Source organism: Sorex fumeus, unplaced genomic scaffold (assembly GCF_029834395.1).
Source record: "Sorex fumeus unplaced genomic scaffold, SorFum_2.1 ptg000171l, whole genome shotgun sequence".
Classification (NCBI taxonomy): Eukaryota; Metazoa; Chordata; class Mammalia; order Eulipotyphla; family Soricidae; genus Sorex; species Sorex fumeus.
In genome coordinates, this window is record NW_026606228.1 from 7,456,741 (window position 1) to 7,578,636 (window position 121,896).

A 121,896-nucleotide genomic window follows, 5' to 3' on the forward strand; every position below is an offset into this window, starting at 1 on the left:
GTGATTGCCTTGCACGCAACGCACCCTGACTGGATCCTCAGCACCGCTGAGTGGTACATGGTCCCCTGAGCATCAGTGAAAGCAGTATTAAACACAGACTCAAGAGTTGTCCCAAAGTACTGTCAAGTGTGGCTCAAATCACCTCATCCCCCCACCACAAATCTAAGGAACCAAAGGGAAAAAAAGAAAAGACATGATTGAGTTTATAAAACAATTATGGATGGGACTGGAGGGATAGTACAGTGTGTAGTGGGTAGGGCATTTATCTTGCACGCAGCTAACCTGGGTTTGATCCCCAGCAACCCATATGGTCCCCAGAGCCTCACCAGGGGTGACCCCAGAGCAGAGAGCCAGGAGTAAACCCTGAGCACTGCCAGATGTGTTCCAGCCCCCCATCCCCTAAAAAATACGTTTTTTTCTAATTCCAAACAAATTTATTTTATTTAGGTATCAAAGTTTTCAGTAGTGTGGAAATCATTGGGTTTTGCTCATGATTCTGTTATATCAATTCCTAACAACTTCAGAAGATAAAGGGAGGCAATTTCCTTCATCTTATAAAAAAATCTTTGTATTTGACCCAACATACTTTTAAAAAGTTGAATCACTGTCAATTATAAAGTTACAAAGATATTTACGATTGAGTTTCAGTTGTACATTGTTCGAACACTAATCCCTTCATCAGTGTCCACTACCCTCCACCAATGTCCCCAGTTTCCCTCCTAACCCCCGCCCCTGCCTCTGTGGTAGGTACTTTCCCCTCCCTTATTGTCCTAGTGTTCCTTTCCCTAACTGATCCCCACCCCTGCCCCAGTGACAAGCTTCCTAGTGAAGACTAGTTCTCTTGCACTTCATTTCTTTTACCACTGGGCATTTGATATCCCCCTACAAAGTTTCTTTATATCTTGCATACGACAGAACTAATTCTGAATTGGTTCTTCTCTGACTGATTTCACTCAACATAATATTCTCCTGATCCATCCAAGTTGCAGCAAATTGCATGACTTTATCTTTTCTTTTTTGGTAAGCATCTTTTAAAATTACAACATTGGGTGGGGAGGTGAGAGGGCTACTGGGATCATTGGTGGTGGAGAATGGGCACTGGTGGAGGGAGGGGTACTCAATCATTGTATAACTGAAACCCAAGCACAAAATTTTGTAAGTCTACAACTGTACCTCATGGTGTTTCACTAATAAAAAAATAATAAAATAAAATAAAATGACATTAGGGATAAAGGAAGATTACAAGAGTATTACTTATAATATCTGTTCTAATATATTACATATATCTATAATATGTTATAACAATACATATAAATGGGATAAATTCGAGTATTAGAAGAAAATGATACTGGGCTGAGGAGATTGCTCAAAGAACTGGAACACAGGCTTGTAGGCAGAAAGGCTAGATTTGAATCCTGGGACCTCACAGTCCCCAAATCACTGGCTAAGCACTAAGTCAAGAGTAGTTCCTGAGCACCACAGGGTGTGGTTCCCCAAAAACAACCAAAAAAATGAGCCAGAGACATAGTATAAGGGTTAAAGCATTTGCCTTGCATGTGGCCAACCCTGGTTCAATTCCCAGCATCACATGTTGTCCTATAAGCACCACCAGGAGTAAGTGAGGAGTAAGCCCTGAGTACCACTGGGTGTGGCCCAACCCCTAACCCCCCAAAGTAAATTCAAAAGGAAATGATACTGATATTCTGATTCTAAAATCAAATGGACCAGAGAGCTCAATGGACTGAGTGCAGACATTGCATGGAGGAGACTTGGGTTTGATTCCCATCACCGTATCCACACACACCAAGCTAGAAGGAACTGCTGGGTATGGACCAAACACACACACAAGCCAGAAAGTAATATAAAATCCATTTGCAGAGAACTTGAAATGGTTAAAAATAATTAAAAAAAAAAACAGAAAAAACAGAGCCAGAGAGAGTGAGCTAACACTTCCTAATTGCAAGAATGATTACAAAGGACTGGAGACAAAGTAAAGGGGTTAAGGCATTTGCCTTGCATGCAGCTGACCCCAGTTTGATCTCTGGAGCACTGCTGGGAGCAACTCTGGATCACAGAGGTGGGAGTAGGCTACAAGCACTACTGCGCTAAAGAATCAAAGGAGTTACTGCTGCTGTAAAGTTAACCAATAGATCAATCAATGGAATACTATGGTGTCCATAAATAGTTCCCTACACACAACAACTGCAGTAGATTAACAATAGCATAACGATAACGTTTTCAAGAAACGGTGCCAGAATAATTGCATATCCACATTGTAAAAAGAAAAATGAATTTGTATTTAAACTCGCTAAACAAAAAAAAAAGAACTCAAAATAGATCAAAGCCCAAAAATAAAGCATAAAACTATAAAAATTCCCAAAGAAAACAAGACAATACTTGTGACCCCGAGATAGGTGAAGAGTTCTTAGCTACAATAGTAAAATAAAAGCATGATCCATAAAGTTAAAAACTGATTAGTTGGACTTCATTGAAATTAAAAACATCTGTTTTTTAAAAGACATGAAAAAGAATGAAAAGAACATGTCACAGACCAGGAAAAGATCTTTACAAAGCATGTACCTGCTAAATAAAAGTCTTGTACCCAGAACAAAGAAAGAACTCTCAGAATTCAACTCCAGTAAATCCAGTCCATTGGAAAATGGGCAAAAAATGGGCCCAACTGGAGCTATAGCACAGCAGGCAGGGCATTTGTCTTGCACGCGACCGACCCGAGTTCAATTCCCAGCATCCCATATGGTCGACGGAACACTGCCAGGAGTAATTCCTGAGTGCATGAGCCAGGAGTAACCTCTGTGCAATGCCGGGTGTGGCCCAAAAAGCAAAAAAAAAAAAATTAAAAATAGGCCCAAGAGATAATTCCAATGACTGGCTTCCAAGCTTTACGTGTGAGAGGTCCAAGTTTGATCTCCAGCACTGCATGGGTCCCCTGAGCACCAGGAGCAACTCTTGAGTACCAATGGGTATGGTCCCCAGACAGCAACGTGAAAATTAAAATCTTAAAATATAAAATAAAAAACTAGGTATGTGCTGTTCATTATACATTAATATTACCACAGTAAGATTATTGAAAAATGAACCAAATTTCACAGATTGAATAAAATAACAAGAATAACTATCAACCCAGTAACAATCTGTAATTTTGCTGTGAAATTATGTAATTTCACTACAAAATAATATTACCATGTAAAGACGAAAGAAGCCAAAACACGCATGCATTCCTAAAAACACATTCCTTTGGAAGAGATAAAGTCTTTGAATCTTGGGACTTAACTGGATGTGCCGTTTCTAATGTGCTTTTGCTATTTTGACTTTTGCTTACTCCTACATCAGTGTTATTGTCTTCCCCCCCAAGATCCCCCACCTCCACCCTGGAATGCCCCTATAGCTCAGCCAAGGTTCCCTCTCTCCTCTTCTGAAAGGTCAGCTGCCCTCTCCAGGAAGCCTTCCTCAATCAGGGAGAGGACCAAGACCCTGGAAATCAGTCATCCCCCTCAGCATCACACTACGTGCCACTGGCTGGTCAGTCCAGCCTGCTACGGGGATAAGGACATGCGTGCTACTACAGCTCCTTCAGAGCAGGAGGGCTGGGCCTTCGTGTTTTGCTAAAATTAGTGTGGTGCCCCAGAAAGCAGGTCATCTAATGAGACAGGTCCGGCTCTGCACTCAAGAGTTACTCCTGGCGCTGCTTAGGGGACCATATGGGATGCTGGGAATTGAACCAGGGTCAGCAGCGTGCAAGGCAAACGTCCTACCTGCTGTGCTATCTCTCCAGCTCCCGGCAGGTGTCTTTTGTACCTGGATTCTCACAGAAGCAGCAGATTTAAGTCAGCCTCCCTAGCCTCTGAGGGCATTGAGGGAAAAGACAGATTATCTCCTAAATTTATAGCTAAATACCTCTTGGTTATCAGGTCATCAGGATTTGGGGGAGGTTGAGACTAACTGTCCATTTTCCCATTCCCCAAGTCCCAACAATTCAACCTGAGAGGCTCAAGAGATGGGGACCCAGAAATGGAGTGAAATGGCTCAGAGGTAGTCTCTGGGAGGTAATCCAATTTATCCTGGGGCCTCCTGCCCTTCTGAGTTGTCACAGATGTCTCAAAAAAAAACATCATTCTGGGCTGGAGCGATAGTACAGTGGGTAGGGCATTTGTCTTGCACGTGGCCGACCCAAGTTTGATCCCCAGCATCCCGTATGGTCCCCCAAGCACCGCCAGGAGTAATTCATTAGTGCAGAGTCAGGAGTAACCCCTGAGCACTGCTGGGTGTGACCCCAAAACAAAACAAAACAAAACAAAACATTCATTTGATAACATATGCAAGTTATTTCCTGGGGGACCAGTGGAATGGAAGAGGTCCCCAGCCCCCTAGGAACTCTTCTAGACTAAGGCCGTACCCCAACCCCCAACACAAAGCACAACCCCTAAAACAACACAAAACATTGTTTTGGGCATTGGCCCAGAACAGACCCAGCATCTATTTCACAGAAAGGAGTAAGCAATTGTTGGCCAGAGGGCCCAGAATATTACACTCAATAGGGTAATAACAACAAACTGATGATTGCTAAATAGTTCCCATGGGTGGAACCCAAAGTCTTCTCTCAAAGGAATGAACTGCTCGCAGCATACTCCTGCTTTGACTGAGAATGTGAAGAGATAAAGATGGCAATGTTAGGGGCCAGGCCAGATTGGAGTGCAGGCTTCGCATGCTAGAGTCCAGGTTGGATACCCAGCACTGAATGGCCCCCCTTCGTGCACCTCCAGGAACTACTCTTGAGCACCGAACCAGGAGTGGCCACTGGTTGTGACCCCAAAAGAAACAAACAAAAACATTAATGTTATAAAAATAGTAAAGAGGCTGAAGCGATAGCACAGCGGGTAGGGTGCTTGCCTTGCACGCGGCCGACCCCGGTTCGATTCCCAGCATCCCATATGGTCCCCTGAGCACCACCAGGAGTAATTTCTGAGTGCAGAGCCAGGAGTAACTCCTGAGCATCACTAGATGTCACCCAAAAAACAAAAAAATAAAATAAAATAAAGTAAAATAAAAATAGTAAAGACTGGAATTTGTTCTTAAGTAAAGCACTGCATGCCACTTACACACAGACACTTTCTTTCACATCCCCTCCCTATTTTATTTTGTTATTGTTGTTTGGGGACACACTTGGAGTAAGGTCAAGGCTTACTCCTGGTTCTGCATTCAGGAATAACTTCTGATGGACTCAGAGAACCATGTGGGGTGCTAGGGATCAAACCAGACTTGGCCACCTGCAAGGCACACACCCTACCTGCTGTATTATTGCTCCTCCCCACCTCTCGATTTTCTAAGATGGTAAAGTAAATCAAAGGTTAATAAAAAGATCTAGAAAATCTCCCTCTAAGTTTCCTTTTTGTTGGTTGGGGCTAGCTACTGGAGCTACCCTGGTGATGTTCACAAAACTGCATGCAGTGCTGGGGATTGAACCAGGATTAGCTGAATACAAGACAAGAGTCTTAACTCCTGTATTTTCTCTCCAGCCCCTCCTTCTCGGTTTCCAGAATGGGTGTGTGCCAGGTGAAGTCATCACTGCCAGAGAAGTGGCTGATGGTTCCTGGAGCCTGGCAAAGTCAAGGTTGTGTGAAAGGGAAATGATAATAAACTCAGCCAGTGGACCAATAACAGCTAACATTTATTGGTGGTTTCCATCAGGTATCTTGCTGAGTGCTTACATGCATCAACTCCTTTAATCTACACTCCAACCTTGTGAAGTGGACACTGAGACCCAGAATGGATGAGAGACAAGCCTGAAGTCAAGTCAGTGATAGATCTGGGATAAGAACTCATGGACTCATTTTGCTTAGTATGATACTTTCCATGTAGTACCACTTGTATGTAAATTTCATGACTTCATCCTTTCTAACAGTTACATAGTACTCCATTGTGTAAATGTACCAAGAGAGGGAAAGACATAGAAAGATTGCATTCATCTGGGGAACACCCAAGAATAGCAGAGATAAGTACCAGGAGGTTTACTCCATGGCTTGGAGGCCAGCCACACACTCTAGGGGTAAAGGCAGCTCAGATAGAGAAGGAAGCACCAAATAAAGGGTGTTGGAAAGATCCGCCCAGATTGGGCGATGCATGCTGAAAGCAGAGTATAGACCTAACATGATTGCCACTCAATGCCTCTTTTGCAAACCACAGCACCCAAAAGGAGAGAGAGAACAAAAGGGAATGCCCTGCCACAGAGTCAGGGTGGGATGGGGGAATGGGGGGTGAGAGAGATACTGGGATTAGTGGTGGTGGAGAATGAGCACTGGTGGAGGGATGGGTACTCGATCATTTTATAACTGAAACCCAAGCACAAAAATCTGTAAGTCTACGGCTGTATCTCATGGTGTTTCTCTAATAAAAATTAAAAAAAAAAAAAGAACTCATGGAGCCCATGCTCTCTCCTGTCTAGATAACACAGAAAGTTAGACTGGAAAAGGAAAGGAAGTTTCCAGAGGGGCAGAATATCTGTGAGACAGGAAGTGCCAGCACTAAGATTAAAAAGCGTTTTTTTCCCCCGCTTTTTGGGTCACACCCAGCGATGCACAGGGGTTACTCCTGGTTCATGCACTCTGGAATTACACCTGGCCGTGCTCGGGGGACCATATGGGATGCTGGGAATCGAACCCGGGTCGGCCCACGTGTTGGGCAACACCTGGAAGTGCTCAGGGCTTACTCTTGGATCTGTGCTCAGGGATCAATCCTCGCAGGGCTTAGGAGAACATATGCAGTGCCGGGGCGGGGGGAGGGTTGAACTGGGTGAACTCAGATTAACTACAAGCAAGTGCCCTACTTGATGTACTATTCCCCGGACCCCACCATAAATTTTATGTATATTTTTCACAAAGATAGAGTGGCATCGTGAAACTAAAGTGTCAAAGAACTAAAAGAAGTATATGAATTTTCCAAGTTTAATCTGCTATACATGTTTAATAAATTTTCTGGGATTTCTATATAAATGCCATATTATTAAGGGTAAGAGTGGTGGTACAACGGGTAGAGCATTTGCCTTGCATGCAGCTGACCCAGGTTCAATTCCTGACACCCCATATGTTACCTCCCCACAAGCCCAGGAGTGATCCCTGACCTCAGAGCCAGGAGTAAGCCCTGAGCACCACTGGGTGTGGCCCAAAAGCAAAAAAAAAAAAAGTTATATTGTCTAGAAGCTAAAGGAACATTTCTGTTAACAAAAATAGGGGGGCAGAGCAATAATACACGGGGTAGGGCATTTGCTTTGGATGTGGTGATCCCAGGTTTGATTCCTAGCATCCTATATTGTCCCCTGAGCACTACCAGGAGTGATTCCTGAGTACAGAGCCAGGAGTAAACCCTGAACACTGCCAGGTGTGACTTGCCCTCCCCACAAATTATATACTTCGTTTACAAATAGTATTACCATATGTGGGGACTGATAAATTAAGTCTGTCACCACACAGGGTCTCCCAAGCCCAACAGGAGTCCCTGAGCACTAAGTCAGGATTCATCTCTGAGCACTGCCGGGTGTAGCTGGAGCGATAGCACAGCAGGTAGGGCGTTCGCCTTACAAGCGGCCAACATGGCCGACCCGAGTTTGATTCCTCCGCCCCTCTCGGAGAGCCCGGCAAGCTACCGAGAGTATCCGATATGCCAAACACAGTAACAACAAAGTCTCCAATGGAGACGTTACTGGGCCCGCTCGAGCAAATCGGGTGTAGCCTAAGAAACAAAAATAAATAAGTTAACTAAATCTTTATATGGTCTTCATAAAATATAAGTCAATGGAATATGTTTTTTACACTAAGGCAAATGTGAACAATTTATTTTAGGGGAGAGGGCGCATACAGTCCCTCATGACCATACATTGCGTATTTGAACATCCCACATTTGGAGAAAACTCCGGGGTTAGTACAACCAGAGTGCAATGGATAAGTCTTACCCTGGGAAAATGACCCTACTGACAACAGCATTTCACCTGCCAGGGAAGTACAAATGTGAGCACTTTATTTTGTTATTTTATTTTATTTGGAGAGAGGGTTGGGACCACACCAGGCAGTTCTCAGAGGTACTCCAGGCTCCATGCTCAGGGGTCACTAAAAGTGCTCAGGGGACTGTAAGTGATAGAAGGATTGAAACATAGGCTGTCACATGCCAGGCAAGTCAATTAACCCATCCTATTGCTCCTGCTCCACTAAATGTAAACACTTGATAGAAGTTTCTATGAAAGTCCAACCTTTACAATACCCAGTTACTATCCTCTTACAGCTAAATATAAGTAATTCATTGTATGCCCAATGTGTTGCTTTGTCAAATATACGTACACAATTCATTTTTGTCTACCATGTTATAAATATGTGCTTATCAGTAATTTCCTCTGGGGTTAGAGAGACAGTAAAGGTATTAAGATCCTTGCCTGTGTATGGTCAACCTCGGTTCTATCCTCAGCACAGCATAGATCCATGGTGTCACATGATCCCCCCAAGCACTACCAGAAGCAACCCCTTAGAATTTTCAGATTTGTCCCAATCTTCCCCCACCCCTAAGAGGCCAGAGTAATAATATATTGGTCAGAGCACATGTGCTGCATGTGGCTAACCTGTGTTTAATCCCCAGTATCCCATATGGTGCCCTGAGCCCCAACTGGAAGGATCCCTGAGCACAAAGCCAAGAGTCAGCCCCGAGCACCACCCAGTGTGGCTCCAAAACAAAAAAAAATCCCCCCCAAAGAATTTGTATTTTTCTACTAAAATTGTTGGGTTTTTTTGTTTTTGACAGGGGGTATATATCTAGTGGTGCTCAGGGATCACTCCTGGCAGTGCTCAGAAAACCCTACGGTGCGTGATGCTGGAATCTGAACTGGGGCTGGCTAAATGCAAGAGTTGTCTTAGCTCCTATATTATCTCTCCAACTTTCCCATAAATCTAAATATAAAATTTAAATATAAAATATAAATACAAAATTATGTTTGATATATTAAAATATAAATATAAATTTTAAATTTCTATATATTCAAATATATAAATAATTGAATTTAAAAAGAAATAGGAATTTTGATTGGTTTCAGATTTTTAAAAAGCACGTGGGAACCTCAGCCTGAGCAAGCTGCTTCAACTCTGACTTTCCTTGTCAGCCTAAGAAATATTCTGTCACTTGCCCTTGCAGACCCTCCTTGTGAGACTCCCTTCCCTGCTGACTGACCTCCCTCCTCTTCCTGGAAGTAGACTGGAGTCTCTGAAAAGCACCTTAGGCTATAATTTCCCAAAGTCAGGACGATCTCATAGGTCTGCATTGCTGCAGTGTGCTGGGCTGAAGGCAAGGGTAATAAGGGTAATAAGAGCTAAATGAGAGAGCAAGAAATGAGACATGGGGTATGTGTGAGATTTGTAGGGTTTTCTTTTACATGGGGGATGTCAGATATTGAACCCAGGGCCTACTACAAGCAAGGCATGTGCTCTACCGCTGAGATATATCCCCAACTATTGAGTGTTATTTGGAGGAGGGAGCGTCGGAATGCAGTTGGACCCACACCTGGCAGTATTCAGGGTTTGCTCCTGGTGCTGATATTCCAAATGAGATGACCATGAACAAGGCAGGCACCTTAGCCCCAATATCTCCGATGCCTCTGAATGTTTTCATTTATTTTAGCTTGGGGGCCACACCTGGCTATGCTCTGAGCTTATCCTGGCTCCGTGCTTAAGGATAACTCCTGGCAGTGCTTGGGAGACTGTATGCAGTGAGGAGATCAAACCCAGGTATGCTTGTGTGCAAGGCAAGTGCCTTATTCACTGTATCATCTCTCTTACTCTGTCTCTGAATGTTTTAAGCAATCAAACCCAACAAGCACAAAGTTATTCCCCTGAAGTTACTTCCCCAGGCATGGAAGACAAAGACCAAAGATGGCTCAGAGTTGTTGTTGTTGTTGTTGTTGTTGTTGTTTTTAAAGGTTAGTCCTTGCCCTTGACCTGGCCTATTGGTTGGTTCTGGGAATCTGGTAGAATTCTCTAGACACTTGGGTTAAGAAATTGCACATCTGGGGGCTAGAGCAACAGTACAACAGGTAGGGTGTTTGCCTTGCCCGCAGTGGACCCAGGTTTGATCCCCAGCATCCTATATGCCCCCCAAGCACGGCCAGGAGTAATTCCTGAGTACAGAGCCAGAAGTAACTCCTGAGAATCACCAGGTGTGACCTTCCAAAAAAAAGTAAAAAGAAAGAAAAAGAAAGAAATAGCACACCTGGAGGTGGAGGAGGGAAACTGGGAACATTAGTGGTGGGAAATGTACTCTGGTTAAGAGATGGGGGTTGGAACACTGTACTACTAAAACCCAATCTTTACAACTTTGTAACTATGTGTTGCAAAAACAAGAAATTGAACAGGCCTGTTCTCCCCCTGAACCTCTGAGCTTCCAGAGAAATTTCAAAAGCGAGGAAAGGTGGCAGCCAACCAGCCCATGCCTGCTGAGAACACCTGTGATGTGTCAGTTTTCCTGTCCCTTTGGTGCCCCCTACCACTCCACCCTCCCTTTCCCCCACTCTCCAGGGCCTCCGTGTGTGGCCAGGGAAGAGAGTTCAAAATTAAATCCCCTGCACTTGGATAACAAAGAAGCCTGGCTACCTTTTAAAACATCTATTTATTTATTTATTATTATTATTATTATTATTATTTTGCCTTTTGGGTCACACCCAAAGATGCACAGGGGTTACTCCTAGCTCATGCACTCAGGAATCACTCCTGGCGGTGCTCGGGGGACCATATGGGATGCTGGGAATCGAACCCAGGTCAGCTGCATGCAAGGCAAATGCCCTACCCGCTTTGTTATCACTCCAGCCCCGCCTGGATACCTTTTGTGTCTAATCAATACCCTGGATTCTTGGGTCAATGCCGGCTTCTTTTTTTGTTTGTTTTTGGGGCCACATCTGGCAGGGCTCAGGACTGACTCCTGGCTCCGTGCTCAGGGATCTCTCTTCGAGGGGCTTGGAGGAGGATATGGAGTGCTGAAGATTGAACCCGGGATCAGCCGCATATAAGGCAAGGGCCCTAACCCCTGGACTATCTCTCCTGCCCAGGGCCAACTACTTTCTCTCCTAAAGAGACGTTCCGGCTTTGCACCCAGTCACCCACACTCACTGACCTGTTCTTTGATGTGACCGGCACTGGCCCAAACAACTACCCAGGCCTTGAAGATCAGCCTGAAGATCCGCCAAGGAAGAGAGAGAAAGGTGCCTTTTCTCCTTTTACTGTGAGACCAAGCTGCGCCCAGTCACGGCCCCCCACCCTCTTGATGGTCTTGCTAAAATCTGCTTCAGTCTCTGGTTTCCTGGCGCACAAAGCTTTCACTCCCTCCTCCAGCCGCTGCTGACCTCACAGCCCTGGGGCTGCCTGTCCCCTGCTCTAAGGAGCACAATTAGCACCTGACCGGGCCACTGCCCTGGCCGCCTATCCTCGCCTTTGATTGTTTTCAGTGTCTTATTCATCTCTCTCCCCACCACCGCTGCCTTCTCTCGACTCCCCCACAGCGCCTAGCACAGGTTGGGCACACAGTAGGTGTTAATAAATGTCTGCTGAATTGGAAGCTAGCAGACCCTGTGAGGTCAGAACCCTCATAAGCACCCCCGAGCAGCAGTTCCTTGGCAACCAGAGCTGGGGCCCCAGCTACAGGGCATTGGTTGCCGCGATTACAGGCCACACAAAGCTCAGCAGCTCGAGATTTGCAGGCAGGTTGGTGTTGATGAGAAAAGCCTCCGACCCCTAGGAAAGCTCTCGCGGGATTCTGGGTCCGTCAGATGAGTTTTTCCGTCTCCCCTGCCGAAGTAGTTTTCGGTCTGGGCACCACAAAGGGAATGAATTGGCAGCGAAGCGAGAAACCTCTTTGCAGTTTAGAAATCCTGGAGTGAGAACCAAAGGAGCCTTGAGCCCCGGATGGAGGTCAGACCCATACCTGAAGAGAGGAGGCTGCCCAAAGTCCCTCTCAGCTGTGTGGGGAGCCTCCACTGACAGGCCAGGAGGGGACGGTGCCAAGCAGTGAGCGGGCTGACCCTGAGTCACGCCATCTGGTCCAGGAACCCAGCAAATCACTTCACTGAATGTTTACCACTTGCAGTCCCACTCAGGTCAAAGCTTCCCTCTCATTCACCCCCCTCCCAGGGCAGGTCTCTGTCCTCGGGAGACGATGGGGAGCATTCCCACTAGAACCCAGACAGGGGTCCCAAGCAAGGTGCAGCTCCTCAAACCTGGGACATTTGGATGCTTGCCCAGGGATTCCAGTCTGACTTTGAATTACCGTCACTCTTCCTGTGGTCTCCTACTTCTTCCTGTCTGACTGTGCCTGCCCCCTCACCCCCACCCCAGAAGTCTACCCATTCCAGATGGGAGATGACGCCTTTTTCACCTCTATTTTCTGTACTTATTTAGCCGGTGCTCAGTACTGTGCTGGCTCTCAGGAAACATGTGCTGACTTCAGTCTGAGTTCTGGGCACAACATTAGGACAACATCACCACCGGGCTAGTTCTTGCTGCACAAAACACACACACACACACACACACACACACACACACACACACACTTCTAATAAGTAGCTTCCAATGTACTAAATGTGTTCACACCTCAGTGTGGTCTAATTAGAGAGCTTGCCTTTGTCAGATGAGGAAACTGAGGCATACAACCACATGATTGGTAAACAATAAAGCCGGGAAGGGGATGCAGATGGTTTGGCTGCAGGAATCGAAGGTTAAATAAGAAAGTGGAGAGTGGGAGGTGTGGGTGGCAAGAACCAAGGCCAAGCTTAAGAGTAGCAATTTCCCCGGGAAATCAGTCTGCATTTGAACAGGACTCTTGGAGACAATAGGTCTGAATTTTGCAGGCGAGGGCTATTTTGATTTTTTTAAATTTATTTTAAGGGCTGGAGCGATATTACACTTGCCTTGCATGAGGCCAGACCCGAATTTGAGTTTCAACATTCCTTATGATGGTCCCCCAAGCACTGCTGGGAGTGATTTTGAGTGCAGATCTGGGAGTAACCCCTGAGCACTGCCCGGTGTGGTCCCCAAACAAACAAACAAAAACGTATTTTACTGGGGCCAGAGAGGTGGTCCACACCCACAGTACTCAGGGCTTTACTCCTAGCTCTGTGCTCTGGGACCACTCCTGGTGGTGTTCAGGTGACCCTTATGTGGTGCCGGGGTATGGAATCAATGTTTGCCGCATGCAAGGCAAGTGCCTTACCCTCTGTACTGTCTCTGCATTCCGAAAGGGACAATTTGGACATCCTATCCATCAGGTCTGTGATTGACAGACCCCAGCACCCTGCTGTTGAGATTCCAATATCAGACAAAAGAGATGGAATCCAATGTGCTCCCACTTGACACCGGGCAGGGAGAGAGTGGCCGTCGCCCCCAGCTTTTCCAGGGGTGGGCACTCGGTCCTGAACAAACAGTGCAGTAGTGGGAGGAATGCCAGACATAGTTGCAAACAAGCCACTCCTTCGGTTCACAACTAGAGGCTGGATGAGGGTGGCAATGGGAAGCCTGCTCCCCCATGCCACCCCCTCCCCCAAATACAAACTTCTAAGATATCTACCCCAGGCTTTGAATCTGGCTGCAGAGACAACCCTGGACCGCGTGAATCACGTGCTAGAATAGCCCATCCCACATAGCAGTGGGGACAGCGAGTGGCCGGTGATTGTCTTCAGCCAACTCAGGGGAGCTCCCCAGGAGGTGGTCTGGGTGCACAGATAGATGGTTGAGAAAGAGCTTTATAACCCGTAAAACTCTGTGTAACTAACTGGAAGGAGCCATTTGCATTCTTACCCCACATACGTGTTCCCTAGGTATTTTTATTGCCTAAAGGTCCCAGCTCCCTAAAGGGGTGCACACTAGTTCTGTTCTCTTCACACACACACACACACACACACACACACAGACACACACACACACACCCCTCCAACCTGGCACTCAGGGCCAGGGGTCAGCTGGGGGGCGGGTATGAGTCCCTGATGGGTGTGCCCACCAGCTGTTGGGGCCCAGCCTGGCTGAGGAGGGTGGCTCAGGCCCTGGGGTGGTGACCTCACTTCCGCTGCTCCTACCTCCCAAGCACTCCTCCCACTGGAGGCCCCACCAGGCCCCAAATCGAGAAGTCCAAGGTTAACTGTTCCTTCCCACTTTAAGAGCTAATTAAAATGATTAGGCGCAATGAACAGTCAAACATTAACCAGAAAGAAGCTGCAGGACCAGACAGGCACCAATCGCGGGGCAAGAGGGATGAGGGGCGGGAATCGAACGCACCCCCGCCCCGCCGAATCCCGGGGTTCGGGGCCGCCCGGGGGTGTGAAGGAGGCTGTGGGAACCGGCGGGATGCAGGTGCCCAGAGATCAGGAGGTGACTCCGGTCACGAAAATCGAGTCCCTTCACCGCCCCCTCACCCCGCATCGATTTCGAAGGGCGGGGCGGCCGGCTGAGTGGGGCACGGCGAACGCCCCCCCCACCCCCCCGCAGAAGCCTCGCAGAGGTGATCGCCTCAGCCGGCGCGCCCGAGCGGCGCGTGCCCGTCGCCGGGGGCCCCCTCGTGGCGCAGAGGCGCAAGCCCCGAGACCGTGGTAACGGCGGGGCCACCCCAACGCGGGAGACGTCGTCGAGACGGTGGGCCGGCGGGCGTCCGGCTTCCCGGGTCGAGCCCAAGCTGCCGGGCCGGCCAATCTCATGGGGGAGGGCGCGATCTCTAGCGACCCCCCCAGGCTCCCCCGCCGGCCGCAGATGTGTGAGGAAAGTGGGAAAGTCAAGGGGTAGGCGTGCGTCCAGTTAAATAAAGCACCGCCGGGCACCCTTCCCCATCAACACCTCCCCACCCGTGGAAATAATCTCAGAGTTCCCAGGTCCCGCTCAAGAGCTCCGCCGGCCTGACTCGGGCCCCCAACTTTGCAGCGAGTTTCCAGGCGCTGTCTTACCGCGATCAGTCCCGTCGGGAAGTCGCGATCGCTTCCCGGCGCGAGAAAAAATTATCAGCAGCGCCTCAGCCCCGGAGCTGCCCCGGGAGCCCGTTCCCCGGCCGGGAGAAACACCAAGTTCCCCAAAGCGCACACGCCGGGGCGCGGCAAGGGCGGGACTCGACACGCCGCGGCGTCTCTCCCACCCTTCCTCCCCCCGGGGGGTGGGGGACAGGGAGCAGCCCCCCACCCTGACAAGCCGGGGCGCCCCCGATTCCCCCCACGGCCGCCCCCGTCCCCGCCCCACCCCCCCAGTCCTCTCGCCAACTTCTCCCGCTCCTCCGAAGGCTGGAGCAAGCGGCGCCATCGGACGTACCTGAAGTGGAAACGGTGTGTGTGTGGGGGGGATTCCTGGGGCGCCGCGCCCCCACCCCGGCGCGCCCGCTTTCTCCTGGCCGCCCCCACCACCCCCCTCCTTCAGGCGGCGGCGGGCCGGTGACGCCCGCCAAGGAGCCGGGCCGAAAGGAGAAGTGGAAGTGCCGCGCGGCACGGCCGTTCGCTCGGGTCCCCGCGGCCGCCCGCCCACCCCCCCTCCGCGCCGTCCGCCCCCCCCCTTCCCGGTGCCCGCCTGGCCCGGCGGCCCCGAGCCCGTGACTCACCTCGGCGCCGGGGCAGGCTGGTCCGGGCGGGCGAGGCGCGCGGCTCTCCCACACGTCGCGCCGCCAATGGCAAGTTGGAGGGCGAGATGCAAATACCAGGTGAGACGGCGGCGGCGCCCGGGATAAAAGGGCTCCGAGGGGGAGCGGGCCGGGCGGGGGTGAGGGGTTGAGGGTGGCGGGGGCTGGGGGGGGCGCGCCGAGCCGGGGTGGGGGGGGGGTGTGCGCGGGCGACGCCGGGGAGTGCCCGGCTTGAGGGAAGAAGGGGGGAGTGGGAGCCGGGAGGGGGGGGGATTGGGGTGGCGCGCGGGGCCGCCCGGGCAGGGGGGCCGCGAGCCGGTCGAGCCCCGCACCGAGAGCGGCGGGCGCAGGGCAGGGGGGGAAAGTGCTCGGGAGAGGCACACGTCCCCGCAGGCGGCGGCTGGGGCGGGCGCGAAGGCGGCGGGGCGGGCGCGAGGGAAGAGCCGGAGGGAGGGACCGACGGGAGGGACCGCGGGCGCGCGGCCGGCCGAGGGGAGGGCCCAGGCGACTCCGGGAAACAGCGCCCCTCTGCGGCCCCGGGCCTCCCTCGGCGTCGCCTGCACGGCCGGAGGGGGGGCCTGTTTTCCCCCACCCCACCCCCCCGCCCGGGCGGCTCACTGGATGCCCCTCCACCCCCGCGCCCCCCCTCCTAGAGCGGCGTTCGCCCCGAGCGCCCCTGGCGCGCCCCCTCGCCCTGCCCACTCACTCTCTCCGAGGTCCTCAGCTCTCTCCTCTGCTCACCCATCCATGACGCCAGCGCAGAGTCGCTCAAGGCCTCCGGGGTCTGGCGGGGCGGGGAGATCGTGGGGGGGGGGGGTGACCCCCCGCCTGGCGGGTTCCCTCGATTGTAAGCACGACGTTCTCTCGGTCTCCTGAGCTCTCGGCGGGCGGCGTGGTCGAGGCCGGCGGGGTGCTGCCGGCGGGAGACTGGGGAGAGCGGTGGGTGCCACACCACCGAGAGGATGCAATTCCAGAGTGATATGCCCGCCCCGCCCCACCCCACCCCCCAGGCGGGCCATCATGGCGTCCCCGCCAAACGCATCATCTCGTGGACTTGGGATGAGGACTGCAGAATTGGGGGGGAACTTCTGACAGGAAGAAGTGGAGCCCCGAGAGCACCTGTGTGGGAGGGAAGTCAGGACGCTGGGAAGCCAGGAGGAAACTGCAGAGTCGCTAGTGCAACAGGTGCGAGGCAGCCCGACTTGGAGTGCTGGGAGAAAGTTCCAGATCCTTTCTGTCCATGCTTGAGGTGTTGTGATTGTGAATTCCCCCCCCCCAAGTCTCCCGTTCTCTCTCTCCCTTAGAGAACTCAATCGACCGTCCCTGCCGACCCCCTCCAGGACACTTGCGCATTTCACTGAGTTCAGTGGTCTCTGCCAGACCTGGGTTTCTATTCTAATTGCTCCGTTAACCAGCCGTGCATAAGATTGGAGAGAGTAAGGTGCTTACCTTTTACCCCTCCGGAACAGTTCGGTCCCTGACACCCCAGATGGTCTCCCAAACATTGCAGGGAGTGATCCCTGAGTGCAGAGCCAGGAGCAAGCCCTGAGTACTGCCGGGTGTGACCCAAAAAACAAAAACAAACCAGCTGTGCATCTTTCAATAGTCACGTCAACTCTCCAAGCTTCACTTTCCATATTTTTTAATTATTTAAAAAAATTTTTTTGCAGTTCAAGGGATTGAACCCAGATCTCAAGCCTGCAAGTGCAGACACTTTACCACCGAGCCACATCCCACTTCTCTGTATTTTTAAAATAATGCGATTTTTTTTGGTTTGGGGGACACACCCCATGGTATTCAGGACTTATTCCTTGCTCTCTGCTCAGGAATTACTCCTGATGGGGCTCTCGGGGGAACCATGTGTGGTGCACGGGGCTGAACCCAGGCTGGCCACATAGTGCAAAGCAAACACCTACCTGCTATACTATCTCTCCGAGTTCTTTAAATAGCACACATTTTATTTATTTTTTTGAAATAAAAACAGATTTTATTTGGAGATTTTTGAGGAAAGGGAGGGAGAGAGCGAGAGAGTAATGTGCTCAAGAGAGAATGAAGGCTTCTCAAAAGGCAGAGAGAGCCGCAGTACACACCCCAGCATTAGATATGAAAATATGAAAGTACACATTCAAGAGCGGAGATGCGGGAAACACATGTGCTCGGGCACCACGTGCGCTCGGCCACAACACATGGACAGAGGCAACACATGTGCTCGGACAGCATATGCTCCATGAATTTTATTTGTTATTAAAAAATCTATTTTTTGGTTTGGGGGCCACACCTAGCAGTGCTCAGGGCTTACTCCTGGCTCTGCACTCAGGAACTACTACTGGCGGTGCTCAGGGGACCATATGGGATGCCAGGAATGGAACCCAGGTTGGCCATGTGCAAGGCAAATGCCCTACCCTCTGTACTATTGCTCCGGCTCCAGTAACGTGAATTTTAAACTAAGGACCCACTTCACTAGGCTATGGTGAGGACTGAATAAGATACGTCTCTCATTTATCCTCATTTCTATTTTGTCAACCTGCTCTCAGGAGCAAGTTTGAGAGAGTCAGGCCAGGTACTGTTGGGGAACCACTGGTGGATTACTCTTATGGGTATCTGTGGTTCCAAGCAAAACTGGGACATAGCCCAATGGTGGAGCACTTGCCTTGCAAACATCAAAAGAGAGGATCTGGAGCGGATAATACAGTGGGTTGGGCGCTTGCCTTGCACACTGCTGACTCGGGTTCGATTCCCAGTATTCCATATGGTTCCACAAGACTACTACGAGTAATTCCTGAGTGCACAGCCAGGAGTTACCCTAGAGCATTGCTGGGTGTGGCCCCAAACCCAAAATTAAAAAAGTTAAAAATCAAAACAGAACACAGCTGAAAATCAAGGCTGGAGGCTCAAGACATGGAAGAGAGGGCTTCCTCTTGGGATGGGGAAGGAAGCTCCCCCTTTGAAAGAACTTCTATTTTTTGTTTGTTTGTTTTTTTGGGTCACACCTTGCGATGCTCAGGGGTTATTCCTGGCTCTGCACTCAGGAATCACTGGCGGTGCTTGGGAGACCATATGGGATGCTGGGAGTCGAACCCGGATCGGCTGCGTACAAGGCAAATGCCCTACCCGCTGTGCTATCGCTCCAGAAAGAAATTCGAAAGAATTTCTTGCTGCTGTCCCTCAGCCTGCTGGCCCTTCCCAACCTGGCTCCCCAATGATCTTCCACTGAGGCACTGGGTAAACCCCAGGCAGGTGACATCACCATTCCTGAAGACAGCCATGCAGTCTCTGCTGGCGGCTCAGTCCCTGACTTGGCAGGAATTTCCCTTCTCAAGTTGCCATGGATGACTGCCCCCCCCCTCCACTGCCAGGATCTAGCATGGCCTCAGTCTCTCTTTCTTTCCAGCCCTGTTCCTCACCTCCACCTCTGACTCTCCTCCAGTCTCCATTCAGAATCTGTGCTCCCGGATGCTTTTAGCAGATTCAGCAGATCCTTCCTGGCTTTCAGATCGGACTTGGATGCTCATGCATCGGGCCAGCCATGGCTCACCTTCGCTTCTACACTCAGCTTGCCTTTCCACCCTGATAACCTTCCTAGCCTCTCTTTATCTCCCCCTTTTCCCCCAGCAGTCCCAGTGCCTTATAGCCTATTTTTTTTTTTTTTGCTTTTTGGGTCACACCCGGTAATGTACAGGGGTTACTCCTGGCTCTGCACTCAGGAATTATCCCTGGTGGTGCTCGGGGGACAGGATGCTGGGAATCGAACCTGGGTCGGCCATGTGCAAGGCAAACGCCCTACCCGCTGTGCTATTGCTCCAGCCCCTTATGGCCTATTTAATTCTGCACACTGTTACTCCAGGTTCTTTTAAGACAGGTGACTGCTCTTTTCCCCAACTCCCTTAATCCTTTGGTCTCAATAAATTCTATTCAAACCACTGGGCCAGTACAGTTTCCACAGTGACGGCCAGAAGAGACAATACTGAGGGTGAGGCACTTGCATGGCATGCACCTGACTGGTTTCATCCCTGGTGCTGCACATGATGGTTCCCTTCTCCCCTCTTCCCCCCTTTTCCCCCCTCTCCTTCTCCTCCTCTTCCTTCTCCTATCCCCTCTCCTCACCCGTCTCCTTTCCTCTCCTCCTTTCCCTCCCCTTTCTTCCCTTCCCCTCACTGGCAGTGTTTAGGGGTTATTCCTGACTCTGCACTCAGGAATCACTCTTGCGGTGCTTGGGGGACCCTGTGGGATGCCAGAGATAGAACCCGGGTTCGATACATGCAAGGCAAGCACCTTACCTGCTGTACTCCAGCCCTCACAGGGACTAGTCCTGGCTCTGTGCTCAGTGTGACCCCTGGCAGTGCTCAGGGGACCATATATGGTGCTAGGAATTTGACCGGGGTCAACCACATGCAAGGCAAGTAACTTAAGCCCTGTGCTAACTCTCTGGCCTCCTCTTTGGGTTTTTGGCTTGTCTAAGGTTTGGGGATCACACCTAGAGGCATTTGGGGTCTAGTCCTAGTACCGTACTTCGAGGTCACTCCTGGAGGTGCATTATTTCCTTTCTTTTTAATTTTTGCTGAAGCAGCAAGGTTGCAATGTGTTAATGTTTATTTAGAGCCTCACCATCACCGTATCCTCCATTCGTTAAATCCATCAATCATTCCTCCATTGATATGTTCAGTAACTCCTTGGGCTTACATGCTGTGGCTATAGAGAGATCTTAAACAGAAATCCTCAAGTCCCAGATTGGATTTGAGCAGCAAGAAGGAGTGCTTATTCTAAAAAGATTATTTTTTAAATTTTTATTTATGATTTTTTTTTGCTTTTTGGGTCACACCCAGCGATGCACAGGGGTTACTCCTGGCTCATGCACTCAGGAATTACTCCTGGTAGTTTGGGGGACCATATGGGATGCTGGGAATCGAACCCAGGTCAGCTGCGTGCAAAGCAAATGCCCTACCCATTGTGCTATCGCTCCAGCCCCAAGAGATTATTTATTATTGAAGAGCTCAGGGTGGAGCTCAGGGCTACAGTACTTGCCTTACTCGTGTGAGGCCCTAGGCTGATCACTGACAGTGCCAATTAATAAATTCAATACTAACTTAAAGATGCCCAAAGCAATAGTAGAACACTTAAGGTATTTGCCTTGCATGCAGCTAACCCAGGTTCACTACCCAGCACCACATATGATTCCCCAAGCCTCATCAGGAGTGAACCCCGTGCACAGAACCAGGAGTAAGTACAAAGCTATCACTCCAACCCCAAGGGAAGAGCTCTTGAATAGAAGGAGAGTTCGCACAGATCCGAAGGTCTGAGTTGCTCAAGGGGGGAGCAGAGAGAGGCTATGTGGGTGTATGTGGGGGTAATAAATCCCCAATTTTGCCCACTACTCACCCTGTCCAGGGCTGCAGTGTTTGCCAGTAAATAGCTGATTCTCCATCTGAAGGCGAGGACAGATGGCTGAGACATGGGCTGGACAGAGACCCAATGGGAAAGCAGCCACCCTCGGTTTCCTCACCCTGCCCCCCCCCAGGAGTGGAGGGTGCTTGTTTTTGTTCTTGAATCCAGAAAACGACAGCATTTTGTGCCTATAAAGGTGCAGTTGTGAGTCATTTCACGGAATGCCTAGGCCCCTCCGCTGGCAGCAAACAAACTTTCCAGCCCTTTTTTTGAGGAAGCCATCCAACTCGGCCGCCGCCGCTGCCGCTGCTGGTTTGTGGACGAGTTGCGAGGGTGGGTGTGGGTCTGTGTGTGGAATGGGCCTTGCCTGCCTCTGTGTGCGTGCATGTGGGTCTCCCAGATGTGAATGAGGGCGTAACCGTATTTGTGTGTGTGTGCGCACGCGTCCGAATACACACGCGCACGGGCTTCAATCACGCATGTGAGTGTCAAGTCCCTCTGTGCGTGTGGTGTGTCAGTGGAGGGCGTGTGCTTGTGTGGGTCTTCAAGGCAGTTAGGTATGTGGCATGTGAGTCTGAGGGCGTCTACGTGTACATTTTTTTTTCCTCGTCGCTGCCAAATTATCTTCCCATTTCTCCCCTCACAAAAGTGAAGACGGGCTGGCCCAAGTGAAGTTAGCCGTCCAAATGTGGGGCGGGGGGGGGGGGGGGCAAGCAAGAGAGGGGAGTGAAGTTGAAGAGAAACTCAAGTGTCAGCCAAGGATGAAACTGAAACCCGAAGCCCCAGCTTGAAGGCACCAGCACCCTGGGATCTTCCCTGGGGCTTCGGTTCCTCCCACTCCCCCACCCCCTCCGGCCGGCAGTGGCTGCTGAGATTAGTCAGCCTGAAATTCCCATCCCTGCAGCTTCCAGTTGGGGTTGAGAATGGGCGGCCCGCCCGAAATTGGCCTGAGGTTAGCACGTGACCCCATTAGCACCCATTATCACATTAACACAAATTAGTATATCAGATATTCTCCCCGGCACCTATGGGGCGGTAGAGGCCGGAGGTCTGGCCCACCTCCTAGAGAAACTGCCTGCTCTGGAGGACAGAGAAGCAGCTTCGAACTTGGGCAGGACAAGGCCTAGACAGAAAGGACATGGAAGAGGGAAGCGGAAGAAGAGTACAGCGGATAAGCCTTATACACAGCTGACCTGGGTTCGATCCCATGGTATCCTATATAGTCCCTGGAGTGCCACCAGGGGTGGCCCAAAAACAACAACAAAAAGGAAGTGGGGGGGTGTGAGGGAGAAAGGGAGAAAGGGAAAAAAAGAAAGTGCAGGCTGAAGTCATAGTAATAAGTATGGCAGGTAGGGGGACGGAGAGATAGCATAGTGGGTAGGGCATTTGCCTTGCACGCGGCCGACCCGGGTTCGATTCTTCTGCCCCTCTTGGAGAGCCCGGTAAGCTACCTAGAGCATTCTGCCCGCTCGGCAAAGCCTGGCAAGCTATCCGTGAGTATTCAATATGCCAAAAACAGTAACAACAATTGTCACAATGGAGATGTTACTGGTGCCCGCTCGAGCAAATCGATGAACAATGGGAGGATAGTGCTACAGTGCTATGGCAGGTAGAGAGCTTTCTTAGCTTGCAGTCAATTCGGGTTCAATTCCCAGCACCCCACCTGGTCCCCTGAGCCCTGCCAGGAGTAAGCCCCGAGCACAGGTGGCTGTGCCCCCTGAAAGGGCATGGAGGCATCAAGTACTGCCAAAGTGACACTTTTCAGACTAAAGGAGTGGACACCTTGGGGTGGGGGCTGGGAGAAAGGAGGGGCTTTCCAGGAATAGCTGGGTACCGCCCTGCAGGAAGGAGGCCCGGGCTCTGAGGTCTGGGCGGGAGCAGACGGTATTTCTCCTGGCACACATTGAAACCTGGGAACGTTTAGGATCCTTTGGATTTTTCCCCCCTTCCCCCTTGATGGAAAATCCTTAGATAACTTTCTCAGATGGCGTTGGATATCCTGAAAGCAGGGATGCTGGATTCACCAGCAGGGCAAAGGAGGCATCCAGAACACTAATGCCAGGCACAGTTTTTCTATCGTGGCACAGAAAAGGAAGACACTCTATCCATGAATTTAATATGGTAAAGCTGTATCCCGGGCATAACCACGGAAGCCTCTGGAACGGCTTGCTGAGAGCCACCAAGCACTTGAGGTTTTTTTGTTTTGTTTTGTTTTGTTCTCAGCTAAAAGGTTATTTTTGTGTCGGATACTCTCAATATATTCACGAAACAGTCGTGATGAACCAACAACACAAAATAATGTTAGTCGCGGAATGATTTCTAGAGAACGGAGCCTGCGGAGTCCAAACGGCTCTGCTGGGGCAGAAGCTGCAAAGTTTGAGCCCCAGGTGGGCCTCGTTAGCGTGGTGCTCTCTTGGCTGGTTGGCAGAAGACTGGATCGTCAAGCACGGAATCCCTCACTCTTGGCCTCAATCCAGACCAAAGCTGACTAGGTCCCCGGGCGCTTATCTTGGTGGCGCCCTGGGCCCAGACGGCACCTGCAACCCGGGAGCTGGCCAGCCTCGCCCTGTGCTAGGGATGCGTGCCTAGGTCTCCAGAGCAGCAAGCATGAGAGGGTGTCAGTTCAGGGACACCCACCCCCAACGCCCGGAGACACGACTCAATGTTTTGATTCTACACGCCCCACCCCCCCCCCACCCCCGCTGAGTCTGCAGCGTCCTCCCAGGGCGCCAAAGATAACTCCTAAAAAGCAACCCTTCGGCTGAAGGTGAAAACAGCCCCAGCTCTGCGGGTGGCCTGAAGGTTTAAGACCCCCGCAGCGGGCGCTCGCGTTTGCAGGAGGTCGCCTTTTTGGAGTCTCGCGCTGCTCGGGTGGGTGTAGCTAGCTCACCAGGCCCTGGAGGTTCTGGCGGCCCCTCCCCGCTCCGGGAGAGCCTTCCCAAGCTGGGAGACGCTCGGGCTGTGAGCTCCACCCTCGCCCCCAGCGGGGCGCCCGGGGCGCCTCTGCAGCGCCACCTGCAGGCGGAGCGTGCGCGCAGCTAGCGTCGCGTGCCGCGGGCACTGGCGGGACCCGGAGGCCCAAGTGGCGGCGGGGCCCGTGGGGGTGAAGAGTGAGGATGGACGAGAGTGGCAGGAGTCGTCGGAGTCGGAGCCTGTGCTCCGAGATCTCCCTGGCCGGGGACTGCCCCAGCCCCGAGCCGCCTGGCTGGCCTTGACCCGGCCTGGCGCAGGCACAGTCGGGAGCTCCGACCTTTCTGCTGCTGCACTCTGAACGGCCTCCTGCCCTGGGCGCCTCTTCTCGGGAAGCAATGAAGTCACACACACGGCCCGATGCGCTGACTCATGAGAATCTTCCCCGGCACACCCCTTGAAACTTCCCTTCAATCTCTTTCCTGCTCCAGCCCCACCCCCACCCCCACCTCTTTTGTCTCGTCCAGCATGCAAGGGAGACTCCACGCTCCCGAGGGGGAGGGGGAGGATTTAGTGGAGGGCACCAGAGAGGATAGTAGCCCCCTGGTGGAGCGCTCCACGCTTCTAACCCAACCCTGTCACTGCGCTGTTCTGGGTAGAGGCGGCGGCGCGGGGGGGGGGGGGGGGGCGCACATAGCCAATGTCTGCGAGGATAGGCAGGTTTGCAGCTTTGCACATAGGTATCGTTTGGGGCATTATCCGCCTTACACTAGGGGGGTGGGCATCGGGCATCGCAGAACTCTTTCCCTTATTCGAGCTTCGGAACTGGAACCGGAGTTCCCTGGGAAACTGAGGTTTGCACCACCCACCAAGAGGAAGACTGTGGAGTGTGTGTGTGTGTGGGGGGGGGGGGGTTCTGGAACTGCCTAGACACCCACAGTAGTTCAAGCCCAGAGGGAGTCACTCATGGCCCTTCCTCCTTGAACTCGCTACTGGCCTTACTCAGGTGAGGTGGCTTTTTTCTTTTTGGCTTTTTTTGGAAGTCACACCTGGCGATGCTCCAGTTACTGCGTTCAAAAATTACTCCTGGCCACGTACCCAATGTGGGACGCCGGGAATTGAACCCCAGTGGGCAGCATGCAAGGCAAACGCTCTACCGGCTTCACTATTGCTCCGGCCAGGTGACCATGAGACCAAAGATTTCATTTTCACCACAGCCCCCACCACAGTGCAACTGGTTTTCTCATTCCCAGGAAATGAGAAACCAGATTCCCACTCGGGTTGTTTCACATGTTAGTCTCAAGGTAGCTAAGGGGCCTGGAGCCCAAACACTTCAATTATTTTTGGTTTCGTGCCTTTCCGGCAGTGCTCAGGGCTTACTCTGAGTTCCGGGTTCACTCCTGGCTGGGCTCCAGGGACCATGTGGGGTACCTGGGATTAAACTGGATTTGCCAAATGCAAGGCAAGCACCCTACCCACTGTACTACAATAGGGGCGTGGGCTCTTTCCCTTATTCGAGCTTCTACCACTTTCCACTGTGGCCCTAGACTTCAAGCTAGTGGAACTCTTGTTAGCTCAGAAACACTTAAGGCTTCCTGTTCCCTCTGGTAGCTCAGCATAGTTTTGTTTTGTTATGTTTGGGGGCACACCTGGCGGTACTGTGGGCTTTCTCCTGGCTATGCATTCTGGGATCAATCCTGGAAGGCTCAGAGGGAACCATATGATGTGGGGGGGATCAAACAGGTGTAAGTCGAGTGCTAAACAAATATGTTAACCTCTGTACTCTCTCAAGCCTCTTTCCCTTTATGTGGTTTCCTTTTGTCTCTGTTTCTTTATTTTTTGGTAAATATTGTTTAATTGGAATACTGGTGTACCTGTTTATTTTCTATTGTTTCTGGACGTTTTTACAGTATATTATACGTAGATATATACTTATTTTGTAGACAGTATAAAATATTTATACACTTAGGGCTTTTCAGAGAAAGTTTAGAAAGTTTATAGGTCACGGGTTTAGAACAGGGGGCTTATTAGACAGATATTAGATCAAACCCAGAGGGAGTCACTCATTGATTACTCCTTTTATCTTAGAAATTGATATTGAGGGAAATATTTTTATTATAAATATATTTATTATATTATAAATGTAATATATATAAAATATATTTCCCTCAATATCACTTTCTAAGACAAACACCTCAGTATTTTTTTTCTTTTTGGGTCACACCCGGCGATGCACAGGGGTTACTCCTGGCTCATGCACTCAGGAATTACTTCTGGCAGTGCTCGGGGGACCATATGGGATGCTGGAAATGGAACCTGGGTCGGCAGTGTGCAAGGTAAATGCCCTACCCGCTGTGCTATTGCACCAGCCCCAACACATCAGTATTTAAAAAAGACTCTTTTTATTAATCTTCAATTGCGTATTCTTTTTGTTATTTTTTGACTGAACCTCCATGAGGTACACCTTTAGAAAGTTACAAAGTTGTTCTTGATTGGATTTTAGTCCTAGAATGTTCCAGCATTAATGTACCTTCCCAACACAGTTACAAAGTTATTCATGATTGGCTTTTAGTCATACAATGTTCCAACATCAGCATTTATTTCCAAAGGTCCCTTCAGCAATGTACATTTCCCACCAACAATGTCCCAAGTTTCTCTCCCGCCCACCCCTCCTCTCACCCCTTCACCCCTCTCCCTCCCTCTATTCTTTAAAGCCAGGTGGTGAAGCTTGTTAGATTATTGGTTCACTTGTTACTGCATTTGCTGGTAGAGCTCTGCTAAGGCTCTGCTAAGGTCACTGTGGAAATGATCATGAGCAAAGAGCAAAGGCTGCCTGTGGGGCTTGGGGCTTCTATGGCATGAAGGAGATTTTCCGATCGCTGCTGGAATGTATGTGTTCTGTTTGTAACTGAGAACAGTCCCACCATAAAGCCTTCCTGGAGAAAGTCTGTTTGAATTTTTTGTAGGGGAGAGACTAAAGGATGCCACTTTTTATGGAACCAAAGTTAGCCTTTTTTTTTATTATTTTTGGGCCACACCTGCCGATGCACAGGGTTTACTCCTGACTTTGCACTCAGGAATTACTCCTGGCGGTGCTCACGGGACCATATCAGATACTGGGAATCGAACCTGGGTCGGCCGCGTGCAAGGCAAATGCCCTACCCGCTGTACTCTGGCTCCAGGCCCGGTTACTCGTTTTTTGTTCTTTGTATTTTGGGGGGCGGCACACCCAGTGGTGCTGAAGACTTACTCCTAGGTCAATGCTCAAGGATAACATATGGCAGTGTTTGTGGGCGCCTGTGTGGTGCCGAGGATGGAGCCAGCATTAACTGCATGCAAGACAGGCTTACTCCTGGCGCCAAGTTCAGGGATCACTCTTGGAGTGCATGAGAGACCCAATGGGGTGCCAGGAATGGAAGCCACGTTATCCACGTGCAAGACAAGCACCTTACCCTCTGGACTATCTCTCCGGCCCTCGTTCTCATTTTAGACTAAGGAAGCACCTACCCAAGGTCATCCAGGGGTGAATGGCAGGAGTGAGCCTCAAATTCAGAAGGGGGCTTTTGCTGGAGTGATAGCACAGCAGGTAGGGCATTTGCCTTGCACGTGGCCGACCCGGGTTCAATTCCCAGCATCCCATATGGTCCCGTGAGCACTGCCAGGAGTAATTCCTGAGTGCAGAGCCAGGAGTAACCCCTGTGCATGGCCGGATGTGACCCCAAAAAAGAAGGGAGCTTTTTCTGCTTTGCCTCTGGAGATGGAAAACATAGTCAGGGAGCACTTTCCAGATCCTGAAGACAAACCCCCCCAGAGAAGAAACACAGGGGAGAGATTGCACAGGGTAACACCTCAGAGATTCTGAGAGGAAGGAGGAAAGACAAAGGGACTGTAGCTGGAGATAGTACAATGTGTAGGGCCCTTGCCTTACCTGCAGCCAAGCACCCAACCAAAGTTTGATCCCCGGCATCCCATATGATCTCTCGATGCCAGGAGTAATTAATGAGTGCAGAGCTAGATTCTTGAGCATCACCAGATGTGCTTACCCCAACCCCCCAAATGGGACTGAGGAAAAGTGAAGAGCAAGGTGTATCTTTGGGTGGCTGGAGTGATAGTACAGTAGGTAGGGTGTTTGCCTTGCATGCAGCCAACCCAGGTTCCGTCCCCAGGATCCTATACAGTCCCCTGAGCACTGCCAGAAGTAATTCCTGTGTGCAATGCCAGGAGTAACCCCTGAGTATTGCTGGGTATGGCCCGCCCCTCCCCCCCAAAGATGTATCTTTGGAAAGGAAGGTTGGGCCACACATGGTGAGTGTAGTACTTGGGCAGCTACTCCCTGCTACTCAGAGGATTGAACCCAAATTGACTACATGCAAAACAACTGTACTCTGTATCATTCCACTGGAAAAGAAGAATGGAGAATGTCAGCTCCATAATCCATCTTCAACATATTGCATGCATTCATTTCAGCCCATTGATCAGATTGCTGTTTTGTCCATAGAGGTGACAGAGGAGACATAGCGGGTGGCAGTGGAACTACGATCTGGTCAGTGAAAGAAAAGTTCAGACTGGATAGACGCAGACCAAGGAAACGATGGGAAGTTCTGAGTAATGAAGTTCAGTCCGAATGCATCCATCTGATTCCAAGAACTTTTGGCTGGGCTCATAGTTCCTGTGGCTTTGTCTGTTATAGAGCCACTGAGGGCAGGGACTCTATTACTCATCTTCTTATCTCCAGGGCCTGTGGTACTTGCACAGCAAATACTTGCGGGCTGACTAAGAAATACATTTACATGTGGATGGATGGACTCATAACTTCACCCCCCATTGCATGTTTGTCCAGAAGCATCTTTGACTTGCGTTGCAAAGGCCAAGATAGGGTTTGTGGGGAGCCAGGGACCTTTGTCTCTGTCTGCAGACACCAGAAGTGACTTTCTGGGATTTCCCCAGCGGAGACAAGATGAACCTTGGAGGCTTCGTAGGATTGAGGTAAAGTTTTCAGGAAAGTTTCAGGCTAAGCAGAAACTGCTGGGGGGTCTGCCTGGTTGTGTTTTTTTTTTTGAAGCAATTCTGGACCTCTCTTTCTTTACCATCAGTGCTGTCCCCTCAAATACTACCGTGCTGGTCGTTCTTGCAATGGAACAAATTGGGTTTGTTGTTCAGTGCAGTGAGAGGGAATGCACACCGTAGAGAAACAGAGAGTGTTAGAAAGGACTTCTCGCAGGATTGGGGCCAAAGCAAGGTAATTTCGGGGAAGGGTTGGAGGAAACCAGGTTTGGCTCTGCATCAGATACTGGCAGGAAGCAGGGTAATGTGTTGATGGGGGTGTTGTCAAATGAAAGGACAGCAGACTAGACCGAAATAAAGACTGATATCTGTAAAGACAGGAATATCATACCGTTAGTCAGGGTGGGGGTGCTGTTTAGGGACCTCTGAAATTTGCAGGGTGTCAGGGGGTGTCTGTGTTGACACAGGACAATGGACTGCTCTGGTTTTCATTGCTGTCCACCCCACTCAGAGTGGCCTTGTATACTAATATCTGGAGAAACTGTTTATGTTCAACAGCACTCCCAGACTTAGTGCTGAGTGACAGGCCCGTTTGCACTAACACTAAGGTCTGGCCAACAGGCCCAGGCCAACATCAAGATCTGTGTGTGTGGGGGGGGGGACTCCTTTTCTTTCACAAAGTGTCCCTTTAGAGCTGATCCCTGCTCTCCAGTCAAGCCTTGGCAGTCCAGTATCTAAATATTTAGACCCTCCCTGTACTCTGACCGAGTCACACCCAGATGTCGAACCAGCCAGGCAGGGGAACGTCAGCACTGGCTTGCGCTGTGCGTCTCCGTGTGTGGTTTTGTGTACTTGTGTCTGTGCCCGCCAGAAAAAAAAATCCCTGATAAGATGGGAAAGCAGCCAGAGGCGTTCCTGCCTCACCTCTGGGCGCAGTAGGACTTCCCTTCTGCCCAGCGCAGGGCACTGGGATGGAGTTCTAGCAGTCCTCTGGGGCAGCAAGGGTGCCTGGCGTTAGGTGGAGCTACCGAAGGACCGCAGAGGATGTTGAAACGGCCAAACTTGAGAGGAGCGGGAAAGGGAAGGGGCAGTGGTGGGAGGGGAGCGTTTCTTTGTATAAATGGGTCTCTAGAGAAGTGGCTGGTTTTCCTTCAAGGAAGCAGGTCATTGTGGAGTTCCCACCCCTTTCAGCTGCACGTCTCCAAAACAGGCCTGGTTGATGAGAAGCACCACCCAAAAAGTCACAGATGCTGGCCTCATCCTCCGGAGACTTACGCTGACCCCCATTTCATGCAACCCACTTCCTGTACTCAGGTCTGTCCCTCCAGCTGACAACTCGGAAGCCATGTTCTGCTGTGCCTGGCAAAGGCTTGCACCATCTTGATGAGTGCCCGGGTGCCATGGGATATCATTTGTCAAACAGCAGACAAAAGCAAGGTTCCCAAAAGTGAGTGGGGTTCCCAACGCCGGATGCTTTGGCTGAGCCCCAACTGTCCCTTGCAGGGGGTGGTGGGTACTCTTCTGCTCTGTGCAGCGGCTTAGCTGATCGCAGGCCGGTAAACCTCAACTGGCAGTGCTCATGTGCCCAGCCAGCAGTTGTCTCCTGCCATCCTTGGGGGCCTAGATGAATTCAATGCATCTGGGTTCTATGGTAAGTTAAGTTGTGGCAGTGGGTAGTGATGGGGTTGGGGAAGGCTGAAGTCCCCCCATAAACAGCCCAAACTGCAGGCATCAGGGACTACCAGGTAAAAGGGCATTTTCACAGTCATCCCTGTTTTCCGGTATTGTCCACCAAAGAAACCAAAGACTGATTCAGTTTTTTTTTTTTCATTTCATCATCCTGTTATTTGTCGATTGCCTCGAGCAGGCCCCAGTAACGTCTCTTTCATCCTAGCCCTGAGATTATATTCAAGGCTCTTTAGGAGAATGAGACCCATCATTGTTACTGGTATTTGGCATATTTGGTATGCCACGGGGAGTTTGCCAGACTCTGCCCTGTGGGCAGGCTACATTCGATAGCCTGCAAGTTTGTCCAAAGTAGGAATGAGATAATAAGATGTCATAATGCGGCCGCGTGGTTCCGGGAGCTGGATTTTATAGTCTCTGAGTCTTGGCCGTTGATGGAATTTCACAGCGCCAGGGGGCCAGGTGGTGGGTGTGACCCCTGCCTACTGGGATTTGGAGGATCTGGGTGGAAGATGCTCGACTCCAATCCGAGTAGGCTTGGAGATCTCGGCCCCGGAACCCGCGTGGCTTTGTCCCTCTGCCAGTACCTTCATGTGTGCGGAGAGTGGTCTCAGCATGGTGGTGGCTGGTCCTGGAGGTCTTCGGCTGCCGGAGCCCTGGTCGGGGCGGGAAGGAAAGCTCAACCCGCTCCCCTCCAACGGGCCCCGGCGAGGAACAGCCAGGCGCGGGGGCAGAAGACTGCACTGTTCTCGTCCGGGAGCTGGATTCAGTAAGGGTGTTTTTTAATTTTTTTTTTTTAATTAAAGCACCGTGATTAACAAAGTCATTCACCGTTGAATATTTTTTTTTTTTTTTGCTTTTTGGGTCATACCTGGCAATGCACAGGGGTAATTCCTAGCTCTGCACTCAGGAATTACTCCTGGCAGTGCTCGAGGGACCATATGGGATGCTGGGAATCGAACCCGAGTCAGCCACGTGCAAGGCAAATGCCCTACCCGCTGTGCTATCGCTCCAGCTCCCAAGGGTATTTTTTTAAGGTGGGGGAGTGGAACATGGGGTTCCTATCAGCAGAGAAATCTCTGCTCTGGGGCTTCCTGGGCATCCCCGGACCTCCAGCAGACCCCCAGAGGCGAGAGAGATACAGGGTTTAAGGCTCATGTCCTGTATTACACGTGACCCTTACTGTTCAATCCATGGCATGGCATGGTTTCCCAAGCATCGGTTTCTAGAGGCCCTGGAGCACCACTGGTGTGACCCTAGTGATCTGCACCACAATACAACTTCAGGCTCTTGCACTGAACTGCTGGCATGGATGACCAAGAATCATTGGGAGGAATCCCTGGGCCTCTTTAACACACCCCAACTTGAAAAACCAAACCCGGGCCCAGAGTGATAGTACATTAGGTAGGGTGTTTGCTTCACACACAGACAACCTAGGTTCGATCCTTGGCATCCCATATGGTCTCCTGAGTACCAACAAGAGTAATTCCTGAGTGCAGAGCCAGGAGTAAGCCCTGGGCACTGCTGGGTGTGGCCTCCAAACAAAACAGTGATGGGGAGCCGGAGTAATGGTATAGTGAGCGGGGTGCACGCCATGCATGAGGCCAACCCACATTCAATCTCTGGTACCACATATAGTCCCCTGTGCTCTACCAGGAGTGAATGCAGAGCCAGGAGTAAGCACTACTCGATGTACCTGCCTCCCATTTTTTTTTGCTTTTGGGTCACACCCAGTGATGCTCAGGGGTTGCTTCTGGCTCTGCACTCAGGAAATACTCCTGGCGGTGCTCAAGGGACCATATCGGACGCTGGGAATTGAAACCGGGTCAGCCGCGTGCAAGGAAAATGCCACTACCCGCTGTGCTTTCACTCCAGCCCCCCATTTTTTTAAAAAAAACAATGATGTTCCCAGTCTGGCATGGCAGGCAGTGTGTCTGCGGCATCTGGCTGACTCTGGAGGTGTCATGCTGGTCTCTGTGGGGACTGAGGCTGGGTTCTAATCTGGCTTCCGGGGATGTCAGTGGCCTTCATGTCAGTGGCATGAGTGGTGAGGTGGAAGTTAACCAAGAGACTGGCTGTAACAGATCATTTTCCAGGAGAATGACCAGCCGATCCACTGTATGAGACTGGGCATGTTTGGTGTGTACACTGTACAGATGAGATTGTACAGATCCACTGTAGAGATGAGTTTGGGCACGTTTAGTGTGGTATGGCGGTCCACTGTATCATGGAGTCTCAAAACAAAGGGCAGGTGACTTTTCAGTGCTGCAGAGAAATGTCATTTATTTGGTTCCACAAAGGCCAGCCCAACTGGTGCTACAAAAGCAATGCAATAATGTTCCTGTTGGCTATTGGGAGGCATACTAATGAAATGTAATCCAGTTCAGATGAAGTGTGGGGGGGAATAGGATCTTTACCCTTCAACTGCTTCAAACACAGATGAAAGTTCTGTGGCTTTTTCTAAAATGTGAAAATGTGGGACCAGAGAGATAGAAGGCTTAAGCCCTTGCCTTGCATGCAGTTGACCCTGGTTTACTCCACGACACTGCATAGTTTCCCCTGATCATGGCCAGGAGTGATCCCTGAATAAAGAACCCGTAGTAAGCCCTGAGCATTTCCAGGTCTGTCCCAACACCACCCCCATAAAAAGTTTTATATGGGGGGTTGGAGCAATAGCACAGTGGGTAGGGCGTTTGCTTTGCATGCGTCTGACCCGATTCGATTTCCAGCATCCCATATGGTCCCCTGAGCACAGCCAGGCATAATTCCTGAGTACAGAGTCAGGAGTAATGTCTATGCATTGCCAGGTGTGACCCAAAAAGCAAAAATAAATAAATAAAATAAAAAAGTTTTAAATGTGAAGAAAACTACAAACGATTATTCTCGGTATAAATATTTATTGTAACAGTTAAGCATATCCCTCAGTAAACTCACCCAGGTGTCTTTTTTTATTTTGGGGCTACAGAGGGAGTGCTTAATCCTAGTTCTGCACTCAGGGATCACTACTCCTGGAACTGCTTGGGGGACCATATGGAGTGCCAGGGATCGAATCTGGGTCAGCTGCATACAAGGTAAGCACCTTAATCACTTAAATCTCTATCCAGCCCCTTTCTTATTTCCTGAAATAGGTATGTTTGAATGACAGAGACATCATAAGAATCTTTTCTTAAATTTTTTTTGGTTTGGTGGCCATACCCACACAGGCTTAGGGCTTATCCTGCTGTAAAGCAAGTAAGCAAGGTGTACTATACTAGTTCTTCAGCCCATCATGAGTACTTTTTTTTTCAGTTTTTGGGCCACACCCAGTGATGCTCAGGAGTTATTCCTGGCTCTGCACTCAGGAATTACTCCTGGTGGTGCTCAGGGTACCATATGTATTACTGGGGATTGAACCTGCATTGGCCACATGCAAGGCAAAATACCCTACCTGCTGTATATTGCCCCCCCCCATCATAAGTATCTTTAAAAGGTAAAGGTAAAGGCCCTCCCGTTGATCGTCGATTTGCTCGAGCGGGCCCAGTAACGTCTCCATTGGAGACTTTGTTGTTACTGTGTCTGGCATATCGAATACTCTCAGTAGCTTGCCAGGCTCTCCGAGAGGGGCGGAGGAATCGAACTCGGGTCGGCCATGTTGGCCTCTTGTAAGGCGAACGCCCTACCCGCTGTGCTATCGCTCCAGCCCTTGAGCGTTGGTGGTATAGTGGTATAAGTATCTTTAACCCCACCTTTTTAGTTTCTTTCTTTTTTTGCAATGGTCTTAGCTTCTGTAGTATTTTCCTGGACCCCTTGATTTTAGTTTCAACCTGAAGAGGAGATATAACAGGTATTTGGCGATCAGCAGGAATTGGCAAGACTCCTAATGGGGACTCTGCCAAACAAACACATGTGCCATCCTGCCAACTGTAGTGCTAGACCCTCTGACCTCTTTTTCAGACTGCTTTGAAAGGAAGTTTGCTTTTACACACACACACACACACACACACACACACACACACATACATGTGCGCACACATGCACATTCACAACAATGAAGTTTAAAAGCAGCCAATGTAACTATTTATTGTTCAGAGATGTGAGAAATCATGCATGGGCACTAATCCAAATGGTACTGTATCACCAAGACAGGAATTGATGTGAGCCCTGAAAGATGAGCAGGATTTGGATGTAACAAAGGGAATAGGGATGGCTGGCATTCCAGATGTGAAGAACACAAGCACAGTTATTTTTTGAGGGGAGGGAGAATAGGGCCACACCTTGCCTTGTTCAGGGGCTCTTTTGGCTTTGTGCTCAGGAGTGACCCCTGGTGGTACTCAGGAGACCGTATGTGGTACAATAGCTTGAACTGGGGTCAGCTGCATCACAGGGCAAGAACCTTAACCCCTTTACTATCTTTTTGATCCTGAAACACATTTTTGTTGAGTGTAGTGGGAAAGGCATTTGCCTTGCACGTCTGACCCAGGTTCGATCCTTGGCATCCCTGAGCACCGCTAGGAGTGATTCCTGAGTGCAGAGCCATGAGTAACCCCTGAGCACTACCAGGTGTGGTCCCAAGACAAACAAACAAAAAAAAAACAAACCACATCCTTACCAGACTGTTCGCTTCTCTCCACCATTGTCTCAGTGTTCCATACTATCCATCCCCCAACCACCAATCTTAGTAAGCTCACTTCTGTAGTCAGCAGGTTTATTTTTGAGCCACACCCAGCTGTGTTCAGGATTTACTCCTGGCTCTGCGCTTGATCAAGGATCACTACTAACAGGTTTGGGGTACAATATGAGGTGCGAGGGATCAAATCTGGATCAGCCATGTGCATGACAAGCACTTAACCTGCTGTATTATCTCTCCGGTCCCTAAATACACATTTATAGATAGAAGGTAACCAGATGTGTATGCATATGTGCACATATACATACAAAGTCATGGCAAAGAAACTTAAACTTGCAAAGAAGTTTTAGAGTAACCTTTATTTTTTTTATGTAGGAGTACTGCTATTTATTCAGCCACTGATTAGCTGATTGAATTGGGCATGAACTCCACCTTACTTTTTTTTCCCATTTTGTATCATTTCATTTATTGAATCACTGTGAGTGCAGTTACAAAGCTTTCAGGTTTAAGTCTTGGTCATACAATGAAACACCCATACCTTCACCAGTGCCCATTCTCCACCCCCCAAAACCCCAGTATACCTCCATCCCACCTTCCCCCTACCTGTGCGGCAGATGATTTCCACATTACTCTCTCTCTACTTTGATTACATTCAATATTTTGACAGCAGACCCCTTGTTATTATTTGGGATTTTACCCCAACACAGAGTAGCCTTTAGACTTGATGTAGAAGGCTGGAGTGATAGCAGAGAAGGTAAGGTGCTTATCTTGCACGTAGCTGAACCTAGTTTGATCCCCAGCATCCCATATGGTTCCCTGAGCCTGCCAGGAGTGATTCCTGAGTGCCGAATCAGGAGTAACTCCTGAATATCACCAGGTGTAACCCAAAACAGAAAAACAAAACATAAATAGACTTGATATGGTTGGTGACAAGGAATGCTATACCATGTTCAACAGGTAGAGGATGGGTCATGAACCAAAGAGTACTTTAGGAAATGTCTTGGCAACAATGGATGACACAGGATGGATTCTCTGGTTGTTCTCTCCACTGACCTCTTGATGAGTCCACGGTATTTTGTCTCTTTCTATAAACACAGTTCATTGTCTTGTACTTCTGCATTCACATGTCCGTCTTCTTCACTGATACCAGGAACTCCTTAAGAGAAATGAGTTTTGCTTTTTGGGCCTCACCCAGCTGTGCTCAGGGTATACTCCTAGCTCTGGGTCAGGGATCACTCCTGGTGGGGCTCGGGGGACCACACAGATTGAAATCAGGTCTTGAACTCAGGTCAGCTGTGCCCGAGGTAGGCAAGCCCTACCCGCTTGACTGTCACTCCACCCCCTGAGAAGGTTTTCTTCATCTTCCTTTTCTGGCATCTGCCAGGCTCACAGTAGGCACACAATGAACTTTGATTAGTGAAAAAGATCGCTTCCTGCTAATGAACTGAATTACAATGACATTTCACACAAGAATAGCAACTGTCAGAGAATTCCACTAAACTGTAATACTGAAACAAGAGACATCCTCATGTTCTCTTCTTTTATTTTTCTTCTTTTAAAAATGATTTGTGAATTACTTTGGGCTCTTAGTCTTCGCAATATCTTTGTCAGCTGCAATTATGACCGCATTTTTAAGTTTCATTTCACAAGGATCTAGGTATCTAGTTTCCAACAAATGGATTTGGATATGTCATACATCGGACCCTATTTCACTAAATCTTTGGACATACAGTATGAACCTGTTTTAAAGCCACTAATTCTTAAAAAAGGACATTCATTTTCTTTTGCAATTCAAAGGGATTTCATTATAGCTGCAATTCCCTTTAAACAAACCTAACTGGTGAATCTAGACTAATAATAATTTTCTTTTTTACAAAAAAAGGGCTCTTGAAAGCAGTACAACTTTGCCTTTAATTGAATTAAGATTCATTTTTTACTTTGGGGAGTGGTAATACCTCTCAAAGCAGTGCTGGTAGTGCTCAGGAGTCACTTTTAGGTGCTTGTGAGTCCATATCTGGGTACCAGGAATCAAGGCAGGTTTGGTGCATGTAAAGCCAGTGCCTTAACTCCTGTACTATCCAATCACCAAATTTTATTTTATTATTAAAGTAAAGTAAAGGCCCTCCCGTTGATCGTCGATTTGCTCGAGCGGGCCCAGTAACGTCTCCATTGGAGACTTTGTTGTTACTGTGTCTGGCATATCGAATACTCTCGGTAGCTTGCCGGGCTCTCCAAGAGGGGCGGAGGAATCGAACTCTGGTCGGCCATGTTGGCTGCGTGCAAGGCAAACGCCCTACCTGCTGTGCTATCGCTCCAGCCCATTTTATTATTATTTTTATTTTTAATTTTTCTGCTTTTTGGGTCACACTCAGTGATGCACAGGGGTTACTCCTGGCTCATCCACTCAGGAATTACTCCTGGCAGTGCTCGGGAGACCCTATGGGATGCTGGGAATCGAACCCGGGTCGGTTGCGTGCAAGGCAAATGCCTTACCTGCTGTGCTATCACTCAAGCTCCCAAATTTTATTTTCTAATGTTCAGTTTGTTCAGCTAGAGAGACAGTGCAGGGGTTAAGGCACCAACCTTGTATGTAACAACCCCAGATTGATCTCTGGCACCACATGTGGTCCCTTAACACCACCAGGTGTGACACCTGAGCACAGAGCCACAGTGGCTCGAGTACCTTAAGGTGTTGCCCCTAATCCCCACAAAGTCAGGCTTGTTATTGTTACTACAATTGTAGGGTCATGGCATGTGCTCTACCACTTGAGCCGCGTTCCCAGCCCTAAAAACTTAACTTGCAGTTAAAATAGGATTTTTGAGGGGCTGGAGCACTAGTACAGTGGGCAGGGTGTTTACCTTGGACACAGCTGTCACAGGTTTGATCCTTGGCACCTCATATGGTCCCCCGAGCACCACCAGGAATAATGCTGAGTGCAAAGCCAGGTGTAACCCCTGAGCATCGATGGGGGTAGCCCAAAATACAAATGAAAAGGATTCATGAAACTTTGATTCTATTCTAGGAAATCACCTGTAAAGGAAGATACTGCCTAGGACATAATTTTAGTAAGAGGGATTAGGAACAGGTAGGTGCCAAGTTCAGGGGACAGTGGGTGAATGAGTCAAGGGACCATAACCCTCCCCCCAGAGGTCTGTGTCAGGGTACAGACATGAAGCGCCAAGTCTCTGGATGTATCTTTTGTGATAAATGTCCTTGCTGACTCCCCACAGGGCCAATTCCATTCTGGGTAGGTGGGGGGGCATGCACAGGTGTTGTTCCAGTTATGTGGTATCTCTCCCATCTGCTTATTCTTTCACACAGTCACTGCTGCTTCCCTAAGTACCTACTGTCAGCTGGCCTCATATCAAAGTCTGGAGCTAGAAGCCTGAGCAAGGTCATCAAGCCATGGTTCCTGCTTGCAAGGCAGCTGAAGAGCAACAGGGAGACACATATACAGGAATAAGTTTAGAAGGGTCAAGCAAGTCTTCCTAGAGACCTACTCTGAGCATGCTGCATGGTGGGCAGCGGCCACAGCAGTGCACAGTGGTCTGCAGGGGCAGGGAGAGATGTTCAGGGACCTGAAGGCAGCTTCTAGCAGACAGGGGATAGAGGGCTGAGAAAAAGCACGTGGTAGTTTGAACTGACTGGCTTTCTGCACTTTGCGTTGTGTGGGGGACCTTTCCAGAGATGCTTAGGGGCTAATCCCACTAGTGATTAGGGGGTCTCTCCTGATAGTAGCATTGTTATTATTGCTTTTTGGGTTACACCTGGCGATGCACTGGGGATACTCCTGGATCTGCACTCAGGAATTACTCCTGGCGGTGTTCATGGGACCATATGGGATGCTGGGAATCAAACCCGGTCAGCCGTGTGTAAGGCAAACACACTACCCGCTATACTATCACTCCAACCCCTAGTAGCATTATTTTTGGGGGGAAGGGGAAAACCGTGTGGTACTAGAGTTCGAACCTGGGGCTCCTGCATGCAAAGCCAGTGCTCCAGCCCTTTCGAGCTCTTTCCCTGGGCCCCTGCTCTGCAATACACAGAACTGTCACAAGGCCGCTCCCTTTCAAAGACAATGGACTGAATTTAGAAGAATCTGGCTTTATTGGGTGATGTGGAACCATTCAGGATTTACCGACAGAGTTGAAAATGCAGAGGACTCGACCACTTACACGCATACAAACAGAGGAGGCCTGCTGAATGCAGCATGCCTCTCGCCCCTTGCGAGCTGCCGTCGGGCACAGAGAAGTGCTTCCCTCTATCCCGCTAGGGGACTTCAGTCCTCGTGAATGTTGAACAGTTTGGCTACTTCATTGAGATCTTCATGCTGCTCCCCATCCTTAATGATCTGCAGGAGAGAGGAACACTGGGTCACTAAACCTGCCTTTGGGCCGGTCCCCAGGTGTCACACTAGGAAGGAACTGGGTGGGGGTGGGGGAACAGCTTTCTGCTAACCCCGAAAGAGATGGTGTCAGCTCCCAGCCAAGACCCGAGTGCAAAAAGTACACTGTTGGGGGCCAGAGCGATAATAGTACAGTGGGTAGGCCGTTTGCCTTGCATGCAGCCGATCCAGGTTGGATTCCCAGCATCCCACATGGTCCCCTGAGCACTGCTAGGAGTAATTTCTGAGTGCAGAGCCAGGAGTAACCCCTAAGCATCGCCGGGTGTGACCCAAAAAGGAAAAAAAAACCACTGTTGGTGGCTGGAGTGATAGTACAGCAGGTAGGCCGCTTGCCTTGCATGCAGCTGACCCGGGTTTGATGCCCAGCATCCCACGTGGTCCCCGAGTACCGCCAGGAGTGATTCCTGAGTGAAAGCCAGGAGTAACCCCTGAGCATTGCCGGGTGTGACCCAAAAAAGCGGAAAAAAAAAGAACACTGTTCCAGAACTAGCTGTACGCCTTTGTTCTCCTCAGGCTTGACCTGGGAACACAAGGCAGTGTCAGCAACGGGTACCTGCTGAAGTCTCGGGTGCCCATCCCAGCCCCGCCTCCGCAGCCTTCCTGGAGCACTCCAACAGAACCCTTACCTTCCGCGCAATTGGCATCCGGTTGAAGATGTTCCACAGCACAATCCCCACCACCACTTTGTCCCTGAGGTAGAAGATGACACCTTTGCCATAGTCCTCCCCTTCCATGGGGGCCTGGGGCACTGCAGGGCTGCTGGCTGGAAGAGCGATTTCGGGGGCCTCCGACTCCGTCTCACTCTCTGAGCGAATCCCAGTGCCTGTGATCATCCCCCATTCCGAAACAAAGGCAAAATCCGTTAGGATGGGTTCGGGGGTGTTTGAGATGGCCCCGTGTCTTTCAACACTGCCTTCAGGTTGCTTCTAGATGATCTTTCTTTTCTGTTCTGTTTTGTTTGGGGACGACACTCGGCAGTGCTCAGGGCTTACTCCTGGCTCTGTGCTCAGGAATCACTCCTGGCTGTTGGGGTGATGCTCTGTGGTGCTGGAGATCAAACTGAGGTTGGCAGCATGCAGAGCAGGTATCTTTCTCTCTGAGCTCTCTCCAGTCCCTGGTCTGTCTGTCTGTCTTCTTTCTTTCTTTTTTTTGCTTTTTAGGTCACACCCGACTTTGCACAGGGGTTACTCCTGGCTCATGCACTCAGGAATTACTCCTGGTGGTGCTTGGGGAACCATATGGGATGCTGGGAATCGAACCCGGGTTGGCTGTGTGCAAGGCAAACACCCTACCCGCTGTGCTATCACTCCAGCCCCGCTTCTGGTTTTTCTATATAACTTCTTGGTAAGCCTTAGCCCTTACCAGCTCCTCCATTAACAGGACCAATACAAGGTGCTCCTTGTCTTTCCCTGGGCACAGGGTCAGAATGACCCCAAACTTGCCTTCTTTACGCTCTACGCTCTGATTTTAAATTAAACGCCCAATCACTATTTCCTGGTAACTGAATTTGTTTCTTTCCAAAATGCAGAAGACCTGCATTGCCCTTTGAGAAACGTTCTATGATTGCATGTTCCAGGAGTCAGCTGGCCAGGACTGTGGCTTAAAATGAAAATTTCCTTTCACAGTGCAGAAAATGCAAAACAGGGTGGAGTGATAGAACAGTGGGGAGGGCATTAACCTTGCACACGGCCCAAATTTGATTCATGGAACTACATATGATTCCCCAAGTCCACCAGGAATGATCCCTGAGGACAGATCCAGGAGTAAGCCCTGAGCACCACCGGGTATGGTTCACAAAACAAAAAAGAACCCGGGGCTGGAGTGATAGCACAGTGGGTAGGGCGCTTGCCTTGCATGTGGTCGACCTGGGTTCTATTCCCAGCATCCCATATGGTCCCCCAAGCACCGCCAGGAGTAATTTCTGAGTGCAGAACCAGGAGTAACCCCTGAGCATTGCTGGGTGTGACCCAAAAAGAAAAAAAGAAGAAAAAAAGACCCCTCCCCCCCAAAAAACACCTCAGCCTCAGTTTTCTTTTGTGCGAGTCACCTTTCAAGCACAGATCTCTTGGCTAATGTACTGCCCAGAGCAGAAGACACCACAGCCATCATGGCAGAGCATTCTATTGGAAAACAGTGTTAGAATGTGGGCAAAGTGTAGAGCACAACCATATGGCAATACCATCCTAGTGGCGCTTCTTCTCAGGGGAGGTAATGGTGGTATGCAGGGGGCACCTTGTCTTCTGAGAACAACCGGGCTCCAAGTAATATTGGAGTTTATCCAAATAATCCCTATGGACAGAGCAGTGACCTGGAGTTTGCTAAATTCCTGAGTCCCTAACCTGGATCTAGTTCCCGGGAGAGGTCAGATTTAAAGTTGGTGGGGGTGGGGTGGGGGTGGGGGGATGAGGGTGGAGGCGATGTACGCACAAAATCAACTTGGATTACACTGGGAAAGGACCAGCCGACCTGTGTGACTGCTTTCTACTTCTTACAGAGCAATGTGTCCTTGAAATGCCTTAGACAAGAGGATACAAGTTCAATAACGTTAGCCAAGGTCATGGCAGGGAGGCAGACCAGGGCTAGGAGTTAATGAAAACGACAATGTGTGTGGGAGAGAGGTTCATTCCAAGAGGTTACCTCCCCTCCAAAAGAAACCCTGGCATTAAGATGTGGCCAAAGAAACTGAAGGCCAAGAAACTGAAGGCCTCTCAAGAAGGCCCTAGGTCCCAAGCTAGGGTTCTCAGACGGAGTTCTTGAAATTAGCAGAAAGCAAATACAACAACAAACTCTCCCTGCCACGCTGCACACACACCCCTCCCAAATCAAAGCAGCACCCTGCCACCCCAACATCTATAAGCTCATCAGGCAGCTCTTCCTATTCCCCTGAAAAAAAGCTACATAATAGAGCCCACAGGGCTGGCCACTGTGCAGAGCCTCAGATGGTGCCTGATTTCGCCAGCTCTCAAGACCACTAAAGAGCAAGAATTTGGTGTTTGAGTTATTTATTTGTATTTATTCACTTATTTTGGTTTTAGGGCCACACCCAGTGGTTCTCAGAGCTTCCTCTTGGTTTTGCAGTCAGGGATCACTCCTGATGGGGCTAGGATCAAACTGGGTCCGCTGTATACAAGGCAAGCACCTTAACAGGGTATTACTATCTCTCCCATTGCTATTTTATTTAATATGGGGAGTGGGGGGAGGGGGTTGGGCCACATCTGATGGTGCTCAGGGCATGGTATATAGTATTGGGGAATGAAACAGAATGGCAAGGCAAATGCCTTAATCCCCCAGACTATCTCTCTAGGAATGGTTTACTTTTTTCAAGTTTGGAGCCATACCCAGCTGTGATCAGGGCTTACTCCTGGCTATGTGCTCAGGGAGTTACGCCTGGCAATGCTCGAGAAACCCTATGCAATGCTGAGGATCAAACCTGGCTTGGTCACATGCAAGGCAAGCACCTTAACCTGCTATACTATTTCTTGGGTCCTGGTCTGGTTTCTTTGAAAGCAGTGTTCTTCAACCATCTTATATCTGTGCACTGGCACCTGTCTGCATACCGGTCCTTGGACCTGCAGTTATAATGACTCCAGTGGACTATAGTTTTTCAAGCTTTCTAAATCCTCGGACCAGCACCATTTCACAGACCACTGTTTTTAAGCACAGCATGAAGAAGGACGTCCACTGAGAGTTCCCTCTGGTCCACACAGAAACCCCTTGTTCAAGAGAGTTTGGGCCACTGCTTCCCAACACTTTCCAGAGAAATGACTGGGCTTCCTTACCTGACTGCTCTGTGGCAGATTTGGGGTTGTCTTGTGCCGTTGCTTTTGCAAAAACACCGACTGTGGGCAAACTGCTGTCCACAAGACCAATAGCTTCATAGCCAACATCAGGACCCAAATCGCTCCTAAAGAGAGAGAAGTGGGTGTTCCGTTAAGGGATGTAAAGAATGACGCAGTAGCATGCATATTCTTGACAATACCCCACTTGCAAGCCAATCGGAGAACCTGGGATGTGTGCAACTCTGAATGGTCTGCTACCAGCTAGGGCTCCTGGGAACAGTAGTAAAAATACATGATTATACCATGCAGCATTTCTCTTATGACGCCCTCCTACACCTCAGCCCTCTACACAGTGATCTGCTCATCCTTCTATGCATTCGTGCCTTTAGGCACAACTAATAGCCACTATGTTATTTTCAACCCATCCTAAAACGGCCCGTTGGTTGGGCGCTTTACAGAGTGCCCCATACTTCTGGAATTAGGATCTGACATAGTTTTTTTTTTAATTTCTTTTTTTTTTGGGAGGTGGGGGGGGGGGGTCACACCCGGAGATACTCAGGAATTACTCTGCATTCAGGAATTACTTCTGGCGGTGCTCAGGGGACCATATGGGATGCTGGATATAGAACACAGGTTGGCCGCATGCAAGGCTTACCTGCTGTACTACTGCTCTGGCCCCGATAGTTAATGGTTTCATTCACTGACAGCATTTTCTTCTTAGCCTTCCTCTTTTTTTGAATTAATTCTTAATTTTTTGAAGTTGTTCACAATAATTTATTACATTTAATATTTTAACACCAATCCCATTACCGTTACACTTTCCCACTACCATATTTTGAATGTTTCCACCCTGACCCCCAAAACCCTGCCCCCAAGCAGGACCTAAATAATTTATTTTGTATTCCTGGTTATGAATAATCTACTAAAAATGATCCAAAAAAATTTCCTTAGAGGAAAGTGTGTGAAGACTCTTGTATTTTACCCTGGAGCCATTAAGCTCTTGTATAAAGATTACTAATGTATTGTGAAAGGTTGAGCCTTGTGATATATATATATGTATAATATATATTACATGTGTGTGTGTATCTGTGTATGTGTTTTTAATCGAGATTGGTTGCCTTCTACTTTACACCCCATGAATGTGGTGTGCTTCTCTTGGTACATCCGTGTTCTTAGCCTGGCTTTTCCAAGACTGCACTGCTTTTTAGAAAGAGGCCACTTTGTTTTAGTCTAATTGCTCTTCTCAGAAACATTCCCTATTATCACCATGTCTCTCAATGTGCTAGGGACTTCATGAAAGGCTTGCTGTGCGAACAAACCAGGATTTGTTTTGGAATCATCTAGGCTACGTGAGACGGTCTGCTTCTGGGGTTCCATATTTTGTTATCGTCTAGGAGGCAGAAGCTCACTGGACAGGTCTGTTTCTGGGAATAGTCTACAATTACTTCTTAGATTTTTGTTCCTGAGACCAAACCGATAACTGTAAGGTTCCTGATTACTGTTTTCCCTAAGTACAATAGCTTACATGTGTGGACCTTGAAATCCATCTGTTGGGTTTGCGCTACCCACTCATGAAATTGTGTAATTGTCCAAAAATGTACTCCCATCAGCGGAGAAATTTCCCCCTGACAGAAATAGTTTTTTTTTAATGTTTATTAGTGAGACACCTTGAGGTACAGTTGTACACTTACAAATTTTTGTGCTTGGGTTTCGGTTATACAATGATCAAGTACCCATCCCTCCACCAGTGCCCATTCTCCACCCCCACCAATCCCAGTATACATCCCACCCCCCATCCCCCATCCCACCTTGCCTCTGTGGCAGGGCATTCCCTTTTGTTCTCTCTCTATTGGGTGTTGTGGTTTGCAAAAGAGGCAATGGGTGGCAATCATGTTTGGTCTATAGTCTACTTTCAGCATGCTTCTCCCATCCTGGGAGGATCCTCCCAACACCTTTTATGACAGAAATAGTTTTAAGGCTTCTGAAACCCTGATGTTTCTTTATGTATCTCCTCTTTCAAATCAACAAGATGGAAGCATGACTAACAGGCCAGCATCAGTTTTTGGAAATGAGCACTGCTAATTTTCTTGAGCCACAGAAGTGTATAATTTTTTTTTGTTTTGGGGAACACCCAGCAGTGCTCAGGTGACCATATGGGAAGCTACAGATCGATAAATATGGGTTGGCCACATGCGGGGCAGCGTCCTACCCACTGTACTATCTCTATGGCTCCAGCACTGCATAATTAGGCCTGGTTTTGAACTACAACATTCAGGGTTCTCTATGAATGGGCTACCATTTTGGGGGGTCTTTTGGGGGACCACATCCAGCGATGCTCAGGGGTTACTTACGCCTGGCTCTGCACTTAGGAGTTACTCCTGGTGGTACTTGGGGAACCATATGGGATGCCATGGATCGAACCCAGGTCGACCGCATGCAAGTCAAATGCCCTACCCGCTGTACTATTGCCCCAGTCCCATGGGCTACCATTTTTTGCCAGGATATTGAGATTGTTAGGATTAGCAGCAAGGTGCAAATTAAAATACACTGTTGTCTATATTTAAGAGGACACTTTTGTACAACCTATTCTAGCTCTGCACTCTGAACTTTCTGACTGAGAGGGTTGATGCAATCTTTACTATTTACCAAATGGGACCCTTTTATCAGAAGGTTGCTGATAAGAGTGAAGTTGAGAAAGACAGAATACCTGGACCTGATATGGAATAATTGCACCTCTGCATGAAGATAATTGACCCATGAGGAGATCAAACCGGAACTCACATTCTAGTCATTCATTCCTTTTGTTTCTAAACAGTTGAACTCTTAGGGCACAAAATTCTTACCAGAACATTGACTGATGCCAGTAGGGCTTAGCCGCTCCAGTCATATTTTCTCCAGCCAATCGTCCGCTCACCACAGCATGGTCATGATGCTCTACCCGCCTCCTACCCAATTTTATATCGTAGAAGCACGCAGCATCTCCCGCCTTTGGAGACAAAGACATTACATAAATGCATGACGTGAAACCATGTTAAATACAGGACATAAAATGTTCACTATTTTTTTCTCTATGGGTCAGATTCCTCTGCCTATACTATCAAAAGACAGTTATGATTCCATTTTTTTAAAAAAGCAAAAACAGTATGCTTCCACACATCTCAAATCTATCCCCTATGCTCCGACTTGGTTCTATTTCTTCTCATCCTGCCCCTGGCAAAGAGACCATAGAATTTTGCAGAATATTCTTTCCTATATGTGTGAATACATTTTTTGATGCCATGGCTCCTTACCTAGAAATCTTTGTTGAAGTGAGGTTTGGAGGAAGCACTTACTTGACTCTATGAAGTACTTATCCTGCATAAAATGACTGGGACAGGGGCCCTGCCCTCAGGCAGTGGGTAGCGTGAAGGAGGTGCAGCGTGAGTCTTCACTATAATACCATGCCAATGCAGAGGTATAGATGAAGAGAGTTCAGGGTTTCAAATGGAGAGAGAAAGCCCTTGGCCCACCTTCGTGGAGAATGTGACAGGCAAGCTCTTTTACTCTCTCTGGATCTTTGTGTCTATTCAGACTCCATGCTGCCCCTGGCAGCATAAAAGATCCAACACGCAAAAAAAATGGTGAGATAAAGCACACAATCTACCTGAATAGAATATTACACCATCATTAAACTATTTGCAAATCTGAAGCAACATGGCAAATGCATACTATTCTTTTTGCATGATACTATTAAGTGTGGGCTGGAGTGATAGCACAGTGGGTAGGGCATTTGCCTTGCATGTGGCCGACCTGGGTTCGAATCCTCCACCCCTCTCGGAGAGCCTGGAAAGCTACCGAGAGTATCCCGCCCGCATGGCAGAGCCTGGCAAGCTCCCCGTGGCATATTCAATATGCCAAAAACAGTAACAAGTCTCACAATGGAGACGTTACTGGTGCCCGCTCGAGCAAATTGATGAACAATGGGAGGACAGTGCTACAGTGCAGTGCTACTATAGAAGAGTACACTAGAGCATGTGCGCGATGACTGTACCTCCCCCGCAAAAAAACGACAGGACTGGAGAGTAAGGAGCCTTACGTGGTGGGAGGGGAGAAGGGATCTTGACAAATGGGGAAGGGACTTGGGTAACAGCACTGCAAGTACAGAACAGTAACCTCAGTACAACTGCAAACTATGGCACTGTGGTACAAAAATTTGGGTTTTTTTTTATTTTGGGGGGGTGCCATACTCAGTGGTACTCAGGGCTTACTTCTGGTTCTTCACTCAGGGATCACTCCTGAAGGGGCTTGGAAGACCATATGGGGTGTGGGGGATGGAAACTGGTCAGCCATCTGCAAGGCAAGTGCCTTACCCACTGTACTAGCACTCTGGCCCTAAACTGGTTTTAAAGTCTCTGAGAAAGGGGCCAGGAATGTGGCTCACATGGCAAAGCACATGAACTCCACTGGGGGGCCTGGAGCACACAAAACAAAACAATCCAGACCAAAGCCATGAGCAAGAAAAACACAGGATGGAAATCAGCCAAAGTCTATCAATGGTTGCAGAAAGGATTGCACCTCTTCCTCCTTCTGGTCTATGTCTTCCATATTGAGTGTGTATTGGTCTTCAAACACGGTAAACAAAATCCAGTGTAATGTATATAGCACTGTAGCACTGTCCTCCTGCTCTTCATTGATTTGCTTGAGCAGGCACCAGTCACGTCTCCATTGTGAGACTTGTTGTTACTGTTTTTGGCATATCGAATATGCCACAGGGAGCTTGCGAGGCTCTAACCGTACAGGCAGGATATTCTTGGTAGCCTGCCGGGCTCTCTGAGGGGGAAGGAGGAATCGAACCCCGGTCGGCCGCATGCAAGGCAAACACCCTACCCGCTGTGCTATCGTTCCAGCAAGATATATATATATATATATTTTTTGTACTTTGTTTTTTTTTGGGGGGGGGTTGAGTTTTTATTATTATTTTGTTATTGTTGTTGATTTTTTGGGTGACCTCCTAGCGATGCTCAGGAGTTACTCCTGGCTTTGCACTCAGGAATTATTCCTGATAATGCTCGAGGGAATGTGTGGAAGGCCAGGGATCACACCTGGGCTGGCCAGATGCAAGGCAGATGTCCTTCCTGCTATACTATCTCTTTGCCCATTGCTGCCGCCCACCCCACCCCTGCAGTGTATTTCATCGTTTTTTTTTGCTTTTTGGGTTACACCTGGTGATGCACAGGTGTTACTCCTTGCTTTGCACTCAGGAATTGACTCCTGGCAGTGTTCGGGGAACCATATGGGATGCTGGGAATTGAACCCAGGCCAGCCACGCGCAAGGCAAATGCCCTACCCTCGATGCTATTGCTCCAGCCCCTCATCTTTATTTTTTCTTTTTGTGTCACACCTGGCGATACACAGGGGTTACTCCTGGCTCTGCACTCAGGAATTATCCCTGGCGGTGCTCAGGGGACCATATGGGATGCTGGGGTATCAAACCCGGGTCGGCCGCATGCAAGGAAAATGTCCTACCCACTGTGCTATCGCTCCAACCCCCCCTCATCTGTTTTTTTAAAAAAAATGTCTTCAGGAGGAAAATACCATTTCAAGTTCCTGTGGCATTAGTAGCAGAATCCATAGTCGAACTCAAAACATTTGCAGTGATCAAACAATGGGGAAATTACCTCATGCTTTCTCACATACTAGCGTCTAATTTGTGTCCTAAATGGTGTTTAGGAACTGTTAAAAATAGGATACAAGGAAAATAGAAACGGGGTAGTTTTCCTTTTTTCAGGGAGGGTTATAAAGCTGCCTTATCTCCTCCACTCCCTGAACTCTCATGCATCCAAAGGGAAAAACAGGTCAGTCTATAAGCTCTGCATGCGCCTGCCAGGCCAAGGCTGACGGTTGCTGCCAACAGCAGAGCCGGAAGAGCGTTCCTCTGTCAGGCACACACAGTTCATTTCCTTTTCCACTGGCGTGTGGCCTGAAGCCATCCCTGATCTTGTAAATCAGTTCACAAGTTTCCGTTCCTGACCCTTGGCCTCCCAACACACTGGCCCTGGTGGGGATAACTGCTAAAGAGCTTCAGTGCACAGCTAAGGAGATAAACCTTATAGGCAGCAGCAGGGGATACAGGGGACACGTCAGACACAAGGAATTGTGCCTTGCAGTGCCACAGCACACTTACCACCCAGACGTTCGAACGTGCTTGGAGCTCTGCATTCACCCGGAAGCCACCAAAATCTGAGTCTATCTCCAGCCCACCAGTCTTGGCCAACTCCACGTTGGGCTCCAGGCCCACAGCTGCCACTATGTGGTCAGTTTCTACCTGAGGAGAAAAGGAAATGATTCCAGGACCACAATCTGCATGTATACGACAGAGTAACCAGACGTTCAGAGCACCAAGACTGTGGGCTTCATAACAAACACACACACAAAAAAAATCACTAGGGATCTTATCTCTGGAAGAAGCTTTTTGTTTACTTGGGTTTTTATTTTTTTATTTTATTTAGTTTTGCTTTTTTTTGGGTCACACCCGGCGATACTCAGGTGTTACTCCTGGCTCTGCATTCAGGAATGACTCCTGGCGGTGCTTGGGGGACCATATGGGATGCTGGGGATCAAACCCCGGTTGTCCTTGTGCAAGGCAAACGCCCTACCCGCTGTGCTATCACTCCAGCCCCTACTTGAGTTTTTTAGGCCACAGCCAGCGGTGCTGAGGGCTTACTCCTGGCTCTGTGTTCAGGGATCATTCCTGGCAGTGATTAGGGGACCACATGGGATGCCAAGGACCGAACCCAGGTTGGCCCAGGGCAAGGCGAGCAGCTTCCCTGCTGTATTATTGCTCCAGCCTCTGGAGACAGCTTTTAAGTTCTATTTCATAAAATCCTCCACTCTGCATACTCATACCCTATTATATCAGCTGCCCACTCCGGACACAGGATGATCTTGTTCATAAGCGGGATACAAAGAAATGTAGTAGGGGAATAACAAAAGTCCAAAGAAACAAAGAGCATGAGAACCGCTCTTCAATAGGAAGTGTGCCCACTGCAGGGTGGGGGGTAGGTTAGGGATAACAGTGGAGGGAAGTGGTTAATCTGGAAGAGGATGGAGTCCTGAAAGGAGGTGAAGTGATATATGCACAATCCCCTATCAGTAGCACTATTGTAAACCACAGTGTCTAAAAGGAAGAAAGGGCAGGAAGGAAACAGGACATGGTGGAAGGAAGTGGACACTGGAAAAGGGACTGGTGTTGGGACTCTGCACGCCTGAAACTCAATCATGAATGGCTTTGTTTTTTAGGTTCTTTGGGTTTTTTTTGTTTGTTGGGCCACACCTGGCGATGCACAGGGGCTACTTCTGGCTCTGTACTTAGGAATTATTCCTGGCAGTTCTCAGGGAACTACATGACATGCTGGGGATCGAACCTATGTCAGCCGCGTGCAAGGCAAACACCTTACCCACTGTACTACAGCTCTGGCCCCGTCAATCATGAGTAACTTTTTAATTTATGGTGATTCAATTTTCAAAAATACAGAAGACCAATGAATCAAAAAAATCTGTCCACTCTAGGGGCTGGAGAGATAGTAGAGGGGTTGAGGTGCTTGTCTGACATGTGGCCTCTGGTTCCTCACTACACATGGTCCTCCAAGCACCACCAAGGGTCACTCCTGGGCACGGAGCCAGAAACAGCTCCTGAGCACCGTGGCCCTAAGACACTCCCCCAAGCCTCTCCCCCACACCTATAGAAGAAATCTATCCACTTAGAGTAAGATCTCCAAAAGTGATTGGCACTTTGGCTGTCATCATCCTCTATTTTGCTGGAGGGACCATTCATTATCGACAATTATGGGGTAATGGCAGCTAGCAAGAAAATTAATTGGTATCAAATGAAGGCGTACAAATGAGGAGGGGGAGGGGCAGTCTGGTGAACCCTCCTTACCTTCCGGCCATCTTTCAGCTTGATGAGTAACTTGCCACCGCTGACTCCAACTGATTGCACGAAAGCATTGGGCATCACCTTCACCCCCTCTGCAAAGGCAAACAAGACCTGCTGCTGAGCCCAGGAGCCTCTGGATGAAGGGAAGTCGGGGAGCTAACTTATCTGCGGCACGTCCAGGAAGGTGGTACCTCAGACTCAGAACACCTACGGTCACTTGGCTGACCGGAGAAAGGAGCCAACAGCTCACCTGCCAGTGCTCTAGCTTATTGCTCTACAGGCACCCCAAGGAGCAAATCGCACTTGAGGCCTAACTCACAGGGAAGGAAGAGGAAATGGATGCCAAGAGTGTGTCTACCTCGTCTGACTTTTTCCATGGTCCAGTTGCTGAGGTATTCAGGGAGGATCTTCCCCATGTTTCCTTTCTCGGGGAAGAGCTGAATCACTTCTGTGCCCAAGGCACGAGCTGGGAAGAATAAACGAAGCAGGTCAAGCAGGAGGCAAAAGCCAATCCGAGGAAGACAGGAAGAGAAGTAAAGGGAAAGCAAGGAAGCCTTTTATTTTTTTTCTTTTTGGGTCACACCTGGCGATGCACAGGGGTTACTCCTGGCTCTGCACTCAGGAATTACCCTTGGCGGTGCTCAGAGGACCATATGGGATGCCGGGAATCGAACCTGGGTTGGCCGCGTGCAAGGCAAACGCCCTACCTGCTGTGCTATCACTCCAGCACCTAGGAAGCCTTTTTTTCTTCCTGACTGGAGCAATGCTTCCCTGCAGGCCAGATCTTTCACCGGGGTGAGGGCTGGTTGCTTAAGTTTCTTCACAAGGTCAACCCAACAGATCCCAGAAGCAACTATCATTACATTTCATTACATTCGGCGAATTCTGTGCACATACAGTCAGACCTCACCTCAAGCAAGTGCCCAGACTCCTCTGATTCGGTAGCACCTTTCCAAGAGGATGCCCTGACTTCCAGAGCTGAAAACTAACATCAGACAAACTGGGTGCCATGGCACAGTCCAACTAGAGCATCCAGGTTAGTCACGCTGAGAGCCATCGTGTGCCTGAGGGACGGCTTTGACTTTCACGGTGCACCAGTTTCAAGATATATATTCGCTGCTTTAATCCCTCCACTGCTCTTACCATTTGTGTTTCTTTTTTGGTTTGGGGGGGTCCATGCCCACTGGTGCTTTCGGCTTACTCCTGACTCTATGTGTGGGGGTCACTCTTGGTGGGCTGGAGGACCATATGGGATGTCGAGGACCGAACCTGGGTCAGGGGCTGGAGCAATAGTACAGTAGGTAGGGCGTTTGTCTTGCATGAAGCTGAACTGGGTTTGATTCCCAGCATCCCATATGGACCCCTGAGTACCACCAGGAGTAATTCCTGAGTACATGAGCCAGGAGTAACCCCTGTGCATCACCAGGTGTGACCCAAAAAGCCAAAAAAAAAAAAGTAAGAGCAGAGCCAGGATGATAGTACAGTGGGTAGGGTGTTAGCCTTGTACGTGGCTGATTTAGGTTCAATCCCCAGCATCCCATATGGTCCCCCAAGCTCTGCCAGGAATAATTCCTGAGTGCAGAGTTGGGAATAAACCCTCAGCACCAAGAGGTGTGTCCCCAAGACAAACAACATATACATTTTCTCTCTAAGGAGCCCTTGGCACAGAAGAGGAAAGGAAAGAAAGAATTGCTGGGTCTGGAGTGATAGCACAGCGGATAGGGTGTTTGCCTTGCACGCAGCCAACCCGGGTTCAATTCCCAGCATCCCATATGGTCCCCTGAGCACCGCCAGGAGTAACTCCTGAGTGCATGAGCCAGGAGTAACCCCTGTGCATCGCCGGGTGTGACCCAAAAAGAAAAAAAAAGGAAAAAAAAGAGAAGGAATTGCTGCTCAGTTGTTCAAGGTGACAGTTTTTCAGTCACTAAGGGATGCTGTGAGTGAAGAGAGTGCTGAGCATTCTGCCCTCTACACCTCAAACTTGCTCTATTCTGGAATTTGTGATCAAAGACAAGAGGGAAGATGACTAAAGTCATTCCTCCCAGTACTCACACTTTCTTTTACCAAAAACAATGTTTTTATTTTTTTTATTTATTTACTTTTTTTATTAGTGAAAAACCATGAGGTACAGTTATAGGCTTACAAATTTTGTGCTTGGGTTTCAGTTATACAATGATCAAGTGCCCATCCCTCCACCAGTGCCCGTCATCCATCCCCACGGGTCCCAGCATCCCCCCCCCCACCCCTCATCCCCCCCCCCCCCCGTCCCATCCTGCCTCTGTGGCAGGGTATTCCCCCTTGTTCTCTCTCTCTTCTTTTGGGTACTGTGTTTTGCAAGAGAGGCTTTGAGTGGCAATCATGTTTGGTCTATCGACTACTTTTAGCATGCTTCTCCCACCCTGGGAGGGCCCTCACAACACCCTTCATTTGGTACTCTCTTCTCTATCTGAGCTTCCTTTTCACCTAGAGCCTGTGGCTGGCCTTCCATTCATGGAGCAAAATTCCTGGTACTAATCTCAGCCATTCCTGGGTGTTAATCTCCATTTTTGTTGCTTTATGTTCCCCAGATGAATGCAATCTTTCTGTGTCTATCCCGCTCTTTCTGACTCATTTTGCTTAACATGATACTTTCCATGTAGTACCACTTGTATGTAAATTTCATAACTTCATCTTTTCTAACAGCTACATAGTACTCCATTGTGTAAATGTACCAAAGTTTCTTTAACCAGTCATCTGTTCTTGGGCACTCAGGTTTTTTCCAGATTCTGGCTATTGTATTTTTAAAAGAACCGATTTACAAATTCATCAATAGCTGAATGTTAGGCCTACAGTATTTCAACACCCATCCCACCACCGATGTTCACTTCCCTCAGCACTGTTCCCATGTTCCCCCGCCCCCACCTGCCACCTTGATAGGTGCATTACAAAGTTCTGTGGTTGTAGCTTAGACCTCATTGAGCTTTCGGTGTTGTTGAGTCTGTGCTTTGGGTATATAGCTGCACCACTCTCCCAAGTCACCCATACACCCGAAGCCACTGACCCCTGATCCCCCATTACTTTTCTTTCTCATCTTCTTCCTTCCCTACCTTGATTTCTTTCTTGCTCTTGTCCTTCTCCTCCCTATATTCTGGGGTCAAGGGTGATCTAGGTATCCCCTCTCCCCCGACTACATCCTATTTCCTTCAGTACTCACCCTTTCTGCCAAGAGCGCAGGCCAATTCGCTACCAAGGAAGCCACCACCGATAATCGTAATTGACTTGACTTCTCGGGAAATCTTCTCTAAGGTTCTAAAGTCTCCGATCTGCAGGATCACACCAGTTTAGTCCACTGATGTCCCAAAGGGGCAGAGGATGGTAACAAAAAATACTTGCCTGGAAATCTTTGACAATGGTAATTTGTTGACAAAAATATCCATCTAAAACAGCAGCACAGTAATAGCCTCTATGGTAGCACTCTAGCACTGTCCTCCCATTGTTCGAGTTGCTCGAGCGGGCACCAGTAATGTCTCCATTGTGAGACTTGTTGTTACTGTTTTGGGCATATCGAGTATGCCACGGGGAGCTTGCCAGGCTCTGCTGTGTGAGCAGGATACTCTCGGTAGCTTGCCAGGCTCTCTGAGAGGGGTGGAGTAATCGAACCCAGGTCGGCCACGTGCAAGGCAAATGCCCTACCCGCTGTGCTATAGCTCCAGCCTCTATGGTATCGATGTAAATTTCATTTTTCATGATAAAACTGGTTAGCAACCGTGGCTTTCATCTGGGGGCAATTTTTGTCCCCCCCTTTCCCAGAGGGACCTGGGCAAAGTCCAGAGACATGTTCTTTTTTCTTTTGCTTTATTTTGGGGTCACATTCAGCAGTGCTCAGGGCTTACTCCTGGCTCCGTGCTCAAGGGACACTCCTGGCAGTGCTCAGGGACCATAGGCCCGTGCTGAAGGAACACTCCTGGCAGTGCTCTGGGACCACAGGTAGCGCCAGGGATAGAAGCACAGTTGGCTGCGTGCAAGGCAAGTGCCGTCCTCACTACACTATCTGTAGACATCTTTGCCTGCCACATAGGGAGCCATCAATTGCAGCTTGTAGGCATCTACTAAACGTCCTGCAATGTCTGGGCAGCCCCCACAGCAAACAGTTATCTGGTTCCAAATGCCAACTATGCTGAAGGTCACAAACTATTCTAACAAGAACTTACATGAGCTGGAGAAACCGTGCAGGGGATAAAGTGCTTCCCTTGCATATGACGGTTCAATCCCCAGCACTGCATAGGGTGCCCTGAGCACCACCAGGAGAGAGCACAAAGTCAGGAGTAGCCCCTGAGCTCAGTAAGTTATGGCTCCACCCCCCACCATAAAGCACTTTTAATAAGAGCACAGGGTTTGGAGTGATGGTACAGCGGATAAGGCACTTGCCTTGCATGTGGCAACCTGGTTTCAATGCCTGGCATCCGTACTTTCCCCCATGCACTTCCAGGAGTGATTCCTGAGCGCAGAACCAGGAGTCAGCCTTGAGTACTGCCCAATGTGACTCAACAACAACCTCCCCCCACCCCCCACAAAAACAAAGAAAATTACAAGTCTTTTCAAATATACACTAAGAATGGCCCATGAAATTTCAGCAGTTATCACGAGAATAACGTTAAGCAGCAACACCCCCTCCGCCTTCCTTTCCCACTTTGCTTTTTTCTCCCTAGAGTTTCCAGAATAGCACTTGCGATGAAATTTGCCAAGAGGCTACGGAGGCATTTCAATGACTCAAAGGCACTGGGAAAAAAACAACTATTGCAGGGCAACTGGAAGGAATGATAGCAGGCAATAAAAACACAGCATGTATTTTTTTTTCTCCCAGGAGCTCACAACCCTTGAGTGAGGTATTTGCGGTGTAAAGAGAGGAAGCGACTTGTGCAAGTGACTAGCAAGCCCACAGAAGAGCCAGAAATAGGAGCTGGATCTCCCAACTGCTGGGTGAGTACTTGGGGACCACAAGCTTATGCTCCCTCTTCCAACTTGACTCAATGAAAGCACTAAAGCGGACAATTACCTTTCTGAACAGGGTTGTTCTACTCTTCACCTCTGCTCCGGCCCTATCAATGGCAGACAGACTTCTTGGAGTGCCTCCTAGAAAAGAAAAGGAGGCAAAGTCCTTTAGCACAAGCAAGAGGCACGATGGCCGAACACGATGCCCCAAACAGTGCCCCCCTCACCCCTCAGAGGTAGTGCTGTGCAGCGCGTGCTTTCACCTCGGTCGCACTGTAGGCTTTCAACAGTTCCCACTGAGAATCGCTCTTCAGAAAGCCTGCCCTCCCTGGGACAGCCACCTGGCATCTCAGCTTCTCCTGTTTTCTGTTTTTTTTTTTTTTACTTACAAACTTTCATGTTTGGGTTTCAGTTATACAATGATCAAGTAACCATCCCTCCACCAGTGCCCATTCTCCACCACCAATGAACCCAGTAGCCCTCCTACCCCCCATCCCTCCCACCCCACCCCACCCCACCCCACCCCACCCCACCTCTGTGGCAGGGCATTCCCTTTTGCTCTCTCTTTCCTTTAGGGTGTTGTGGTTTGCAATAGAGGTATTGAGTGGCCATCGTGTTCGGTCTATAGTCTACTTTCAGCACACATCTCGCATCCAAAGCGAGTCCTCCAAACACCCTTTACTTGGTGTTCCCTTCACTATCTGAGCCGCGTTTTCAACCAGCATGTGCTGCCGGCTTCCAAGCTGTGGAACAGACCTCCTGGTACTTATCTCAACTATTCTTGGGTGTTCGTCTCCTATTCTGTTACTTTATATTTCCCAGATGAGTGCAGTCTTTCTATGTCTGTCCCTCTCTGACTCATTTCACTTAGCATGATACTTTCCATGTAGAACCACTTGTTTGCAAATTTCATGACTTCATCCTTTCTAACTGCTGCATAGTATTCCATTGTGTAGATGTACCAAAGTTTCTTTAACCAGTCATCTGTTCTCGGGCACTTGGGTTTTCTGCAGAATTTGGCTATTGTGAAGAAGTACAGTAATGAACATACAAGTGCAGATGTCATTTTGACTATACTTTTTTGCATCTCGGGGATATATTCCCAGGGATTGTATTGTTGGATCAAATGGGAGCTCAAGCACTAGTTGAACTCCACAAGGAGAAAATATCCAACTCCATCAAAAAATGGGGTGATGAAATGAACAGAAACTTTCTCAAAGAAGAACTCCAAATGGCTAAAAGGCACATGAGAAAATGCTTTACATCACTAATCATTAGGGAGATGCAGATCAAAACAACAATGAGATATCATCTCACACCACAGAGACAGGCCCACATCCAAAAGAACAAAAGCAACCAGTGCTGGCGTGAATGTGACGAGAAAGGGACCCTCCTTCACTGCTGGTGGGAATTCTGACTGGTTCAGCCATTTTGTAAAACAGTATGGACAATTCTCAAAAAATTAGAAATTGAGCTCCAATTTGACTCTCCTGTTTTCTTTGAGGATTTGCCGGGTGTGCGTGGCTCCAGTTTGTTTATGCGCCCACTTCAGTCTCCTCTTGACTACTGACTGGAATTGCAACAGAGCCAAGGGTCTGTCGCTTTCAGGGTAGAGGGCAGAGGGTAAGAGCTAATCAAGCAGGCAAGGGACAAAGAGGCAATCCTCTTCAAGAGCCATCCATGCCCTCTTCAGGAAGGAAAGCAAGGCTCATCCAGGAAGGCCACAGTGAGCTGCCATTGCACTAAGACAAGACCTTTGCCACTCCTTAGCATTGGGGTTTTGGTGTGTTTTAGATTAAGTAAGGACTTTTATTTTTCAGGGGGAGGGAAGTGTTGTTTATTTGTTGTTTTCGTGTGCAGGTTTGACTCTGTACTTAGGAATTACTCTTGGAGGGCTCATGGGACCATATGGGATGTTGGGGATCAAACCTGGGTTGACCACATGCAAAGCAAGCGTTCTACCTGCTGCACTATCACTCAAGCCCCAGACTTTTCTTTTGGGTTTTTGGGCCACACCCGTGAGGTGCTTAGGGCTTACTCCTGGCTCTATGCTCAAGGCATCACTCCTGGCAGGCCTTGGGGGGACTATATGGGGTGCCGGGGACCTAACCCACGTCAGATGCAGGCAAGGTAAATGTCCTCCACAATGTACTGATGCTCAAGCCCTGAGGTGAGGTATTTTACAATAGAAGCAGTGTGGGCTGGATCAGGGAAGAAAGCCACGGCCAGGAACACTCACCTGTTGCAATTAAGCACTTCTCATAGGTTATCTGGGAACCATCATTGAGTCTCACCATGTTGCCTCTCACATCCAGCTGTACCACCTGATGTGTACACACAAGAAGACATAAAGCTAAGCCAGCCTGATCGTTACCTGAGCTATAATAGACGAAGGTCACCATCTCAATTTATTATTATTATTACTATTATTATGGGCGATATTTTGATTTTTGGCCACATCTGGTGGTGCCCAGGGCTTGCATCTTAGCTCTGTGCCCAAGGTTCACTCCTGGTTGTGCTTGGAGAACCATACATAGTGCCAGGGATTGAACTAGGGTTGGCCACATACAAAACCAGTACCTTACCTCCTCTACTGGGTCTACAGCCTCTAAAGCTTACCCTTTTCTTTAAAAAAATTATTTTATTTTTAAAAAATGTTGTTCACGATTATTTATTATTCAATATTCTAACACCAAATCCTACCACCATTCCATCTCCCCACCACCATTATTTCCGATTTTCCCAACCACCATCCAAGCCTGCCCCAATAGCAAGCCCAAAATAATTTATTTTGTATTGCTTGCTATGAATAATTCACTAAAAATGATCCAAAAAGATTTCCTTAATTATTTAGGTTCTGCTTTGGGGGCAGGCCTTGGGGGTCAGGGTGGAAACATTTGAAATATGATGGTGAGATGGTGTAATGGTGGTGGGTTTCTTGTTGGAATAGTAAATGTAATAAATTACTGTGAACAAGTATAGAAAAATCCAAAAAAGATTTCCTTAGAAGAAAGTGTGTAAAGATTGTCGTATCTCACCCTTGTATAAGAGATTACTAACATGTTGTTACAGGTTAGGCCTTGTGTGTGAATATTTTCTTGATCGAGATTAGTTGCCTTCTACTTTACATCCCATCCAATGTAAAGCTTGTCTTTTTGTTTTTTTTTGGGGGGGGGGTTGGGACTACAACTGGCAGTGCTCAGGGGTTAGTCCTAGATCTATCCTCAGGAATCACTCCTAGAGGTGCATGAGGGACCATATGCGATGCTCGGGATAGAACCTCGGTCGGCCATGTTCAAGGCAAAAGTTCTATCTGCTGTACTATGGCTCCGCCCCCCCTACACTTCACCCTTTTCTGATAATCACCCCCTTCCGTTTGCTACTGCCACACACACACCACGGCACTGCACTGCTTTCATTGGGGTGTTTGCAAATTCGCTGGCTGGGGCTTCACTCCTCAGCTTGGAGTATGTGCCAGGGGAAAAATTTCAACATTTTACAGTGTACCATTCCGTGGTTTTTAGTATAACCACAGGGTTGTGCAGCTCATTCCAAAACATTTCCAGCAGCCTCAGAAAGAACCTAATTCGCTGTCAGCACAAGGAGAGTTTGTTCCCTGGGGCAGCAGGGGTGAGGAGGACGGCTCCCAAAGGCTACCAGGGGGTCCCTGGGCTCCTCTCGCCAAATCTCAGCCAACTGGTTCAGTAGTTCAATGTGAGGCCCCAAGAATGCAGTGCTATGGTAACAGGGATTATCAGCTTTACACCTGGCAATGCCTGGAAGACCAGGTGCCAGGAATCAAACTGGGGTTGGCCGCATGCACAGCATGCGCATTAACCCCTGGAAAATGTCTCCAGGCCCAAGAATTAGTCCTTAAGCTAGAGTGATCCCCAGCACCATGGATGGTCCCAACAGCCTGAACAGGAGTGGTCCCTGAGCACAGAACCAGGAGTAAATCCTGAGCACCTTTGGCTGTGATTCCCCCAAACCTAAATATAAATAAATAAATAATCTATTTCTGGAACCCAAAGAGACAGTTACAGCGCTTAAGGCACTTGCCTTGCACGTGGCGAACTCTGACTCAATCCTCGGTAGTACATGGTTCGCTGAGCACTGCTTAGAGCGAGCTCCGAGCACAGATCTGGCAGGAGCTTCTGATCACTTTGGGGTATGGCCCAAACCCACCCCACTGTCAAAATAAGAGAATAAACAGCAGAGTCTATTTCTGGGTAACCACTGATACTAGCTTCTGGTATCCAGTTTCGTCAGAGGGCATCATCTCCTAAGCAGGCAACAGCAGAGTAAGTCATTACACAGTCAAAATCCCTGCCAGATTTGAGGAAACGGACATAAGAGGCTGTCCGGATGGGCTCTCTGAAACTCTTCCTTCTTTCTTTTTACTTATTTATTTTTTGCTTTTTGGGTCACACTTGGCGATGCACAGGGGTTACTCCTGGCTTTGTACTCAGAAATTACTTCTAGCGGTGCTTGGGGGAACCATATGGGATGCTGGGAATCGAACCCGGGTCTGCCACGTGCAAGGCAAATGCCCTACCCGCTGTGCTATTGCTCCAGCCCCCGATAGCTATTTTATTTCATCACAGCGGTAGGGCGTTTGCCTTATGCACAGCCAGCCTGGCCGAGTTGGGTTCAATTCCTCCGCCCCTCTTGGAGAGCCCGGCAAGCTATCAAGAGTATCTCACCCGCATGGCAAAGCCTGGCAAGCTACCCATGATGTACTCAATATGCCAAACACAGTAACAAGTCTCAAAATGGAGATGTTACTGGGCGCTCTCGAGCAAATTGATGAACAACAGGAGGGCAGTGCTACAGTGCTACAGTACTTATCTATTTCTTAAATTGTATTTCCTATTGAATATCACCAGATGTAGCTCAAAACAAAAACAAACAAAAAAAAATTGGTTTACAACACTACTAATAACAGTTCCTCATGGTGCTTCTAGATTCTTGTATCCTCAACTCCCAAGCCCAGAGATATCAACCTGTATTCCTTCAGACACTGTTATCCGGCCATCCCCTGGCCACACTTCCTCCCACGGAAGCACTTGAAACCTGGTCCACACCTTCTCTCTGAATCACATCAGACTACTGTTCTCCCAGAAACCTCGACTTGGGCTGGAGTGAGAACAGCGGGCGTTTGCCTTGCATGCAGCTGACCCGATCAAATGATCCCTAGCATCCCGTATGGTTCCCTGAGCACCTCCAGGAGTAATTCCTGAGTGCAGAGCTAGGAGTAACCCCTGAATATCACCAGATGTAGCTCAAAACAAAAACAAACAAACAAAAAAAAAGCAGTCTCAACTTCTACCTTAAATATTCCACTCATTGGTTACAACTCTCCATCTTTCCAGCTTTCTTAGTTGTCCTGTCTTATCCGTCACTCAGGGCAGTTGTCACCAATCATTGCTTTCAATTTTTACTGACAGCTGGTAAGATGTTACCTGAGAACTAATCTTGGCCAATGGTGACCATCTCAACTGTTTTTCTTACCAGCACCCATAGTTCCTTTGCACCCTACGCCTTATAATGAAAGGATTTTAAGCCAAATACTGGATTTCCACACTCTGTCCCAGTCCTTACCAGCTATGAGGGCAGCTACTATGCATCAGGCATTGTTCTATGTACTGGGGACAAGATATTGTGAAACAGATACCTTCCAACCCCCTGCCTTTACATTACTGTGGGCAACATGTGCTCCTTATTTACCGGTTGGGGGTTCACACCTACCTGTGCTCAAGGTGGATTCCTGGCTCTGTGTTCAGGGATCACCCCTGGCTATGCTCAGAAAACTGTATGTGGTCGTGGGGATGGAACCCAGGGCAGGTACATTCCTTACCCATTGCACTTACTCCTGGTCCCAATATACTGTGTCTTTTTAAATGGTTTTGGTCTCATGCAGCAGTGCTGAGAGACTACTACTGGTTCTAATGTTCCTGGCTGTGTTATGGGACAATAGGTGGTGCTGGGAATCGAATCAACTTGTCTTCATGCAAAGGCAAGTGCTTTACCTGCTCATTTTCTCTCTGGCCCCAACAGAGAACTTAACCAGTGCTACAGAAATCTAAGAAATGCTCTGATGAGGGGCTGGAGCAATAGCTCAGCAGGTAGGGCATTTGCCTTGTATGCGACCGACCCCGCTTCGATTCCCAGCATCCCATATGGTCTCCTGAGCACCACCAGGGGTAATTCCTGAGTGCAGAGCCAGGAGGAACCCCTGTGCCCCGGGTGTAACCCGAAAAGCAAAACAATAAAATGCTCTGACAAGGGCAGTACTGGCAGGAATATAGTGTCAGGTGCACCTGACTGGGCTTTCCAGGGGCAAAGACACAAACCAAAATCAGACTGATAAGCAGTTTTTCTAGCCATGTCTACTTTTTTTGTCTTTTTGGGTCACACCTGGTGATGCACAGGGGTTACTCCTGGCTCTGCACTCAGGAATTACTCCTGGTGGTAGCTCAGCGGACCATATGAGATGCTGGTAATTGAACCCGGGTTGGCTGTGTGCAAGGGAAACACCCTACCTGCTGTGATATCACTCCAGCCTCTAGTCATGCCTACTTGTATTTATTTATTTAATTTGCTTTTTGGGTCACACCCGGAGATGCTCAGGCATTACTAATGGCTCTGCATCAGGAATTACTCCTGGTGGTGCTCTGGGGACCATATTGGATGCTGGGAACCAAACCTGGGTTGCTGTGTGCAAGGCAAACACACTACCCGCTATGATATCGCTCCAGCCTCCACATCTACTTTAAAAATATTTTTGTGCTTTTTTTGGGGGGGGGTCACACCCAGCAATGCTCAAGGGTTACTCGTGGCTCTGCACTCAGGAATTACTCCTGGTGGTGCTTGGGGGACCATATGGGATGCTGGGGATCAAATCCGGGTCGGTTGCATGCAAAGCAAATGCCCTACCCGCTGTATTATCGCTCTGGCCGCAGCCATGTCTACTGTAAATTGGGTAAGCGCCCTCTTCAATCTGATCCCACTACAGAACCCTGCATTGCTCTCTCAGTCAACCACTTGATACCCTAGGGTTTGGTTGGGGGTCCACTTCTGGTTGTGCTCAGGGCTTCCTCCTGGCCCTGTGCTCGGGGATCACTCCTGATGGGGCTCAGGAGATTCAATGAGGTGCCAGGGATCAAATTCTGGTCAGCTACACACAAGGCAAGCACCTGACACACTGCTCTTTCTCTCTCTCTCTCCCCCTCTCTATTCCCCTCTCTCTTCTTTCTCTCTCCCCATCCTCTCTCTCTCCCTCCCCCCCACCCTATCTTAGTTTCTTTGTATGTGAGAAAATAAGTGAAGCCATTAGATGAGAACTTCCTTGGTTATCCAACCCATGAGTAAAAAACTTTACTACTGTGACCAGGAGATAATACAGTGGGTATGTCGTATGCCTGCACCCAACCTGGGTTAAACTCTCGACACTGCATGGGTGCATAAGTATCACTTGGTGCAACCTGGAGGCCTCCGGGTACCACTGGGTATGGCCCTGGAGACCCTAGCACTGCTGTGGCCCAGGGATCATCAGCACTGCAGAGTCTGAGCAGCACTGCATCCTCAGGTCCTTACGCTGAAATGATGGTCCGGCTGGCTGATAGTCATCAGCGATGACTGGTGCAATAGTTCAACGAGTAAAGTGGTTTCTCTGCACATGGCTGACCTGGAATTGATCCCTGCCTCACACCCCACTCCTCCCTTAATCTGGTCTCCTAAGCCCACCTGGAGTGATGCCTGAGTACAGAGCCAGAAGAAAACCCTGAGCACATTAGGGGTGTGGCTCTTAAACAAAACAAAACAAAACAAAACAAAACAAAAAAACAACAGCCAGTGGGTGGCCCTAGGCATCCTGAGCAGGGCTTGGGAGGCCTCCTCCTTCCCCACAAAACAATTTTATTTCCTTTCTCCTAGCTTTTGGGATGAGATGTCATCTCTGTTCTGTTTCTAGCTCTGGCCCTGCCATTCCTTCCCTCTCCTACAACCTTCCTTGGTGAGTCATCCACTCATGTCCCCTCTCCTGCTACCTCCTGCCTTGCAGCCCACTAGCATGGGTCTGTTGGGCCCATCCGGAAAGGACTGCCTTTAGTTCTCTGTCTGGTTCTAGCTTCTGTCCAACTGCCATCTACCCCTGTGACTTTATGCTGTTTGCAAGAGTCGTCTCTTTTCTAACTCTGCAATGCCAAAAATGAGTCAGGCATTTCCTAAAACATGATCATGCTGTAAGATTCTTTTTTGTTTGTTTGTTTTTTGGGTCACACCCAGCAATGCTCAGGGGTTAGTTATTTCTGGCTATGCACTGAGGATTTACTCCTGGTAGTGCTTGGGGGTCCATATGGGATGCTGGGGTTCAAACCTGGGTCAGCTGCCTGCAAGGCAAATGTCCTCCCCCCTGGACTATCGCCCCAGGTCCTGCTGCAAGTTTTTTGGGCCTTGCCCTGCAATGCATGTGTTGCAGAGGCTTGGGGGCAGGGAAGGGGATGAGTGTACAGTGCTGCGGATTAAACTTTGGCCTCTGATGTGCAAAATATTCACTCCCAGTCCAAGAAACTGTCCCATTAACAAAATCAAAATCCAGAAAATGCAAAAACCTCCTCCTGGGGGCTGAAGCGATAGTACAGCAGCAGGTAAAGCACTTACCTTGCACACCAGTGCACACCAGTGTTTGATCCCCGGCATCCTGTAAGGTCCCCCGGGCACCACCAGGAGTGACTCCTGAGTGCAGAGCCAGGAGTAACCCCGAGCATCGCTGGGTGTGGCCCCAAAACAGAACAAAACAACAACAACAAAACAAGCCTCCTTGGATCTCGCAAAGGCATGCCTGGATTATTTTGCTATCTTGAATAGGTCCTGTCATCACTAATGGCAAAGATGGGTGGGTGGAGAATAATAGGAAGGACAGAAGCACAAGTCACAGGAAATAGCTTCAAGGGCCACCCCCAGTGATTCTGAGTTCCCTGGGAAAAGTTTAGCTGGCACGCTCCTCTGGAATCTGAGCTCAGTTCTTTTTCCTCAGAAAGACCCACTCCGCTGTGCAGGCCGGCAATACTACACATAAATGACTAAATGACTAAATTCTCCTTTTGATGAATGACGGTAAACAGGGCAGATGCAAATGGTAGCAGGTCACCACACTTCTTGTCCCCACACACGTGTACGTGGAACCTGACAAAGGAAGTAGCCCACTAGCTCACCTTCTTCCCAGTGAGGACGGCTACGCCACCATTTTCAATGTGAGGCAGGTCCTGAGCAGAGACGTAGAAAGAAGGTGGCTGGAAATATATGCTGTACAAAGAAGAGTAGGAAAATGTCAGACGCACTTGGGACAACTAGCAACTCCCCCCCGGCCCTGCCTGCGCCGTGGAGGTAATAAAACTCTTTCCATCTTCCTACTGCAGCACAGCTCTCAGTTTCTGTTGCTATGGGCTGTTTGTTATACTCTTACTGTGTTTCTTTATATTACAAACAATGGTGGTACTTAAAATAAGTTAAAAATAAATCCGAGGGGCCCAACCAGTGGTGCTCAGGGGTTATGCATGGCTTGGTGATTGCTCCTGGTGGTGCTTGGGTGATTATGTGGTGCCAGCGATTGAATCCAGGGCTCCTGCATCCATTCCAGTCCTTTGAGTTAAACCCTTGGTCAACGTAGTGGTAATTTAGACCAGTGCTTCTCAATTGGGGCCAACTAGCCTATCTGGCAATATCTAGAGATATCTTTGGCTACAGAAGCTTAGGGGAGGGATGCTATTGTTATCTGACAAATAGAAGGCAGGTATGCTTTTTAATATCCTATAATACACTAGCCAGTCCCCAAATCAAGGAATTATCAAGCTCCAAATGGCAACAGTGGGGCCAGAGAGACAGCACAGTGGGTAGGACACTTGCCTTGCACTCAGCTCACCTGCATTCAATCTCTGGCACCACACAGGGTCCCCTAAGCTGTGTTAGAAGTGAACCCTGAGTACGATGCCAGGAGAAAGTCCTGAGCACTGCTGCACGTGGCCCCAAAACAAAGGCAGGAGAGATAGTACAGTGAGTCAGGCTCTTGTTTTGCACACACTATATGGTGCCTGGAGTCCACCAGGAGTGACCCCATGAATTCAGAGCTAGGAATAAGCCCTGAGTACCCCCGGTGTGGCCTCCAAACAAATTAAAAATATAAACAGTGCTGAGGTTGAGAAAGCCTGCGCTGGATTTAGGGTTGTTTCAAACTGATAACAGAGAAACATTCAAGGAGCTGGTATTCCTCAAGGAGAGTAGAGACAAGGACAAGGAGGACTGGTTCATGGTTGGAAGCTTTCCACAAGTTGCGGGGTTGGGGTGAGGGGGCAGTTAGAACAGAGAAGGGACTGGGGCTGGAGCAATAGCACAGCGGGTAGGGCATCTGCCTTGCATTCGGCCAACCCGGGTTCGATTCTCAGCATCCCATATGGTCCCCTGAGCACCGCCATGGGTGATTGCTGAGTGCAGAACCAGGAATAACCCTGTGCATTGCCGGGTGTGACCCAAAAAGCAAAAAAAAAAAAACACCAAAACAAAACAGAGAAGGGACCACTATGACAAAGACAGTTAGAAATGATCACTCTGGACAAAAACTGAGTCCTGAAAGGAGATAAAGGGACAAACATGATAACCTTTCAGTACCTGTATTGCAAACTATAATGCCCAGAAAGAAAGAAAGAGAGCGAGTGAGCGAGAGAGAGAGAGAGAGACATAAGTGCATGCCACAGAGGCAGGCTGGGGACGGAGGGGAGGGGCATGGCAGGAGGAAGACTGGGGACATTGGCCATTGGTAGTGGAAAATGTACACTGGTGGAGGGATGGGTGTTGGAACATTGTATAAATGAAACCTAATCACAAAAGCTATGTAGCTCTATCTCACAGTGACTCAGTAAAAAAAGAAAAGAAATCACCAGGAGGGTATGGGACATAGTACAGCGGGAATGGGGTTTGCCACACACGCTGCTGACCCAGGCTCTATCCTCAGCATTCCATATGGTACAAGTTATATATTCAACAACGCTGAGGCTGGAGTGATAGCACAGCAGGTAGGGCATTTGCTTTGCATGCAGCCAACCCGGGTTTGATTTCCAGCAACCCATACGGTCCTCCAAGCACCGCCAGGAGTAACTCCTGAGTTCAGAGCCAGGAGTAACCCCTGAGCATCACCGAATATGACCCAAAAAGCAAAAAGACCAAACAAACAAATAACCAAACTCAACAACGCTGAAAACATGAGATTGTAAGTGCAACCACTGAACTTCGGAATGTGCCTGTCAAGGTGGCAAGTGTTTGTGGGGAAACTGGGGGACACTGGTGGGTAGGAAATGTACACTGGTGAAGGGATGGGTGTTGGAACATTGTATTACCCAATCATGAAGAACCTTTTAACTGTATCTCACAGTGATTCAGTTTAAAAAAAAGGAAAAAAGGAGCTGGTATTCACATAGCCTGTCCAGAACGGGCCTTAACCATGAGATATTAAGGGGCAGCTAACATAATTGGAAGCCTGTAACCTGTTAGGGAATGAAACATGAGAGTAGGGGTGAAGTAAGCAGATCAATAAGTACAACTCTGCCCAGCATCAAAAAAGTCACTATAGAGGGGGCCAGAGTGATAGTACAGTGGGTAGAGTGCTTGTCTTACATGCGGATTACACCAGTTCAATTCCCAGCACTTCATATGGTCCTCCTGAACACCACCAGGAGTGATTCCTGAGTGTAAATCCAGGAGTAACCTCTAAGCACTGCTGGGTATGGCCCCCAAACAAAACAAAACCAAAAAAGGGAAGGGGTCATTAATGAGAAAAACTGCAACCCAAGTAACTTTAACTAGAATCAAAGCCAGGAGACCTTTCAGACTAGGCTGATCTGGTTACCAGAATCTGGTTAGTGACTCCAGTCACAGTCAGGTCATCCCTCCCATGGACTGCCCACAGTCCCTGCAAAGTGCTGACCCATTCTCTATGCTGAACTAAAGTTGCCCCATAGGCCCATTTTCTGTAAGTCCACCCACCTTCGCTCTTTTCCATTCCATTGTCTGAATCTCAGTGTCTTGGTGACGTTCGGATCATCTGAAAACCACAGTTCTTTCGAAAGAGGAGGTCGCATATATGGCAGCTCGGGGTCTTCAGACACAATTAGTACCTTCAGATACCAAATAATGATACTTGTAAGAGGCAAAGCAGTAAGTGGCAGAGGTCAAAGAGGTGTCACCTTGGCTACGTATTCACAGAACATGTTTAAATGCCTTACCCTGGCCCCAGGATCCCGGGCCCGGATGGATCTGGCTGCAGCAAAGGCAGCAGTGCCTCCACCGATGAGCAGGAACGGAGCATGACTTGGTACTCTGACCTGAGGAATTGACTCTCCTCCCGGATCTGTGAGCAACAGACCCGAGAGAGTGAATTGGCATATTCTCTGATGTCAGTATTGGAAAAATCACCCAGCACAAGTCTCAATCCTTTATAGTAAAGACAGAAAAATATTGTACAAACACTAATCTGAACAAACTTCACAGTATCTGCATGGGATAAGAAAAGCAGTATCCCCTTTAAGTGAGAAGGGAAAGATACTTTCCATCCTTCCCCCCAAAGAGATGACTTGACGGGCCATGATGCAGAGGCTCATAAATAAATCTCAAAAGAGATTAACAAGTTGCAGAGATGCTTCTGTACTTCGCACCAGGCTGAGTTGTCTGGGCACCTGGGGGGAAAGGGGTGGGCGAGCCTACCACCCACTCACACAGAGCCCTAGCAGCCAAAACTCTCCACACTCCACAATCTCCACCATGCTCATGGTTGGACTTCACTGCTCAGGATGAGCCTCATCCAGAAATGGATCCATTCAAAAACTCAGGTATGTGGGTTTTGTGACTGAAATCTCCAGGCTCACATGGAGTAAGGGATGGGCTACCTCCCCACATCACCCTGGACTTTCAGAAGCCTGCTGGCCACACCCATGAGCTGCCTTTGGTGCCAAATAAACTCACTAATTAGCCATGATCTAGGGACTCAGAAGTCTCTGGAGAGACTCAACAAATTGCAGAAAAGCTTCAAGACCCCATGCCAGGCTCTGTCTCGGCACCCAAAGTCACCATCCCGTTAAATTAAATTTAACCCTGTCTGTATTACCTCATTCAAAAATTTTAAATTCATGGAGCAACATCTCAAACTCTACACTACTGATAAACCAGGAGTAGCACACCACATTGGATGGGATATAAAGTAGAGGGCAACCAATCTCGATTAAGAAAATATAAACAAACAAGACTTAAAAGGTAACAAAGTGTTAGTAATCTCTTCTACAAGAATGTAATGGCTCTATGATAAGCTACAAAAATATTGACACACCTTCTTCTACGGAAATATTTTGTCGTCATTTTTAATGAATTATGACAAGCAATATAAAATATTCAGGGCCTGCTATAGGGGCAGGCTTTAGGGGTGGTTGGGAAAATTGCAAGCAATTGTGGTGGGAAGGTACACTGGTGGTGGGATTGATGTTGGTATACTGAATGTGATAAATCATGAATAACTTCATTAAAAAAAGACTAAAGCAATAACATTGAACAGAAAATGCATTTTTTTGCTTTTTGGGGGTCACACTCCACAATGCTCAGGGGTTATTCCTGGCTCTGCAATCAGGAATTACTCCTGGTGGTGCTGGGGGACCATATGGAATGCGGGGGATTGAACCTGGGTTGGCCGCATGCAAAGCAAACGCCCTACCCACTGTGCTATCTCTCTGGCCCAGAAAACGCATTCTCAGATTTAGCATTTCTAAAAAGTTTTACTGCACTCTCAGTATGATTTCTTCAATAGCAGGCCTACACACCTTCATCTGAGTAATTACTTGTATTTAAGTTCAATGGCAAAATATGGTTCTACTCAAGCATTCACATAAGGTCAAATTTGGAAGTCATAGAATAAAAAAGCCATATCCTTGGGGATTCTATCTCTACCCAGAATTCCCCTCTCTAGGTTCCGAAAGGGCAGGGAAAGATGCAACTGTGTAAGCTGTACAAAGGCCGCCAGGCTGTGAGACCAGGCAGGAGGCTCAAACAACCTGTAGAAGTCAGGATAACTTCAGGAAAGAGATTTGAAAACACTCTGGGATAAACCTGATGCTCAGCTTTCCATTTCTAGCCCAACCCCCGAAAGATAACCAACCCTGAAATGTTTAACAATAGTCAAAGGATCCTCACAATAAAAAGCTCAGAGAAATATGAAAAAAGAGATGATTTTGCCAATTCTGTTCATTTATTAGTCTGTTAGAACTAGCACCTTGCTTAAATGTTTCCGAAATATATTAGAGAGTACATATTAGGAGGATCCTGCCCTCCCCATTAATTTCCTAATTACAACCAGAAAATAGCAAGTTCAGTTTCACCCTTTGTTAGCAATAAACGGGGAGAGAGCCCCGTAGGTCAATTGGGGGTAATTATACAATGATCAAGAATAAAGCAGGATTATTGAAGAAAGCAATGTGAATCACCCACACAGAGATGTGGGGCTCATTAAAGGATTAAAACAGTCCTTTCTCAAAAAATCAAGCCAGTCATGTTGGATGGAATTGACAGCTATGGCTCTACTTTAGAAAAATACATCTTTAATGCGACAAAAATGCAAAACTCCAAAGGGAAATGAAAAAGAACAAAACAACGCCCCCTCATTGAAAAAAAAATCCTCTATCTCTTTACTAATAATGTTCCTCACCAAGCCTGTCTTTTAAAATGTAATATTCATTTCATTGTCTCATAGGAGTGAAAAACAATGAACCATAATGACCACTAATCTCATCTTTCTTTTTTCTTTTTATTCTTTTTAAAGGCAGGGGCAAACCTTGCAGTGCTCATGGCTGACTTCTGACTCAGCTCAGGGATCACTTCTGGAGGGGCCTTGGGACCCGTATGGGGGATGACAGGGATCTAACCCCCGTTGGCCACCTTGTGCAAGGCAAGTGTCCTACCCACTCTGCTCTCTCTCCAGCCCCTAATTTCGATTCTCAAATCCCAAATTCCAATCAAATACATGAACAAATTGAACCCTGATCTGGGGCAATACAACAGTTTCCATAATTTACAATCTCACCCTCATTACAGCTAAAGTATATATGAAAAGCTGATTATAACTTTCCCATCATATACTGCATCATAGATTTGAAAATCATACTCACCAGATAATGCAGCCATTTTCTGCTTCTCCTCCGGGGTCAATCCTAAGCCTGAAATTCTTTCATTATACCTCTTTTTGTTATCTTTTATAGTTAGGTAGGCCTGTGGGTTCAAACAGAGATTTTATTTCATTATATAGCTTGCACATACCATACGAGATATGTTCATCTTTCAACTTAAATGAGAAGCCATTGTCTACATAAAGTTAGTTAAAACCATGAAGGCAGAATACTTTTTTTTTCTTTTTTTCTTTTTTTTCTCTTTTAGTATTTGGCCACATCCAGTGGTGCTTGGAGCTTACTCTGAGCTCTGGCTCTGAGCTTCTGGCAGGGCCGGGGGCCCTTATGGAGTGCAGGGCATCGAACCTGCGTTGGCTGCAGGTAAGGCAAGTGCCCTACAGCTGTACTCTTTGGCCCTCAGAATGATTTGAAGAAGTATAAAAAAATTCTGAGTTGTGTAATTATTTGATGTGGAATGAATACAGGTAAGAGAGAAAAATGTTTCAGATTTCCATAGCTTTATATAAAGAATTTTCCTCACATTTTATTGAGAAGGGATACCTAAAGATAAAAAGGAAAACATTTTACGCTACAAGAATCAAATGCCAGGAAGAGCTGAACTTTACAAAGGGGGCTTGGGACTAGACTAGATATTAGCTGTGAAGCCAATCAGTGTGGCCCTAGGTAAGAAGCCATGCAGAAGTTTCCCTGATAGGGGTTTCAAGCATGTGGATACTCAGGTTATCATGAAACATGGTTGACTACATCCTAGTTGTGAACTATTCATCCTTTCAGAGCTCAGATATTTAACTCAGGGTGAAAGAGCTTTGCCTATACACCGGATCTATTTCAAACAGAACACTGTCTCTATCCTTTCAACTGAAAGTGGGTGTGCCTTCGTCTTAGAAGTAGTTTATTTGTTATTTCAAAATACACAGCACCAAAGTTATTAGGGATATGAAAAAGTGCTAATTTTAAGTATATTGCTCTCGCTTTTTCTTATCCCTTAGGTTGAACAAGAAAAGAATTTAAGTGAGGTGAAGTAAAATTCCAGTTAATTAATTGCAAGTGCAAGATGAAACACATTCTACGACTATTTCTATGGCCCTCACCCCTTAGAGAGGAGCTCATTTGGCAATTAGGAGCCTGAACCCTGAGAACTGAACCTAACATTTATGAGCCTAGAAACAGCCAACCTCTGATATGAATTGTGTAGAAATATAAGAACCGTATATTGAAGGCTGGAGCCATAGTACAGTGGGTAAGGTGCTTGCCTTGCACATACCGGACCTGGCTTTGATCCCCTACATCTCCTATGCACCCTTGAGCCCTGTCAGGAATAAATCTTGAGCACAGAGCAAGGAGTAACCCCTGCTCATTGCTAGGTGTGGCCCCAAAATACAAAATAAGAACTGAATGTTGAAAAGCAATGCTATTCCTTGAATTTACCACGGACTTCATGAAAGAAACTGAATTCAAGTAACCTTAATTTCAGGAAGAAAGCTTCCCTTTTTCCGTTTTTGGATGTGGAGGATTGAGCCCAGTGCCTCAAATGTGCAAAGCAGGTATGCAAAGCAAGCTCTACCACGGAGCCACATTCCAGGCCTAGGAAGGATATTTAAAAAAAAAATCTTGGCATTGGACATTATATCCAAATCCAGCATTTACCCATAAGTAAATATTTTTTAATTTTAATGTTTTATAGGGGGAGAGGTTGGGCCACACCCAGTAGTGCTGAGGGCTTACTGTGAGTGCTCCACTGCCAGGAATAGCACTTAGGTCAGTTACAGGTAAGGGAAGTGCCTGACTCAATGGACTTTTTTTTATTTTGCTTTTTGGGTCATACCTGGCGATGCACAGGGGTTACTCCTGGCTCTGCACTCAGGAATTACCCCTGGCAGTGCTCAGGAGACCATATGGGATGCTGGGAATTGAACCTGGGTCAGCCCCGTACAAAGCAAACGCTGAGCTATTGCTCCAGCCCCTGGACTTTGTTTCTTTAAAGTAGGGGCTTTCGGAGTGGTGCTTGGCCTGCAGTGTGGGTCTGATGGTTAGCTGCTCAGGCCTAGCAATGAGACGGTGCTTCTGCTTGGTGGTGCTGGAAGTCACTGGGGCAATACTCAGAGTACTTAGGGTCACCCCTGCTATACCTAGAGATGCTCAGGGAACCACAGTGCCAAGGATGAGACTGGTAGTCTCATATCTTGAGCTATCTACCTAGACCCTAAATATTATTCTTTTACTTAAAAAAAAAGGTAGGGCCAGAGTGATAGTACAGTGGTTAGGCACTTGTCTTGCATGTCGTGGCTGACCCAGGTTCAATTCTCGAGCACTGCCAGGAGTAATTTCTGAGTGCAGAGCCAGGAGTAACCCCTGAGCATCGCAGGGTGTGACCTTTCTCCCCACCCCTGAAAAAAATTATCTTAAAAATGCTTGAAGGATTGGAGCGATAGCATAGTGGGTAGGGTGTTTGCCTTGCATGAAGCCACCCAGTTTCAACCCCGGAATACCACAGTCTCCTGAGCACTGCCGAGAATAACTCCAGAGCACAGAGCCAGGAATAACCCCTGAGCAATGCCAGGTGTGGCTCCAAACCCTCCTTCTATCAAATAAACAAAATAAAAAATAAGAAAGGCTTGATCTAGTTAACAAGAGTCAACAGGGTCATGTTCCTCTTCAAAAGGATATCCAAAAATAGCTTCAGGGTTGGAATGACAGTAGAGCGGTAGGCCATGTGCCTTGCGGTGGACCTGGGTTCGATTCTGGTATTCCATATGGTTCCCCGGACACTGCCAGGAGTAATTCCTGAGTGCAGAGCCAAAAGGAATGCCTGAGCAACCCCAAGTGAGGTCCAAAATTTTTTTAAAAAGCAAAAAAAAAAAAAGCCTCAGTCCTCTTATACCTTTGAACAGCTTCACACATGAGAGGAAGAGCAGACCACAAAATAACAAGAAATGTCTTGAGGTTTAGTGAGGACAGGACAAGAATGAGGTTTGTCATAGATTTATTACCTGTAGATACACGTACCTATTTTTATATTTTGTTTTTAAGCAAATATTCCTTCTTATTTTGGATTTTGGGTCACACCTGGCGATGCACAGGGGTTACTCCTGGTTCATGTACTCAGGAATTACTCCTGGTGGTGCTTGGGGGACCATATGGGATGTTGGGAATTGAACCCGGGTCAGCTGCGTGCAAGGCAAACGCCCTACCTGCTGTGCTATTGCTCCAGCCCCTTAAGTAAATATTCTTATGTGAAAATAAGTTTAGAGACATATTAAATATTTACCTTTTTTCTAGGTATTTTGGTAGCCCCACTTTGCAATTAGCAAAAAGATTTACAATTTAGTAATGTGAAAACCTATCAAGTTAATACAAAAAAATCATACATTTATGAAAATTAATAGCAGAGATAATTATTCTTTTCAATTTTTCGCTTCTGGGCCATACCCAGTGATACTCAGGGCTTACTCCTGGCTCTGTGCTCAGGAATCACTCCTGGCGGTGCTCAGGGAACCATATGTGGTGCTGGGGATTAAACCTGGATCGGCCACATGCAAGGCAAGCAGTTTAAGCCAAAGCTTAAGCTATCTCTCTGGTCCTTGAGTTCTGATTTTTCCAAATTCTGATTTTAAGTTAACAGATGTCTTGAGATTCAACAGTTTCAAGGGTGGGGACCTAAGTCAATATAGATCATGTCTTTATTTATTATTTTAGAGCAATTTGGGGACACACCTGGTAGTACATGGCAGATACTCTCAGCTTTATGCTTGGGGGTTGCTCTCAGTGGTGCCTGGGGGAACCTTATGTTGCTGAGAATTGAACCAAAGTTGGCCACACACCACAAGCCCCTCACTCTTTCTATTACCTCTTTGGTCCCAGATCAAGTCTTCAATTACATAAAGCATAATAAAAGCTACAAAGTAGGGGCTGGAGAAATAGTGCAATAGATAAGATACTTGCCTTGCATGCAACCACCTGGGTTGAATTCCAGGTATCACATATCGTTCCCTGAGCCCAGAGCCAGGAGTGATCCCTAGGCACAGAGCCAGAAGCAAAGCCAAGCATCTCTGGGTAGACACCCCCCATGAAGCTATAAATAAATTAGATCAGTAACCATTATATGTAGACAAAAGCTTATCATTTAACCTAAAACCACTGTAATATAGTATCCTTATTGTCACCAAGGTTGGATTAACACAGAGGGCAATGAGGCATTTAACTGAATGGCTTGAGAGGATCTTGTACTTCACTGATAATTCTAAGGTGGGGGAAAGCAATAATGACTGGTCTTGTCCTATGGTCTGGCATCAAGAGGTTTGCCTGGCCAGCTCTGTGGAGACCATCCAACTCTGGTTCAGCAACATAACCAGAAGTTAAATAGGCTTACATTGTTAGAAAAAGATCAGACACAAAGACTTCACATCTACTTTTGAATGAATGGGTTGGAAGAGGTGGGGGGAAAGCTGAGAGAACTATCAAATGGAAAAGTGAAGACTCAGAAGGTAGTATCTGAATTACAAATGAGAGGCACTTAAGAAAGCATACTGCATGACTGTGTTAGCTTGGACCACTTCAGCCACTGGCTTGACTAAATTAGTAATTACAAAGGGACACTGACAAATGAATTAACTTTGAAATAGAGGCTGGGGCAGGGTGGGAGGGGGTATTGCAATTTCTATGGCTCTCTGCACCTCCTCTGCAGCATTCAATAAAATGCCTTTTCACCATAAAAGAAGGTTAATTGTTTCCCCCAAAAAAACATTCTGTTGTACCCAAAATGATTCATGTGGGTCCAGTGATAGTACAGCAGGTAGGGCATTTGCCTTGCACACAGTGGACCATTCTGGACATCCCATATGGTCACTTGAGCACCGCCAGGAATAATTCCTGAGTGCAGGGCTAAGAGTAACCCCTGAGCATTCATTGGGTGTGAGCCAAAGAGCAAAATAAATAAATTAAATTAAATGACTCATGTTGTCTCTCTGAGACTGTCTTGTTAGGTACACAGCACTGAAGCACAATAATAATTTAACATGAGTTCAAAAAGTGGGAAACTGGCAGAAGCTTTAAAGGGCTAGTAATAACCATTAAATATATGCTTTTTAGAGGAGCGATAGCACAGCAGTAGGGCATTTGCTCTGCGAGCGACTGGCCCAGCCAAGCTGGGTTCGATTCCTCTGCCCCTCTCGGAGAGCCTGGCAAGCTACTGAGAATATCTTGCCTGCACGGCAAAGCCTGGCAAGCTCACCGTGATGTATTCGATATGCCAAACACAGTAACAAAAAGTCTCACAACAGAAATGTTACTGGGCCCACTCGAGCAAATCAATAAACAACAGGAAGACAGTGCTACAGTGCTACAGATATATCTCAAAAAAGTTCATCAGTCCAGAAGAATAAAATTTGAGGATTCCCCAACCCCCCATTCCCCAGTGACTAACAATGTCCCTTTAAAAAAATACGTAGAAAGCACATGCTGTGAATATTTCACCGTGTTCTAATGGGTCAAGTTTTCATTAGTGACACGGTCTCACCCCACCCTGCCCCAAAAAATATATTTTAGTGTAAACATCTTACATAATAAACTCCTGCCCCAGTGACTGTTGCTCCTACAATTAAGAAGTACACTAGGTTGCTGCCATCTTTCCCAGAAGCACCTGTGGACGCTAGTGATCTAGAAGGGGACCGGAGGTGATGACACTGCGCAACTGTAGGTAAAGATAAGGCCAAGACAGAAACAAAAGGGAAAGAGAAAAAGCACTAAGAATTAATGAAGAAACATTCACAAAGGCAGGGAAGCATTTTTTGGTTACCCTGTGCTTAAAAATGTGGGGGCAGCGAGGAAGGCTGCTCACTCTAGATTTGGAGAACAATCTATCTTTCTCAATATCTGCTATCTTAATTCTAATTTGATTTAAACTCATGCATCTGAAAGTCAGGTCAGCAATGAGGATCTAGGTAGTTTCCAAGAACCCTCGGGTCCCTTTTCCCCCCCTCTTAAGCCTCCCAATCCAGGAGGAAAAAAAACAGGTAAGTTCCTGGTCCTGTCTTGCAGAAAGAATTAAAATTGTACCGGCAGCCTACCATTTGCTCACAGTAAGTAAAGCAGCTTCCTTCAACTGAGGGTGTTACTAGGTGTTAATCTAACTTGGTTTCATTCAACCTTACATGATCCAACTTTAGAATGATCTGCTTAGTCACAGTAAACCCTGCCAACCAGGAAAAAAAACCAACGCCTGCAGAATCATTCCTGTGACCAACTAAGCTGATCAGAGTTCATTTAAGGAGATAAAAATGGTATTAGTAATACTTCTGGAGCAGTTCAAATCGTATTTCTCACCTCAGACATTCCAAAACTGTAGATACTCAGCCTAAATCTACAATGTAGTCTTTGGTGAGATTCAGGGACAGTTTTTCCTTTTAGGAAAAAATGTTTTTTTTCCTTTTAGAAAAAAAAAAACTTTTATTCCTTTTAGGAAAAAAATGTTTTTTTTTTTCCTTTTAGAAAAAAAAACTTTTTTCCTTTTAGGAAAAACCGTTTAGTACTTTGGATTGAAGATTGTTGTGTTTTTCTGCTTATTCTAAGTCTAACTGGAGCTGAGTATTTTGACAATGGGGTCAAAACCAAATATTGTACTAAGGGGCCGCAATGATACTTGATGTGGTTCCTGTGTCATATACATCCAAGGGCACAGGTATGATTTGGTGGGTGAGTAACATCCAAGAAATCACAACGACTTTCAAGAAAAGAGTAAAAAGACAAGTCAAAAGAGCAGAGATCGATCAACATGAGATTACATTTCAGTCATTCCCAAGTTGGCTCTCATACAATATTAGACAGTAGGCGCTTTAAAGAAAGACTTGTGAAAACGTTTTCGAAAGGAGAAATGAAAATTAGTTGCACAAATTTTAAAAGCAGAACAGCACCGAGTCTATTAAAGGGAGCTGTTTGGCAGCTTCTGTTCACAAGCTGCTTTTCTACTTACATATCCACCAGCTCCTATTGTTGATAAGCCCATAATAAGGACTAACACAGAATTATCGATTTTGCCCCCTGGTGCACCAGAGCTAGCCATTTGTCTTGTCATCTGGAACTCTAGAGGAACATGCCATCGCTGGAGCAAGTTGCCTAAGGAACATAATTTATTAAGACACACACACATACAAAAATAAAACAGTTAATACATTTTTATGACTAAGTTTGATGCATTGTTACAAATACTTACTGCCCATTGGGCTGCAAGAGATGCTCACTGTTAAATGTTAAGGGGGAAAATCATCAAAACTGTATACCAAAGTGTGACAAATACTGAAACACATGGTCTAAGTTGCTGGAGTGTTTAAGGGTATGACGACTTGATAGTGTCCAGAGAGGAAAATTCTAGCTTTCAGAAGAAATAATGAAAAAACAATTTGCCTATTTCATCAAAAATTTTTCTCTTCACCTCTTCACCATAAATGAAATAAACACAGAAATACAAGGAAGAAGATAGAAAAAGCAATGACAAGCTTCTTGGGACATTAGAACTACCACTTAAGGACTAATCTAAATGTCTTGCTCAAATTTGACATAAAAATCACAAGACTCTGGAACACAATGCAATCAGGCAAGCTCAATCTTTTGTGAAAAATAATGTGTCCTGGAAGACAGAAATGTTAAGAGTCCAAAGGAAGACAATTAGGAAAAAAATTAAATGAATTGATCACCATGACCAAAATGAATTCTGGATGATATTTTTTATGGCAAAATGTAAAACATCATCAACAACTTGACTCTGATTATCCCAAAATTATAGAAAGATTATGCTGATATAAAGCCACAGGGTTTTGCCATAATCTGCTGATTCTAACAACTCTCACACGGGAATACAGAAGAATTTCATAGATTTGTGAAGCAAAGAATCAGTACCTTCTTGACTTGTGATAGTTCCTCATATTCACTAGGTACTTGGAACAGCAGTTGGTAAACTTTGTTCCTTTGAAGGACCCAATCCTTGTATAGCTCAGTGGACCAAAGGGTTGCTGTTGCAACTACTCAGTTTTACTGCTGCCTCAAAGCAGTCACAGATCAGATACAAGAGAATGAAGCAAACTGTGAGCCAATAAAACTTTACATATGGATATTAAAATGTGAATTCCATATCTGACCCTATTTTTTTCAGCAAACCCCCAAATGTAAAGACCATTCTTAGCTCAAGGGCAAACAAAAACATACGGATTTAACCTATGGACTGTCATCTGAGGATCCTGCTCTTAGAGCATGAATATGTATCAGAACTCCCTGGATGGTTTGTACTTACAGCCAATCTCTCTTCCTGAGCTGCTGATAAGAGGTAGGAACCAAGATTTCGTCTTTTTTGTTGTTGCTGTTGTTTTGGGGGCCAAACCCAGCAGTGCTCAGGGATCACTCCTGACGGGGCTCAGGGACCCTACCCTATGCTGTGCTGGGGGTTGCAATAGGGTCGGCTACATGCAAGGCAAGTACCTTAACCTCTGTACTCTCTCTGTGGCACAAGAATTTGTCTTCCTAACAAGTTTCCAGTTGATGCTGATACTATGGGATTCGATGGATCTACAGCAGAGCTTCCCAAATTTATTTGGCATTTTCAGAAAAACTCAGAGCTCCCTTGAATATTAAGCAGACAGTGCCCCCACAACTGCTCACAAAACTACTAAGGCCCCTACCACGATGCCCCCCTCCTCCAGGGCCAAGTATCATTCACACTAAGAAACACTGGTCTAGTGGTTGGGAGTTATTCCTGGTCTGGTCAGACTAGGTCTTAAAAGACAAACAGACTGGATGCTAACAGCAGTATTCCTTGTATATCTTTGGTAGAGGGTAGAGATAGGGAACTCACTGCTCTGCCTTCCCACCTTCAGTGTAGAGGGGTAACTCCTGTCTCTTGCCTACATTCCTTAGAATATGCATAGTTCAGAACTTAGATTTGAGTAATCTTTACATATGTGTGTGTGTTTGGTTTGTCCTTTTGGGGGTACACCTGGCAATGCTCAACTATTACTTCTGGTTCTGTACTCAGGAATTACTCCTGGTGGGCCTTGAGGGGGCTATATGAATGCTGGATGGTGGGGATTGAGCCCAGGTTGGCTACGTGCGAGGCAAAATGCTCTACCAGCTGTACTATAACTCTGAGCTCAATCTGTACGGCTTTGGAGCAACACCCTACAATGTTCGGGGCTTACTCCTGGCTCTGTGCTCAAGGATCACTCCTGGAGGAGTGCAGGGAACTATATATGGTGCTGGGACTTAAATCCAGGTCAGCTATGTTCAAACAAGTGCCTACCCACTGTACTATCTACGTGGCCCAAGATTTGTGTGGTCTTATATATGGCACAAGGACCAGAGAGAAAGTAACAGCACAGCAAGAGGAGGCAACCCACTTCCACATGTGCTGTATTGATAGTCAATCAAATCAAGTGGGATACAGAAAAAATAGTAAACAGACTATCTCTAAGTTAGGTCATGTTTTACTGGCAAACGACCTGCAAAAATTGGATTCTGAATCCTAGTTTTATTGCTGAATTATAAATAAGGACCTATGTATTTTTCAACAGAAAATTTTCTTTTTGCTTTTTGGGTCACACCCAGCAATGCACAGGGGTTACTCCTGGCTCTGCACTCAGGAATTACTCCTGGTGGTGCTCAGGGGACCATATGGGATGCTGGGAATCAACTCGGGTTGGCCGCGTGCAAGGCAAACGCCCTACCCGCTGTGTTACCACTCCAGCCCCTCAACTGGATTTTTTTAACTTTTAATTTCTATTTTTGTGCGAGCCACACTGAAGATGTTCAGGGGTCACTCCTGGCTCTGTGCTCAGGAATTACTCCTGGCAGTTCTCGGGGACCATATGGGATGTCGGGGGTCAAACCCAGATTGGCCACATGTAAGGCAAGTGCCCTATCCAATGTACTATTGCTCAGGCACCTGTTTCAAATTTTTTTGGCTCTTAGGGGACATACCTGGCAATGCTCAGGGGTTACTCCTGGCTCTGCGCTCAGGAATTACTCCTGATAGTGCTCAGGGGACCAAAGATCAAACCAGGGTCAGCTGCTTGCAAGGCAAATGTCCTCCCCACTTTCCTTTTGCTCTAGCCCCCATCATTTTCTGACCTGCTGTAGAATCCTTCCTTACTATTTAAACTAACATGATCTGTATTTGGAACTAACATTTCCTGAAAATAAAAACATGTGAAAAGGGTGGAGAAGATGATCTCAATCTGGGCAAGCTTTTAAATTTCATAACCCCCTAAAAACGATGAAGTAGCAGTCTGTATAAACTGACAATATTCAATACTTAGAAAATGAAACTCGTTAGAAAATGCTCCATGTTTTTAAAGTTTTAGTTTAATGATTTCATTCACATCTCTTTACTGCAAAGAATTTTTTTAAAATTCCACTTATCAGGCCGGAGAGACAGATAGTATTGGGGTTAAGGTGCTTGCCTCACACACCGCCAATCCTGGTTGAAATCCCCAGCACAGTCTGCCAAGCACCACCAGGGGCCTCTCCTGAACACAGAGTCAAAAACACCTCCTAAGCAGGCAATGTCTGGTCCAAAAAATGAAAGAAAAACTTTTCATTTATCCCTTAGAAGACCCTGAGTCCAGAAACAATAACAACTTTGTCTTACTACACTACTAATGTGTATATCCGGTTATGCTTGCTTTTCACAAACTGATAAAAAAAAAAGAGTACATTGTGTAAAGTTAAGCAGTTTTGACTCACTCTTCTAAAAAGGCTTTTATTTCCTTTTTTGTCATACTAGGGAATCTAACCCCCAGGATCTCACACAGAAGCACATCCTCTGCCATTGGGCCACATCATGTTCTGTCCGAAAAAGGCTTTAAAAGGCAAAATGAATTCCTAAAAAAGCAACTTAGTTAACATTTAAACTGTAGTGCTTGAAATGAAACCTAATATGACACTGTCATCATCATCTAACTCTTTACATACATTAGGAAGAGGCTTTTTATTGTTTGGGGGGGTCCTGGCAGCGCTTGGGGGGACAATGTGGTGCAAGGGGTGGAACCCAGGTCTCTTGCATTTAATGTATGCACTCAGCCCCGAGACTTTTTTTTTGGGGGGGGCACATCTTGCTGTGCTCAGGGTTTACTCCTGGCGGGCTCAAGAGACTCTCAGGTGCCAGAGATCTAACTGGGGTCGGCAGTGTACAAGGCAAAAGCCGTACCCACTATACTATCACTCCAGCCCCAGCCCTGGAACTTTTTTGGCACACCTGGTGATGCTCAAGGCTTACTCCTGGCTCTGCACTCAGGTATTACTACTGGCAGTATTTGAGTGGCGATATGGGATGCCAGGATTGAACCTGGTCAGCTGCATGTAAGCACCATAACTACTGTACTATCGCTCCAGCCCTCAGCCCTGTGACTTCTGGCCTAGGATGTGACTTTAGTTTTGAAAATAAAAAAGATATGTACTGTAAGATGTTCATGGCTCACCTCACCTGCAATTTTGTTTTACCCATAAAATTGCCACACTTTTCTGCCCGCCCCCCCCCCCCCGCATGCCACCTTCCTCTATAGCTTCAAATTTTCAAACAATTGGGACAGGACTGGAAACATGGTATTTTTGCTTTTTTCTCTTATCTGTCTTACTACCATGGGGACACCAACCATCTCCCTGGTCTCTCAGCGCTGCTCCAATGGACCTGTCCAACATTTGCAGTACCACTTTCATCCTCACAGGAATGGTCAAATCCTTTCTATTTTTATACATTACAGGATTGCCATTGTGGCAGTACTGAGGAGCTCTATCACATCATATAACAATCATCACATAAGTTCCTTTTTACCAACTGGAACCATTAAAATCGAGACCTTGTGCATGTCTGATGGTGAGAAAACCGCTTCAATTCCTTTGTTCTTGTTTTGGGGCCACTCCTGGTAATACTCAAGGGTTACTTCTGGCTCTGCACTCGGGAATTACCCCTGGCAGTGCTCGGGGGACCATATGGGATGGTCCCTGGTTCAACCCAGGATTGAACCCTGGGTTGGCCGTGTGCAAGGCAAATGCCCTACCTGCTGTGCTATTGCTCTGGTTCCTAATAAGGATTCAATTCTTGAACTGCTGCTCCATAGAACCACATAATAGCTATTTGCTTAATGGCTACTTGTTGACTGAATGAGTGAAAATGGAAATTCTTACCATTCAATAAAGGACTGAACATTTTGAAGAATTCTATGCAAAATGTATGAAGCACATTCCATTTCTTTCTGGATGCTTGGTAATAATTTAGCAGCCTCAAATACCATAGACCCAGCATTTGAATCCTATCTAAGTCAGCAAGCATATTTCTGTAGAGTTCATAATCTCCTGCTTTCCCATACTTCCAGAAATTTTCCAAAAATACACCTACCCAAAGGAGGCATTGAGGGTTCCTAATTAATAGGTTTCCAGGTTCATGAATCTTGTTTATAGAATAGCAAACTACCTCTCCCCACCTCTTTTGTCGGGGTTTGGGCCACATCTGGCAGTGTTCAGGGGCACTCCTAGGAGTGCTCAGGGGACCTTATGTGGGGTTAAGGATCAAACCTGGATTGGCTGCGTGCAAGGCCAGCACTTCAGCCCTTTTCCTATGCCTTCGGTCCTGCAAACTGCCTTTTCTAACATGGATAGGCCACAAATCAGGAAAAGCCTAGATGCCCTGTCCATTGTAGTTAGGAAGCAAGGGTCTCCTTTATAAGGAATCCAATGTGACTGTTTGCCTTTTGCAGCCTTTTTTAAGGTATCATAAAAAGAATTTGAGCAATAAGTACAGTACAGTGTAAATCACCTAATGAAAGCACCAAAGGAAATATTACTTTGATGGCAAAGGGAAAAAAATAAGAAATCTAACTCTTGTGCAAATATAAGTAGGGTTTAGTTTCTGAGAATTTACTATGTGCCACAGACCAAACAAAATATGGAGGACACCAAAATAAATAGGATACAATTTCTTTTTTGTTGTTTGGTTCTGGGCTAGACCTGGTGGTGCAGGGGTCTACTTCCAGCTCTGGACTCGGATGATGTTCCTGGCAGTGTTCGGTTGACCACACAGTGCCAGGGATGGAACCTGGGCTTCCTGCATATGATCAGTCCTTCGAGCTGTCTCTCCAGCTCAGAATCCCATGTCTAGCGTTAAGCATGGTTTTGGGGGGAATAGTGGCTACTATTTTGTTTGGTTTGGTTTGGATGGTGCTGAGGATTGAATTCAGAGTCTCACATATGTAAAACATGTACTCCACCGCTGAACTACATCCCCGGCAACTCTGCTGAATATTGGAAAATGGGGTGTAATGCTTTGCAAGGGGTTCGGAATTGCTCAGCATTGTTTTGCTTAAGTTCTTAGGTAGTGAGACAAGGGAAAGGGCCATCATTATCCAGTCAAAAGTATTTCCCAAAGCTGTGCGAGTGTCATAACCTGGAAGTATATGCCACGGTGAATCCGTGTGAGCTCTGTGGTGACCCCCTTCAGCACAACCATAACTTGAGTGCCTTCAACTCCAAACACAACACTTGGACAGCATGTGTGCAAGAACCACAGCTAAAGGGAGTGCAGACCTTGATGAGGTCTGCATGCACCTACAGACCTGATGTGTAACCCCTTAGCAAAAGCATTTCCCAAACTTGTCTGAGCCTGTGAATCACAACAACGTGTTTGTTAAGAACGTGGCTTCCCAGGGATCTCACCCATTAGGTTGACATAAACAGGCAGTTTCTGGGAGTGTGGTCGAGAAGAGACCTACAATATGCAGTAGGTCTCTCAAAATGTCCGAAATTTTCTTTTTTTTTTCTTTTTGGGTCACACCTGGCAATGCACAGGGGTTACTCCTGGCTCTGCACTCAGGAATTACTCCTGGCAGTGCTCGGGGGACTACATGGGATGCTGGGAATCGAACCCGTGTTGGCCACTTGCAAGGAAAACGCCCTAACCGCTGTGCTATCACTCTAGCCCCAAAACATCAGAAATTTTCTACAAAACATAATGCAGTAACTGAGTGCAGAAAAATCTGACTTGTCAGATATTCTTCTGGAAAACTTTGCCTGGGAAAATAAAGCGAGGAAAGTATTATTGATCTTCCAGGCTTCAAAAATCAAAGTATCATTTGGTGGTATCCAGGCACTCTGAATACTTGCGCAGAAGGAATCCAGTTTCCGTTTTTCTTGGTTTTTATATTTGAACTATCAATAACATTGTAAATCACCATTTTATAATCAGATAGAGAAGAGAGCACCAAACGAAGGGTGTTGTGAGGACCCTCCCAGGGTGGGAGAAGCATGCTAAAAATAGTCTATAGACCAAACATGATTGCCATTCAATGCCTCTCTTGCAAAACACAGTACCCAAAAGAAGAGAGAGAGAACAAGGGGGAATACCCTGCCACAGAGGCAGAATGGGACGGGGGGGATGGGGGGTGGTGGGGATGCTGGGACCCGTGGTGATGGATGACGGGCACTGGTGGAGGGATGGGCACTTGATCATTGTATAACTGAAACCCAAGCACAAAATTTGTAAGCCTATAACTGTACCTCCTGGTGTTTCACTAATAAAAAAAGAAAAAATATATAATTAAAAAATAAAATAAATTAAAGACACAAGGTCAGTCATAATGGCTATTTATTCAGTACTTTTAATGTGCAGTATAATGCAAACCACCAGAAGTGAAAATATGCCCATTTAGGGACAGGGTATTTAACACACAAACACACACACATTTTTTAAGAGGTGAGAAAAAAACAGGATCTCAGAACATATATATTATGAAGCTGGAATTCCAATTCAAGGATATCAACCCCAAATCCTATGCTTTTAACCATTCATATAACACTATGCTCCTCAAATATACCATCTTTCAAACCTTAGATTCCCAAATACAGAAACACCTGACAGGCCAGGTGTGTGTTTGTAAAGTTCTGATTTGTAAAGGTCTACTACTTAGCTAATTGGTCTAAACAATCTGATAAAGCTGTCTGAAGGAGACTGGCAGTATTACTATTTAGTTATACAGATAATTAGCCTTCAACTTTTATGTAGCACATGAGAGAAAACACTGCTCAAAAGAACACTAGAAACCGGGTCCATAAAATATGCACCAGTTTCTGTTTTTTTAAGGAGGTGGGAAGGATTTCTGACCAGAGAAATATGTTTAATCATTTGTCTCTAAGGTCAGGGATCAGTGAGCCATTTGATTTCTTGGGCAGAACATGTGGTGACCAGTACGTCCACTCCCTAACTTACTTGCTAATTGGCACTGAATGCACACATAGAACAGTACCTATTAGCTACTGTCAATTATGCCTTGGAATAGATGACAAAAAGAACAAACAGGAACAATAATGATTTGGGCTGGGGGCGCTGTGTGGGTCAGACTATACCCAGCAGTGCTAAGGAATCACTCCTGGCGGTACTCAAGGGACCATAAGCCTTGCTGGCGATGAAACCAGGGTTGGCCTTAGGAACAGCAAGTTCCTTCCATGATGTACTATCTTTCAGGCCTGACAATTACGGTTTTAAGGCCAAAAGACAGCATAGGATGGGAAATGAACCTGACAATGGGGACAGATGTGATATCATTTCAAGTAGGTCCGCTAACACTCTGGCCAAGAACTGGGCTCTTTCCCTGCCACTGGGGAGCTGTGTGGAGGTGGCTAAGATTCAAGATTCAAGATTCAGCTCCACCAATAATCCATCATAATGGCCAAGGAAGGCATTGCTGCTGGAGGTGTAGTGGATGTGAATATGGCTCTACACGAGGTACTGAAAACCACCCTCCTTCACGATGGCCTTGCACATGGAATCTGTGAAGCTGCCAAAGCCTTAGAGAAGCGCCAAGCCCATCTTTGTGTGCTTGCATCTAACTGTGATGATCCTGTGTACATCAGGATGGTGGAGGTCCTTTGTGCTGAACACCAGATCAACCTAATTCAAGTTGGTGGCAACAACTAGGGGGAATGGGTCGGCCTCTGTAAAACTGACAGAGAACGGAAACCCTGTAAAGTGGTTGGCTGCAGTTGCATTGTGGTTAAGGACTACGGCAATTAGTACAGGCCAAGGATGTCATCAAGGAATATTTTAAATACAAGAAATGGATAAATAAAATTTTTGGCATTTTTTGTTTTGTTTTTTATTTGAGGCCATACCCTGTGGTGCTCAGGTTACTTCTGGCTCTGCACTTAGGAATTACTCCTGGCAGTGCTTGAGTGACCATATGGTATGCTGGTGATTGAACTCAGGTTGCCTGCATGCTCTACCACTATACTATTGCTCCGGCCCCAAATTTTTGGCTTTAAAAAATCGAGGAGCTGGGGCTGGAGTGATAGCACAGCGGTAGGGCATTTGCCTTGCACGCAGTCAACATGGCCAACACAGGTTTGATTCCCAGCATCCCATATGGTCCCCCGAGCACCGCCAGGAGCAATTCCTGAGTGCATGAGCCAGGAGTAACCCCTGAGCATCGCCGGGTGTAACCCAAAAAACAAAAAAAAGAAAAAATAATCGAGGAGCAGGGTGGAAGAGGAGGGATATGTGGTGTTAGATTGAAAACATGATACCACTTCTCCTTCTAGGCAAAAACATATGGTGGATGCTATGTGGAAAATAAATTGAATTTAAAGCAAGTAGTAATTAAGCTAAAAGGCAGGACTAATACCTAAATGATAAAATGTTCTTTTAAAGTTGTAACTACACTCCCACCCATTTCTAGACAGGTGATATTGTATTTTAGTGTTTGGCCCAAAATAAATATCTACAAAGAGATGGGTAGTAAGTCAGGAAGTCAGAATATATTCTACAACAGACTGCCTTCAGACAAAGTCATGCAATAGAAAAACACAGTATTTAGACTATTTTTCAGTAGTTCAAGTATCAACAACCAAATTCAAATGTCTAATAAATCAATTCAACTTTGCAAATCCAAATATAATAGATGAAATTTGATCAGACTTCAGAATGCTGGTTAAAATAGTGAATTTGGAAAGGGGGCATACACAGGGGTCCTCAGGGGCCACACCTAATTAGCTCTCAGGGACCACACATAGTAGTACTTGGGGACCATATGTGGTAACAGGATTGAACCATTATCAGGAAAAACAAGTGCTTTATCTGCTGTATTACACTCTCTCTGGCCCCAGAGTTGGGAATTTAAAGTAAATAAGTATACAAAGTTTAAAAGGCCAGTGTGGATGAAAACCTCAGCTTACTTCAGTTCCTGTGTCAATTTCTGTGCAATGTGTATAGACTTACCATTTGAATGCACAGAATCCATACAGATGACATCACAGAAAGGGTATTGGGGGCTGGAGTGATAATACAGTGGGCAGGGCATTTGCCTTGCACGCTACTGACTTGTGTTCAATCCCCAGCATCCCATATGGTCCCCCGGCACTGCCAGGAGTAATTCCTGAGCACGGAGCCAGGAATAAGCCCCGAGCATCACCAGGTATGACCCAAAAAGCAAAAAAATGGGGCGGGGGGGGGGGGTAATTAGTTTAAAAGTCAAGACAGCTATTTTCAGTTTAGTTGGTTACTGGTAAAGGGGGGGCACATGTGGTTTTTGCTTAGGAGTTACTGCTGGCCATGCTCAGGGCACCGTATATGGTGCCAGGGATCAAACCAGGTAGGCCCCATACAAGGCGTAGCTTCCTTAACTCCAGTCCTATCTCTGTGGTCCCAACACAAAGTTGTTTGTTTGGTAACATCCGGAAGTGCCTAGGGCTTATTCCTGGCTCTGTGCTCAGGGTTTACCCTTGGCAAGCTCAGAGGACCATATGGAGTGCTGGGGATCGAACTCAGTTCAGCTGCATGCAAGACAAGTAGTACTATCACTCCAGCCCCAAGCAGAAGTTTTTAAGTTCAAAGTGCAGTATGTTTTGGGACACATGGCAAATATACTCATCAGGAAACATTTTTTTTGAGGCATAACAACTGGAAAAACTGTTCAAACCTGCATTTGAATAGTGCAAATATTATCAATCTTAGAAATGTTTTCCACTTTTTATTACAAAGTATGCGGAAGGTTAAAGTGGCCATTCAAAAATTACTGATTAAAAAGCCCACCTCCTACAGGAGAATAATTAATTCCCCTTTGAACTTAACCCGGTTGAAAATGAACTGGCTCAAGACATGCTCAGGGCAGGAGAGATAGAATAGGGATTAGAACACTTGCCTCACATGTGGCTGATCCTGGTTCCATCCCTGGGACCACTTGTGAGCCCCTGAACACAGAGCCGGAAGCCTCCCCCAAGCACAGACAGTGTAGTCCAAACCCCCAGCCCTCCCACTCCCAAAGACATACTCAGTTTAATTCACAGATAGCTGAAGCACAATGGGCTAAATGGGAATGAATTCAGTCTTAATTTTCCATTGTCAAACTTTAAAAAGCAGTGTGGAGTTATAGCAAGGGAATTAGGAACCTAGACACTGGCAAACTATCCTCTGCTCTACCTGCTAATTAGGTGTGTGACCTTGGGCAAGTAATTTCACCTCTCTCTGTGTCTTAGTTTATAATCTATAAAATCGAGTGGGTTCAACTTCACCACAAACTCCCTGCCAGCTCTAAAGGGAAAATACAATGCGTCCTGCAAAGCGTTCCACTGAAGCCTTAAAGCCCACCAAGAATTACATGACCAGACATCTCTAGTAAATTCTGGGCCAACTAACTTTCCTACCATGCCGGATGAACTGCCAACTTGCCTCACTCGGCACTGCCAACGCTTCTGTTTCACGGGGCACTCATATCTATAGATCTCATTTACAGATCGGAAGGTAGAGCAAATAACACCCTTATTTACAGAAGGCTTGGAGTTTAAAGTCTCACGATTTTAAATAACTACTCCTTGCTCTAAAAGGCGGCCCGAGAGGTGGCCCTGCAGAAAACCAGAGGCGTGCGCTGTTCTGCCTGAACAGCAAAACCCTCCCATGCAAAGGCCTCAAGCCGCCTCCTGGCTTTTAATTCCCTTGAAGGTCAGCTCGGCAGGGCTTGCGAAACTCCTATTTTAGATCCCGCCAATTCGAAATTCATGCAACGGTGACTGTAATCTCCTCCACCACCCCCTCCCAGGGGCGGGGGCAGGGGAGAGGAAGGGAGAATGGGAGAACGGGAAGGGCTGCGGGGCATGGGTAACTTCAGGCGCCCAGGCCTTTGGGGGGAGGGGGAGTTGCTCGGGATGGGTCAGTCACCTGGAAGCCGATTCCTCTGCCTCGGACCCTGGACACACATTGTCCGCACCAAGGGCGCCAGCTTCTGCTTCACAGCACCCGCTGCCAGGCCGCCACACCGGAACATTTCGGCACCGCTACTTCCGACCTGCTTTCCTTTCTTCTCCCACACGCACCGACCGACCGGTCAAACCCTGTAGGACCCAGCCCGCTCACACGCACTCTACGTAGGCTCCTCCTTCCAGCTCCGGGTGGGCATTGGACGGTTCGGCCGACCTGCCAGAGCCGGGGAAGGGGAAGCGCGACAGGAGGCCTACTGCGCAGGCGTTGCCGCTAGGCGCCGCGCCGCGATTGGCCCGCACGGAAAGAGGCGCTGCGCCTGCGCTCCGCGGTCCCACGCTTCCACGGACGCACGCCGGAGTCTCTCGCAAGTGTCTGCGGCTCAGAAGCCACACTGGGGGCTGAGCGGGTTTGGCAAAGTGCCCGAGGAGGAAGCTGTGGGGGTGCTTCTCTGCCTGGCAGCTGTGACTGTGCCAGCGCTCTTGTCAGTAGCGAGAACTACAGCATCTCACAAAAGCATGACCCCGGCACCGCTCTTTGTTTCATTTTCGGTCACTATCTACTACGGACTAAGCCTTCCGGATTCTCTGGCTAAAGTCTACTTCCATTCTTTCCAGAAGTCTTGAGTTTCTCGGATCGGGTTTCTTCTAGTAACCGCTGGCACTTTCCCGGCAGACCACTATTTTGGGGACTCGTAATCCTTCTGCGCAATTTCTCCAAGTAGCGTTTTGTGTTACGCAGTTGGGTCCTAGACACTGTTCCAAGTGCCCCGCGGTGTGCTGCTACTTTCTCTCTAAGAGGCGTTTTGGTTTACGAAGTTGGGTCCTAGATACTGTATCAGGTGCCTGGAGGTCTCCTGCTACTGTAGCCCCAGAAAACCTCTGTGTGTTTCTAAAAACAAACACGAGGTACTTGAATTGCACCTTGAACTTCACTACTACACCAGAAGTAAAAATCAAACAAGCAATAGAAGAAGAGAAATGATATTTCAGACAGTGAATACATTAGGACCAAAGGTGATAATTTTAGTGGTCAAGCACTGTTGACTTTGGGTCTTTGCCTGATGGAATTCTGGCTTTGCATTTAGGGCAAGTCTACTTAACTGGATCTCACTCGTCTCATCTACCAATCTCACAAGGTTGCTATGAATTTGAATGAGTTAATATTTGTAAAGTATCTGACAGAAAGCATCATGCTATTTAAACTGAAAAGCTTAGAGGTATAAAACTAAGTACAGCAAATCGTGAGGGTGGGAAATTACATACTAGGTAGTAGATAAGGCTAGGGTAATGGTGTAGGTCGTTTTGGAACTGGCAAGGGTTTGGCCCTAATCTTGTGAATAAAGTTTTCTTGTTTTGTTTTCTTCCCAGTGGAATTAGAATACGGAATGAAACAGAGCATTGTGTGGAAAAGTTTAACCTAGAAATCAGTCTTCATTAAGTAAAAATTCAGAATTCCCTTTACTCACGAAGGATACATTAATGTCCAAAGTATGAACACTGGATGAAGTTACTTAGGGGTGCTTTGAGCAATATATGCTAAAGTATGATTTCATGGGCTGGAGCGATAGCACAGCAGTAGGGCATTTGCCTTGCTTGCAGCTCCCCCCCCCCTCCCCCAGCTGAGCCGGGTTTGATTCCTCCACCCCTCTCAGAGAGCTCAGCAAGCTACCAAGAGTATCTCGCCAGCAGGGCAAAGCCTGGCAAGCTATCTGTGACGTATTGATATGCCAAACACAGTAACAAGAAGTCTCACAATGGAGACTGGGCCCCCTCGAGCAAATCGGCAAATCGATGAACAATGGGAGGACAATGCTAAAGTGCAGTGATTTCACAATATGGTAAGGGGCTATAGAGAGAGAGCACAGCACAGAGTGTGCTTGCCTTGCATGTGGTCCACCTGGGTTCAACCCCCAGCATAATATATATAACCCCTCAGTACTATATATAACTCCTCATCACCCTCTATAACCATCCCCAGCTCTGTCAGTAGTGACTCTGAGTGCAGAGCCAGGAGTAAGCCCAAGCACTGCTCCGTGTGGCCCCCAAACTAAAATACTAATAGTAATAATAATAAGGTAAAAATTATATCTGGTGGGGATAAAGTTCCATGGGTACTTTGGTTCCATGGGTAGGGTGCTTGCCTTGCATGTGGTCAACCTGGGTTTGATACCTAGTATCCCAAATGGTCCCTTAAGCTAGTAGTGATAACTGCCACTAGTAGTGATCCCTGAGCTCAGAGCCAGACGTAAGTCATGAGCATCTCTGGGTGTGGCCCAACCCCCCAAAAATATTGTATCTGAGACCAGAGTGATAACACAAAGGTCTAGAGAGATGCTTAGCTTGTACAAGGCTCTGAGTTCAATGCCCAACACCTCATGTCTCCCTAGAAAAGCTGGGTGTATCCTGTTGACGTCTGATAACCCTAGGGATGACCCTCAGAACTCTGAGCAAGAGCAGCATTGCATCTCCTGTTCCAAGTATTGAACCATTCCGTCAACACTGTCAGGTCAATTATCAGGAGTGACCCTCCAAGCCCCCCAATCATATTTCATATTTTATTACTTTTCAGTTTGGGGGCCACACACACTGGTGTTCGAGACTTGCTCCTGGCTCCATGTTGAGAAATCACTTCTGGGACTCGGGTGGGATACTCAAGGGACATTATGCTCTATTGAGGATTGAATCCAGGTTGGTCACTTATGCGAGATAAGTGCCCTACCTGCTGTATTATCTCTCTAGTCCTATATGCAATATTTTATTTTTTTTAATTTTTATTAGTGAAACACCATGAGGTACAGTTGTAGACTTACAAATTTTTATGCTTGGGTTTCAGTTATACAATGACTGAGTACCCATCCCTCCACCAGTGCCCATTCCCGACCTCCAATGCTCCCAGAATCCCTCCCACCCCCCTACCCCCCATCCCACCCCACCCCTGTGGCAGGGCATTCCCTTTTGTTCTCTCTCTCTCTTTTCGGTTGCTGTGGTTTGCAAAATAGGCATTGAGTGGCAATTATGTTCGGTCTATAGTCTATTTTCAGCATGTATATGCAATATTTTAAAGGCCTCATGCAATATTATTTATTACCATTTCTATTGTATAAATACTTAATTTTGGTGGAGGATGTCAGATAAAACCCAGCGCTTAAAATCACAAAGCATATGCTCTTCCACTGAGTTACGTATCTACCCCCACTCTATGCCATTTAAAAAAACCAATAGCAAACAGAAATTGTTGAAATACAAATGTAACATGATATCTCCCAGTTCCATCCATGTTGCAGAAAATTGCACAATTTCATCATTCCTTAAAGCTGCATAGTGTATTGATCCACAGCAAAATGTGTTAATTTTAGTTTATCTGAGTTCCTCTAGGAATGACCCTTGAGCATAGAGGCAGAAGTTAGCCCTGAAAAATTACTGCATAAAGCCCACAAAGGAAAATAATAAAAATAAAATAAGTAGCCTATAATAAATTTTAAGACACCAAATTCATTATTACCATTGCTTACTCTCTGAAAAAAGTAATTGATATCTTATTTAGAATATATAAATTCTACAGATTTTTTATAATTTTTTTATTAAAGAATTTTTTAATAGTGAGACATCATGAGGTATAGTTGCAGACTTACACATTTTTGTGCTTGGGTTTCAATTATACAATGATGAAATACCCATCCCTCCACCAGTGCCCATTTCCCACCACCACGGATCCCAGTATCCCTCCCAACCCCCATCCCCCCCATCCCACCCTGTCTCTGTGGCAGGGCATTCCCCTCTGTTCTCTCTCTCCTTTTGGGTGTTGTGGTTTGCAAAAGAAACACTGAGTGGCAATCATGTTTGGTCTATAGTCTACTTTCAGCATGCTTCTCCCATCCTGGGAGGGTCCTCCCAACACCTTTATTTGCTGTTCCCCTCTTTATCTGAGCTCCCTTTTCCCCTAGTATGTGTGATTGGCCTCCAAGTCATGGGGTAAAATTCCTGGTACTAATCTCGGCCATTCTTGGGTGTTAGTTTCCTATTTTTCTACAGATTATTTTTATTTATTTATTTTGCTTTTTTGGTCACACCCAGCGATGATCAGGAGTTACTCCTGGCTCTGCACTCAGGAATTACTCCTGGCGGTGCTTGAGGGACCATGAGGGACCATATGGGACCATATGGGATGCTGGGAATCAACCCGTGTCAGCCGCGTGCAAGGCAAATGCCCTACCCGCTGTGCTATCGCTCCAGCCCCTCTACAGATTATTTTGAGATAAAAAATAAATGATGGAGTATAAATTTTAAAATATTAAAAACAATCACTGTCACTGTCACTGTCCTCTCGTTGTTCATCGATTTGCTCGAGCGGGCCCAGTAACGTCTCCATTGTGACAAGTGTTACTGTGTTTGGCATATCGAATATGTCATGGGTAGCTTTCCAGGCTTTCCTGTGTGGGCAAGATACTCTCGGTAGCTTGCCGGGCTCTCCAAGAGGGGCGGAGGAATCGAACTCAGGTTGGCCATGTTGGCCGCCTGCAAGGCAAATGCCTGCAAGGCAAATGCTCTACCCACTGTGCTATCACTCCAATCCTTAAAAACAATAAAATTTATAATTTTTGAATCATCAAAAATAAACTGCATAGTATATCATAGTATATCGAAGAGATAGCTAAGAGGACGAAGAACCTCCAGCTCCGGCCACATCTCTTTGATTCCACTGTTCTTCCTGCATTAACATACGCCTCAGAGACCTGGGCCCTACACAAACAGGATGAGAACGCTATTCGGGTCTCCCAAAGAGGAATTGAAAGAGCTATGCTTGGAATATCATGTTTCACTCAAATGAGAGAAAGAATCCGGAGTTCCGACGTCCATCGACGATCAAGAATCAGGGACGCTGTCTCGTTTGCCAAGGTGTCAAAAATCCGATGAGATTTTTAAATCTCATGTAATGAGATTTAAAGACGACCGCTGGACTAGAGCTGTTACCAACTGGATTCCACGGGATGTCAAAAGACCACGTGGCCGCCCACCTACCAGATGGTCAGACTTCTTCATCAAGATCATGAACGATCGGTTTGAGGCTCTTCGTGTTCCTAGAGCAAACAGACGCCATTGGGCTACACTAGCACGCGACAGGGACAAATGGAGACGTTACTGGTGCCCGCTCGAGCAAATCGACGATTAACGGGAAGTCAAGTGATCAAGTATATCATATACCATTGTGTACATATACCACATCTTCATGATCACTGACTGTTTTTGAACATCTAGGTTGATTCCAAATCTTAGCTATTGTACTGAGTGCTGCAATGAGTAGTGATGGGCATATGTCCTTTTGAATAAATGTTTTCCTCAGGGTAGATACCCCAAAGTGATGGATCATAGCGTTGCTCAATTTTAAGTTTACTGAGGAAAATCCATATTGTTTTCCATTGGGGTTGATGAAGTAAGCCGGAAGAAGGACAAATGCAGGATTATATCACTTTTTTTTTCCTTTTTCGGTCACACCTGGCAATGCACAGGGGTTATTCCTAGCTCATGCACTCAGGAATCACCCCCGGCGGTGCTCAGGGGACCATATGGAATGCTGGGAATCGAACCCGGGTCAGCAAGGCAAACGCCCTTTATCGCTCCAGCCCCAGGGTGATATCACTTTTATGTGATATTTAGAGTAACTGGGTGAGGTTTAAAAGGAGATGCCTACTCATTTGTGGAATATAAAGTAACAGAAAGGATAGTAGAGATAAGGGCCAGGAGGGTTGCTTCATGGTTTGGAAACTGGCCTCACATGCTGGGGGAAAAGGCAGCTCAGAGACAGGACCACTAAGTAAAGGATGCTTGGAGGGCCCGATCAGGATGGGAGATGTGTGCTGAAAGTAGACTATAGACCAAACATGATGGCCACTTAATACCTGCATTGCAAGCCACAACACCCTAAAGGAGAGAAAGACGCCCTGGCCTCTCTGGAAAGAAAGATGGCAGCCGCAGGAGCCTTGTGGACAGCAGGTTTGAGCCGGGGGTGGGGGCGGCAGGGACCTCATGGGAAGGGGGGCGTTCCGGGTCCATCCTTCACGCCCTACCGAGGTCACCAGTCGCCCCCCACGAGCGGCTCTCCGGCACGGCCACAACTCCAGAGCACAGAAACCAATCCCTTAACTATCTTACTTTTAATAGAAATACTTCCAGGGTTAATAAGTAAAATAGCAGAAATCCAAAACATCATTTAATTTTTAAAACCCAGCTGTAGAAAGCAAACCATTTCACAATGCTCTTTCAGCATGTCTGATTTGGGGGTGGGGTCGTAAACTCTAAATAATAATGGTGCATCTTTTATCGAAACAATGAATCTAGTCAAAGTACATAGAGTGTTAACTAGAACTCATCTGCCTCACAGGAATTGGGAGGGGTGGGAGGTGGGGTTCTATTGGGGTTCGCGGTTAAAAATAAGTATTGTTAAAGGGAAATGTGTTTGATATTTACAAGACTGAGACCTAAACCTGAAAGCTCTGTAACTTTCCCCACAGTGATTCAATAAATAAATAAATAAATTATTTTAAAAAAAAAGGAGAGAAAGAGTAAAAGGGAACCCTCCTGTCACAGAGGTGTGGGTGGGGGTTTGGGGGGATGTGGTGGAGGTGGTGGGAGGGATACTGGGAACATTGGTGGTGGAGAATGGGCACTGGTGGAGGGATGGGTACTCAATCATTGTATGACTGAAACGTAAGCACAAAAGTTTGTAAGTCTGTAACTGTACCTCATGGTGATTCATTAAAAATTTTTTAAAATAAATTAAAAAATAAAAAAATAGGGGGCTGGAGAGATAGCCAGCGGGTAGGGCGTTTGCCTTGCACGCAGCTGACCCGGGTTCGATTCCCAGCATCCCATATGGCCCCCTGAGCACTGCCAGGGGTGGCTCCTGAGTGCAGAGCCAGGAGTAACCCCTGTGCATCGCCGGGTGTGACCCAAAAAGCAATAAATAAATAAATAAATAAATAATAATAAAATAAAAGGAGGTGCCTAGATCACCTTGCCTCCAGAGATTAGGGAGAAGGAAAGAAATAGAGTGAAGGGGAAGGGGAGAAGAGACAAGCAATGGGGGCAGGGGTCAAGGGAACTCAGATACATGGGAGGTGTCAAGGAATGATAGAGCTAAGTATTCAAACCACGGAGTCAACAACACTGAAACTGCGAGACTCAAATTCTAATAACCAGATTTAAAAGGTGCCCGTGAGGGGCTGGAGCAATAGCACAGTGAGTAGAGTGTTTGCCTTGCACGCAACCAACCTGGGTTCAATTCCCAGCATCCCATATGAGCAGCACCAGGGGTAATTCCTGAGTGCTGGTGTTCCAACCCGGTTCAGCCGCATGCAAGGCTTACCCACTGGAATATCTCTTGGGCTGAACCAGGTTCAGTAATTGACATAATAATGACCTTGGATTAACAAAGATCAAATTCTCCACAATTTTCATATTGAATAGTATAATCTAGGGTTTTAAAAATGGGTGACCCACATACTGCCAAAGGAGTTAGCTCTAAATAAATCAGCTTACTCAGCTAATAAAAAGCTTATTATCTAGAAAACCCAAGCCATTTTTGAGTAATTTGGACTTGGCAGAGCAATTTGCTTACAAATACATCACCTGTGCAATGAATTATTTTTCTCTTAGTGGAAATGGAATGAGTCTTATTCGTTTCTTTTGTATTGAAGCCTCACACACAAGTAAGATTGCTGTTCTCTGTGTGTAGCTAGAATACCCGACCTCTTTTCCTTTTATGGGAATAGATAACTTTGGGGAGTTTAAAAGAATGTGGCATGGGGCCTGAGCGATAGTGTGGTGGGGAGGGCATTTGCCTTGCATGGGACTGAACCAGGTTTGATCCCTGGCATCCCATATAGTCCCCTGAGCACCTCCAGGAATAATTCCTGAGTGCAGAGCCAAGAATAATGCCTGAACAACACCGGGTGTTGCTCCAAAACAAACAAACAAAACCAGAAAAATGAAAGCATTAAGAGATAATTAAAGTGTTGCTACTATTGGCATATATCAATACATTATTACTCTGTAAGATATGTGGGAGGAAAGGCAGAGTCTTAGAGCTCATAAAAGAGTGGGTTTTACTGTTTGAAAATTGGACTGCAGGAATGCTGATTTCAAATAAATCATGAGCCTGCAACTGAACTCTGGGGAGAGGGAATATTGATTGGTCTTGATCAACATGTATGACGCTTTGGGAAGCTGCCCCTAATATCACCCTTAAGAAAGTTCTGTTTTAGAAGAGAAAAAGAAAGAAGAAACAAAAGAAAAAATCAAAAAAAGGAAAAGAAGGAAAAAAAGTTATGTTCAGGGTGGAGACATAATACAGGCGGTAGGGCATTTACCTTGCACCTGACCGACCCAGGTCCAAGCCCTGGCACCCCATATGAACTCCGGAGCACCACCAGGAGTAACCCCTGAGCATTGCCAGGTGTGCCTGCCACCGGAAAAAAAGAAATAGAAAAGAAGTAAATTCTGTTCATTTATCATCTTTCTAGACATCGGGCAAATTAGACCCAATCACTTCAATCCACATTCAGTTACCGAAAGGTGAACCTTCTTAAGGGGTTCCAATTGCCTACCATACATCAGTATTCCTGATGGATCTAGGATTATACGGAGGATACAGGCATGCAACAGCCTGTCAAGTTTCTCTCTTGCTCCAAGATCCCGCTGCCTGGGTTCGGTTAGCCCCGGAAACAAAGTCCCCTTTTGCTGGCTGCCACACTAGCTCCCCCACAACCCAACCCCCGCCCCCCCTCCCGCCGCACCCCGCCCGCCGCCTTCTCCTTCCCCAGCGTCTGGCCCTCTCCCACAGCGGGCGTTCTCCATTGGCCAGTCATACACAACCGACTACAGCAGCCAATGGGAGCCGCTCTCCTGAACATTCAGAGGATGGGTGCTCGTGGTGTGATGAGGGGAGGTTGGCGCCTGGCACGCGCCTCCTCCCCCCCAGCTACATCTGGCAAGTCTGTGACAGAAACAGCACCCCGCCCCCCTGTACTCGCACACCGGTACCCCCCGATTCCCTGCTCTCAGCTGCACCGGTCCCCACAAACCCACGGTTTGTTTCAGCAGCGCCCTCTCTGGGTTCTTGGGACGCGAGTGCACCTGCTTACTCAATCAAACAGAGCATCCATTTACGCCAAGAGAAGGGGCCGCGGACGCGTGCGGCTCAGCTGCCCGGGAGGTGAAAGAGGGCTCCCCGCACCCCCGTCAACCCCCACCAATCCGCGCCGAGTTCAGTTGCTCCCAAGGCGAAGGGCTCCAAAAATGGTGCATCTCTCTTTGTCCTTCCCAGCCTTGCTCCCGTGCGCTCCCAGAAAGTGGGGGGTGGGGAGCCGGACTCATATAAATGGGCGCAAAGAGAAATAGACCATCCCAGGGTAGTGTGCGTAGGCTCTTCCCACCCAATCCTTGACCTTCTTAGGTTTCCTCCCTCCTGGATGTCCCTGGGGTCCAGGCTAGGGAGGGTCTGGGCAAAGGTGCAGCGGTGGCTTGCTGATGCGTTTGGATCAAATGCATGAGCATCCCGGGTGAGGGCACAGGCGGAAGGCAGTTTCTTCACTCCTCTCTTCTCCTTTCCCTGGCTTTTGTGCTGCTGCCTCGGAGCTGCAAAGGAGGGTTGGTTGGAGGAAAAGGAAGCGGGGGGTGGGGTGGGGACCTGGGGTAAGAGGCACCCCCTTCACGCGCGCGCGCGCTCGCGTCGCAGGCGCACGCACACACGGGCGGACACAGACTCACAGACACGCACACACACGCACAAAGCTCGCTCGCCTCGAGCACACGAACGTGGCCGTTTTCTTTGTGTAGAGCCCTCGAGGGGGGTTGGGGCCCCGGTCCGGTCCGGGGGAGATGGCGCAGCCCATCCTGGGCCAGGGGAACCTGCCGCCCGCCTCGGCCGCTGGCCTGGCGTCCCTGGAGCTCGACTCGTCGCTGGACCAGTACGTGCAAATTCGCATCTTCAAAATCATCGTGATTGGGGACTCCAACGTGGGTAAGACCTGCCTGACCTTCCGCTTCTGCGGGGGGACCTTCCCGGACAAGACGGAAGCCACCATCGGCGTGGACTTCAGGGAGAAGACGGTGGAAATCGAGGGCGAGAAGATCAAGGTGAAGGAAGCAGCGGGTCAGGTCCAGGAAGGGAGGGGAGCTGGGAGGGGGCCTTGCTTGCGGCGTCTCTCTGGTGCTATAAACACCAAACCGGTGATCCTCCTCATTCCTTGGTGGACCCTGTGGCCCGTTCTCATCCTCACCGGATTGGGGTTTTTTGTTTGTTTGTATGTTTTTCGGGCAGGCAGATAGCTTGCGTTCCATTCCTGCTCTTTGCCTGACAGCCCCTGGCAGCGGCGATGTACAGGTTAAATCTCATCCTTGACCCTGAGCAGGGGCTCAGCGGCAGCTTGCGCGGGGGGGGAGGGGGGGGCGAGGGCGGTGGGGGAGGTGTAAGACATCACTCAGCCCGGGTAAGTGGGAATGAACCCCTAAGCTCTTGATACATTTTGAGGTCTCTTTTCTCTCTTGGGTGTCAATCACTGATCAATTGCAGAGGACCAGTTTGGCTAAGCCCGGATGGGGTGGGGTGGGGTGCGGTGGGGGAAGGACAGCGATCTGCAGAGAATGAATGGGCTGTATTTTAAATTCTGGCTTTATAATTAAGATGAAGGCTGAGCTGGAATGGGGGTGGAGTGGATGGTTCTGGCACCAAGCCATGAGCCCTTTTAATGAAATTGAGACAGGGTCGCCCTCCATTCCTTCATAACAGATGAAACTTGTTCTTTTGGAATGCTCCCCCTAAAACCATACCTTCTTTATTTGTCCCAGGTACCTAGTGAATGAACTGCTTCTTCCTCAGTTCCCTTGGTATTGTCCCCAGCAGGTCTTTGTGAAATGCAGATCAACTTATCTAAGGGCCTAGGGAAGCTCTTTCACCTCCCAGCTTCTGCAGTTGATCAAACAGACTAAGTACTAATGTCCTTGTCTGGCCATTACTACTCATTTGGGGCCCAGAAAAGGGAGAAACTTGATAGGAAAGGAATATTTCCAGGAGCAAAGGATGGCAGGTGAGAGGACATAACAAGGGCAATTTCATGTACCAGGGTGCTGGGAAAGAATGGCATCCCCAGCCAGCTCTGGGCACTGAAGACTGACTCCATTAGGCCTACAAATGGCCCTTTGAGTTTATGGTTAAACTCTGGGAAGATGGTGAATCCCCTACTGAGCTAAAGCAAAATGAACCATGAGGCCTCTCTTGTGAGTGATGGAGGAAAAAAGGGCTGAGTAACTTGGGGAGAATGGTGAACCATCTAACCTGTACAAAACTGCAGCCTCTTAGGTTATGAATATATATATAATGTTTGGTTTGAGGGCTACACTTGGCAATGCTCAGGGGCTAGAGCTATTCCTAGCATGGTATTTGGGGGTTGGTTGCTCAGGGAACAGTGCACAGGATCCCATTCAATTCCAGGGATTTAACCCTGTCCCCAGCCTACGCAGCATGTGCGGGCACTAGCTCTTTGAGTCACCTCCCTGGCCAAAATAAATATTTGAAAGTGGTTTCAGCAAGTGAGCCAACGGTTCTGGTTCTGGGACATGGCTCCGTGGTAGCCTTGCATGCGGGAGGCCTTGGGTTCCATTCTTGGCACTGCCAGAAAACAACAGAAAATGGGCAAAGGCACCGGCGTCAGCAAGATGGGCTCTTCGATCTTGGTCAGGAAAGTCTCTTAAGAACAATTGAGCCTCATGGTCGAGAAGATGGGGCACCTATTTTTGAGAGGATGAGGATGTTGGGGTCACCCTCAGCATGCTCAGAGCTTACTCCTGGCTCTGTGCTCAAAGGTCACTCCTAGCAGAGCTCAGTGAACGAAATGGGGTGCCAGGATTAAATCTGTCAGCCATGTGCAAGGCAAGTTCCCTACCTGCTGTACTATCTCACTAGCCCGATGCCATTTTGTCTTTTTTTTTTTTTTTGCTTTTTGGGTCACACCCGGCGATGCACAGGGGTTACTCCTGGTTTTGCACTCAGGAATCACTCCTGGCGGTGCTCAGGGGACCATATGGGATGCTGGGAATCGAACCCGGGTCAGCCGCGTGCAAGGCAAATGCCCTACCCGCTGTGCTATCGCTCCAGCCCCCCTATGCCATTTTGAAATAATCTTTTTTTTTGTTGTTCTTGCTCTTTGCATTTGCAGGGGATGGAATGGGAAATCACTACCCTTCTTTTCTTTTGTTTTTTTTGGACCACACCTGGCAATGTTTAGGGATTACTCCTGGCTCAGCACTCAGGAATTACTCCTGGCAGTGCTTGGAGGACCATATGGGTTGCCAGGGATCAAACCCGGATCAGCTGCATGCAAGGCAAGCACTCTTCCCTCTTTAATATCTTTCCAACCTTTACCTTTCTTTTTAAAAAAAATGTGGGGTTTTTGTTTTGGCTTTTGGGAACACACCTGGCAATGCTCAGGGGTTACTCTTGGCTCTGTATTCAGGAATTACTCAGGGATTCCCAGGGATTGAACCCAGGCTGAGTGCTTGCAAGACAAATACCCTACCTGCTGTACTGTTGCTCGGCCCCTCTTAATTTTTTCAACTGAATCACTGTGAATTATGAAGTTATTCATGATTTTCAGGCATATAATGTTCCAACACCAATCCCTTCACCAATGTCCACTTCCCTCAGCCATTGTCCCTACTTTCCCTCCCACCCACCAGCCTGATTCTATGGCAGTCACTTTTCTCCTGGGAATATATCCCAAGGGCCCAAAATCACTACCTTTTTTTGGTGGGGGCATACCCAGCAGTGCTTGGAAATTACTCCTGGTTTTGCACTCAGGGATGACTCCTGGAAGGACTCAGGGAAATAGATGGGATGCTAGGGATTGAACCTGGGTCAAACATATGCAAGGCAAACACCCTACCCACTGTTTTATTGCTGTGCCCCTCCTTTCCTTTTTTGCCTTTCTCTTTTCTATTTGTTTCTGTGTCACACTGACTGTGCTCAGAGCTTGCTCCTGGTTCAATACTTGGGTGTTTCTCTCCACAGTGCTGGGGGACTATATGGTTCTGAGGATTGGACCTGGGGCTCCTGCATGCAAAACATGCAGCTCTGCCCTTTGCCCTACCTTGCCAACCCCCTACTATTTCCTTTTTCTAGTCAAAGTAGTCTTTGTTTCTGCTCTTTCCTAGGGCACAGGTGCAGACCTTTGCTGACTGAGATGTCTCCCAGTGTATCACCTTGTTTGATGAGAAGTGATGAGATTCTGGGATTTATAAACCACGGTTAAATCCAAAGTCAAAATATATTTCTGGGTGTGCTCCTGAACCCTTGAAAACTTTATAATTGAATGCTGTTGCATATTTAAAATCATGTATCACACTGCAGATTTAAGAGTTCTGTGGATTATGGTCCCCTGAGCATCTCCAAGAGCCATTCCTCAGTGCAGAGTCAGGAGAAACCCCTGAGCATCACTGGATATGACTCAAACCAAAAAGCCAAAAAAAAAAGAGAGAGTTCTATGGATTTAAGATAGAGCAAATAAACACAGTTGATATGTAGATGGAAGGGAAGAGAAGGATTTGGGATTTTTTTTTTTTTGGTTTTTCTTTTGGCTTTTGGGCCAGGATCAACCTAGCAGTGGTCAGGGCTGACTCCAGCCCCCATAATAATAAATACAGCGGGGCCAGAGCGATAGTACAGTGGGTGGGTCATTTGTCCTGCACGTGGCTGACCTGAGTTCAGTCCCCGGCATCCCATATGGTCCCCCAAGCATCGCCAGGAGTAATTCATGAGTGCAGGGCCAGGAGCAACCCCTGAGCATTGCTGGGTGTGACTCCCCCCCAAAAAAGAGCAAAAAATAATAGTTTTATGTAGATGTACTTATTTATTTTTGGTTTGGGGGGCCACACATGGCAGTGCTCAAGTACTTCCTCCTGCTCCTGTTCTCAGGGGTAACTACTGGCTGGGCTCCAGGGACCCTATGGGGTGCCTGGGATTAAACCTAGGTCAGCGTGTACAAAGTCAGTGCCCTCCTCACTGTACTATCTCTTTGGACCAGATTTGGGCATCATAAAGAAAGAGGAGGAGAAAGCTAGAAAATGGCAAATGTGAGGAGAAGGTCCCACCCAATTTTGGGGGGATTAAAAAAATTTTTTCTCCTCTGTATACCCTAGTACTTTGGCAAACTGGGTTTTATGGTCACTGCCAAAAATTCACACTTTCTTCCAAAGGGCAGTGTGTGTGACAGTGTAACTATCTAAACCCTAAGCTCAGCACCGCAGTGCCTGCAGCTAAATGCTTATCACAGACTTTGAAGGGAAGATGACCTCTCCCAGAGGACCAAGATGGGCTGGAGAGACAGTACAGTGGGCCAGGCGCTTGCCTTGCTCGTGCCCAACCTGGGTACAATCCCCAGCATTCTGTATGGTCCCAGAGCACGGCCAGGAGTAATTCCTGAATGCAGAGCCACTAGTAACCCCTGTGCATCGCCGGGTGTGACCTAAAAACTTGAAAAGAAAACCAAGAGGACACTAGAGCCTTATGACATTTTGGGAGGTGCCTCAGAGTGTCACCCTGGTTGGTGCCTGGCTGCTCCCACCCAGGGCTGGCTGGCCGAGGAGATTGTCAATGGGAAGACAGCCGAGCATGGCAGCTAGCTCCTGAGCTCCACAGGAGATGTTTGCCCCACACTCCAGCTGGCTTGGACTTTCTCAAGGAGCAAGTGCCAAAACCCCGCTAGGAGGTAACTGCCTGCCAAAGGCTTCCCCTTGGGGTGAGAGGGGGAAAGTCCAGTGTGGACCGGGCGAGGTGGCCTGAGACCCGCAGCCAACAATAAAAGGTTGCTGCCAAACTGTCGGTCAAAGCTAGCCCTCCTAGAGCGCCAGGGCCTGGCTAGGTCCCCGGGGAGGGCGTGGCCTCTCAGTGGGGCCTCCCCGAGTTCCGGGTTGCGCCCTGGTTGGCTCCTGCTGGGGGCTGGACACAATGAACTGTCCGGGCTACTCACTGAATTACCCGGGCCCTCCCTAGGGCTTTAAAGGCCCATTTGGTCTCCCACACCCTGTGTTCCACTCCCTGCCTCCCATTTGTAGCCCAGCGTTTCCTGGTTAACGTGAGCCCTGAGAAAGACTTCCAGCACTGTTAATAACAAGTTCTATTTGTTGAATAAACAAAGAGCTCCAACTAGGCACTTGCCAGGCACTGCCCTATCAGATCTTCAAGGCAACCTTAAGGAATGAGTCCTGTTACCTCATCATTCCTAGTCCACAGCCAAAGAGGCCTGGCTTAGAGGGTAGAATGAACTAGGTGGACACTGCAAACAACTGAGCTTCAGTCTTTTTTTAGGGGGAGCATGCCCCGCAGTGCTCAAGGCCTACTCCTGGCTCTGCACTCCGGGATCACTCCTAAAGGGCTCGGGGGACCATATGGGGTTCCAGGGATAGAACCCGGGTTGGCTTCATGCAAAGCAATCGTCATATCCCTTGTATTGCCACTCTAGCCCTTGAACATCAGTCTTTGACCTTGGAGTCCTGAGCATTTCACTCCCTGACTCTCCTTCCTTCTGTGAGACAGGGCAGTGTCACTGCCAAGCTCCTTCACCCCCTCTGCACTCTACTCGAGGGAGACCACTTCCAGCCTCAGGGAAGTGCAGGCGGGGGAGATGGCAAACCGAGCAGCCAACCTAGGAGTCTCCTCCAGGCCAAAGGCCCAGGATTATAAACCCAAATCCAAGGAACCTTCAAGATGCTGCCTTAGCTGCAATGCAGACACGGAAGTGAGGAGCTGGGTTTTCCCTTCTGAGCACCTTGATGATCTCAGAGAATGTTCCCATCTGAAAAGAGATCAGAGAGAATCTTTACTCCAAAGCCCTTATTTCACAGGCAGGAAAACAGACTCGGAGAAGGAGAGTGGATGTCCAAGGTCACACAGGCCTAGGTCTTTGTTGCCTGATTCTCTTTTGGCAGTGTTTCTCCTGTGCAGTGCTGCCTAACTTAGAAGCATGCATCAGCCCCATAAGGTTACCAGTGATAGAGACACAGAGGGACAGCCAATGGGAAAGCAGAAAGTCCTTCCTGACGTCAGCCTTGGAAGGGTGGAGGCACCTCCAGCCCCCAAAGCAAGGGTGGAGCTTCCTCTCATGACCATTATGTGTCTGTCTGTCATGGGATCAATGGAAAATTTTTGTTTGTTTACTTTGGTGTCCCCCCCTTTGCAGTGTTCAGAGTTTATTCCTGGATGTGCATAGGGACCACCGATGGTGAGGCTTGTGGGATCATATGGAATGCTGGGGATCAAACCCAGGATGGCCATGTTTAAGGCAAGCACCCTACCTGCTGTACTGTCTCTCCAGCCAGCCGCTCAACTAAATATTTCCTTTTTGGGGGGGGGGTGATTGAGGCCACACCCAGAGAAGCTCTGGGATTATTGCTGTCTGCACTAAGGAATCACTCCTGGCAGTAATTAGGGAACAAAATGGGCTGCTGCAGATCAAACCCAGGTTAGGAAGCACCTTACCCATTGTACTATCTTTCCAGCACCCCTTCAGTAAAATCTTATTGGTCCCCTTTAAGTCTAAAAGCATTGGAGTGTTGGAGAATTAGCACAGGGATTAAATTGCCTGTCTTCCTGATGGCCGACGTTAGTTTGATTCCAGTACTGCGTATGATACCCTGAGCACTGCCGGGAGTGACTCCTGAACTAGGTGTAAGCCTTGAATATCATTGACTGTGGCCCAAGCATTCCCCCACCTCACTTCCAGCCATCCTGAGAGCCTAGAGAGAGAATACTGAAAATAAGGGGCTGGAGTGATAGTATAAGTGGGTAGGGCATTTGTCTTGCACATGGACAATCCAGGTTCAATTCCTGGCATCCCATATGGTCCTCAGACACTACCAGGAACGATCCCTGAGATCAGAGCCAGGAGAAAGCTCTAAGCATTGTTGGGTATAGGCCCCAAAACAAAAAAGACAAATACAGGGGTTAAGGTCTTGCCTTCTACTTGGCCAGCTCCAGTTCAATTCCTGGTACCACACCTAGCACCTTCTCCCAGCACCCTCATGAGTGATAGATTAGCAAAGAACCAGAAGTAAGCCTTGAGCACAGAGGAGTGTGGCCCCCCAAACATATCAAAAATAAGAAAAACATTGGAGAGTGCCACATCTGGCATGGGACTTTGAAGTATGGAAGGAAGTAGCGAGTAGGTTCAGAATCTGGTTGGGTTTTTTTTTTGTTTGTTTGTTTGTTTTCTTTTTGGGATCATACCAGGCAATACTTTGGCTCTGCACTCATCCTGGTAGTGCTCCATATGGGGCCATATGGGATGGTGGGAATTGAACCTAGGTTGGCTGCATGCAAGACAAATGCCCTACTCTACTCACTATATGATGACGCCAGTTCCTCAGAATCCATTTTTGTAAAACTGCATGGAGTCACCTCCTGCATGTTTGGTTCCTCCCACTGGCTGTGTTCCCTCTTTTCCCAGCAAATCCTATAGACCAGGCAAACCTAAGTTGGTCATGGCGTTGAGCACCCAGGGCAGTGGGTTTCTTCTTCGTCTGCAGAATCTTTGGAAAAAAACCTTGTAGGGGCTGGAGCGATAGTAGAGCAGGTAGGGTACTTGTCTTGCATGCTACCAACCCAGTTTCGATCTCCAGCATCTCATGTGGTCCCCTGTGCACTGTCAGAAGTAATTCCTGAATGCAGAGCCAAGAGTAACCCCTGAGCATCACTGGGTGTGGGCCAAAAACAAATTAAAAAAATGAGAGGGAGACTTTATAGAATTGCAATCCAAGGAGATAGAGGCAGACTAAGTGTTCTCCATGAAGCTGCTGTAGTCAGGACATCAGGCCTTCTTCAGGGCCTTGAGCTTCCATCTTTTGCCAGTGTGCTTAATGGTGAATTAACCCTCCGTATGTGTTTCACTGCCTCTCTCTGCTCCAGCTGCTCTTTGGCTCAGTCCCCTCTTGGCTGGTCTTGGTGTCAGCCTGCTGTGTGCAGCCCAAAGGCAGAGGGGGCTAGTCCAGCCTGTGGAAAACAGATTTGTGGGTCCCAAGAGGGAGCTCAAGGGACTGAGCGTGTGCTTTGCAGGCAAGAGGCCCAGTTTGACTTCCAACATCATATGCTTTCATAAACACTGCCAAGGGTAACTCCTAAGCACAGAGCTTGGGAGTAACCCTGGAGCACAGCCTGGTGTGTCCCCTAAGAGCAGAACAAAATTTTGTTTGATACTTTGAGGGCCAGAGCGATAGTACAGCAGGGTAGGTAGGGCACCTGCCTTGCATGCAGCTGATTGGGTTCAATCCCTGGTATCCCATATGGTCCTTGAGGTCAACAGGAATGATCCCTAAGCACAGAGCCAGGAGTAACCCCTGAACAACACTGGATGTGACCCAAAAATCAAAAGAAAAAAAAGAAGGAAGGAAGGAACAAAAAAAGGAAAGAAAGAAAGAGAGAGAGAGAGACGTGGGGGAGAGAGGAAGGGAAGGAAGGAAAAAAGAAATAGAGAGGGGCCGGAGCAATAGTACAGTGGATAGGGCGTATGCCTTGCATGCGGCCGACCTGGGTTCAATCCCTGGCATCCCATAGGGTCCCCTAAGCACCGCCAGGAGTAATTCCTAAGTGCAGAGTCAGGAGTAAACCCTGAGCGTCACTGGGTATGACCCAATAAAGCAAAACAAAAAAAAGAAATATAAGGTTTGCAACTTTTTCTTCTAACCTACATGGGTAGAGGTTGCAGGTGTTACTTAACTCTCCTTTTCCACTTTTGCCCTGCCCCCACTGGCCTCCCCCACAAAATGGCATTCAGACCATCTCTATAGAAAGATGCCAGCTATGGGCTAGAGCAATAGCACAGAGGGGTAGGGCATTTGCCTTGCACGTGGCCGTCCCAGCATCCCATATGGTCCCCTGAGCACCACCAGGAGTAATTTCTGAGTGCAGAGCCAGGAGTAACCCCTGTGCATCGCCTGGTGTGACCCAAAGAGAAAAAAAAAGATTCCAGGTATATCTCCTAGGGAAAAAAAATACCCATGTCAGCTCAGAGCATGGGCGGGGGGCGGGGGTGGGGAAGAGGAGTTTGCTAAAGCTCACTCAGGCAGCCATAGCCCCAGGAAAGTGGTGCAAAGGGTGAAATTTCTCTTTGGCAGCATCTCCCACAGGGCTTCAACCTTCCACCCTAATCCCCCAGTGAGTTGGGACCTGCCTCCAGCCATCCTATGGCATGTTTCCATCCGGCATTCCTCTCCTCTCCCTCACTACCAGTCTGCCTTGCCCTTGGCTCTCTTGCCTCACCAAGAAGCCAAGTTTTCTGTGCTTTCCAGGACGAGACCCATTGGATCCAGAGCTGATGACCCATCAGAGATCATGACAACGACTCACATTCATGCAGAGTCCTTGATATTTGGCCAAAATAAAAAAAAACCTTCTTTGTCTTGTGAGACTCCCTAGGCCCGGTTGGTTTCTCGTGAGGAAGCGGAGGCGTGCGCCTTTGCAATGCCAGAGCTACCGCTGTGTCTGCCACAGCAGGGGCCGTGGGGGATGGGGAAGGGAGGCTAGTATTATCAGACACGGTGACCTGTACTCACTGGGAATGCTATTTCTTCCAACATCCCTACAAGATTTAGGGGTTTGCTCTCGGTTTCCAAAGGACACTGAAGAGAGTCGTTTGTAAGTTGCCTGCAGATGCTTGATTTCTGGGACCAGATTGGTCCATGTTGCTGTACTCTATCACACTCCCACCCTTGCTGGCCCTCAGAAAGGAAAGGATCTGGGGTCCATGCCTGTCGCTAAAGAGCAGTTGACACACCAGACCACTGTGTGGCTGTCACCCACAGGAAGGGAGGAGCGGAGGAACAGAACATCAGCGAAAGGGGAATGAGATACCGCCATACTCCCTCAGGTTCATAAGGCTCTGAGAGGAGCTGAGTTACTAAACATCATGGGAAAACGAGGTCATCTATGTGGCAGCGCGCCTGCCCTGCTGTGCTCTCCCTATGTGTCGGCCCTGAGGCCACGCCATGTTGGCTATTTTCTGCTCTGAGCAGCTTGCTGCCCACAGACAGGGCTGCAAAGAGCTTGAGGTGGAGTTTATGAAGAGCTGGAATGAGAGCTGTGCCTCCAGCCCTTTGGAGCCTCCCAAGAAGCGTTTCAGGACTTCCAGGAGTGGGGCTGGAGCGATTGCACAGTGGGTAGGGCATTTGCCTTGCATGCGGCTGACCCAGGTTCAATTCCCAGCATCCCATAGGGTCCCCTGAGAACTGCCAGGAGTAACTGGCAGTGGAAAGCCGGGTGTGACTAAAAAAAAAAAAGACTTCCAGGATCATTGGGAGGCAAAGGAGATGGCCACTGTGGTGGTAAAGGGGTGGCCTCCCCACAGTGGCGCCAGCTGCAGAGGCAAGGAAAAGTCGAACAGCCAAGAGGCTCAGCCCCAAAGACCTCACACGCTCCCACCCGTGTCCCTGCTAGGGGCAGGGTATTTTTAGAGTCCTGAGCTCATGGTGTTAAAGCATCTGCCACACGCCTGAGGGCTGTGAGGGCCTGTCTCCCTCACCCGCAGGAGTTCCGATGGCCGGAAGTGGAGGTGGGGGAGCAGAAGCCAAGGAATCGTGAGGTTCAGGAACTTCCCACTCTTCTTGAACTGACCTCATTCAGTTAGTGGCCTGCATGCTCTTTTTTTCCTGTTTAGAGAGGTAACAGATAGGAAAAAGATTTGTTTTGTTTGTTGTGGGGTCACACCTGGTGGTGCTCAGGGGTTTCTCCTGGCTCTGTGCTCAGAAATTACTCCTGGCAGTGCTTGGGGGAGCATATGGGATGCTGGGGATGGAACCCAGGTCAAGTGTGTACCAGGCAAGTGCCCTACTCTGTGTACTATGCCCAGGGCCCCGGAAAAATGTTTAGTGAAGTAAAATAGTATTGGGGGGAGAATCACCAAGCAGTGCTCAGTGCTTACTCCTTTCTCTGTGCTCAAGGACACTCATGGTGGGGGTTCGGAGAATCTGATAGAGTGTCAAAGATCAAACCTGGGTCTGATGCATGTAAGGCAAGTGCCCAATGCACTCTACTCTTGCTCTGGTCTCAAAGTAAAATAATTTTATTGAAAGAAATTTACTTAGAGTTTGTGGTTGGGAGAGAGAGACAGAGAGAGAGAGAGACAGAGAGAAAGACAAAGAGAGAGACATTTAAGAGAAAACACAGGATTCTCCAGAATGAATAAAAACAGAGAATGACTTTGTGGATAAGGTGACATATAATTTTTCCAAATTAAGACAGAAAAAAATATTTTCCCTTTTTTGGAGGGCAGGGAGGTTTGGGGCCACACCCAGTGATGCTCAGTGGTTACTCCTGGCTGTACACTAAGAAATTACTCGTGATAGTGCTCAGGGGACAATATGGGGTGCCAGGGATTGGAACTGGGTTAGCCGGATGCAAGGAAAGCATCTTACCCACTGTACTGTCACTCCAGCCCTAGAAAATCTTTTCTGTCTCCACTGTTTTGGTTTGGTGGGGGGAGGGGAGCGGGCACAGCCTCGGTGCTCAGGGCTTACTCTTGACAGCCCTTGTTTCTGTCTCAACTTGAGGAAATCAATCTCCCAGGAACTTATGGGGTTTTCTGCTTTCTATTTGGTTTTGGTTTTGCATCACCAAAGTTGAATGCTCCTTCAGAAACCAACCTGGCAGAACCTTGGATGACAGGCTACTTGGATTTTGGTGACTCGGGGCATTACTGCTGTTTAATCACTTTCCTGCTTGTTATTGTTGTTGTACTGATTGGTATCACATAGTCATGGTCCTGCACACTCAGTCAAAATGATGGGCGGGAGGTTGAACATTTTTAGTTGTGCTTGTGTGTGTTCTGGTTGCAGTGCTCATTGGGTATCTTTCCCTCCCCTCCCCTCCCCTCCCCTCCCCTCCCTTTCCCTTCCTTCCCCTCCCCTTTCCTCCCTGTTCCCTTTTCTCTCTTTTTTCTTCCTTTTCTTTTCCCTTTCTGTCCTATTTGTTTTCTTTCTGTTTAGGAGCCACATCTATCATGGGTCAGTGCTTACTCCTGGCTCTCTACTCAAGGATCACTCCTGGTGGTGCTTGAGGAACATTCTGCCATGCAAGGCAACCTCCTTACCCATTGCTCTATCGCTCAAGGCCACTACTGCTTTTTAATAATGAGAATGATGCTGATATGTTGACAACGGTGACAACCATGAGGATGAGGGACTTATCCTTAAGCTTAAGAGATTCCAGAACCATGATGAAACAATTTGAGAACAACCAAATATATTCTAAATGGTATAGTACAAAGTCAAAGTACAATAGATATTCAGAAGAAAAGTGCATTCAGGGGACTGACTCATAGTATAGTGGGTAGGGAGCTTGCCTTGCACAAACCCATCTGGGTTCGATCCTGAGCACCCCATATGGTCTCTCTTTTGTGTTTTGGGGCCACTCCCAGAGATGCTCATGGGTTACCTCTGGCTCTGCACTCAGGAATTATTCCTGGCAGTGCTCAGGGGACCATATGGGATCCTGGGGAACGAACCTGGGTCAGCTGCATGCAAGGCAAATGCCCTCCCTGCTGTACTATTGCTCCAGTTCGCCATATGGTCTCTCAAGTCCCACCAGGAGTGGTCCCTGAGCAGAGCCAGGAGTAAGATCTGGATACTGCAGGGGTGGCCCCCAAACAAAACCCCCAAAATGGGCATTCAGTTGAAGTTGGAATTTTTAGGAAAAAGGTAGAAGCAGGGAGTGAACATTAAAGAATGGGTCTCATTTGGATAAAGCATTTAGGAAGCCACCAATTCTGTGAGGTCAGGCTGACTAACGGAGCCAAAGAGATGTAGCTAATCAGGTTAAAACCACATTTCATGGAGAGTAATTGTAGACAGAAAAAGTTTTTATCAGACACAACCTGTTGTAGAAGGCCATCTCATTTATCTGACGAGGAGAATGTTGTGCTGATACCTTCCAGGATTAGGAAAGCTGACTGCAGAGACATTGGAGTGGAGAAATGAGAATCTCCACTCCTGTAAAGGTCTTATCTTGTGTCTTGGAGTGAGGAGAGGAGGGGCTGGTACATGGAAATCAAAATAGAAGGAACCGGAGAGATAATATAGCAGGTAAGATGTTTCCATGCAGGCGGTATGTGGTTGATCCAGATTTAATCCCTCACATAGCATAGCATTCCCTGAGCCCCACCAAGAATGATCCCTGGGCACTGAGCCAGGAGTAAGCCCTAAGGACAGCCAGGTGTGGTCCAAAAAACAAACAAAAAAGTAAAAATAAATCAAAACAGAAGGGGAAAATCTGGGGCCAGAGAGATAGCTCAAGGACTTGGGTGGAGCAAATACTTTGCATGCAGGAGGCCCTGGACTTGATCCCTGGCACCATAGGGTTCCCTAAGCACCACCAGGCATGACCCTGGAACACAAAGCCAGGAATAACCCCTGAGCACTGCCGGGTATGGCCCAATAATTAAAAAAGAAAGAACAACTTGCAGGTGAATAGATAGCACAGGGGTTAAGTCACTGGTCTTGCATCCTGCCAATACTGGTTCAAATCCCCAGCAACATATATGGTTCCCTGAACATTGCTAGGCATCATTCTTGAGCACAGAGCCAGAAACAGCTTCTGAGCACTGCTGGATGTGCCCAACCCTCATTAAAATAAGGGGGCGTGTGAAATCTGAAGGTCATTGTCAAAAAAAAAAACACATGACAACCATACCCATAAGACGATGAAGGAGAGGATAAGCAATGAAAATTCAGGCTCAGAATGGTGACTCTGGGACCTTGTAAGATCTTCACTCAGCAAAGAGATTCAATTATATTTACTAGATTATACTTACTGAGTGCTAACTCCAAATAAAGGTTGTATTTTGTTTTAAGAGCCATAGTGGTCAATTAGTGACCATAACCAAATTTTCTTCGATAACTGAGAACTGTATAGAGCCTTTTTAGGACCATCATTCAGAATATGAATTTTCATTATTCAAGACTTTGGATGTATAAAGGGAAATAGATTGGAGTTGAATGTGTGCTGACTCATGAGTGTTCCCTGGGAATTGGTTTTACATATGTTACTGATACCAGTACTTTTTCCTTATCATTCCCAAAGCTGAGGCACAAGGCACAGAAGAAAAATCCAGTGAGCTTAGTATTTTTATATAAGACATGAACTAAAATTATTTTTTTAAAAAGTGAGATTAAAAACTAGAATTGTCTTCCTTCCTTCCTTCCTTCCTTCCTTCCTTCCTTCCTTCCTTCCTTCCTTCCTTCCTTCCTTCCTCCTGCCCTCCCTCCCTCCCTCCCTCCCTCCCTCCTTTCTTTACTTTTTCTTTCGGGGCCACACCACATGGTGGTCAGGGCTGACTCCTGACTTTGTGCTCAGGAATCATTGCTAGCGAGGCTCAGGGGACCATATAGTGTGCCAGGGATTAAGACTGAAACCAAGTCAGCAGTGTGCAAGGCAAGCAAGGGCCTAGCCTGATGTATTATCTCTCTCATCCCTGGAATAGTTTTTTTGGTTTTGTTTTGGGAGGCATATTTGGCATTGTTCAGGGGTTTCTCCTGGCTCTGTGCTCAGGAATCATTCCTGGAAATGCTCAGGGATCATATGGGATGTCGGGGATTGAACCCAGGTTGGCTGCATGCAAGGCAAAAGCCCTACCCACTACCTCTCCCTACTTACTATGCTACCCACTATCTTTCCAGTCCCTAGAATTGTTTTTTTTTTCAAAAAATTATTCAAGGATTCAGGGGATGACTCCTTCACTGAAAGACCCTGTTGTGTAAGCACAAGGCCATGAGTTTGACCCCCAGTATAGACCATATGCATGAAATACCATCCTGAATGCTTGGTTTTCCTGGATTCCTGGCTGTGCAAGAGTGTGTGACCTCAGACTCACAGCCAGATGTGTGTGAACAAGGCAACCAAAGTGTGCAAACTCATAAACACTTCAGTCAAATGTACAAGCACCACAACCAAGTACATACTTGAATGTGGTCATCACTGTAATAGCAGCAACGAAGGGAATGGGGGAAATCACATAAAAAGTGATACATAGGGGCCAGAGAGCCATAGTACAGCTGGTAGGGCAACTGCCTTGCAGTAGCTGACCCGGATTTGATCCCCAGCATCCTATATAGTCCCTCAACCCATGCCAGGAGTGATTCCTGAGTGTAGAACCAGGAGGAAGCCCTGAGCTCTGCCAGATGTGGCTCCCAAACAAACAGAAAGTGAAACATTGGACTGGGGAGGTGTCTCAAAGGACTAAGTATCAAAGACCACTGGTAGTGATTCCCCCCCCCCCCGACCCCGATAACACAAGAGTAGTCCCCAGGTACCCTCCCAAAAACTATCAGTCATATAAAGAGCCATTGAGACGGTTCAAAGGGCTGGAGTGCATGCTTTGATTTTGGAAGCCTGTGATTGGACCCCTGATATCACATGGTTTTCTCCCACCAGTACTTAATTAGAAGTGGCCTCTGAGCATTAGGCATGTGGCCCAAAAGACATGGAAAGTCACACACACACACTTAAACAAAGTGATGTATGTTCTCAGGAGGAAATTTGGAAGATACACATGGGAAAAAATAAAGAAACTAGGTATCACCTATATTCCGACTGCCATAAAGAATCATTCATGTGTCCCAGTCTTTCCACTGTATATGTTTGTTTAATATTTGTAAAAAGTTGGAATCATAGCCCATTAAAAAGTCTGTTTTTTCCACATGTATTTTCTTTTGTGGGGAGGCGGTGGTGGTAACACCCAGTGGTGCTCAGGAATTATTATCCCAAGTGGTTCTCAGGGGATCATGGGTACTGGTAATGGAACTTCGGGCTCCCAAATGCAATGCATGCACTTTAGCCCTCTGAGCTATCTACCCAACCCCTTCACCTATAGTTTGTGAGTATTTCCTCCACCATTTATTCTTTTCTTTTCTTTTTTTGTTTTTTTTGGGTCACACCCACCTGTTCTCACTGTTCTGCTCTCAGGGATATTCCTGGTGGATTCAGGGGATCATATGGGTTCCCAGAGATCAAACCTGCTTCAGATGTGTGCAAAGCAAGCACCTTACTCACTGTACTATCTCTCTGACCCCTATTCTTTAAAACAATTTTATGACAGCATAATTGTCCATTGGAAAATGTACATTTTATTTGGGCTACACCCCACCCCACCTGAGCGGTTCTCAGGGGAAGCAGAGGAGCCTTCTGGGAGTTCTTGGCTAAATGGATGGGATGTTCAACATGAGGATCCCAGGATGCCAGGCTGTTCAGGTCCTGCAGTGCCAGGGATATCCACACGATCCCGGCTGTGCCTGGAGGCTCCCAGGGATGCATGTGGCTCAGGAGATCATGTGGCACTGGGGATCAAACTAGGGTCTGCAGTCTACAAGGCAAGCAGCTTAACCCCTATACTATTGCTCTGGTACCACTTTATTCCTTTCCTAGTGAGCAGTTGGTTGTTTCAGAGGGTTTTTTCCTCTGTTTTTTTTTTCATTTTGGTTTTTGAACCATAAGTGGTAGTGTTCAAAAGCTACTCCAAGTTTAGTGCTCAGGGATCACTGCTGGTGTTGCTCAAGGGAACATGAGGTGCCAGAGATCACACCTGGGGTTCCTGTATACACAGCATGTGCTTGGGCACGTTGAACAATCTCTCCAGTCTTCCTTCCTTCCTTCCTTCCTTCCTTCCTTCCTTCCTTCCTTCCTTCCTTCCTTCCTTCCTTTTATTCCTTTCTTCCTTCTCACCCTTTCTTCCTCCTTCCCTCTCTTCATTCTTCCCTTCCTTCCTTGTTTTATAAGAGCCATACCTGGTGGTGCTCAAGGGCTACAAGTCTCAAATTTGATGTGTGCCTAGTGGTGCAGGAAGCGCCCTGTGGTGCCAGGGATCGAACCGAGGTATCAAACTCAGAACTTTGCACATGCTAGGTCACTTGAACTATACCACTAACATGGTTCCTGTTTTTCTTTCTTTATTCATGGATGGGATGGTTCACACCTGGTACTGCTCAGTGGCTACTCCTAGTCTTATGCTCAGAAGTCACTCTCAGCAGTGCTCAGGGTACTATAGGTGGAGCAGGGGATTGAAATGGAGTTGGCAGCATCCAAGGCAAACACCTTAACCTCTGTACTATCTTTATGGCCCTGTTTCTGTTTTTTAAGAAGTATGAATGATAGCACAGCGGGTAGGGTGTTTGCTTTGCACGCGGCCAACCTGGGTTCGATTCCTCCGTCCCTCTCGGAGAGCGCAGCAAGCTACTGAGAGTATCTTGCCCACATGGCAGATCCTGGCAAGCTCCCCATGGCATATTCGATATGACAAAACAGTAACAAGTCTCACAATGGAGACATTACTGGTGCCCGATCGAGCAAATTGATGAAAAACGGGAGGATAGTGACAGTGACAGTGACAATAATACTGATTAAAATATATGTACAGAATTTTGGCCTCATCTCTGCTATTTCTTTTGTATTGATTTTTGAAAGTAGAATTCTAGCTCTTAAAGTTTTGACCATTTTAAAGGTTTTGGATACTATTGCCAATTTGCCTTCTAGCCAAGTAGATCAATTTGCTTTCTAGTTTTTCAACTAAAAGCCTTCAGACTTTTTTGTTTATTTTTGGGCTAGACCCAGTAGTTCTCGGGGCTTACTCATGGTTCAGTGCTCAGGAATTATTCCTGGCAAGACTCGAGGGACCATATGTGGTGTTGAGGATCAAACATACATCAGCTACACAGAAAGCAAAAGCTTTATCCTTTGTACTCTTTCAGACCCCAGGATTTTCTTTTTTTAAAATTTTTTATAATTTTATTTATTGAATCACCGTGACAGCAGTTACAAAGCTTTTGGGTTTAAGTCTCGGTCATACAATGAAACACCCGTACCTTCACCAATGCCCATTATCCACCACCAAAAACCCCAGTATATCCCCATCCCACACCTTCCCCCTACCTGTGGGGCAGATGATTTCCACATTACTCTCGCTCTACTTTGATCACATTCAATATTTCGACACCAGACCCACCATTATTATTTGGGATTTTACCCCAACACTCAGATCTGCTGAAAAGGCTACAGTAGACAATTTGTCTTCTATTGCTGGTTAAGAATAATATATGGTGTTGCATGGCTGCAGTAGTGGCCATGCGATTTTGAAATTCTGAAATTTTAACACTTAAATCTGGAGGGATTTCTGCCAAAACCTGCTGGGTTCCAAGATTTGTTCCTGAATCTCTGGGATCATGGCCGTTAAGCAGCTTGATCAGGAGCCAGAAAGGCCATTCATGGGCAGTGACTCGGGGTCTCGTTGGGAAGGGAAGGAAAGGGCCGGCTCCACCCCCATCCTGTGAGGCCCTGCGTGTCTCGTCACTGTGGGCCCAAACCTGACTGTCCAGTGGCCTCTGGAGGATGGCGGCAACTGAGCCACCTAGGGGGAGCAGGTGGAGGGACAACACCCTTTCCCCCCTGGAGTGCCCAGCAACAGTAACCTACTGCAGGGTCCAAACACATTTCTGTCAAAAGTCACTGGGTTCTGAGATTTGTTTCTGAGTCTCTTGGATCATGGCCGTTAAGCAGCTTGATCAGGAGCCAGAGAGGCCATTCGTGGGCGACGACTTGGGGTCTCATTGGGGTGGGGAGGAAAGGGCCAATTCCACCCCCATCCCGTGAGGCCCCGCATGTCTCGTCACTGCGGGCCCAGACTGTCCAGTGGCCTCTGGAGGATGGCGGCCACTGGGCTGCCAGGGGGAACAGGCCATGGCACGAAACCTATTCCCACCTGGGTTGGCCCAAAGCCAGTAACCTACTGCAGGGATCGGACGCATTTCTGCCAAAAGCTGCTGGGTTTAGAGATTTGTTTCTGAGTCTCTGGGATCATGGCCATTAAACAGCTTGATCAGGAGCCAGAGAGGCCGTTCATGGGTGGCAACTTGGGGTCTCATTGGGATGGGGAGGAAAGGATGGGGAGGAAAGTGCCGGCTCCACCCCCATCCCGTGAGGCCCAACGTGTCTTGTCACTGCGGGCCCAAACCTGACTGTCCAATGGCCTCTGGAAGATGGCGACCACCGAGCCGCCAAGGGGGAGCAGGCGGAGGGACAGCACCCTTTCCTCCCTGGATCCCAGGATTTTCAACAACTCAATTCAAATTTGTTTGGTTGTATTGTGTGTGTGTGTGTTTTATTATGGGGGCAGTGCATAATCAGCAGTGTTCAGGGACTGCTCCCAGATTAGTGCTTGGGGATGGACACTGGTCCTACCTCAAGAAAGCATCTACTCCAGCCCTTTGATCCATCTCTCTGGACTAGAAGTTCAAGATCTTTTAAAATTTTGGGCTGGAGTAATTGTGCTAGAGGTAGGGCATTTACTTTGCATGTTGTTGACTCAGGTTTAACCCGGCATCCCATATGGTCCCCCTAGCACCACCATGAGTAATTCCTGAGTGCAGAGACAGAAGTAACCCCTGAGCACTGCAGGGTGTAGCCCCAAAGCTATATATATATATTTTTAATTTAACAATTTTTTATTAAGTATTATAATTTACAGAGTTGTTCGCAATACAGTTTCAGGCATATAATGTTCCAACACCAACCCTACCACCATTATCAACTTCCTTCCACCAGTGTCCCCAAGTTACCCCCCACCCCTAAGGCAGCAGGCACTTTATTTTTTGACTTTTTGAGTGTCACATCCTGCCATGCTCAGGGGTTACTCCTGGCTTTGCACTCAGGAATTACTCCAGGTGGTGTATGGGTGGACCATATGGGATGCAGGGGATCAAACTCAGGTCTGCTGCATGCGAGAGAAATGCCCTACCTACTGTGCTATCACTCCGGCCCTGACAGTCACATTTTTAAGTTGGGCTCTTGTAGTTTGGGTCTCAGGCTTGAAGTGCTATTGGCTCTGTGCTTTGGGTAGTATACTGACAAACAAGCTTTGTAAATCCTGAAAGCAATTGTCTCCAGACTGTGGCAGGACTTGCCATGCTCCGTGAGTTTTCCTGTCACAGATCCATCTTTGCTCCTATCCAGTCATCTTTCCTTTTCTGACTGCAGATATGGACTTTCTTGTTTTCTAGGTCCAGGTGTGGGACACGGCAGGTCAGGAACGTTTCCGCAAAAGCATGGTTGAACATTACTACCGCAATGTGCACGCAGTGGTCTTCGTCTATGATGTCACCAAGATGACTTCCTTCACCAACCTCAAAATGTGGATCCAAGAATGCAACGGGCATGCTGTGCCCCCACTGGTCCCGAAGGTGCTTGTGGGCAACAAGTGTGACTTGAGGGAACAGATCCAGGTGCCCTCCAACCTAGCCCTGAAATTTGCCGATGCCCACAACATGCTCTTGTTTGAGACATCGGCCAAGGACCCCAAAGAGAGCCAGAACGTGGAGTCCATTTTCATGTGCCTGGCTTGCCGATTGAAGGCCCAGAAATCCCTGCTCTATCGCGATGCTGAAAGGCAGCAGGGGAAGGTGCAGAAACTGGAGTTCCCGCAGGAAGCTAACAGTAAAACTTCCTGTCCTTGTTGAAACCAAATAGTGTGCATATCACTGCAAGGATCACTGGAGGTTTTTTCCTTTTCCTTTTGTTCTGTGCCTGCATAATGCTGACACCTGCTTGTTTCCATCAAACGGATATGAAAATAAAATTTGTATAGATTACCGCATGCCTTCATGTTTTGCTTTCCCTCAAGAAGACATTTATTTATTTATTTATTTATTTATTTATTTATTTATTTATTTGGCTTTTGGGTCACAACCATGGTGTACTCAGTCTTAGTCCTGACTCTACACTCAAATCACTCCTGGTGGGCTCTGGGGAACCATGTGGGGTTCCAGGGATCAAATTCGGATTGGCTGCATGCAACCACTCTGAGAAGGCAGTTCTGATTGTGATCAAGAAAAGAGGTCACAGTCCTTACTTCAGTGCTCTTTGTGTCTACATACTCTCCCTCCCACGTCCCTGACAAGGAATGGCCTCACTTGAATCACCTCTTTGTGACTACTTAATTCTCTGACTTGGTGTCATTAGTTGGGCAGCTATACTGAGAGGGAATGGGACTCATGCCAGCTGTGCTTTTCTAGGGTGCCAGGGTAAGGGCAAGATAGAGAAGCTCTGAAAGGTGATACCAATTCAGCAGCTATCTTTTCCAAGTTCCCTGAATGTCAAGCTTGAGCTGCA

At 47.6% G+C, this 121,896-nt stretch overlaps 2 protein-coding genes, 1 non-coding gene and 1 pseudogene across 4 annotated transcripts; 2 read left to right on the forward strand and 2 right to left on the reverse strand.

Annotated features, from left to right (window-relative positions):
• Positions 1-39,300: 39,300 nt before the first annotated feature.
• AIFM1 (apoptosis inducing factor mitochondria associated 1) lies at positions 39,301-90,929 on the reverse strand. 2 transcript variants are annotated; one of them, XM_056107740.1, is made up of 16 exons: positions 90,670-90,929; positions 78,460-78,602; positions 71,475-71,574; positions 68,553-68,677; positions 68,314-68,444; positions 65,493-65,583; positions 58,517-58,601; positions 56,342-56,418; positions 54,500-54,608; positions 51,665-51,772; positions 51,310-51,398; positions 49,555-49,695; positions 46,235-46,377; positions 43,392-43,516; positions 40,239-40,435; positions 39,301-39,558 (listed from the first exon to the last, which is right to left on the reverse strand). In XM_056107740.1, the coding sequence occupies exons 1-16, from the start codon at positions 90,773-90,775 to the stop codon at positions 39,487-39,489; spliced, it is 1,842 nt and encodes a 613-aa protein (XP_055963715.1). In that variant the 5' UTR covers positions 90,776-90,929; the 3' UTR covers positions 39,301-39,486. The 2 variants fall into 2 exon arrangements, with proteins under 2 accessions (XP_055963715.1, XP_055963716.1); XM_056107741.1 differs by lacking the exon at positions 78,460-78,602 and adding an exon at positions 77,051-77,181 and having other exon boundaries at positions 90,670-90,928.
• Positions 86,457-86,585, reverse strand: LOC130017069 (small nucleolar RNA SNORA19). Its single transcript, XR_008791326.1, has one exon. It is a non-coding gene; the product is annotated as a small nucleolar RNA SNORA19 (small nucleolar RNA).
• On the forward strand, positions 87,187-87,575 carry LOC130017016 (40S ribosomal protein S12-like; annotated as a pseudogene).
• A 9,472-nt stretch (positions 90,930-100,401) lies between the features above and the next one.
• RAB33A (RAB33A, member RAS oncogene family) lies at positions 100,402-121,376 on the forward strand. The gene is made up of 2 exons (XM_056107742.1): positions 100,402-100,844; positions 120,789-121,376. The coding sequence occupies exons 1-2, from the start codon at positions 100,587-100,589 to the stop codon at positions 121,242-121,244; spliced, it is 714 nt and encodes a 237-aa protein (XP_055963717.1). The 5' UTR covers positions 100,402-100,586; the 3' UTR covers positions 121,245-121,376.
• The last annotated feature ends 520 nt before the right edge of the window (positions 121,377-121,896 follow it).

Bases quoted from the DNA above. Each gene is read 5' to 3' on its own strand.
- RAB33A (XM_056107742.1), top strand. From the start codon at position 100,587: ATGGCGCAGCCCATCCTGGGCCAGGGGAACCTGCCGCCCGCCTCGGCC. The intron at 100,845-120,788 runs GTGAAGGAAGCA...CTTGTTTTCTAG, and splicing joins TCGAGGGCGAGAAGATCAAG to GTCCAGGTGTGGGACACGGC.
- AIFM1 (XM_056107740.1), bottom strand. From the start codon at position 90,775: ATGTTCCGGTGTGGCGGCCTGGCAGCGGGTGCTGTGAAGCAGAAGCTG. The intron at 71,575-78,459 runs GTAAGTAGAAAA...TTGAACCCACAG, and splicing joins CAATAGGAGCTGGTGGATAT to GCCTACCTAACTATAAAAGA. The intron at 56,419-58,516 runs GTGAGTGTTCCT...TTTCTTTTCTAG, and splicing joins GAAGTGCTTAATTGCAACAG to GAGGCACTCCAAGAAGTCTG.